Source organism: Oncorhynchus masou, chromosome 24 (genome assembly GCF_036934945.1).
Source record: "Oncorhynchus masou masou isolate Uvic2021 chromosome 24, UVic_Omas_1.1, whole genome shotgun sequence".
Taxonomy (NCBI): Eukaryota; Metazoa; Chordata; class Actinopteri; order Salmoniformes; family Salmonidae; genus Oncorhynchus; species Oncorhynchus masou.
In genome coordinates, this window is record NC_088235.1 from 49,484,466 (window position 1) to 49,628,644 (window position 144,179).

General features: G+C 41.5%; 1 pseudogene; it reads left to right on the forward strand.

Moving 5' to 3' along the window:
* Positions 1-5,245: 5,245 nt before the first annotated feature.
* LOC135511395 (serine-rich coiled-coil domain-containing protein 2-like) lies at positions 5,246-86,516 on the forward strand (annotated as a pseudogene).
* The last annotated feature ends 57,663 nt before the right edge of the window (positions 86,517-144,179 follow it).

Sequence of the window (144,179 nt, forward strand, 5' to 3'; positions counted from 1 at the left end):
TACCACTACTCATAATGTAACTAAACCTGGGGAAAACGTCCATCTGTTACGTTCTATGCCCATGTTATGTTGGTCTCCTTCTTCTCACACCTTTTATGCATTTAATTATATCAATACAATTTAACATTCCAATGACATAATAAAACAAAATAAACAAAAACCTTTATCATTCTGTAAGTTTTGTCAACCTCCCTGTCTCAGGATTAGTTTCCAGAGCTTCCCTAGGCCTAGTAAATTAACAGTTCTATATCCAAATACTAACTAAATGGTTTTATAGATTGTCCAACCCATATTCAGAATAACAGCTCTGTGCTTACTTTAACTCAAATTTGACATTCTCAATTTAACACACAATATCCCTTTAAAAATTTACATTTATACTAAAATATAAAAACATGACTTTTAGTACCAGTAATAACTATTCTCATTACAGCCCCCCTTTGTCCCTGTTTTTCTGTCATGAGTGGCCTGGTAATGAAATGTCAGTAACCCGTTCCCCTTTAGTCTTCCTTCTCCCAGCATATATTATTCCAGCATGTCCATTTCAGATATAGTTCACAGGTCATCTGCCCTACAGACACAGTTGTCCCTCACTCCTTAGCCGGTTAGGGAGGGTTTGAGATTCAGACACACTTGTTGTGAAAATATCCCTCCCATGCATTAAAGCATTCTGACGTTACCTTCCATGATAACTCGCTTATTCTACTGGCGATCTCTCAGACGAGTTACAGATCATGTAGTTATCAACATAACCCATCACAGAAACCCACACTCCAATATCCCAATGTTGCACATTTTGTATTGAAACAAAAACAAAGAGTGAATAATTTTACGCTCAGTTGATCAGTCTTTGCGGGAAATTTTAGGATTCAGGGCATTTAACACCATTATGTTTCCTCTCCCTTTTCTTTCCCTGTCCTTAAGAAACCACTTAAATATATTTTCAAAAACATTTCCATCCTTCTGCATACCCAATTTGAAACTGAATTGAAAAGACCCCTTCCAAAATAAATCCACTAACGCATATTAATTCACGGTAAATAGTGTGTACTTGCTGGTAAACCGTAGGTCAAGAACACACAGGAACCGGCCTCACTTATCCGGAACATAATTTATAGCCTAATCCAGATAGTGATAGTCAGACGTTTTGAAAGTAAAACTAACTGTTTCCCCAGTATCGCAGTCTCCACTGACATTTCGACAAGAGAAAATGAAACCCCTTCTTCTGGAAAAGAAAGTGTACATTTCGTTAGCATTCACAATGTTACCTTTTAATCAGCAAGCCAATAGTATTGCGTGTATACCGAACATGATAATTATAATTCCACTATACTTACTCCAATCATTAAATGATTGTTTCAATCCACCACAATGTTCATAAACTAACTAAAACATTTTACAAGTTAATTTTAAATTTGGCAATCCCAAAGCTGGCACTTCTTGCGTCGAGCAATCCCGGATCCGGGATCCTATTTATAGCCTCAAGCTCATTAGCATAACGCAACGTTAACTATTCATGAAAATCGCAAATGAAATGAAATAAATATATTTGCTCTCAAGCTTAGACTTTTGTTAACAACACTGTCATCTCAGATTTTCAAAATATGCTTTTCAACCATCGCTAAACAAGCATTTGTGTAAGAGTATTGATAGCTAGCATAGCTATAAGCCTAGAATTCAGCCAGCAACATTTTCACAAAAACAAGACAACCATTCAAATAAAATAATTTACCTTTGAAGAACTTCAGATGTTTTCAATGAGGAGACTCTCAGTTAGATAGCAAATGTTCAGTTTTTCAAAAAATATTATTTGTGTAGGACAAATCGCTCCGTTTTGTTCACGTTTGGCTATGAAAAAAACCTGTATCCAGTTATAGCCTCAAGCTCATTAGCATAACATAACGTTAACTATTTATGAAAATCACAAATGAAATGAATGTGCTAGCTCTCAAGCTTAGCCTTTTCTTAACAACACTGTCATCTCAGATTTTCAAAATATGCTTTTGAACCATAGCAAAACAAGCATTTGTGTAAGAGTATTGATAGCTAGCGTAGCATTTAGCATAGCATTTAGCGGGCAACATTTGCACAAAAACCGGAAAAGGATTCAAATAAAATCATTTACCTTTGAAGAACTTCGGATGTTTTCAATGAGGAGACTCTGTTACATAGCAAATGTTCAGTTTTTCTTGAAAGAGTCTTTGTGTAGGAGAAATCGCTCCGTTTTGTACATCACATTTGGGTACCAAAAAAAAACGAAAATTCAGTCATCAAAACGGCGAACTGTTTTCCAAATTATCTCCATAATATCGACTGAAACACGGCAAACGCTGTTTAGAATCAATCCTCAAGGTGTTTTTCACATATCTCTTCATTGATATATCGTTCGTGGATGTCTACTTTCTCCTCTGAATCGCTTCGAAAAAGACGTGCAGCCGAAGATGACGCACCAATTTCGACGGAGGACACCGGGCGGACACCTGGCAAATGTAGTCTCTTATGGTCAATCTTCCAATGATATGCCTACAAATACGTCACAATGCTGCAGACACCTTGGGGAAACGATCGATCAGGCAGGCTCATTCCTTGCGCATTCACAGCCATATAAGGAGACAATGAAGAACGGAGCCTCAAAAATCCTGCTAATTTCCTGTTTGAAGTTTGGTTTCGCCTGTAGCATCAGTTCTGGGGCACTCACAGACAATATCTTTGCAGTTTTGGAAACGTCAGTGTTCTCTTTCCAAAGAGTGTTCTCTTTTCAATTATATGCATAGTCGAGCATCTTTTTGTGACAAAATATTGCGCTTAAAACGGGCACTTTTTTTTATCCAATAATGAAATAGCGCCCCCATAGATGTAAGAGGTTAACCCAATTCCTTCTTTAACTCGACAAGCATTTCCTCACACTATTGTCTTAGCAGTTTCAGAGAATGATGGTATAAAATGTCTAACAAAATTGAAACCCCCTGAAGTTTTCCTGAGCATGCGAGGAGTGTTTGGCCATGCCACAGAACGCTTAGTTTCTTCCCAATCCCAGGTTATCTGTATCTTGCCCTCAAAAATTGAAAATGCCAAATTCGTTACATTTTGCTTTGCTTGTCCCACCAACTAGTCTACCTTACACTCATTCTTCCCAAACCCGATAGCTCCCTGTTTTAGATGTGAGACTATCTCCTTACGCTTATATATTCTCTGTCTCTACTATCCCCTTGCTCGTCAGCGAGGTGAGCAGAGTCATATCTGGCCCCCATCGTAATGTGTTTTCTGATGATAGAATGCTGACATAAAAACTCTGGTAAGTTGAGCTTCTTATTCTGGTTTTATGTGATTGTTCCAATTCATAATTGCCTTCCTGAATTCTTTATTTGATTTTATTTATCCTGTTAACAGGGTAATGTTGCCCTACATTATCCAGTTTTCTCTTTCATATTCGAGCCGAATTGGTAGAATTAACATGTGCTTCTTTCAGCGACTCAATGGCTTTATTAAATTCTGCTGTCTATATTCCAGGGAGAAACAGTTCTGTTTGTCGCCATACCACAAGTTATTATTCCTTAAGCACTCCCAACAGTGTTCAGGGTATTTTAGATTTCTTCACTCCCGTCTATAATACACACCTTTTATTAACTATTTTCCAAGGTAGGGCTACCCACTTTCCCGGATAATAATTAATTAGTCATGGCACTTAATACCTCCTATGAAAGCCTATTCTATAATGTCTCCAACAGTATTACACATACCCCGTCAATTCGAGCCCTGGTTTTAACTTAAAGGGAAACTTTACCGCTAGACACTATTTGGGGTGTCTTTCCAGTCTCCCTACATAATTCTGAGTGATGAGAGGTCTTTCAGAGATAATTATGCACTATAGCTGTATTTTCTAATTTTCATGTTGGGAGAGTTCAACCAATGACGTCATTGGTTGATTGAGCCTGCTGTCTGATCGAAAAATGTATGAAGTCAGGTTTTATAACAATTATTGTGGCCTTTGTGTTTCGCCGATTGCACTATAACGCGAGTAGTTATGGTTGTCCTCAATAGAGCCATTGGATTCATCTAAACTATGTTCCTAGCAGCTAAGACATGGCAGGATATCTAGGGTGACTCATTTCCCCTGGCTTTGTAAAGACTACAGCCTGACAGGAGCCATACATCCTTGTTCCCACCCTCGAAGGCAGGCTTTTCAAAACGGGTGGTACTAATTTACAGGTTAATGGGATCTATGTTACCGTGCACTGTCTAACGTGACTGCTAAATAATTAGCTACAATGGCTGCTTCTGAGGATTCCTCTTTCCAGGAAGAGCTAGGCAACAACACATGTTTGGATGTTCTTTTACATGGAACATACAGCCCTATTTATTTGACCCGGAATACACTGAAGAGGAGTTGAAAGTACATATTATCCAACACTTCAATCTGGTCTATTTGTCCATGCTGTTTACTGTTCACTGTGTTTGCTCTCGGTCTCTATGCTGTCTGAATGTTTGATTAAACTCTGTTTTAACCAAAAAATAATTGTGAGATCAGCAAGCATCAGCGGCAGCCTAGACCAGCTGGACCAGGACTCAGGAGGATAAATGACAAATGACTAAATTGTTTTTCTGTCGGTAGTTTGCTAGCGATATAAGCTCTCTTTTAACTGAGGCAGTGTTGTACAGTACAGTTTGGTGATTGGCCATAACAGGGCATGCTCGAACCACTACAAGCCAAGCTATCCAAGTTTAGCTTGCTATGTTTGCTATACCTAATATGCACTGCAGTCAAACGTTATAGCTAGCTAGCTTCAATGCCTCTCATTATGATCAAAATGTGACTAGTTTTATTAGTCACATGCGCCGAATACCTTACAGTGAAATGCTTACTTACGAGCCTGTAACCAACAATGCAGTTGAAAAAAAATATATACGAATAAGAATAAGAAATAAAAGTAACAAGTAATTAATGAGCAGCAGTAAAATAACAATAGCGAGACTATATACAGGGGTTACTGGTACAGAGTACGGTGGGACCGGTTAGTTGAGGTAATATGTACATGTAGGTAGGGTTATTAAAGTGACAATGCATAGATAACAACAGAGAGTGGTAGCGGTGTAAGGGGGAAGGGCAATGCAAATAGTCTCGGTGGCCATTTGATTAGATGTTCAGGAATCTTATGGCTTGGGGCTAGAAGCTGTTTAGAAGCCTCTTGGACCTAGACTTGGAGCTCCGGTACCGCTTGCCGTGCGGTAGCAGAGAGAACAGTCTATGACTAGGGTGGCTGGAGTCTTGGACCCCAAATATGCTGGCAAGAGCATCCTGCCTGGTGAAGAGTTCAACAAGGACTATGGTGTCATCACTGCTGTTGCTCGCCACCTTGGCCTGGATAAGGGCAAGGTTCTTGACAGTCTAGCGAAGTACACTTCAAGCAAGGGCTTTGGGATAGAGATGCAATATGGCCAACATATCTCATAAGCCACCTTGTGGAAGGGACTTTGTGGATCTGAGGTTCTTTCCCGTTGCCTTCGTCATCCTCCAAATCCCACCAACATCAGCTACTTCAGAGCGCAACTGGTCCTTTTGGGAACACACACCGAAGCACGCAATAGGCTGACCAACACAAGGGTTGAAAAATTGGTGGCCATCCTGGCAAATGGGACTTTTTGAGCCCGACAACAAGCCATCCTCAACAAGGTTGGAAAGTGACAGTGAAGATGAGGCCTCAGAGTCTGATGTTCAAGAGGTGGACATTGAGTAGGTCCAAGGAGAAGACGTGGAAGCCTGAGAGGAAGACAACCAAAGCTTTCGTTTCTAGTCTATCATTTTACAGATGTATGTTGAAAACATTTTTTGGGAGATGCGATGGATCATTGGGGATCATTCAATATTCCCTTTATTTTGTTGTTCAGTGAAATCATCCCATGTGAAGAGTCAACTCATTTAATTAAAGTTCAATAAAGTTCATAACTAAATTGTTTATTAAAATTTATATTGGAAGGATTTAATCATTTGCAATTATGTCTACTTATGATTGTAATGAACACGATGGGAGACAGAGAGCTGGTTTCAAGTGCAGGGCACAGCAGGTGTTTATTGCAAAGGACCACAGGAGGAGGCAGATAGCTGGGTCCAGGGTTAGGCAGAAGGTCATACACAGGGGTCCAAAAAGGCAACAGTACAGGCAGGGACAAGGCTAGTAACGTTGCTCGGGAGATCAGGCAAGTGGGTGATAACAGGAAATCCGATAGGCTAAGGGAATAGGCCAAGGCGTCGTTAGTTTTTGCCTGCCTCGCTATCATACATGGGAGGATCAAATTACAGGAAAAACAGAGCTCCAAATATAAGTGTGTCACAATGCCAATGATGGGGTGCAAAGAACTGAACTATATAGTATGTGATAAAGACATACAGGTGTGAGAATAGGTGATCAGAATTCAGGTGATTGGGATCTGGAAAGTGAGCTGCGTTCAGGGGATCTACGTGTTTGAGAGTGTGAGTTGGAAGCAGATGTCACACTGATAAGGTGAAAGGTTTATGTTTCTGTCTCCATATAATATGTTAAATATATCCAATGCAAAAAACATCTACATTTCAATGGTATTAATATTAATTTGCATATATTTCTGATAAATCCCATATATTCCTGTTAATTCCCACCAAAAGTTCCCACCTCTGAATATTCCCCAAAATGTGCAACCCTTGTCTCACTTGTGCTGAGTAATGTGCTGTTAAAAGTGATGTAGATCTTATTTATTTATTTAAAAAACAAAAAGTTAGAAGCAAAAGGATTTGAAGCAAATGCCTACCCGCTGTGGAGAACTATTTCAGCTCTGATACAAGCATGGGGACTGGTCTTGATAAATCAATGAGATTTGGGTATTGGTTAGACTACAATTAGGGTGTGAAAATGTTATGCTCTTAGCACTATAGCCTACTCCTGACTGTTACATTGTACAGCACCATATTTTCTGTTCCATTCTAACGGAAACCATGAACACCATAATATTAAGCAAATTAATTAAGCAACTTTTCTTAAAATCAATCCCATATACTATGTTTTTACAAAAAAAAGTTTAAAATTCTCTAGTACAGCCACTATTGAAGGCTAGCAAATGCTTTTCAAAGATGCCCACTGGTGGTCAAATTAGCACTAACTAGCATTAATGGTAACAATGGCTGACAATTAAATAACGTCCCATAGTATCCTGTTGCAGCCCGCAAGGTGTTTGACACAGCTTTTAACGGAGGAACCACTCCATAGTGGCCAGACGGAAGCCACTTCTCAGTAAAATGTATGACAGCCCGCTTTGAGTTTGCCAAAAGGCACCTAAAGACTCTAAGACCATGAGAAACAAGATTCTCTGGTATGATGAAACCAAGATTGAACTCTTTGGCCTGAATGCCAAACGTCATGTCTGGAGGAAACATGGCACCATACCTACGGTGAAGCATGGTGGTGGCAGCATCATGCTGCTGGGATGTTTTTCAGCAGCAGGGACTGGGATACTAGTCAGGATCAAGGGAAAGATGAACAGAGCAAAGTACAGAGAGATCCTTGATGAAAACCTGCTCCAGTACGCTCAGGACCTCAGACTCGGGTGAAGGTTCACCTTCCAACAGGACAACGAACCTAAGCACAGTACAAAGACAACACAGGAGTGGCTTCGGGACAAGTCTCTGAATGTCCATGAGTAGCCAAGCCAGAGCCCAGACTTGAACCCGATCAAGCATTTATGGAGAGACCTGAAAATAGCTGTGCTGCATGCTCCCCATCCCTATCCAACACTGGAGCTCCCCAGGGGTGCGTGCTCAGTCCTCTCCTGTACTCCATGTTTACCCACAATTGCTTGGCAGGCACGACTCCAACACCATCATTAAGTTTGCTGGCGACACAACAGTGGTAGGCCTGATCACCGACAATGACGAGACAGCCTATAGGGAGGAGGTCAGAAACCTGGCCTGGTGGTGCAAGAATAACAACCTATCCCTCAACTTAACCAAGACTAAGGAGATGATTGTGGACTACAGGAAAAGGAGCACCGAGCACGTCCCCATTCTCATCGACGGGGCTGTAGTGGAGCAGGTTGAGAGCTTCAAGTTCCTTGGTGTCCACATCAACAACAAACTAGATTGGTCCTAACACACCAAGACAGTCATGAACAGGGCACGACAAAGCCTATTCCCCCTCAGGAAATGAAAAAGATTTGGCATGGATCTTGAGATCCTCAAAAGGTTCTACAGCTGTAACATCGAGAGCATCCTAACCGGTTGCATCACTGTCTGGTACGGCAATTGCTCGGCCTCCGACCGCAAGGCACTTCAGAGGGTAGTGTATATGGCCCAGTACATCAATGGGGCAAAGCTGCCTGCCATCCAGGATCTCTACACCAGGCGGTGTCAGAGGAAGGCCCTACAAATTGTCAAAGACCCCTGCCACCCCAGTCATAGACTGTTCTCTCTACTACCGAATGGCAAGCGGTACTGGATTGCCAAGTCTAGGACAAAAAGGCATCTCAACAGTTTTTACCCCCAAGACTCCTGAACAGGTAGCCCAGTTAGCCATTTGGTTATCTGCATTGTGTCCCACCACCTGCCAAACCCTCTTTTTACGCTTCTGCTACTCTGTTCATCATATATGCATAGTCACTTTAACGATACCTACATGTACATACTACCTCAATAAGCCTGACTAACAGGTGTCTGTATATAGCCTTGCTAATCTTTTTTCAAATGTCTTTTTACTTTATTTCTTTACTTACCTACAAACACACACCTTTTTTTCGCACCATTGGTTAGAGCCTGTACTCTAATACTTATTTTCCACCATAATTTGCAAATAAATTCATTAAAAATCCTAAAATGTGATTTTCTGGATTTTTTTTCCTCATTTTGTCTGTCATAGTTGAAGTGTACCTATGATGAAAATTACAGGCCTCTACCATATTTTTAAGTGGGAGAGGGAGTGGGAGAACTGACTAAATACTGTATGTCTGTGATATTTCAGTTTTTTTAATGAATTAGCAGCAATTTCTATAAACCTGTTTTTGATTTGTCATTATCGGGTATTGTGTGTAGATTGATGAGGAAAAAAAGCTATTTAATCAATTTTAGAAGAAGGCTGTAACGTAGCAAAATGTGGAAAAAGTCAAGGCGCAATATCTAGCAATATCTATACTACAATGCAGGTGTGAGCATACTAGGTATTCTATTCCAGAATGTTGTTCAGCTGTTGAACCTCTTCTTGTGTTGAGTAATAGCAGGTGGTTTAGCTGTTGGGTTTGGGGGGGATGTAACTCTGGCTCCTTGTAGACAACCGTCTGGTCCTTTCTGCACTCCACAGGCAGGTGGCAGGTGGAGAAGCCACAGGCAGGTGGACAAGCCTCTTCTGCACTTTCTTTACCACCCACTGCTTCGACCTCTTGCGGAAGATTTGTTTGTACTGCAAGTCTCCTGGAAAGACATGAAGAGTATTTGTAAAACATGAAGACTGATAATGAGGGTGTGTAACCATACAATAAACCACGCTCATATGTATGGGTCTACATTCATTGGGTCTACAGGCTATGTAATACTATAGCTGGTGTCATCGTCATCAGCAGTAGGATTAGTCTGTAGGACACAGTATTCAGTGATTATCCAATATTTTACTACTTGTCCACCATCAATACACACTCAAACAACATACAATATCCACCCACTCCCCTCATGTCAATAGATCATGCATACTAACCTTCAAACACAAAACCCACCCCCAACAGACACCAGTCAGTCACCCACACCATCCCCTCTTTACTAATACCACCTTTTCTAAAATTTAGCCTCCATAAAACACAAAACTACAGTAGAAGTTGTAGCCTACTTATAAACACAGCTATAACAACAAGACACAAACCATGTTTATGCCTTGCTCCAGTATATTTATTTGCTCATCATGGAGTCATGGAAAGATTTAATAGATCTTAGTAAGATTTTAGAAGGTGACTTACACTAGTTCCTGGTGCTGAGCTTGATGTTAATGTCACATTAGCCTCTGCGGTAGTCAGTTAGCTTGTTAAGTTACAAATCACTTCGCTAGATAGCAGTTGTCTAATTACCTTGATATGCTTTGGAATGTCTAGCCAGCATATTATGATAGCTACAGTGGTTCTTCCTTTAAAAGTTGCGAGTTTACACCGCAGGACTTAGAGGTACCCAACGTCACGGCTTCATTGCTCCAGACCACCACAAGGGGGAGGTCGAGCGCTCATTATGCATTTGGGTCCCAAGGTTTTTATATGACCAATCATATGATTGGTTCCAATGACGAATTTGACGTGGAGCCACCCATCCCTGGTGACTTTCTTAAGCAAAGATTGTTGACAAAACATTACGGGGAGGCAAATGTAAGTAGTTATAACGTCATAACGAGTCAAGCAAAAAATTTACAATTGAGACAAATATGTTCGTTAATTAATGTAGAGACAAACGATTGTGCATATGTTTTTATCATAAAGTCAATTTACAAAAATCTCTATTTTGCAAGTTTTTTTCTGTCATGTCCAGTACCAGGTGTCTCAAACTCCATTCTGTGAATGATGCTGTGTCTGCATGTATGTATTACAATTATACACTTCAACAGTGTTTACCACTCCTGGGACATCAATTATTTCACATTATAACTATGCAATAGACTGGAAACATGATTTTATAAGTCATATATACAGAATAAAAACAGTACATCCTGCCAGCACGCCCACAAGCATGCTGAATGACGCGTGGAAGAGAGCGAGGAATGAGATGGGTAACAATCCAGGCTATTTGCTCTGAGACCTGCATAATAAGGTAATGAAACAAGCAGGGAGCAGGTTTTGAACCCTCAACATTCTAGCCCGAAGTCCACCGTGCTATCGACTGTGCCCAAATGTATTAATTGGGGTTGGGGCCGATTGTGGCTAAAAACCCTTTATCTATTGGAATCTTTAACATGCGGAAAGGGGAAAACATTTTATTATTAGTTCTTCTCAAGCGTAGCAGGATGGGCTATTAGCTGAACAATGGACTATTCAAACTTTACTAAAAAATTGTTTAATAGCCGAGCTAGGTGTGACCCCCTCCCCAACTTGAGCTAGGTGTTTTAATTTGACTTTATAAACAAGAGGGCTTAATTGGAGTCTATTTCCTTGGAGCCGAGACTTATATAAAATAACTTAACTGGCTGAGGTAGACTATGAGGCTTTATTAGGCCTACTTACAATTGCAACTGGTCAAAAATGTAGCATCCTACATAAAACAATAATTTAAAGAAAAACCGTTTGGACACACCTACTAATTCCAGGGTTTTTCTTTAATTGTACTATTTTCTACTATTATTGTAGAATAATAGTGAAGACATCCAACTATGAAAAAACACTGGTCTCCCTTATGCCCTGCATTCTGTAGTACAGACTAGAGGTCGACTGATTTAATAGGAATGTCCGATTAATTAGGACCGATTTAAAGTTTTCATACCAATCAGTAATGTGCATTTTTGGATGCTGATTATGGCTGATTTATATTGCAACCCACAAGGAGACGTGGCAGGCTGACCACCTGTTACGCGAGTGTAGGCAGCACGGAGCCATGGTAAGTTGCAATCTAGAATTAAACTTATCTTATAAAAAGCTATCTTGCACTTTTACTTCCTTCTCCAAAACTGTGTTTTTGCATTATTTAAACCAAATGGAACATGCTTCATTATTTATTTGAGACTAAATTGATTTTATTTATGTATTATAGAAAGTTAAAATAAAATTGTTTAGTGTTAATTCAGTATTGTTGTAATTGTCATTATTACAAATATATATACAAATCGGCCGATTAATCTGCATTTTTTGGGCCTCCAATAATCGGTATCGGCATTGAAAAATCATAGTCAGTCGACCTCTCGCACAGACATGGCCTGCTCTCCATTATGTAAGGAATTAGGCACTTTCCCATGTTTACTACAGTCTTGGCCAAAAGTTTTGAGAATGACACAAATATTAATTTTCAAAAAGTCTGCTGCCTCAGTTTGTATGATGGCAATTTGCATATACTCCAGAATGTAAATGAAGAGTGATCAGATGAATTGCAATTAATTGCAAAGTCCCTCTGTGCCATGTAAATGAACTGAATCCTCACTGCATTTCAGCCCTGCCTCAAAAGGACCAGCTGACATCATGTCAGTGATTCTCTCATTAAACACAGGTGTGAGTGTTGATGAGGACAAGGCTGGAGATCACTCTGTCATGCTGATTGAGTTCGAATAACAGACTGGGATCTTCAAAAGGAGAGTGGTGCATTGGAATCATTGTTCTTCTTCCTTCAACCATGGTTACCTGCAAGGAAACGCATGCCTTCATCATTGCTTTCCACAAAAAGGGCTTCACAGGCAAGCATATTGCTGCCAGTAAGATTGCACCTAAATCAACCATTTATCAGATCATCAAGAACTTCAAGGAAAGCGGTTCAATTGTTGTGAAGAAGGCTTCAGAGCACCCAAGAAAGTCCAGCAAGCACCAGGACCATCTTCTAAAGTTGATTCAGCTGCGGGATCGGGGCACCACCAGTACAGAGCTTGCTCAGGAATGGCAGCAGGCAGGTGTGAGTGCATCTTGGAGGATGGCCTGGTGCTAAGAAGGGCAACAAAGAAGCCACTTCTCTCCAGGAAAAACATCAGGGACAGACTGATATTCTGCAAAAGGTACAGGGATTGGTCTGCTGAAGACTGGGGTGAAGTCATTTTCTCTGATGAATCTTCTTCTGATTGTTTGGGGCATCCGTAAAAAAGCTTGTCCGCAGAAGACAAGGTGAGTGCTACCATCAGTCTTGTGTCATGCCAACAGTAAAGCATCCTGAGACCATTCATGTGTGGGGTTGCTTCTCAGCCAAGGGAGTGGGCTCACTCACAATTTTGCCTAAGAACACAGCCATGAATAAAGAAGGGTACCAACACATCCTCCGAGAGCAACTCCTCCCAACCATCCAGGAACAGTTTGGTGATGAACAATGCCTTTTCCAGCAAGATGGAGCACATTGCCATAAGGCAAATGTGATAACTAAGTGGCTCGGAGAACAAAACATCAATATTTTGGGTCCATGGCCAGGAAACTCCCGAGACATTAATCCCATTGAGAACTTGTGGTCAATCCTCAAGAGGAGGATGGACAAACAAAATCCCACAAATTCTGACAAACTCCAAGCATTGATTATGCAAGAATGGGCTGCCATCAGTCAGGGTGTGGCCCAGAAGTTAATTGACAGCATGCCAGGGCGGATTGCATAGGTCTTGAAAAAGAAGGGTCAACACTGCAAATATTGACTCTTAGTGAGTGTGATGACGTGTATTCCGGCATACAGTTTGCGCGAAACAATCAATCAGATGAGGGAGTATGATGATGCTTATGCTGACCGGCTTGCGGGGAGACACGAGACATGCATTTCTTTTGTCTAGTGATCCGTCAATGATTTGGTTATTTAGTAGCTATAATAAAACCAACTGTTCTAAATGCAAAGTGGTAATCGGATGTCTTAATCAAACTCAGCTTGCAAGATGTTTGTCCTTACTCAGTTGCTTGTCTTAACCCAGAATAGGTTTACTCCAATATCTGCATTGTTTTTATCTTGATTTTTTTAAATCCACAAGTAATAAAAAGTAAAACGTGCCGTTTCACAGAAATGTTTTCTGATATTTTTATTGGCTCATTTATGGCTGATTTAAGATGAAATCTTAAACCCTGTTATTTTATTGGGCTACTAGGCACTTACTATAGTCATTCAGCCTTGCAGACCACCTTTCTTATTTTTTACCTGTTTCTGTCTCTCTACAAAGCCAGGGTCTTCAAGCTATGGAAAATGGCAAAACATTTAATAATAATAATACTTGATTGGACTTTTCTTGACACCCAATGCTTTTTATAGTGTAGGGGGAAACTCACCCCCCTAATCCCACTTACATGCTCTCTTTTTGTTTTATTGGCCCATCCAACTTTGTTTTTACATGTTGTTTTTTTAAAGATATTTTGTTACATATACATTATTCATACACTTTACATACAAGGTACTTTTATACACAGTATTACATGATAGGAATACAGTTTGATACACACATTACACATTATTATGGTACTCATTATGACATACTCTTGCAATAAGTGCCATGGAATCTTCAGTGACCACAGAGTTAGGACACCTGTTTAAAGTCCCATCTTCTTCAATTTTATTGAGGAACGTTCCATTTTTAGTTATTTCTTCCAATTACATTATTAAAATGAAATGAATGTTGTAAAAGTGATCTTTGAACTTACTGCCTTCTTGTTAATTATGTTCCCGAAGAAAATAATGTACTTTTTACTGTTTCCCTGACACCCACAAGTATTCGGTATATTTTGACAGAAAAATTGTCCTATTCACACACATCAAGAGAACTTCCCTGGTCATTTCTACTGCCTCTGATCTGGCGGACTCACTAAACACAAATGCTTTGTTTGTAAATAATGTCTGAGTGTTGGTCTCTAAATAAAAAATAAAAAATGACATATTGCCATCTGCTTTGCTTAATATAATTAGAAATTGTTTATACTTTTACTTTTGATACTTACGTACATTTGAGCAATTGCATTTACTTTTGATACTTAAGTATATTTAAAACCAAATCCTTTAAGACTTTTACTCAACTAGTATTTTACTGGGTGACTTTCACTTTTACTTGACTCATTTTCTATTGAGGTATCTTTCCACCACTGCTGTGCATCTGTTGAAGGTCAAGAATATGATATATTACTGTTACAATGAAAGTATTGTCAGGAAACTAAAAATGTTGATCTATCTTACATAACTCCTATGTGCTTGGAATGGAATTCCTTATGCAAGATAGCTCATTTTAGATGGGAGTAGCAAAAGTTAGCTACTAGTTATATGGGCTCCCGAGTGGCGCAGCCGTCTCAGGCACTGCATCTCAGTGCAAGAGGTGTCATTGCAGTCCCTTGTTTGAATCCAGGCTGCATCACATTCGGCTGTGTTTCGGAGTCCCATAGGGTGGCACACAATTGGCCCAGCTTCGTCCATGTTTTGCCGGAGTAGGCCGTCATTGTAAATAAGAATTTGTTCTTAATTAACTGACTTGCCTAGTTAAATAAAGGTTACACATGTAAAAAATAAAATACAACTTTCTATTTTGCCCACAAATTTAGTCCTTTCTCAATGTTATGAATTTTAGTTATGAATTTTAGCAGTTATATTTTTAAGAAAACATACTTCCTTCCAAAGATTTTACGCTGCTGAGATGATGTATATAAAACGAGGCTACACTGTATTACACACTGCAATTGATAGGTGTTCCCAATCAACAGCCCCGGCCTGCCATGCTTTTGCTGATATAAACCCTTTTGTGCTGCCTAACCAATGACTGTGCTGTGTATGGTGGCACTTCAGGAGGAGTGTCAAGGGCTTCTTCCGAAAATAATTAGTTATTTGTGAAATACTTCTGCGCCTACTGATGTCCTGTTCAGTTTGAGAGGAAGAGTGTGAAGATGAGAAAGAGGACTAGAGGTAAACTTTCTACTGCTATAATTTATTTTAAGAAAAAAAAGGTCCACTCCTAATGGTGCCAGGAGGTCTGGTGTGTCTGTGTCCTCTACTTCCAGCCCCAAGGCCATCCCCTGCCAGGCCACAAAGATGAGCCCCAAGGCAGAGTCCAGACAGGGGCAGATCCCCTCCCTCAGTGCGGGGCCCAAACCAGGCCAGAATGGGAGCTACTGCTGGCTCAGGATGGTCAGGCTCAGGGCTGGTGAGGCCGCGGGCCAGCTCCAGCTTCCCTCGCAGCAGCTCTAGAGACAGCCTCTCCCAGTCCAGCGACAGCCTCAAGTCCCTGATGCAGGATAGCATGGTGCGCTCACAAAGTTTCACCCACGTCAAGCAGATCCCATCCCCGACCAACATGCCTATGGCATGCTCCTTTTCCTTTAATCGGGCAGTGGAGCTGGCCAAGCCTCTGGCCAACACTCAGCTACATCCACCCAGGACAAACCACATCAAACCCCCCCAGATGTTGAACGGGAGGCTGGGCCATGGGATGGGCCTCCGCCTGGGCACAGGGATTGGGACGGGGCTGGGACTGGGGCTGTGGAAGCTTCAGTGTCCTAGGAACCCCTCTTCAGCCTACTCCCCTCCATAACCCCTAGTGCCCTGAAAAAGCATATCCTCCCCAACTGTGTTCTTAACAAGCCCTCTGCTTTGGGCTATAGACTGATGCGGTCGGGCCAGACCAAGCAGCAGAAACCACTGTTTACAGGAAGGTTGACGGGGGAGGTCAGGGCTGGAGGAGTGGGTGTGGGGATACGGCAGAGTCGCCCCCCCCCGACCCTCCCCCCAGATCCCCTCAGTGACAGTAACAGGACCTCAGGGGGACACGGGAGGGGCTAGAGGACATGTCTCTTTCCTCAGCCTCATCGCTCTCTCTCAAGGAGACACCAGCAAGGAGTTCTTGGATGATTTTGATAACCTGACTGATGGGGACAGGGATGTCCCTGACAACAAGAAGAGAGGTAATACTGCCACTCAGATATGCCTGCATAGCTTCCTGAATGAGACCATGGACTGGGCTGGAATGGGCCTCTCAGGTAAGCTTAAAAAAACACCTGCTAGAATCACATCATCTTCTACTATTGTAATTTGTTTTTACTAGTTGCCACAATTGACAGCTCTAGTGCTCTTGATAACACTACTCCAGTCCCGTGATTCCTGACAGTCAATAAAAGGTACAGTATGAACTGTTTGGCCTGTGTATGTCCCCTGTGCAGTGCAGAATGAAGAATAAGGGGTGAGGGCATCCCTTGGCATCAAGTCCCCAGAGAAGGTAGACTTCCTCCAGGGCTCATCTCTGGAGCTGTCCTCCAACAGCTTGGGAGGCACCTACAGGGGTTCAGAGCCCCTGGGATGGAGCATGCACCCATGTGAGAGCTATGACTATTCTGACCACCTCAACAACAGTGCGTCAACGCTTGGTTTGTCCCAAGGTACCAAATTCATACACAATGAAACACCTATATTTACCTGGCTGGTTAGATGGTTAGCCTAGACATAGAGAGAGTCACGAGAGTCATTGTTTAGATATGGCAAAACTGTTTCTTTGTCCACAATTGCCTTGTCTTTCACCTAGCATATACTTGATATAGTATCACTGACTAGTAATGATGTACTGTCATTTATGTATGATGTACACTACATAGTTATTTCATCTGATTTACTAGTGTTGTTATTCACCAGAGGCCTGATACAGTGTGTGCCTTTACCCCTATTGTGTCAGTCTTGTCCTCCCAGCATGCCTACCTGCATGGATCCTTAATGGGGATTAGGAAAACAAAGACTTTGGACAGAAAAGGAACAGGAATGCCACCCACTTCCAAACAAGGTCTCCCTCTCTCTGGGTTCCCAGATTCTGGAATGTCTACATAGCTCCTTACAAGTCACATATTATCTCCTGAAGATAATCGGATTGTTTCCCTGTTTTTCTCTCTGTTCTGGTGCCATTGGCTCTGGAATGTTTAAAACGATTAATGAAAGGGATTTACATAAGTTAATCAGCTTTGTATTTTCTTCTCTTCTTCTGGGGTTTACCATTACATGTAGACACGGGACTGTTGACCTAGTGGGACTGTTGACCTAACAGTGGTTTAAAGACAACTGAGGCCATGTGCATTGATTGATAAGAGAGCTGCCTGGGGATGCCAACTCTTCTGAGTAGGTGTGAGTGACTTTCTGACTAGAAAATCATTGTACTGATACAATTACAATAACACAATATTGTGTCCGGTAGACCTAGTGGGATAGAGTCCATCTAACATACTGTGTCATAATTTTTTGGCCTATTAGAAAATTTAATGCATCCTTGAGATGTGCTGCATTCATTTGGAACGTGATTCAGCGAATGCACAGCATATGTGTAGGGAGACACCTTGCGGGCAACTGTGCAATGGCATTTTTTCACTAATAAAGAAGCGTAGATAGAATCAAAACAAAACAACCTTCAACGCGTTCATTGTTCTGTGTCATTAAGAGTATTTAGGATAAATCGTTTAGAGAAAGTTATGAAGAGAGGGAGCAAAGGAGTAAGACAGAGAAGGAGATGAATAGGAATGGAGTGGGAAAGAGAGAGTGGGTGCCTGGTACCCTCCCATGTACTGTCAGGAACTGACATCTAGACAGACAAGTATCTTAACAGAGGGAACTGACAGCCTTGAAGGTCTGGCGTTGGATTAATCAGACAAACGTCTTATTATCCCGCGTTGTAAAAGAGCTTCATAACACTGATGAGATCCAAGTCAGAAAACTCTGTTTTTCCCCAGACAAATCCAATCACAGTCATCATCTTAGTTTTGCTGGCTTGAAATTGTTCTATGACTCCACTTGATGGCAGTGTGAATTTATCCTTGGACACAAGAGTGTGTTTTTGTGTGTGTGTGGTTGTGGTAAGGTTCACCTGACTTCCATGGTGCACTGTTGATGCTTTCCTATAGCCTACTGTTGAGAAGTAGACTGCCAGCTTCTCAATTAGAAGTCATTACATACTATGTTTTTAATGCATTATAATGGAATTACTTTAATCTTCCGGCTAGCCTATTGCATTCACTGTCCGCCACATATGCACAAGCTTAGATGAATCTCTCTGAGAACAAATCAAGTCCATATCGTCACTTATGGTAAGTCAGGGGAGTGAGAGGAAGTGGACTCCTTCGGAACAGCTGCAATAACAGACAGGTTCTGTTTTGTTTTATCCAAATCTCTATTTTTATGTAAATTACATGCTATTTTGTTGTACTCGAGTGATAGTTTTCTATGCCCGTGCATGCTTTCTCTTTTCCATGTGCGAGTACAAGCAGTCTGCAGGTGAAAAATGGCACTTGTCTGTTTTGTGGATAATAGCAAATATTTGTTATGTCCTAAATGGGCTATAAAAATATGAGAACGGATAATATTTATTTGGCTCTATTTGGTCACTGTAGAATGCATTGTCATGAGAAAACATCAGTATCACCACAATATGAACGAGAATGCATGCACATGGAAAAGTATAGAGTCCAACAAAATTAAACATTACATTCAGGATCAAGTTAAGAATGACATAATTTAATGTGTACAACACTTAAAGACCTGCATTACTATACTGGGAGCTTTGCAGTTTCTAAAAAGGCGTATTTGGGTGTTTTTGGAGCATTTGTTCATGTTTTCTGTGTGCCCTTATACAGCCAAATGAGCCTGCGGAGGTCTATCACTAGTGGGGTATGATTTTCAAAACCAAGTGAAATGACAAAAAAGTGTCTGAACACTTCTGCATCATGACATTTACAATCAATCATAGAGATGCGGTTAAAAATAGGGATTGGAAGACATATTGTAGATTGGCTATCAATATTCATTGTAATGTACCTGAAAATGGCTATTTCCCAAGAAATACAGTAACTGATTCCCTTTGATTGACATAGGAATACACAGTGAAGTCCCTCTCTCGTATCTTATTTTCTCTTAGTCTCATTGGGCTGTTTAATCCTTATTCCTGCAGGTACTTAGTATTTGCTGTGTTGTTATTAAAACTCAGCTTCTCTCATGTGAGACATATCCACCCAGTAGCAGAGCATACTCCTGACGGCTCTCTTTCTCTAATCCTCGCTCCCTCTGACTTCAAAGCCACAGTTGCTGCTTTCTAATTTACACTTTACACTTTGCAAAAGTATGTGGACACCCCTTCAAATTAGTGTATTCAACTATTTCAGCCACACCCACTGCTGACAGGTCTATGAAATCGAGAACACAGCCATGCAATCTCCATAGACAAAGATTGGCAGTAGAATGGCCTTACTTAAGAGCTCAGTGACTTTCAATGTGGCACTCTCATAGGATGCCACCTTTCCAGCAAGTCAATTTGTCAAATTTCTAACCTGCTAGAACTTCCCCGGTCAACTGTAAGTGCTGTTATTGTGAAGTGTAAATGTCTAGGAGCAACAACTGCTCAGCCGTGAAGTGGTAGGCTGCACAAGCCGCCAAGTGCTAAAGCGCGTAGCGCGTAAAAATAGTCTGTAATCGGTTGCAACACTCACTACTGAGTTCCAAACTGCCTCTGAAACGTCAGCACAAGAACTGTTTGTCAGGAGATTCATGAAATGGGTTTCCATGGTCGAGCAGCCGCAAACAAGCCTAAGATCACCATGCATAATGCCAAGCCGCAGCTAGAATGGTGTAAAGCTTACCGCCACTGAACTCTGGAGCACTGGAAACGCGGTCTCTGGAGTGATGAATCACGCTTCACCATCTGGTAGTCCGAAGAACACATCTGGGTATGGCAGATGACAGGAGATTGCTACCTGAGGAGGAAGAGGAATAATGGTCTGGGGCTGGATGATTCTGTGCTTCCCAACTTTGTGGCAACATTTTGGGGAATGCCCTTTCCTGTTTCAGCATGACAATGCCCCTGTGCACAAAGCGAGGTCCATACAGAAATGGTTTGTCGTGATTGGTGTGGAAGAACTTGATTGGCCTGCACAGAGCCCTGACCTCAAGCCCATCAAACACCTTTGGGATGAATTGGAATGCCGACTGCGAGCCAGGCCAAATCACCTAACATCGGCGCCCGAACTCATTCATTTTATTAAATATGTTTCAACAACATTTTTGTAAACTCAGAAAAAAAAGAAACATCCTCTCATTGTCAACTGCATTTATTTTCAGCAAACTGAACATGTGTAAATATTTGTATGAATATAACAACATTCCACAGACATGTGACAAACAGAAATGGAATAATGTGTACCTGAACAAAGGGGGGTGGGTCAAAATCAAAAGTAACAGTCAGTATCTGGTGTGGCCACCAGCTGCATTAAGTACTGCAGTGCATCTCCTCCTCATGGACTACACCAGATTTGCCAGTTCTTGCTGTGAGATATTACCCCACTCTTCCACCCAGGCACCTGCCTGTGAGGGCTAGGGCGATTTCTGGGGTGAATGGCCCTAGCCCTCACCCTCCGATCCAACAGGTCCCAGACGTGCTCAATGGGATTGAGATCCGGGCTCTTCGCTGGCCATGGCAGAACACTGACATTCCGGTCTTGCAGGAAATCACACACAGAACGAGCTGTATGGCTGGTGGCATTGTCATGCTCGAGGGTCATGTCAGGATGAGCCTGCAGGAAGGGTACCTCATGAGGGAGGAGGATTTCTTCCCTGTAATGCACAGCGTTGAGATTGCCTGCAATGACAACAAGCTCAGTCTGATGATGCTCTGACACACCGCCCCAGACCATGACGGACCTTCCTCCTCCAAATCGATCCTGCTCCAGAGTACAGACCTCGGTGTAATGCTCATTTCTTCGACAATAAACGCGAATCAGTATGTATTCTCCAAAAATGTGTTATTCTACGAGAGATGTTATATACAGTAAATACCAGATGTTTTGTAATATCCTAATATTATCCTAATATCTTAAAAGCCTTTATATATATTATAGACATGTTTGTGCAGTGCTGAACCTATAGACCTTCAGTGTGTGACAGGTTCATGATTCTGAAAGGACATCAACCGTAATACCAGCTCACCCACGTAGGAGTGCACTTTTTGTAAAACACAAAAGGGCCAGTGGTGTAGTGGAGGGTATACGCAGGTATAAGCCTTATACCCACTTTTTTTCAGTGGGCATTGATTATACTCACTTCTTAATCCCCACTGATGTGTATCAAAGTGTAGTGGAGGTATACGACTTATCAATAATGCAGTACAATAGAGGAATAATGTACAAAATAGCCTACACAATCGCAAAGCACATGAAATATATTCACATGCGTGCCACACACACAGCCTAGATTCAGAGGAATATCATCTGCAGGCAACAAGAGTGTGCAGCTCTCAACTGGTTTTGGCATGGAGCAGCTCACAGAAGAATGACATCGGTAGCCGGTAAGATAAGAAAGATGTTTCAACTTATGATATCTACCAGTAAATGCTAACTAAGGAAACAATGGGTATGCAAACCAGGTATTGAAAATGTTTAGTCCAAAGTGTTGGTTAGTAGGCTATTTGTGCCAATTGTCATCATGTGCTGGTTGCATACAGGGTCGTAGAGATGGATGGGTGGAGGTCAGGCCTGGGCAATTATTTTCCATGGAGGGCCACATTAGAATATATTTTTCCCATGTCAGGCCAGAATCATATCACATGATTGTACCCCATGTGTATGACTGTGTTGACAGATGTATCTACCGTAAATCACGTCCAGAAATGGTACTTATTTAACTTTTTTAACATGCACAGAAATAAACCACATCCATGTTCTCCTTTTGGTAGGTATTTTCATTATTAAACATGCAATGAACTACACGGAGGGAAAAGCACAGACAGAACTCTTGTTAACGGAACAAAAACACAAGAAAGAGAGAGAGCTCAACATCACATTTAAACTCCTCAATTGGTGTGAAGAGTGAAGTCTCTGATGGGCATTGACTAGAGCAGTGATATGTTACTTGATTGCCCCCCATCTACAGTTGAAGTCGGAAGTTTACATACACCTAAGCCAAATACATTTAAATTCAATTTTCAAAATTCCTGACAATAAATCCTAGTAAAAACTCCCTGTCTTAGGTCAGTTAGGATCACCACTTTATTTTAAGAATGTGAAATGTCAGAATAATAGTAGAGAGAATGACTTATTTGAGCTTTTATTTCTTTCATCACATTCCCAGTGTGTCAGAAGTTTACATATACTCAAATAGTATTTGGTAACATTTCAGGTTTTTTTGGATAGCCTTCCATAAGCTTCTCACAATAAGTTGGATGAATTTTGGCCCATTCCTCCTGACAGAGCTGGTGTAAGTAACTGAGTCAGGTTTGTAGGCCTCCTTGCTCGCACAAGCTTTTCAGTTCTGCCCAAAAATGTTCTATAGGATTGAGGTCAGGGCTTTGTGATGGCTACTCCAATACCTCCAATACTTTGTTGTCCTTAAGCCATTTTGCCAAGACTTTGGAAGTATGGTTGGGGTCATTGTCCATTTGGAAGACCCATTTGCAACCAAGCTTTAACTTCCTGACTGATGTCTTGAGATGTTGCATCAATATATCCACATACTTTTCATTCCTCGTGATGCCATCTATTTTGTGAAGTGCCCCAGTCGCTCCTGCAGCAAAGCACCCCCACAACATGATGCTCCCACCCCCGTGCTTCACGGTTGGGATGGTGTTCTTCATCTTGCAAGCCTCCCCCTTTTCCTTCATACATAATTATGGTCATTATGGCCAAACAGTTCTATTTTTGTTTCATCAGACCAGAGGACATTTCTCCAAAAATACGATCTTTGTCCCCATGTGCAGTTGCAAACCGTAGTCTGTCTTTTTATGGCGGATTTGGAGCAGTGGGATCCTAATTGACCTAACACAGGGAATTTTTACTCTGATTAAATGTCAGGAATTGTGAAAAACTTAGTTTAAATGTATTTGGCTAAGGTGTATGTAAACTTCCAACTTCAACTGTACATAGGTTGACACAAACAGTACAAACATCTTCTGAGCATGACTCCTAATCTTAGGAAAGTTTTGTTCATTGAAAGATGCATAGAACCTCATCTATTATATTGTTTTGAATAGTTCTCCAATCACTGCATTTGACTGAAGATCGATATGCTCAAGTTGTAGGTCAATGGAAATATTATTATTATCAACAAGGTGAAAGGAGAGGAAACCAACCACATGTCATTTTCCAACACTTTGATAGCCTCAAAATGATGAGTAAACTCACCATTCAAAGCATGCAGCAGCGACGTATACTTCTCCCGCTGGTCATCTGATAGGGAACAGACTAATAGTGTCAGAATATGGGTGAGATTGTTGGCCTCTACTTGGCAGGTAAGGAGGTGTAATATTCCCTTGAAGGCTTTGACATGGTTGTACATCTGAAGTGCAAAAAGGCCCTTCCCTTGTAGTTTGGAATTCAGTTCATTCATGAAGGCCATGATGTCCACTGTGAAGGCAAAATCAGCCAACCATTCTTTATCTTTCAGCTAAGGGTATTCCACATATTTTCCTTTCATATGTAAAAACACAGCAATCTCCGACTTCAGGTCCCACACCCTATTAAGCACCTTCCCCAAACTCAGCCATTTCACGTTTGTGTGGTAGGGGAGATCTGAAAGATTTTGCTCTAATGAAGTTTACCATTTTAGTGACTGTATCCACAACATGATTCATTTTCACAAAACATTTACAGAGCAAATCCTGTTGAATAATGCAATGCAGGAAAATATTTGTCTGATTTGGGTTCAGCTCAGCTACTTGATCTTGTATCCTTTTCAAATGGACAATGTTTTTTCCTGTCAAGTTTGGGCACTCATCAGTGGTCACAATGAATAACTTTTCAAAACTCAGTCCCAGCTTTTCCACACACTTATTAACCTCCACTGAATATTTCCCTGTGGTCGTGCTCTTCATTGACTGAAACAAGCTCCTCTGTCATTTCAAGTCTGGGTTTATGCCTCGTAAGAATATCAACAACTGTGCCGTGTCACGTGCATCACTGCTCTCATCCAGGGCCAAGGAGAAAAAGGTGAAATCCTTTACCTTGTCTTTCAACTGTTGTTCCATTTTCTCTGCGATGTCCTCAACACGCCGTGTCACTTTTCTTCCTGACAGGGAAATATTTTCAAACAGCTCTTTCTTGTCAGGCAAAGTACTGCTGCAGAGTCAATTAAACATTCTTTAATGAAATCGCCCTCAGCGAATGGCTTGCAATGTTTAGTAATTTTGTGGGACAGTACATAGCTAGCTCTCGCAATTCCGTTGTTTGCTGAATGCAGTTAGGTGCAGCGTCTGGTTGCTCCTCTGTATAAAGGTGAGACTCTTGCAAACATGTACATGTCGGTTGTTTGTGCTCTAGGACACCCACAGGCCACACAAGACTCATCTGAAGGTCCCCCAGTACCAGTTGAAAACATGTATGGAACTACAGTTTAAATGGAGACTGTATAGTCCCAAAAATAAAGGGTTAAATACATGTAAAAAAAATATATATATATACAGTACCAGGCAAAAGTTTGGACACACTTTTATTTATCTTGAATATTTTCTACATTGTAGAATAATAGTGAATTAATCAAAATGATGAAATAACACATATGGAATCATGTAGTAACCAAAAAAGTGTTAAACCAATCAAAATATATTTTCTATTTAAGATTTCTGAAAGTAGCCACCCTTTGCCTTGATGACAGTTTTGCACACTCTTGGCATTCTCTCAACCAGCTTCACCTGGAATGCTTGTTCAAATCAGTCTTGAAGGAGATCCCACATATGCTGGGCACTTGTTGGCTTCTTTTCCTTCACTCAGCAGTCCAACTAATCCCATTCCATCCCATCAAAATTGGGTATGGAGGTGTGATAGTCCCACTGAGCTCAAACCAAATGGGATAGCGTATCACTGCTGAATGCTGTGGTACCATGTTGGTTAAGTGTGCCTTGAATTATAAATAAATCATTGACAGTGTCACCAGCAAAGCACCCCCACACCATCACACCTCCTTGTGCAAGGAACTACACATGCAGAGATCATTATTTCACCTACTCTGCATCTCACAATGACACAGAGGTTGATACCAAAAATCTTCAATTTGGACTCATCAGACCAAAAGACAGTTTTCCACCGGTCTTATGTCCATTGCTTGTGTTTCTTGGCCCAAGCAAGTCTCTTCTTATTATTGGTGTCTTTTAGTAGTGGTTTCTTTACAGCAATTCGACCATGAAGGCATGATTCAGAATATGTTTGTTTAGAGTCATCTTTTGATTTAAGCTTTCCCACATTCACCATGACTAAATGTATTTTCTCCTGTTTAGAGTCTTGTTCTGATTGAAGTTCTTGCCACAAATGTGGCTGGTGCAGGTTTTCTTAACGTTACAGGATTGGACATGCTCCTTCAGTTTACAGGTGGAGTTGTAGTATTTTTTGCCAAAGTGGCATTCGCTGGGTCTCTCCTTGGCACGTGCCTCTGCAGCTCAGTTTTCAGAGCAAATGTTTTGCCACATTCATGGCAGCTGGGTTTGGAAGGGTGTTTCTCCTATTGTGGGTGAGGATCAAATGGTTTATCACTGCTTCCAGATGAGCTGTAGCTTATTTTGATTATTTGGAGGGTCACAGGGATTGTCAAAACCCTTTAGTTTGGTTACAGGGCCAAAAGGTTTAAGATCCACTGGATTAGACTCACTCTACTGGTCTTTACAATCTGGGTTTGAGAAAGAGTCAAGGACTGTAGTGGTTCCTCCTGATCACATTACATTTTCACACAGGGAAGCTTGAATATGAAGTTATAGTTATCAGAGACCTCTTGAAGCTCCTCTTCCTCCTGACTGGTCCTGTGATACTCCTTTTGCTCTTTAACCTGTATGAGCTCTTGGTCCTCCTGGTGCAGACTGCTGCTCAACTCCTGCTCACAGTGCTGCTGCTCAGGAGCGACCACCTCTTCAGAGACAGGGAAAGAAAGCTGCATGGAGTCTTGAGGGAACAAGAGAAGCAGAGGTTATCTATATAGCCTGAATGCACAATGGCTTTTGTGACACAGACAACCTTTTAACCCCTTCTTATCAATTGATGAAATGTTGATACCAAGCACAAAGGCAGTAACTGCTCATTTGATCGAAAATGAGTTAGTCATCTTTGTTATATTAAATACATTCTTAATCATGTGGACAAGTATTCTGCCTCTATTGTATTGTGTTTTGGAGAAAGTGGGGGTCATATTAGCAGTAACTGCAAAATGTTACTGTGAAACTAAGGTAAATAGCAGTAACTATCATTTTATTCTGACAGCGATACAATTGAACCTGTATGACACTGACTGACAGATGCACACACATACAATGCTAATCTAGCGACACAACATCATGGCACAGCATTCCCGGAGGAAAATGATGGTTGAACTCGCTCTGAAACGCAGACACTGGTAAGAACTCGCTAGCTAAGTAGATCAAAATGAAGTTAGCTAACTAGCTAGTGAGCGAGCATAGACTAACCTGCTCTCATAAGAGGAGATCCACAAATGATACTAGCTTCAATCTATTAGCCGTATAAAGAATTATATTCTGAAATTTGATCTGATGGTTTCTATGAATCATTACACCATACACACGATTTCTAGCCAGTGGCGTCAATACTAGGTTTTATTTCTGTTAATGTCCATCCATGCAATTTGTTTCATTTGTAAATAAAGATGCACAGTTAAGAGCCTTTTTGGGAGAAGGTATGAAATGAATAGATGAACTGACTTATGGCCATGAAAATTAACATGATAATGTTTTAACAAGTTAAAATCAATATTGATTATATACTATAATTATAGGATAGAATAACTGAAAAGGATTATGATCATGTCTGCACACCACAAAATGTCAATATTAATAATTATTATCCTTGACAGAAAATAATCATTAGGGTGCATGTTCCTGATTATTTGCTCTATTTATTTCATTTGATTGTGAGGGCCACATTCCAACAAAAATTCTGATCTGCCCCCTTCAACTGAAGTCACAGTGTCAACACTATTTGAAGAAATAGAGAACCAGTGGGTGGTCTCTGACTCCTTAGACATCAGTCTACTAGATGAGAAATCAATTGCCGATGAGGATAATGAGGATTATCATCCACTGTCAGAGTTGTATGTTCCAGCACAAGTGACATCTGAGTCCATAGACAAAACTCCAGATGTACTATCAAACAAGAAATCCAATATTCCACCAATGGGTAAGCCATGTGGTCCCAAATACAAGAGGCAATGTACTCAGAATATTTCAGAGGTTAAGCAAAAGGAAATATGGGAAATATATGGGAAATAACAGTATTTGGAGATGAAGTATAAGGAGAAGAGGACATGGATCTTCCACATGGTGGCACAGCAATCTAAGAGAAATATCACTGCTGGTGCTGACAGTCGATGCAGCAGGTCGTTGGTACCATCTCCCAAACCAGAGCGGTTCTGCACAACAGGTTTGCAAAGTGTTTTTTCTGACAACATTGGGCTACCACCCCAAAAGTGACAAGCTGATGATGGGCAAGTCAATCAGCACCAAACTGATTCCACCAAAGGATCATAGGGGAAAGAAAGCTTCAGCGAGCAAATTGAACATTAATCCAATCCTGCAACACATTGAGTCCTTCCATCCCAAATCAGCCACGACAGAAGAGAGCACACCTCTACCTACCGAGTGACGTCAATATTCGTTTCATGCATAATAACTACAAGGAGTAGAACAAAGATGCCAGCTGCATTTACGAAACCTACTGTATCGCAAGGCAGTAAAGGGAAGGAACATCAGCTTTATGAAGCTTGGAGAGGAGGAGTGCGAGCCATCATCTGAAGATGGAGCACAGGGAGAATGAGGCCATGGAAACCCAAGCCTGCCAATCCACTAACATCACTGGTGAGTGTTGTCAATGCCCACTCAACATTTATGGAGGAAATCACCCTCAAGTTCTTAGAGCCGGGACACACCTTCATGACTGCAGAGTTTCCACCATGGTGTGGAACAGGAAATTAAAGCTTGACCTGGAGATTTGGCATATGAATTCATGGACTTCCTCCATGTGGTAACCACTTCCAACGCAGGCAGGTTGGAGGTTGTCGAAAAGAAAAGAAAAAGGAAAACATCCTGGCATGTAAAGCTGGCCATTCCATCGTGAAGCTGAAGATGGCAACAGCACCAACGATGGCAGAGATGGCTGAGATCCAGGTGAGGCGTGGATCCAGGAACCTCTTCTATGAAGTCTCCCATGAAGAAAAGGACTCCACAGAGCTTGACTTTATCATGAAGAAAGTCACTTTAGAGACACCCTCGGCACTACAAACACAGGATAGAGGGATAGAAGAGTGGCAGAAGATGGATATCACCAAGCTGTGTTCTCTGATGCCTGCAAATCGAAGGCACTTCTGGAATGCCTTGGCTTTGCTGAGGATGAGCACTGAAGATGTTTTACTTAAAAATTAAATGTTACTTCAATTAAATGTAACTATTCAGCATTTTATCAATTGTAGCTAAATGTCATTTGTGTCCTCTTATGAAGATTATGAAAATGTAAATATGTTTAAAATGAATTCTTAAAGCTGTTGTTTATTTGAAATTGTCTATGTAAGATTGATAAATTGATTTAATGTTTTTATTAATTAGCAATCTCATTGTAATGTTTTATAATTAGTATTACCCTATCTCATACTTCTATCATATTCCATCATTTTATATTACAAGATAGGTAATCATTTAATTTAATTAAAACAATTGCAGGGCTGCTTTTCACATTTATTCTTATAACAAGACATGAGCTACTTGTAAAACACAGTATATAATGTGACTGACGCAGAACCCACATCTCCATGTAAATGCAACTGGTATCTTAGTGGAAGACACGCAAAGGATGCAGCTTCAACTCTGTTACACTGTTAGTAATTGCACTGCTCTTTTATTAATAGCATAAATGAGAAGTATAGTAAACTAACAAATGAAAATGGCAGATACTGCTCTTTGAGTTGGTATTACCCTTTAATTTTGTAACATATCATGCCAAGGAAGAAGGTAGTAACTGCAGTTTAAGGCTCAAAGGACATGTCAGGGTCAATATGAATAAAAACTGTACTCATAGTAAGGCAACATCTCCAATGATTATATTAATTTGGCTGGACAATTAAAACATGTTGAAGCCATTTTTCTCAGTTCCACGCTATGAGCCAGCAGCATACCACCCTCCATCCTGGTCCAGGACCAACCCATAGGTACTCCTACAGTTGAAGTCGGAAGTTTACATACACTTAGGTTGGAGTCATTAAAACTCGTTTTTCAACCACTCCACAAATTTCTTGTAAACAAACTATACTCGGTTAGGACATCTACATTGTGCATGACACAAGCAATTTTTCCAACAATTGTTTACAGACAGATTATTTCACTTATCATTCACTGTATCACAATTCCAGTGGGTCAGAAGTTTACATACACTAAGTTGACTGTGCCTTTAAACAGCTTGGAAAATTCCAGAAAATGATGTCATGGCTTTAGAAGCTTCTGATAGGCCAATTGACATCTTTTGAGTCAATTAGAGGTGTACCTGTGGATGTATTTCAAACTCAGTGCCTCTTTCCTTAACATCATGGGAAAATCTAAAGAAAACAGCCAAGACCTCAGACATTTTTTTAGACCTCCACAAGCCTGGTTCATCCTTGGGAGCAATTTCCAAATGCCTGAAGGTGCCATGTTAATTTGTACAAACAATAGAAAGCAAGTATAAACACCATGGGACCACGCAGCCATCATACCGCTCAGGAAGGAGACGTGTTCTGTCTCTTAGAGATTAACATACTTTGGTGCGAAAGGTGCGAATCAATCCCAGAACAACAACAAAGGACCTTGTGAAGATGCTGGAGGAAACCGGTACAAAAGTGTCTATATCCAAGGTAAAAACTAGTCCTATATGGACATAACCTGAAAGGCCGCTCAGCAAGGAAGAAGCCACTGCTCCAAAACCACCATAAAATGCCAGACTACGGTTTGCAACTGCACATTGGGACAAAGACTGTACGTTCTGTAGAAAAGTCCTCTTGCCTGTTGAAACAAAAATAGAACTGTTTGGCCATAATGACCATTGTTATGTTTGGAGGACAAAGGGCGAGGCTTGCAAGCAAAGTCAAGGTATTGGAGTGGCCATCACAAAGCCCTGATCTCAATCTTATAGAACATTTGTGGGCAAAACTGAAAAAGCGTGTGTGAGCAAGGAGGCCTACAAACCTGATTCAGTTACTCCAGCTCTGCCAGGAGGAATGGGCCAAAATTCACCCAACTTATTGTGGGAAGCTTGTGGAATGCTATGTGAAACATTTTACCCAAGTAAAACAATTTAAAGGCAACGCTACCAAATTCTAATTGAGTATATGTAAACTTCTGCCCCACTGGGAATGTGATGAAAGAAATAATATCTGAAATAAATCCTTCTCTCTAATATTTTTCTGACATTTCACATTCTTAAATAAAGTGGTGATCCTAACTGAGTTTAAATGTAGTTGTCTAAGGTGTATATACCCTTCCGACTTCAACTGTGTATGCTTAATTTAGTGTTAATAATGTAGCTTTAGCTTTTCTACAACTGTTGGGCAGTATGTTTATATTTGTAATACATTGTAGGGCTGCATGATGAGACTAATGAGGATTTGAAAAAATTTGCTCGCAAGGCATGAACTCTTTTTTTTGCAGGCTGTACACTTTCCAATAGTCTCTCATTTACAATTTGACAAGCATTTGATAATGATGCGCGGAAGGTAGCTGAGTGGTTAGAGCATTGGGCCAGTAACCGAAAGGTTGCTCAATCAATCCCTGAGCTGACAATGTAAAAAATCTGTTCTTCTGCCCCTGAGAAATGTAGTTATCCCATTGTTCCCCGGGTGCTGTAGATGTGGATATTGATTATGGCAGCCCCCCACACCTCTCTGATTCAGAACTGGGGGCATTTACTTTTCGTCAGCCAACAAGATCATTAGGCCTAACGAACTGCAAAATCACGAGCCTATGTCAATCTGAGCTCTCATGAAGTGTTTGATTTGATTTTTGAATAGATTCGCATTGATGTCAATGTACCAGGCAGTTAGCAAGTTTGGTAGCCTACTAAAGACCATCAGCAGCGTCAGAGCTTGGTGAAGCCTAATTACCGTGACTAAACGGTCATGTGGAATTTGACTGCCTTCATGACTCGTGACTGCCTGTGTGGCTGTAATACGGTCACCTCAATAGCACTTAGACACCGGGTCCCCAAATTTCCCACACCACAATAGCCTGAAGCCAGAGGGCTATTCTCGCAGGCTCTATTTCCCTACATGGAAGAATTAATTTGCTAACTGTACGTCGGGATTTTTGAACAGCAGCAGCTTTTTGGAACTTTTTTGTTATTTCTGTATAACTAAAAATCGTTTGCTCTTTTACAATGGTGGTCCGTAGGAAAGACTGTTTGTTTTCCCCAATTTGTGGGCGTGGTCGAAGGGAATTCCTTCTTATGATGTGAACATTGAATCAGAGTATGGGGCTGACACGGAACCCAAACCGGCTGTGCATTTGTGCCATCGTGCGCTATTGTGCATACATTTATTTTATCCCCCTACACCAAACGCGATCACGACACGCAGGTTAAAATATAAAAAAAAACTCTGAACCAATGACATTAATTTGGGGACAAGTCGAAAAGCATTAAACATGTATGGCAATTTAGCTCGTTAGCTTGCACTTGCTAGCTAATTTGTCCTGGAATATAAACATTGAGTTGTTATTTTACCTGAAATGCACAACGTCCTCTACTCCGACAATTAATCCAATTAATCCACACATTAAATGGTCAACTGAATCATTTCTAGTCATCTCTCCTCCTTCCAGGCTTTTTCATCTTTGAACTTATACAGGGATTGGCATCTACACATTGGCATCTACACTTTCATAGTATTACCACGACGACCATCGTCTTTCAATCACCCACGTGGGTATAACCAATGAGAAGATGGCACGTGGGTACCTGCTTCTATAAACCAATGAGGAGATGGGAGAGGCAGGACTTGCAGCGAGCTCTGCGTCAGAAATAGAACTGATTTCTATTTTAGCCCTTGGCAACGCAGATGCTCGTTGGCGCGCGTGAGCAGTGTGGGTGCAATAATTGATGGATTTCTACATTTATTTTGCGACGCTCGTGCACACGACGTGTCTGGTCTGGTCGGCTCGGCATGTTACTCTTCCTAAATCTCTTTTGTGCCCAAGTCAGTATCATCCTACTGTCCTTGGAAGTGAAGTTGTGCTCTCATGAATCTCTCTAAAACTCTTCGTGCTCAAAGTGACCCTCTAAAAGTCAATAAGCCCTTTGCAGCAATGGACGCTTAGATTACCCCACATTACACACTTTATAGAACCACAGAGAAGGGTCATATCCATTTGGCTAGAGCCTGAGAATTGGGTTTGGGGAAAATGCATTAGTTCAAGAGCAGTAAATGAGTCGAGTAATTGGATTACAAAGGAGTGCTATCATTGTAGAGGTAGAGGGCATATTTTATATCTAAAGGACAGGCTAAGTGCTTTCCATAAAGAACTTCAGTGTAGGATAGGGTCATCATAATGCCATTGTGGAGGTGTTACAGAGGCACACTCACACATATGGTTGGTTAGTCCAACTTTATTCAGATATACTGCAGTGGTATTTAGAACTCTGAAGTATCTCACGCTACTGTAAGCCCTACTGTGTTACATTTTCTTTTCTGGGAATGATTGTCAATTAGAGTAAAGATCTATTTAAAGAGCTTGATCTGTAGGTAGATCTGAAGCCTCTATTGAGAGTTATTGTAAACATAATGTACATGTAGTGAACATGGCATGGTACGTCAGAGGATATTTCTGCGACAGCTACTGATTTGAACATTTCCTATTTCAGACTCATCCCAGCATACTGGGAACATTCCCAGAACATTAGTTAGTTAAAATTCCCATGAAGTTATAGTTAGGGTTTTAACATTAGGATGATAACATCCCAAAAATATTCAAATATTGTTTTTGATAACAATGTTCTCCTAATATTCACAAAAATTTGTAACAACCACCAATAAACATTTCCCAAAAGTTCTCATTAGGTTTACAAGTAATTTATTAACACAATGTACCACTAATGTTTTTCCCAGCAAACCAAAAGTTCCCAGAACATTCCTTATGTTGCGGCAAATGTTCTCATGTCACAAAAGCTGTCTAGTCATGTTTATGATTATGCAAAGTTTACATAAAACATTTCCCCAAAGTTGCACGAACTTTCCCAGAACAGAAAATATGTTTATATGCAATGTCATTCATGCAATGTTTAAGTTCGGTTGCAATGGACATTCCCTTAATGTTGCAAGAATATTATTGTGATATTCACGAAGGTAGCACAGAACATTCCCACAATGTTGCATAATGTCCTACAAGTTCCAAATAACTCAGTTTTTATAACATTCATAGCATATTGGTTTTAGATTTAACATTGCCCCATTGATGTTCATACAATGTACATTTGACCTTGTCTTGGAGGTGCTCATAAATGTTTTATTTAATTATTTTACCTAATATTACCACAACATTCTCAACATATAAATGTGTAGCTCCTTAAAGCAGATTGGAATACATCCGCATTATGTTTCTCTCCAGATGTATTGTAGGCCCACTAGAAGCTGATAGACACACCATTTTAGATGAATTCATTTTAGATTAACTCATGGGACATTTGTATAGCATTTAATCATACAAACAAAATGTTTGCACTTTGTGTTGACAATCTGCAAATGGGGTTTGAACCTGCAATGTTTTGTTCGTAAGCCAGGGTTTAAGAAGGAATATCTTCTTCACTGCAATTTTTTTCTCAACTGTAGACTTATGAAGAAAGTTAAGCAAAGTTGCTATTCCTCAAAAAGCTTATTGAAAATGTTTCTCCTTTTGCAAAACAATAAGAATAAATTAGATTCTTGAAAATAAATGTATTGGAATGGTTATTGGAAATATTCAGGGCAGTGAGAGAATAAGCTAATGAAAGCAATTTAACAATTCACTCACAGACTTCATCTGAACGTTTCAGTGTTGATTCTTTTAAAACCAAGAACATGTTTTAGAACAGTAATTTTAGTAAAAAATATGCTAACATTTTTGCCATTGCTAGCTAGATAGCTACAGTATCTCAATTTTAAGAAGAATAAAAATAAAAATAAAATATCCTTTATTTAAATCATTAAATCTTAAGATATTGTTAAGGAATTGCACTTTACCACCTTAGTTTTGTTACGCAAACTTAAGAAGCTTATTAAGGAAAAAATAATTTTGGAAGTGCAATTCCTCAACAATATCTTAAGATTTAATGATTTATTTACAAACTTTTCAAATAACTTATTAAAAATCTTCTTAAGGTGTTTGTTGCTAGTTAACCGTTTTAGCTATCTAGCTAGCAATGGCAATCATGTTTGCATATTGCTTACTTTTCTAAAACATGTCCTTGATCTAGGATAACCATGTCAAAGTAGGAATTATGTTGGATGCCAAGAAAAGTATATTTACATTTTTACACAATGTCGTTTTTTAGTGTTATTCTAAATTCTGCATTTATACTGAATGAAATGAAGACATCTATTTTCATAGTGAATCTGAGCCTCAATTTCATAGTTTATTTTCATTAGAAACATGTTTAAAGAATATGTGGGATTGAACCTGCAATCTTCAGTTCTGCAACCAGATCATTAACCCTCTGCGCCACCATGGTGTGTGGTGTGTGTAATATGGTCAATAAGGGCACAAAACACAATTTGAGTTATTCAGATTGTCCCGAATCTCGCCGAAGATGGTGCCTCTTCCTGTTCGGGCGGCGGTCGTCGTCGCCGGCCAATTGCTGCCATCGATTCCCTTTCTGTTTGTTTCTGTTTATTGGGTACACCTGTTTTGAGTTAGTGTTTGTTTGTAGGCTATTTAAGGGCACTAGGCCCGCTGGGTATTTGTGCGGGCTTGTTTTCTGTTATCTGGTGTATGAGTGTAATCAGTATTTTTTCCGGACAGTTTAGTCCGTTGTATTTTGGGACGGGTTGTTTCATGTGCCCTGGTGTTTTGCATGTCGTGGCTCCACAGTCTATGGAATAAAATATCCACGAACTGAATTACCTGCTCTCTGCGCTTTACTCCTCCACTCACCATTGTTAGAAGTTGTAACACAGATGTTCCCATCTTCTTCATATGCTGTTTGTCGAAATTAGTTGAGATTGATATTGAAATGGCTGCATTGGTCCTTTAAATCCCCAAAATATTATTGCATTGAACCTGGATTCGTTTTTGTATATTTATTTTGTATCATAATCTTTCAGAATGGGTATTGCATGAATTTGTATGTGTTTTGATGAACCTTTTCACACATACCAACAAATGGGTGTGATCATTCTACAGTGGTCCCTGGAGCATACGCTCAAACCAGTGTGATTAGACGCTTATTTAGAACGGCCAGTTTCGATTGATGCAACAATTAGCATTTGAGCTGGCCACACTGTTTTTTCGCAGAAACATTTTGCACAAACACAGTCCTTACAAAGTTATGTCCAGAATGTGATGAGTTTATTTTTCGATGCAATGTTCAGACATTCACAGAAGTAGCTACAGCATAACACAATCATCCAAACCAGAAAATGTAGGCTACATTTGTCCTAGCGCTAACTGAGGAAAGATTGACATAACACAAGTGATCATATTTATATAACTCTCGGCTGACAGAAACTACAATATGAATGAGCTAATAGCAATTACTATTTATAATTAACCACATGACGGGTAAGCTCACCATTGATCAAATAATTGAGTTAAACATTTTCTAGAAATTGAAAGTATTCCATCAATGGGTAGTTTGTGCGCACAGCCATACTTGTTTTTTTTCACATCAACCACAGATAATAAGAGCAGACAAGATGAGTTTGGGGTCTGTTTATATATTTGTATGCATGTTGAAGGGGGTGTGTTGTCTATGATCATTCACTTCCGGATGTTTACCCGAAAGATGAGTGAACCATTCCTTCACCTCATTATGACATATTTGGTCTGACAGACGTTTACGTGACATCCAGAATGCATTGTATAATGTCAACAAACATGGCGCCACACATATCTGGCAAATAACTTAGCATTAGCTCATTATAATCAGAACCACCTTCAAGAAAGTATTTTACACACACCATAGGTTTCCATTACAATCTATGCAATAATCAGAATACATTATTTGTCACCAGTACTTGAAAACATGTGAATAAAACTGTAAATACATTATGCTCCATACATACATCGATACATACATACTGTATGCACCTACAGTAGAAACGACAACACAATATACAGAAAATAAAGAACTTACTTTGATACTTTGAACTTGCTTTGATTATATGTGAATTAATGAGGAGGCAGAACACACCTCAATTCAAACTGTTGTTAGAAAATACAACTTGTTAGAAAATCATTTTAAATTGACAAGTTGAAACATAGCCTATAGGTAAATAGCAGGTATCCCCCATCATAGCACTGAGACTGCACTTGTGAAGGTGGTAAATTACCTTTTAATGGCGTCAGACCAAGGCTCTGCATCTGTCCTCGTGCTCCTAGACCTTAGTGCTGCTTTTGATACCATCGATCACCACATTCTTTTGGAGAGATTGGAAACCCAAATTGGTCTACATGGACAAGTTCTGGCCAGGTTTAGATCTTATCTGTCGGAAAGATATCAGTCTGTCTATGTGAATGGTTTGTCCTCTGACAAATCAACTGTAAATTTCGGTGTTCCTCAAGTTTCCTTTTTAGGACCACTATTGTTTTCACTATATATTTTACCTCTTAAGTATGTCATTCGAAAACATAATGTTAACTTTCACTGCTATGCGGATGACACACAGCTGTACATTTCAGTGAAACATGGTGAAGCCCCAAAATTGCCCTCGCTAGAAGCCTGTGTTTCAGACATAAGGAAGTTATTTTAAACAGAGATCCTGTTCTAGGTCCCAAGAAACAAAGAGATCTGTTGAATCTGACAATTAATCTTGACGGTTGTACAGTCGTCTCAAATAAAACTGTGAAGGACCTCTGCGTTACTCTGGTCCCTGATCTCTCTTTTGACGAACATGTCAAGACTGTTTCAAGGACATATTTTTTTCCATCTACATAACATTGCAAAAATCTGAATATTTCTGTCCAAAAATGATGCAGAAAAATGTATCCATGCTTTTGTTACTTCTAGGTTAGACTACTGCAATGCTCTACTTTCCGGCTACCCGGATAAAGCACTACAAAAAACTTCAGTTAGTGATAAACACAGCTGCTAGAATCCTGACTATAACCCCAAAAAATGTATAATATTACTCCAGTGCTAGCCTCCCTACACTGGCTTCCTGTTAAGATGGGCTTACATGGGTTACATGGGCTTGCTCCTACCTGTCTTTCCAATTTTGTCCTGCGTACATACCTAAAAGTATGCTACGGTCACAAGACGCAGGCCTCCTAATTGTCCCTAGAATTTCTAAGCAAACATCTGGAGGTAGGGCTTTCTCCTACAGAGCTCAATTTTTATGGAATGGTCTGTCTACCTATGTGAGAGACGCAGACTCTGTCTCAACCTTTAATCACAAGTAAGACATTTAAGTTGTTTAGCATAGTCCATTTGTAACTCTACTCACTACCTGAAGCTGTAGAGTCTGTTTATTTGTGTTGTTGGTGTTGGCTAGCTTAAAGTTTCAGTCAGTAGCTAGCTAGCACTCACTCATGAGGATGCTTGTAATGCATGAAAGGGGCATGAGGGAAGCCCTAGACATGTTTTTACTTTTATTAAATGTAGTTTTGTAATTGACTAAAACTAGCAGACAACAACAAAAATGTGTTTGAAAAATATAGTTTTTGCTGTGAGCCAATGGGGTAATCTACAGCGCCATCAGAAAGTATTCATACCCCTTGACTTATTCCACGTTGTTGTGTTACAGCCTGAATTCAAAATGGATTAAATACATATTTTTCTCACCCATCTACACCCAATACTCCATAATGACAAAGGAACATTCACTCTCTTCTTGGTAAGGAACTCCAGTGTAGATTTGGCCTTGTGTTTTAGGTTATTGTCCTGCTGAAAGGTGAATTAATCCACCAGTGTCTGGTGGAAAGCAGACTGAACCAGGTTTTCTTCTAGGTTTTAGCCTGTGCTTGTTATACCCCTGAAATGGGGAAATATAGATATAAATCACACGGAGGTGTAGCTTCGGCTTCAAGTCACTTGTAATGATGGCTGTGATATTAAGTGTTGGAATGGTTAAAGGTGATAGGCAAAGGTTACCCTATTTTTAATCTTAGTTTTTTTACAACAGCAAAATTCAAAAGACCTATGAAATCGTGACTTGTCCAAATAATCAGTGATGAAAACAAGCATCCTAGAACAATGCTCCTCATTAGTTGTAGTATCTCCGCAGACTGTTGACAGATGCTACTATACCATTTATTCTATGTGCGTCTGTCCACACAGATAATTAGCTCACAGGCTCAATGTTGTACTGTTGAGAACACAAGCAGTGCTCTCTTTGACATTTTACATTTGATCCAGCTATTCCAGTCAGGAGATATCCTGCCCTTTGTCTGCCCATTAACCCTGCATTCAGACACTCGCGGCATAAACCTTCCAATAAGCAGAATCGAATCATAATCTGCAATGACTACCCTGAAGAGTGGTAATTGTTTCTGCTTTGCCCATCTATTTTCTATGTTTCTGGTGACTTGTTTTCTGCTTCCCTCAGCCAACCCGAGCTCACCGGAATGTGTTAGAGGGACAGTGGTCATGTGAGATTGGTTTAAATTCATGCACATTTAAAATGGGAAGAGGTGGGACAGTAAATGCACGCATTCAGTTGCAGAAGCAGATTCTGATACTAGTGCGTAAATACGAGGTGAGAGTGGCAGAGGTTGGTCAGATTTATGCTAAAACAGAAGACAAGACGAGTTAAGACATCTCTCGAACTACAATACATTAATTGAAACGACAACAGTTTTTATAGACAGGGCTAAAGTAGTGAGAGTATTTGGTGTGTATGATCTGATACTGTGTCTCTGTACTTGGCCTGACGGAATTGGGCCTTTCATAATTACAATACCTCAAACATCTCTGCCTCTTCTGTCTATTTTCATCCTCCTGTCATCTCTCTTTGTTGCTGCTGATGCTACGTAGATGAGCAAGAGAGTGAGTCCTATTCCTCTCTCTTTTCAAAATCCTGTCTACTAAAATCCTAAATCTACAAATCCTAAACTCTCCTTCCAGACTCATATCAAACATCTCTAATCTAAAATCAAATCTAGAGTCGGCTTTCTATTCCGCAACAAAGCCTCCTTCACTCATGCCGCCAAACTTACCCTAGTAAAACTGACTATCCTACCGATCCTCGACTTCGGCGATGTCATCTACAAAATAGATTCCAATACTCTACTCAGCAAACTGGATGCAGTTTATCACAGTGCCATCCGTTTTGTTACTAAAGCACCTTATACCACCCACCACTGCGACCTGTATGCTCTAGTCGGCTGGCCCTCGCTACATATTCGTCGCCAGACCCACTGGCTCCAGGTCATCTACAAGTTCATGCTAGGTAAAGCTCCGCCTTATCTCAGTTCACTGATCACGATGGCAACACCCACCCGTAGCACGCGCTCCAGCAGGTGTATCTCACTGATCATCCCTAAACCCAACACCTAATTTGGCCGCCTTTCGTTCCAGTTCTCTGCTGCCTGTGACTGGAACGAATTGCAAAAATCGCTGAAGTTGGAGACTTTTATCTCCCTCGCCAACTTCAAACATCTGCTATCTGAGCAGCTAACCGATCGCTGCAGCTGTACATAGTCTATCGGTAAATAGCCCACCCAATTTTACCTACCTCATCCCCATACTGTTTATATTTATTTACTTTTCTGCTCTTTTGCACACCAAAATCTCTACCTGTACATGACCATCTGATCATTTATCACTCCAGTGTTAATCTGCAAAATTGTTATTATAGGCCTACCTCCTCATGCCTTTTGCACACAATGTATATATACTTTTTTTCTACTGTGTTATTGACTTGTTAATTGTTTACTCCATGTGTAACTCTGTGTTGTCTGTTCACACTGCTATGCTTTATCTTGGCCAGGTCGCAGTTGCAAATGAGAACTTGTTCTCAACTAACCTACCTCGTTAAATAAAGGTGAAATAAAATAAAATTAAAATTAAAATTGAGCCTTACAACCTGGCCACAAGCGCCATTCTGCTTTGCCTATCTCACTCCTTTTTTTCTACCCTTTTTCACTCTTCCTTTCCCCCACTCTTTTTGCATTACCCTCTGGCTTCATTATGCCTTCTTCATCCAGGTGCACCATTCTTTTCTCTCTCTCCCTCTCTCTCTCTTCTCCCCCTCACCTTCTGGAGGTAGGTTTGTTTGTTTCTGAACACCATTCTTTCCTTGTGTAGAAAGTTGAATACCTCTCAGTCCACTGAAAAATGTCTATATTAACATCAGCTAAGGTGGAGATTTCTGGTGCAGTTGATAAATCAGTTGTTAAGTACCAGGAGGAAATATCTCGATCTAAAGAGGAGAATGAACGGCTACGGAGACTGCTATGGATTCTTTTTGTTAACATTTATTAAACTAGGCAAGTCAGTTAAGAACACATTCTTATTTACAATGACATCCTAGGGACAGTGGGTTAACTGTACCTTGTCAGCTCGGGGATTCGATCCACCAACCGGTTACTGGCCCAACGCTTTAACCACTAGGACACCTGCCGCCCCTATGTATAACTATGCAAAACAGGTTTGTACGTAGATATACTACTATCTAGCTAGAGTTTTACTCAATTTACAAACTGTTTACAGTTACCAATATTTCATAAATTCTTAAGAAATTGTTTCTGAATTAAAAGTTGCCTATGTCACAAAAGCCACTTAGAAATGGTGCACTTATGCATGTCTTTAGGCTGTATAGATAACCTCTGCTCCTATTAGAATAATTAATGTGGCAGGTTAGGATAACTAGTTAGGAGAAATAGAAGGCTCCACCTTCCCCCTTCTAGTGTTTAATGGATTGGATGTTTGGATGTTTGTTGTCACTGTGATGTTTTCTTTGTAAAGTGAAAATAAGAAACTATAAATAGCAACAACAAAATAAGTAATTCCTGGTGATTTGTTTTGGAATGCCTCTCAGGTGATGAGGGAATTGCCAGACTGATATTATTGATACATAACTCATCCAAATTGGAAAATGTAGGCTAAATTAGTCCTAGCGCTAATTTAGCAAAGAGTGAGCTAACAAAAGCGGTCAAATTTATCCAACTCTCGGCTGATATAAACCATAATATGAATTAATTAGTAGCAATTAATATTCACAATTCATCACATCACTGGTGATCTTACCAGTGATCAAAATAATTGAGTAAAACACTAAAAGCCGAAAGTAATCCCACGATGGGTAGAGATTGTGCATGCCGCCATGTTTGTTTTACTGCGTCAACAGAAGATAAGAAGAGGTGACAAGATAATTTGGATCTGTTTGCAGTATACATGTTAAAGGTGAAGGGGGCGAGTCAAATACCATCATTCACTTCCGGAAGTTGACTCGAAAGATGAGTGAACCATTCCTTTACATCATTTTGTTATAACATCTTTGGCCTGACAAACATTTACGTGATGTCAACAAACATGGCTCCACAAAAAGCCGGCAAATAGCTTAGCATTAGCTCATCATAACTAATACAACCTTCAAAATGTATTTTACACAAATCGTATCTGTCCATTACAATGTATACAATAATTACAATGCATGATGTGTCACCAGTACTTAAAAACATGAATAAAGAAATTATTACCACACAAACCATTTTCTGATAGTGATTTATTGATAGTGCCATGTGCTGGTGTTATGATACTGTTGCCACAGATGTTTTTTTTAATGTTTCTATCATTGTGGCTAGAGTAGCTTACAAGTGCTCTATCTAGTGGTTGACAACTGTAGCTATTGTAACTTTAATGTGTTATAGAGTTAAGTTAATTCATTGAGCTGTATCTAAAGACATTTCTTTACAGTTATTTACACATGTAATTGTATTGGTTAGTATTGAATTACGCTTTTGACCGCAAGTTCCAGAATGCCTTGCGACAGAAATGAGAGAGAGAACGCGCCAGTTATATGCAGGTGTAAAGTGATTAAGCTGACCTTTTCGCTAGCATCTTACTTCCATTTCTCTGTAGAATCTAAAGTTGTTAAATGTAACGTGAACAAGTATTATTACTAAAATAAGCTTTCATATCAAACCCGACGTCCCGAGTCATTACTTTGACGACAGTTATTTTAAAATGTTGAAATTGAGTACATTGTTGGAACTGCTATCAACTAAGGAAGACAGTTTGTTTGAACTTCATCGTGGAATTGAACAGTTAAGCATTCAAGTGTAGACATTGCATGCTAGGACTACTTTAATACACATATACTCTAAATGAATTTGGCCCAATACTTTTGCTCCTCTAAAATGGGGGGACTATGTATAAAAAGTGCTGACATTTCTAAACGGTTCAGCCAATATGGATTCAAATACCCTCAAATTAAAGATGACAGTCTGCACGTTAACCTCATAGTATCATTTAAAATCCAAAAAGCTGGAGTACAGGGCCAAAACAAAAAACAATGTGTCACTGTCCCAATACTTTTGGATCTTACTGTATCTTTTGTGATGTTCCCACCAGACTGTTCCCATAACCTAATGAAACATTCTGGTAAACTTTAAAGAACAGACAAAATGTGTTCTATGAACATCCTTGCAAAATCAGGTGAATTTTTTTGCACCTTAAAAGAGACATTGTAGAATAATCTGCTCAACTGGACAGTTTTTGTGTTTTGGGAACATATCTTTTGTCATGTCCCCAGACTGTTTCCGCAACATTCAGAGAACATTTAAAGATCAGGCGAATGTTTTATACAAAAATTCTATAATCAGTTTTTGTGTTATGAGAACATTTTCCGTGACCACAGAAACAATTGTGTCAATTTCAAACAATTTCTTAAGCCCCTCTAGACTATAGTAGAGATATGTGTGTTTGTATTTGTACCCACAACTGCCTTATTGATTAATAATATACCCAAACGTTTGTATTTTATATTGGTTATAGTTTCCTTTTGCATTGATTACATTTCTGGGTAAGGCATACTGAAGCTCTGGATGTTTTTTTTACAGAGGTCTGGGTTGTGGGGGACAGCTACACAATATAAGGATCAAGCTAGTTTGGGTCATATGAGGTAAGCTGTGTGGGCCTCAGATAACCTCAGATTCATATCTGAACAGACATAATATGATTATGTTTTTGAACAAGTTGTGTTTGTTTGAAGTTTCAGTTCAATATGGGGTTGAATGGGCCATGGCTTTTCCTTTGGTTTATTATTCTGCATTGATCGCCCCACAGGGTGCAGATTGAGAGGGGCAGGAGGGAAAAGAAGGGGGAATAGAGGTTGACTCAATGTGGGACACAGAATAGTGCTGGCATTCCCATATTATGTTATAGTCACTATACACAACCAGAGCAAAAAGCATCCTGAGTTGATGTAAAACCAAAATGTGAATAATGTGTAACGGGCAATTCCACAGTCCTGGAATTTAGCTGATACCAAGGGCCCAGGTTCGGGTCTAGAAGCAAGGATCAGACTGCTCCTACAGTTTTGCTTTGTTACTGCAGTTTAACTGAAGCCCGTCCACAGACATTTCCAAAGACAGCCACATAGGGAAGTAGATTTAGAAAATTCCGAATAAGACACTTTAGTCATCACTTTTGCGCACAAATCATCCATTAAATTATTCAAATAATTTTCACTGAGGCAGAATTTTTTTTCATCTCTCACAGCCAAAGACATTAACATTTTATTTTCATCCAATATCTGCCTTGTTTTTGGATGATGTGAGATGTCATAGCTGCTCGCGCTGCTCCTTGTGTACACTGAGTGCTATTGTGTATGTGATGTTGGTCCGTATAAACCAGATGCAACATGGATATCCTGTTAGTGATACCTTCATGCACCAATCCCTTTAGCGGGATTGATATGACAACATCCAGTGAAATTGCAGAGCGCCAAATTCAAACTACAGAAATATCTATATTCAAGGTTTACGAAAATATAAGTGTAATACATCAAAATAAAGCTTATCTTCTTGTTAATCCAGCCGCAGTGTCATATTTTAAAAGGCTTTACGGCGAAAGCAGACCATGCGATTATCTGAGGACAGTGCCCGCATACAAACACATAAAAATCATTTTCAACCAGGCAGGTGGCGACACAAAAGTCAGAAATAACAATATAATAAATGCCTTACCTTTGAAGATCTTCTTCTTTTTGCAATCCCGAATGTCTCAGTGACACAATGAATGGTTGTTTTTAAAAATAAATTCCTTCTTTATATCCCCAAAATGTCAATTCATTTGGTGTGTTTGATTCAGAAATACACCGGTTCCAACTCGCCCAACATGACTACAAAGTATCTAATAAGTTACCTGTAAACTTGGTCCAAATATTTCAAACAACTTCCTAATCCTACCTCAGGTACCCTAAAACATAAATAATCGATCAAATTTAAGATGGGATAAATTGTTTCCAATACCGGATAAAAACAACGTGAAGCGCGTTCCAGTTGACGCGCAACAAACAGTAGAGTCCACCTGGAGTGACACTTACAAAGAATAGCCATACTTTTTCATTTCTCAAAATAAAAACATTGAACAATTTCTAAAGACTGTTGACCTCTAGTGGAAGCCATAGGAACTGCAACCTGGTTCCTATTAAATAAGGCTTCCGATAGAAACCCATTGGGCAATACTATGCCTTCAATTGTTTTTGTCCTTGGGGTTTTGCCTGCCAAATCAGTTCTGTTATACGAACATACATTATTTTAACAGTTTTAGAAACGTTAGAGTGTTCTCTATCCAAATCTACCAATTATATGCATATCCTAGCTTCTGGGCCAGAGTAACAGGCAGTTTACTTTGGGCACGCTATTCATCCGGACGTAAAAATACTGCCCCCTATCCCTAAGAAGATTTAAACTTAAAAAAGGCAGAACATTTACCGCACTATTCAGTTCAAATGTATTTCTAATACCTTTTAAAAACCTTTTCTGGAAGATGTGATCTAAGACCCCTTTACTTATTCCACATTTTTTAAATAGAAAATGGTTAACAAATGTGTATATGCTTTAATTTTATAAAAATATATAGACTAGCTTTTAATTTGATACCCAATTTGATATACTCCTGTGAACTTCACGTTGGTGCTCATGGGTCCTTTTACATGGAAATGGACTAACCTCAATCAATTAAATATTTGAACAATGTGTAACCTCAATTGATGAAATATCTAACTATATTTAATATATATGACATGAGAGAGAGATAATCACACTATTCCTATAAATTAGTGGCCAAGAGTCTTAATCTGCTGAGCCGGTTTAGCACCACTGTTTGGACAACCATTGGAGCTAGCTTCATTTCTAATGGGGACCTGCTGTGCTACTGTGGTCCTGCTGGACTACCCAGTCCTCTGATTTTGGCTGATGGTTCAAACATCAGAGTGCCAGGGAAGTCAGCTTGAGTGAGATTGGTTTGAAATATGATCCCAGATTCTCAGTCTATTCAACCAGCCTTTTTCTCCACTTTTTTGGGGTAGATTATGAGGCCCGCTCTGCATCCTAGCTGAAGCCCGCCGGTGTGAAATCCCATTTCCTCTGGTGCAAGGTGCCGTGACTAAGACCTTCTCCACATAAGGGACTTCTATAGAGGAGAGAGAGGGGAAAGAGAAGAGAAGGTGTGTAAGGGCAGAGGGGGAGAAGAGAGAGGTGAAGAGAGGAAGAGGATGCAGAAAGGTAAAAATGGAGAGTGAGAGAAGTCAAGAGAATGATAATAGGACTAAGAAATGAGCAGTGGAGAGATCACAGGAGAGAAAGTGTTTGTGTATGTGTGTGTAAGGAGGCAGACCGGCTGGAGAGGTGTCTAAGGTGCATGAAGAGGAGGATGGTTAACAGTTGAAAATTGTTTTATTTATTAATTTATTATTCATTTATTTTCAAGCAAAGGTGAATGGCTTGGTATAGTACCAGAAATCTGAAAAATCAACATGTTAATAAATTAGAAAAAATGAATAAACTTCAAATTACTTCAATAAATATGATAAACTCATTGATAAACTTAATCCTTGCACTGCGTTTGACTAGCCGGAAGCCCAGCCTGCCCTCTGGCACTCCAGCTCTAACTGGACCTGCTCTTATATCATGAAGATGTTGAACAAACCAACATATCAAATAACTTCAACATTCACCAGTTTACATGTTACATCATTATGATTTTCATATGTACATTTTTTAAATTTAAATAATGTTGACAAATAATATCAAACTTCATAATGGTCTATCTATAAATACATAGGAACACATTTCACTATTAGTTTATTGGTTTATTTGGATCCCCATTTTCTTTTTTGCGGAAGCAACAGCTATTGTTCCTGGGGTCCACTACTTACCCCGCCCTGTGCAACTGGGTACTGGACTTCCTGACGGGCCGCCCCCAGGTGGTGAGGGTAGGCAACAACAACAACATCTCCACCCCGCTGATCCTCAACACTGGGGCCCCACAAGGGTGCGTTCTGAGCCCTCTCCTGTACTCACTGTTCACCCACGACTGCGTGGCCACGCACGCCTCCAACTCAATCATCAAGTTTGCGGACTACACAACAGTGGTAGGCTTGATTACCAACAACGACGAGAAGGCCTACAGGGAGGAGGTGAGGGCCCTCGGAGTGTGGTGTCAGGAAAATAACCTCACACTCAACGTCAACAAAACTAAGGAGATGATTGTGGACTTCAGGAAACAGCAGAGGGAACACCCCCCTATCCACACATCGATGGAACAGTAGTGGAGAGGGTAGTAAGTTAAGTTCCTCGGCATACACATCACAGACAAACTGAATTGGTCCACCCACACAGTCAGCATCGTGAAGAAGGCGCAGCAGCGCCTTTTCAACCTCAGGAGGCTGAAGATTTTCGGCTTGTCACCAAAAGCACTCACAAACTTCTACAGATGCACAATCGAGAGCATCCTGTCGGGCTGTATCACCGCCTGGTACGGCAACTGCTCCGCCCACAACCGTAAGGCTCTCCAGAGGGTAGTGAGGTCTGCACAACGCATCACAGGGGGCAAACTACCTGCCCTCCAGGACACCTACACCACCCGATGTTACCGGAAGGCCATAAAGATCATCAAGGACAACAACCACCCGAGCCACTGCCTGTTCACCCCGCTATCATCCAGATGGCGAGGTCAGTACAGGTGCATCAAAGCTGGGACAGAGAGACTGAAAAACAGCTTCTATCTCAAGGCCATCAGACTGTTAAACAGCAACCACTAACATTGAGTGGCTGCTGCCAACACACTGACTCAACTCCAGCCACTTTAATAATGGGAATTGATGGGAAATTATGTAAAATATATCACTAGCCACTTTAAATAATGCTACCTAATATAATGTTTACATACCCTACATTATTCATCTCATATGTATACGTATATACTGTACTCTATATCATCTACTGCATCTTTATGTAATACATGTATCACTAGCCACTTTAATTATGCCACTTTGTTTACATACTCATCTCATATGTATATACTGTACTTGATACCATCTACTGTATCTTGCCTATGCTGCTCTGTACCATCACTCATTCATATATCTTTATGTACATATTCTTTATCTCCTTACACTTGTGTATAAGACAGTAGTTTTGGAATTGTTAGTTAGATTATTGTTGGTTATTACTGCATTGTCGGAACTAGAAGCACAAGCATTTCGCTACACTCGCATTAACATCTGCTAACCATGTGTATGTGACAAATAAAATTTGATTTGATTTGATTTGACTTGGACTAGCCCACCATCAACAGTGGTAGGAACCCATTCATGAAATGGGGTTGAATGCACCATCACTTTCTTTACAACACGCAGGACGAGACAAAGTGAATGGAATGCACATCAAGGTAAGTACACAGCTCAGCTTCCGAATGAATACAAATGCAGTTAGCGATCAGACATTCACATACAGAGCACAACATAATGACTTCATAATATTAGGTGATCAGTCTAACAATGGACAACAGATAAAATGTGTTGTCTGTTCTGTTACAGCTTGCTGTGTGCCCAGGCTCCAAACACGCATACGGCGCTCTGCTGCACATTACACACATCTGCTCAATAAACAATGAAATAGTACCTTGAATTTCGGGATCATTTCTAATGCATGGTGATGAGGATGAGAACCGTTACAGTGTGGAAGACTGTTCAGTTGGGACATAAGTATGGATCAGATATTGTATGTTCTTTTTCTGTTTTCTATCATGGTTCCTTGCTTTCCTTACCTTAAATAACACATCATCCATTGATGACCACCAACCTCCATTTTATGGGCACATCTTCAATCGCTATTTATAAAAATGTTCATCTGATGTACAAAATTGCCTTAAAATTCATCCTTTGAATAGCATACCGAAAGCAAAAAGGTCAAGAGTACAAATCAATACTTCAAACTTTAACGTATTAATTTGTACTCTAGGCCTCTTTGCTTTTAGGTGTGCAACGCTTTGAATTCAACAACAAGCAGTATAATCAGAGTGCAAACTATTTTAGCTGTTATAATTTTACCTGCTTGCCGTCACATTATTATACTCATTCAAGAGGGATGTTCCTTTAGAGAAATGAATGTGTCTGCTAATCTTTTGTTGTCTCCGACTGCGTCTTGTTGTTTTAAATGTCAACCGATGTTTGTGAGATTCAAAACGAGAAGTGTGAGCGTGGAAATTTGGCCACTACTTGTTCACTTTAGCAGACATGCCTTTTCAGGTGGGGGAATTGTGAGGTGTTTTTTTACATACCCCGACATCCTCTAGAATCTCTTGTAACAATCTCTTGTGAAATGATACGATAAAACAGTTGGGTTACTAGCTTGATTATTGTCCTAGATGATGGACGTGTAAACATAAAGTGAATCAAAATTGGAATTTTTATTGAAACCAACATTTGTCTCTCTCCCTCCCTCTCTTCCACTATGCAGGACATTCTGAACAACCTGGACCACCTGGAGCTAGCTGACCTGGAGGATGACGACCTCTTGCTGGATGTGAACCTCCCTGAGGAAGGCTCTCTACACAATGGTGAGAGGACAGACAATAGTGGCTCCAGGTGCAGTCACATACAGTGTTGATTGACCTACCTTCACCTTTCCCCAGGCTTGGTGCTCTTTAACAATATGATTGGTTCCCTAATCATTACACTGAAAGCCTAATCACTGTGATCAGATCCGGTCACCTTTTGAATGTAGCTCTTCATTCCACTGTGTAATTTTAATCATGTTTCCTTTCCATGTTTTATCTAATCATGACACATTCCCTAGCCCTATAACAAGTGCTGATTAGGTAACAAGATAAAGTAATTGCATTTATCGTTTTGGTAAATATGTTTTTATTCTCAGAAACAGCATAATTGTCTTTGTGTCAATTTATGGGTGTGGATGGGCATGCATGCATTTTATTACTATTTATCGGACATCAACTGTGAATCGTGGGTAATGAAGTCTCTCAACTGTATTGTGAATGCAGTGCTGACACTGCTATTCATGGGTAATGTAGTTCTTTCGACTGCTCTGAATAGACTTTACCCAGTGTCAGACCACTGACCAGTCTTGCCAAGGGATTGCTAACAAGGGTCCCTTCATGACCCCAAAAGGCACAGACAAACCCAGAGCTTATGTAGTCTCCACACACACACGCACACACACACACACACACACACACACACACACACACACACACACACACACACACACACACACACACACACACACACACACACACACACACACACACACACACACACACACACACGCACACACACATTACTGGGGCAGCTGCCCTTTAATTAGAACTAGCTAATGAAAGACTATAAACAGTCACAGCCTTGTTTTTCTGTTTACAGAGTGCTGCAGTGAGTGTGTTGAGTGAGTGTGACAGGAATGTTCACTCTGAAAGAATGTGAATCCAACCGGCATACTCTTCTCCTCCTTTTTGGGAAGAGCCTGTATTTATAGTCCTGTATGTCATAGCGAAGGGTCGTAGCTAAGGGAGAGGAGAGCAGAGAGAGGGTCCAGCCAAGCTCAGCCGTTTGGGGCAGGCCTAGAGAGAGGGGAAGAAGGGAGGGAGATTTACTGTTGCATAGTCTTAGGCTCACTCTCCTCCCCTTCCACCCTCCTTTCCATTGACACGCAGGCTGTGCCAGCCAAGCAGGAAGGGGAAAGGAAGAAGGGAGAAGGGAAAGGGAGGCCCTGCTATTTTATCCAGCAGGCAGGCTCCAGCTCCAATGACAGGAGAGGCCCGGTGGTCTCTTCCCTCCCTCCCCAAGCTGGTGACACCCAGCCTGGCCACGAACACAGCCACCCCAGCCTCTCCCTCTCTCTCTGGCCCCAGCTCCGAGAGAGTTTCTCAGAAAACAGGGTGGAGGAGTTTCTCTAGCCCTTTAAACAGCTGACTGACACTTTAGCCCACACTGTTTTCTCACACTTTCTTATATTTGGATTTCAGTTTTGTACAGATGAGAACGAGTTTATGGATGTAGCAGAGAGTCTTGGAATGTAGCTGAGCTGACTATTTGGACAGGGTCGTCATCAGTTGCGGTATGTGGAGAGAGGCTGGATAAAGTGTTTCTTGAGTCCTCAGCTGAAGAAAGTGGCCGACTTTCTGTATTCTGTGTCCTTTGTTTTGCACCACATCATGGTCCAACTGCAGTAAGATTCAGTTATTTAAAGACGGGCAATCAATTTTATTCAGTCTGTCTTTTTGATGTTGTCTCGGTTCATTAATGGCTTGTTTGAATAGTGTTGCCAAATATTTATGTCCCTTCCTTTCTTGCTCTGTTTGAAAGGGAAATTGCGTGTCTGTCTGTGTTTTGTGGGTGAGTACGAGTTTGTTAAACTTCTCTCTTGATGTTTTCCCCTGAGAGTCCTACTGACTGTCGGCCTTAGCTTGAGTCGAGAACTGCCGTCTTCTTTGGTTTGATGTCTTATTCAGTACAAATCATACTTCAAGCAATGGAGCAATGTGTGAATGTTTTATGAGATGAAGAACTGCTTAAAGAATCCTTATTTTGCTATGTGATTGTATTCTGACTTTCTGAGTATGTGTGCTTGTTTGTGGGTAGGTGTGTGTGTAGGAACAAATAGATGTCCTCTAAAAATCGAAACAAATCAAGTTGTCACATGCTTCTCATGGTTCTACACAAGCTTTTTCCACTGGTGCTTTTCCAGTTGGCAGCAGCAGCGCATAACTTGGTTGCACCAATTTTTATATATACAGTGCCTTTGGAAAGTATTCAGACCCCTGGGCTTTTTCCACATTGTTACGTAACAGCCTTATTCTAAAATGGATTAACTCAATACAAATCCTCAGCAATCTACAAACATTAACCCGTAATGACAACATTAAAAAGTTTTCTGTAATTTAGGGACAATTATGAAAACTTTAATAAAATACCTTATTTACATAAGTATTCAGCTCATTTTCTATGATATTTGTTGATTATCCTTGAGATTTCCTTGAGGTTTCTACAACTTTCTTCAGGCGCCGACAGAGATGGCCGCCTCACTTTGCGTTCCTAGGAAACTATGCACATTTTGTTTTTTTATGGGTTATTTCTTACATTGTTACTCCAGGAAATATTAGGTTTTATTACATACAATTGGTAGGAACTATTGGATATAAGAGCAACGTCAACTCACCAACGTTACGACCAGGAATATAACTTTCCCGAAGCGGATCCTCTGTTTGGTCCACCACCCAGGACAATGGATCGGATCCCAGCCAGCGACCCAAAACAACGGCGCTACAGAAGGGGCAGACGGAGCGGTCTTCCTGGTCAGGCTCTGTAGACGGGTACATCGCGCACCACTCCCGAGCATACTACTCGCCAATGTCCAGTTTCTTGACAGAGAGACATCAGAGATTGTAACGTTCTTTGTTTCACGGAAACATGGCTCAGGATACGTCATCAGAGTCGGTACAGCCACCTGGCGTCTTCACGCATCGTGCCGACAGAAACAAACATCTCTCTGAAAAGAAGAAGGGCGGGGGTGTATGTCTTATGATTAACGAGACGTGGTGTGATCATAACTACATAAAGGAACTCAAGTCCTTTTGTTCACCTGACCTAAAATTCCTTACAATCAAATGCCGACCGCATTATCTACCAAGAGATGTCTCTTCGATCATAATCACAGTCGTGTATATCTCACCCCAATCAGACACATCAATGGCCCTGAAAGAACGTCATTTGACTCTATGTAAACTGGAAACCACATATCCTAAGGCTGAATTTATTGTAACTGGGGATTTTAACAAGGCTAATCTGAAAACAAGGCTCCCTAAATGTTATCAGCATATCCAATGGCAAAACCCTGGATCATTGTTATTCTAACTTCCACATGCATATAAAGCCCTCCCCGCCCTTTTTTCAGAAAGTCTGACCACGACTCCATTTTGTTGCTCCCAGCCTATAGAAAGAAACTAAAACAGGAAGCGCCCATGCTCAGGTCTGTTCAATGCTGGTCCGACCAATCGGATTCCACACTTCAAGATTGCTTCACGCACATGGACTGGGATATGTTCCGCATAGCGTCGGACAATAGCAATGATGAATACTCTGATGCGGTGAGCGAGTTTATTAGAAGTGCATCGGTGATGTTGTACCCACAGCATCTATTAAAACATTACCCAACCAGAAACCGTGGATTGATGGCAGGATTCGCGTGAAACTGAAAGGGCGAACCACTGCTTTTAATCATGGCAAGGAGACCGGAAACATGACCGAATACAAACAGTGTAGCTATTCCCTCCGCAAGGCAATCAAACAAGCTAAACGTCAGTATAGAGATGTAGAGTCGCAATTCAACGGCTCAGACACGAGAGGTACGTGGCAGTGTCTACAGTAAATCACGGACTACAAAAGGAAAACCAGCCCCGTTGCACATCACGATGTCTTGCTCCCCTAGAAATTAAACAACTTCTTTGCTCGTTTTGAGGACAACAAAACCAAAACCAAACCAAAACCTGCAGGCTCTCCTACACTGCAGCATAAGTGAGTAAAACATTTAAACGTGTTAACCTTCGCAAGGCGCGTCCTCAGACCATGCGCAGACCAGCTGGCTGGTGTGTTTACGGACATATTCAATCACTCCTTATCCCAGTCTGCTGTTCTCACATGCTTCAAGAGGGCCACCATTGTTCCTGTTCCCAAAAAAAGTGAAGGTAACTGAGCTAAATGATTATCGCCCCGTAGCACTCACTTCCGTCATCATGTGAGAGACTAGTCAAGGACCATATCCCCTCCACCCTACCTGAAGCATGGGAGAAACTCCCCAAATGCAGCTGTGCCAAGCTTGTAGCGTCATACCCAAGAAGACTCAATGCTGTCAAAGCTGCTTCAACAAAGTACTGAATACTTACGTAAATGTGATATTTCAGTTGTGTGTAGATTGATGAGGGGAAAAAAACATTTTAATAAATTTTAGAATAAGGCTTTAACGTAACACAATGTGGAAAAGTCAAAGGGTCTGAAAAGACAACGTGTGTGTGTGTGTGTGTATATTTATCATATATTTATTATTTCAGCTATTATTTCTTTCATCAGATCCCCATACACTCAATTAGTATTCGGTAGCATTGCCTATAAATTGTTTAACGTTTTGGGTAGCCTTCCACAAGCTTCCCACAATAAGTTGGGCGAATTTTGGGCCATTCTTCCTGAAAGAGCTGGTGTAACTGAGTAAGGTTAGTAGGCCTCCTTACTCAAACACCCTTTTTCAGTTCTGCCCACAATTTTTCTATGGGATTGAGGTCAGGGCTTTGTGATGGCCTCTGCTGTACCTTGACTTTGTTGTCCTTCAGCCATTTTGCCACAACTTTGGAAGTATGCTTGGGGTCATTGTCCATGTGGAAGACCCACTTGTGACCAAGCATTAACTTCAGGAAGTCACTGATGTGTTGAGATGCTGCTTCAATATATCCACATACTTTTCCTACCTCATGATGCCATCTATTTTGTGAAGTGCACCAGTCCCTCCTTGCAGCAAAGCACCCCCACAGAATAATGCTGCCCCCCCCCGTGCTTCACGGTTGGGATGGGTTCAACGGCTTGCAAGCCTCCCCCTTTTTACTCCCAACATAACAATGGTCATTATGGCCAAACAGTTCTATTTTTGTTTCATCAGACCAGAGGCTATTTCTCCAAAAAGTATTATCTTTGTCCCCATGTGCAGTTGCAAACCATAGTCTGATTTTTTTATGGCGGTTTTGGAGCAGTGGCTTCTTCCTTGCTGAGTGGCCCTTTCTGGTTATGTCGATATAGGACTCGTGATAATATAGAGACAAGTGACTTGATGATTAGAGAGAAAAGGGCCTAGAACCAAGCCATGAGGGGACACCAGTCGTTAGAGTACATAGTACAGACACAGATCCTCTCCACGTCACGAGGTAGGATGCAATACTAGAATGTGCAGAGCCTAATACGCTCAGCCCTGAGAGGGCGGAGAGGAGGATGTGATGGTTCACGGTGCTGAAGGCAGTGGATAGATGTAGGAGGATGAGAACAGAGGAGAGATAGTCAGCTTTGGCAGTGTGGAGAGCCTCCGTGACACAGAAGAGCAGAAGAGCAGTCTAGGTTAGGTGACCCGGGTCAAGAAGATCGTTCTGAGAGAGATAAAGTTGACCAGAGACAACACGCATAAAGAAAAGAATGAGGAGACACGGGTCTATAGTTTGACGTCACATAAGTCGAGGAGAGCAACTCTGGCAATTTTGACATCAGAGGGGATGCAGCCAGTGGTCAGGGATAAGTTGAGGGAAGTGAGGTCTCCAGAGATGGTCTGGAGAAGGGATGAGGGGATGGGGGTCGAGTGGGCAGGTTGTCGGGCAGGCAGACCTCAGTAGGTCACAGGATGTCATCTGGAGAGAGAGGAGAGAAATAGGTCAAGGCTTAGGGTAGTTCTGTGTGAGTGAGACCAGTGAATGAGTGAATGAGTAGCATATTTTTTTCAAAGTGGTTGACAAAGTCGTCTGGACCATATGATTTTCGTGGGTTGACACGTTGAAATTATTGCTTGATGTCTTTCACAGAAATCTGTATATCAACAGCTGGTATGGTGTCTATACTGTCCAAGTCCACTTTCTGCTGCGATGTAAAATCACAAAAAGTCAACCTAATAGAAACTGTTAAAATACTTTGGAAAAGCAAGGTCATTTGACAGTCATCCAATGTCTCTTTGGTTTGTAGCCTATGATGGTTTGTAGCCCTTGCCAGGCTTTCTTACGGTCCTTAAAAATGTTTTCTAATTGGTCTTTGTACTCTGCTTTGCACTCCTTAAATGTTTTTAAGTTGCCTCTGTTATTTTTCCTTTCCTCTTTACTGCCACCTGATTTAAAACACTTTTTTTCTGGTTGAGGAGTTCTTTTAATTCCTGAGTTAACCACAGTTTATTATTGGGGGAGATATTGCCTTCCTTTTTGGGAATAATGAAATCCTCACCGAAACAGATGTACTCAGAGACGGTATCCGCTGCCTCTTCCGGGTCATCGGTGCTGTCCATCAGAGCTGCCCAATCAGTTGACTCAAAACAATCATGGAGGGCTTCAGTCCATCTTTTAATCTCCACCTTTTTAGCCTTTTCTCATTGCAGACGTGCTTTGTAGACTGGGATGAGCTGAACCATGTTATGATCCGAACCCACAAGATTGGGTAGTGCCTTGGAAAAATACACACCTGGGATGTTAGCAAAACAGAGCTTCAGAAAGGCTTCATTTCGGGTAGGACATGTAACATATTGCTGATATGATGGTAAGTGTTCAGATAGATTGCACATGTTAAAGTCTCCCAGGATCAGCTTTACTGCTTCAGGTGACTGTCTCAGCCTGGGATACAACGTCGTGAATCAAGTCGGCAGCTATTTGGGTGTCAGCGTGGGATATGTAAACAATAAAAAAAATGGATCTGATTTATTTCCCATGGCAGGTAGTATGGCCGTGGGTTAAGAGCAAGGAGTTCAATGTCTTTATTACAGACCTTGTGCTAAGTTGTAGTATGGGCAGGTTTGCAATAGTTCTCATTGATGATTGCACATACCCCACCACCATATCTTACCAGGGTCAATGTTTTGATCCATTCTAATAATTGTGGAGCCATGCAGCTCCACAACGGAGTCGGGATCCTGTTCTGTAAGCCAGGTCTCAGATAGACAGATCAAGCAGGATTGTCAGTACTCTGAGAGGTATTGGGTACAAGCCCGTAAGTACCTAGCAAAAAGACAGTACTAGACCACAACAGATAAAGACAAACAAATGATACTTATCACTCCGGGAGATATCAGGAGTCCTCTAGCCACAGAATGAAGCGCAAAACCCTTCAATTGAAATGTCAGGAAATGAAAACGCCTACGTATCTCATAAAATGTTATCATAAATTTAATCACGGAATAATTAAAGTAGACTTCTAAATTTGCTACCAAAACTTCAATGACTTTTCAAGGATCAAAGCGCCTGCTTCCGCCATCAAGCTGTACCGGAGCGCCAAGTCTGGGACTAAAAGACTCCTGAACAGCATCTACCCCCAGACCTTAAGACTGCTGAACAGTTACTCAAATGGCTACTCTGACTATTTGCATTGATCCCCTTTTTATTTGCAATGACTCTATGCTGGACTCTACCCACACATACTGACATTCCAACATACAGTTACGTCATTTAGGAGACGCTCTTATCCAGAGTGACTTATAGGAGCAATTAGGGTTAAGTGCCTTGCTTAATCTTGGAACTCCCCATCACGGATCCGTGATCGTGAATAAAGCCTCAGGCTCATTAGCATAACGCAATGTTAACGATTTCTGAAAATCGCAAATAAAATGAAAATAATGCGTCTGCTCTCAAGCTTAGCCTTTTCTTAACAACACTGTCATCTCAGATTTTCAAAATATGCTTTTGAACCATAGAAATTGACTAATTTGTGTAAGAGTATGCAAAGCTAGCATAGCATTTTGAGTAGCATTTAGCACGCAACATTTTCACAAAAACCAGATAACCAAATAAATAAAATCATTTACCTTTGAAGAGCTTCTGATGTTTTCAATGAGGAGACTCTCAGTTACATAACAAATGCGCAGTTTTTCCTGAAAGCGTCTGTGTGTAGGAGAAATCGTTCCGTTTTCTACATTGCGTCTGGCTACCGAAACGAACCGAAAATTCAGTCACCTACAACGTAAAACTTTTTCCGAATTAACTACATAATATCGACCGAAACATGGCAAACGTTGTTTGGAATCAATCCTCAAGGTGTTTTTTCACATATCTCTTCATTGATATGCAGTTCGTGGAAGCTTGCTTTCCTCTTTGTATCCCATGGAAAAATACTGGCAGCTGCCTTTTGCGCACCAATTTCGGCGCAGGACACCGGGCGGACACCTGGTAAATGTGGTCTCTTATGGTCAATCTTCCAATGATCTGCCTACAAATACGTCACAATGCTGCAGACACCTTGGGGAAACGACAGAAAGGGCAGGCTCATTCCTCTCGCATTCACAGCCATATAAGGAGACAATGGAAAACAGAGCCTCAAAAATCCTGCTCATTTCCTGGATACCGTCTCATCTTGGTTTTGCCTGAAGCTCACGTTCTAGGGCACGCACAGAAAATATCTTGGTAGTTCTGGACACGTCAGAGTGTTTTCTTTCGAAAGCTATCAATTATATGCATAGTCGAGCATCTTTTTGTGACAAAATATCTTGTTTAAAACGGGAACGTTTTTCATCCAAAAATGAAATAGCGCCCCCAGAGCATCAACAGGTTAAGGTCACATTGACAGATTTTTTGTTAATTTGACTCAGGGATTCAAACTAACAACCTTTCAGTTACCGGCACAACGCTCTTAACCGCTAGGCTACATATACACACATGCACGCACACACACTATGCCACTTTGTTTACATACTCATCTCATATGTATATACTGTACTCGATACCATCTACTGTATCTTGCCTATGCTGCTCTGTACCATCACTCATTCATATATCTTTATGTACATATTCTTTATCCCCTTACACTTGTGTATAAGACAGTAGTTTTGGAATTGTTAGTTAGATTACTTGTTGGTTATTACTGCATTGTCGGAACTAGAAGCACAAGCATTTCGCTACACTTGCATTAACATCTGCTAACCATGTGTATGTGACAAATAAAATTTGATTTGATTTGATTTGACACATTACCTACGCTCACACACAAAACATACACACATGTATATTGATGCCACACACGCACACTCACACAAAGACACATTTAAAAAACTTTCACACTCTTCCCAAATGCTGCTGCTACTCTGTTTATTATCTATCCTGATTGCCTAGTCACTTCTATAACTACCTACAGTACATGTACATACTGTACTACCTCAACTACCTCGTGCCTCTGCACATTGACTCAGTACTGGTACTCCTTGTACAGTATATAGTCTCATTATTGTTATTTTTTGGGGTTACTATTTCCTGTAACATTTTTAGCAACTTTTCCGTACTTTTTAACTCTGCATTGTTGGGAAAGGTCTCATAAGTAAGCATTTCACGGTAAAGCCTACACCTGTTTAATTCGGGGAATGTGACAAATTACATTTGTATTTCATATTCAAGGTAGGCTATTCCATGTTGGTTGAATTGTGCATTGCAAATATTCAACCAAGACTTTGAATTTAATTGGTTTGCATACCCATTCTTGCCTTAGCATTTACTGGTAGATATCATAACTTTGAAAATGTTTCCTACAGCTGTCGGGTTTCTCTCCACACAACAACCAGCTGTTTGAGAACTGCGCGCTATTTCTGCCCGACAGATTATCTATAGACTATATGTGTGCTGCGTGCATGATTAATAATTGACATAACGAACAAACAGCTTCTGGAATCCATCTGTGTTTTTTATTTTTATAAATGATTTAGCCTGGATAAAAAAATAAAAAAAAATTCACTGGCCCAAGCGTGTTTCCAAAATCTCCCCTGCATGTCAAGCCCATGGGTATTCCCGTGCCGTTGTTGCCTCTTCAGAAAGCTGGTTTAATTTTGGTCAATTGCATATTACTGTTTGAATAAATGATGATGATAAAAAAAGCGAATTGTGAACAAAAAAGGAACGTGACCAGGTAAAAATAAATATATAGATATATTTTTTTGACCAAATCAAATCAAAATTTGTGTTGCACTGCCAAGTCAAATGGTCGCAAATGCAACTGTTTTGGTCACAGTATCAAATCCAGTTGTAGACTAACAGTGAAATGTTTCTAATTTTCCAACAATGTAGGGATAAAGATAAGCTCATGGGGCAATATTTGTTTGTGTGTGTACACGAGTCTGTTTACATGCAACATATAGGACCACTGCCCCCAGACACACACACACACACACACACAAATGTCTTAGATTCGAAGCTAACTCTTGGATGACCGTGACCTCTCTTTCTCTCTGTGAAGACGCTAACGGGATGTCCCATTTTGAACGCTCAGAGAGGGGGGGACGACAAGGTCACTGGAGGAGAAGGCAACATCACTGGAATGGACCAGATCACTTCCACAATGACACCAGGTGAGAATCAGTAGCTATCCTACAGCATGAAAATGGTAAAAATACCAAACATAACATAGTATGCTAGGTGTGCTATATTTAAGCAATAAGGCACGAGGGGGTGTTGTATATGGCCAATATACCATGGATAAGGGCTGTTCTTCAGCATGATGCAACGCAGAGTATGTGGCCATATACCTCTAACCCCTGAGGTGCTTTATTGCTATTATAAACAGGTTACCAATGTAATTAGAGCAGTAAAAATAAATGTTTTGCCATGCCTGTGGTATATGTTCTGATATACCACTGCTGTCAGCCAATCAGCATTCAGGGCTCGAACCACCCACCTGATAATCGTGAATATGACGCTCCAGAGTGAAATGATTTACAAAAAGCCAGAGTGCATTTTGTAAATGACTTAATTTGCCCATTTACACCCAGTCAATGTGGCAAATATAAATATCTGACTGCCCCCCCCCCTCCCCACTCCCACTTCCAGGGATCCAGTGCTCCAGCAGTATGATGGTTATGCTGGCCCTGTGGGGTTCAGGGTAGGCCCCCGGCCCTCTCCTCCCGTAGGGAGACACAATGGACACACGGGGGCGCTGGACGAGCTCACACTCAAACATATGGCCCAGGACTGCAGCTCAGTGAAAAACCAGCTACTTACACTCAAGAGTTTATTACAGGTAACACACACTCCCTCAAAGGCTCGAATGTAGTCCTCGGGAACTCAATGTAATTCCAATCTAATCACTCTGTTGAGTTGAGCTATGTCTAAGCAAATGGAAATCATATCTTGTAACTCTTGTCAGCTCCTTTTACAATTAAATAGATTTAGCATCCAATAAAATGTAACTTTAGTAGAATAACTATTATGCCAAGGTTTGAGCTTACACTTTGCTAGACGGAGGCTGCTGATGTTGTATCAAGCAGTAGCTTTATAGGAGTTTATCACACATCCAGGCGGGAGAAGGCTTCTGAAGTTGAAAGGCAGTAGAAATATGCATTGCTGCCACAGTGACCCTCTATGCCTACTTGTGAGGATGTAGCGGAGATACACACTGAATCTCTCCCACATCTCCTTAGATGGAGAGATTTCTGGAGAAGAGAACTGGTTTGATATGATGTAATCATAGAAAATAGCTGCTGGCTTTACTGAGAATGTCACATGTCTCATGTCCATGGCTTGCGAGTGAGTGACTGTGGCACATGGTTTTATTCTATGTGTCACTAATCTCCTCTTACCTCTTACTACGACCCTGCTCCTCCCTTGTGGGTTACCTGTGGTACCTAATCACTTAATAGATCTGTCGGTATCAGATGACACATTCCATTTAACAGACACACACACACACACACACACGCACACACGCACACACGCACACACGCACACACGGACACACGCACACACACACACACAGTGTGTGATGTGACGTGTGAGACAGCTAATCAGTAGTGTCCAGCCTCGGACTGTACAGCGTCTCATGTCTGGCCCTGTAGGACCCCAATATCTACCTTAGTGTCAGGCTGGTTGATATTGGCTTTGGCCTCACAGCCCTCAACAGATTACATTCCTCCAAAACAAGTCAACTGTGCCCCAAGATTATCTCTGACATGACATGACAAACACATATCGACACACAGTTCACTTTCTGTGATGGTAATTGTATTTGTTTGTCAGAGCTGCGATTCTGTTCATTATCTCCAAAAAGGTACATCTTTAATAAGGACCAAAGGGATAAATGTGAGTTATCTGTACCCATGTTTGATTCATGTTCATTTGATATTTGACCTCTGACTGTAAAAGAAGGGCTGTTGCTGCTGGTAATAGTCATCTAATTGACAAAGTCTGTTTGTTTACTTTAATTAACAAGGTAGTTTGGCCTTGAGCACCAAACAGTTCGTTGGCCTGCCCATTAATTGTTCTCTTCTTAATTGTTTCTTTGGAGCTGTAATGTTGTGCTCTGGGCAGCAGCTGTAAAATGCATCTCTACTTTAGTCATAATTGATCTATCTGAGCTACAAGCAACAGGCTGTATCGGTGTACCTAGCTGACTATAGGCAAGCTAGGGCATCCAAAAGCAAAAAATTACAGTTATTTGGGGATACACAGTGAACATGTCCCTCTGCTTGAGAAAAGTCATTTTTATGTCTACCAAACTGCTTCAAGGCCCTTATCAGCCATTCTACAGAATAATCTACCGAAGAAGCTCCCAACTATGTAGCAATTAGTAGTATCATTATAATAACATATAAAATACAATATACCTACAACTAGTTCTCCTTTCTGCCCAGCATAGTACTGTTCAGAATACTGAATCTTTTGTTGTGTTTTTTTTGTTGTGTTTGTAGATGGAGGACGGTGGCCCAGAGGTTGTTGAGGGCGGTGAAGAGGATAACAGCATGACCCTACAGGTAGGACCCCACCTGGAAAAACACTATTTTGGACTTTGAGCCAAAACAAGTAGCATTGTTAGACTATAAATTAACCACTGTGTGTTTTTCAGTTGGAGGAGCTAATGAAGGAGGTGTGGAAGCTCAGGGAGGAGCTGAGGAATAAGGAGAGATCAATCGCTCAGCTCACACTACAGCAACAGCAGCTACAGCAACAGGGGGTGAGTCTCCAGGAGGGGTCAGCGAGAGGACGGCAGTCATTCTCTGCCAGTGCACGACAGCTGCTTAGTGCAACATTGGGTTATGTGGGAGTCGTGGTTTTACTTATACCATAGTCAGACACCTACATATGTGGGAATGGTAATCTCAGTTCTGTTAGCTTTTACCTGGATCCATCAGTGTTGTAGCGTTCATTAGTGTTCAGGTGCTAGTGGTCTCGTTAGGCAAAAAACCAGACTGTCCACTGACGTTATTCAAATTCCCCATGTACAGTAATACCAAATGTATGGAAGCCCTGAAGCCCAAGGCAAAACAAATACATTACAAATGTAGACTCATTTGAACAACTTAGTATCTCGTTCAAATGACATAGTTTTCTCATTTGAATGACTTAGTAAAAAAAAAGTTATTTTGTCAAATTAGACCTAATTTCTTACGCAGCTTCTCAGTCAGTGTAATGGTTGCTGCAGCCATTCATTCGCTGATTCCACCCATTGATATTATTATTCATTGACAGTTCTTTGATAGCCTAAAGCAGGGCTGCTTTTTAATTCCAGATCATTTAAGTGGGCGAGTGTGGAGGGAGGAGCAGAGCGTATTTCGAGAAGATTTGGAAAATGGTGAAGCCTTCTCTCCCGCACCTATTTTGCTCTGGTATTGCTCAGCCACAAGCTCTGGGCATGCTTTTCATAGCATGTTTTGTTTCCTTTTTCACTATCACTTTTAATTAGGCCTATTTGGTTTTAATGAATTAGCCTATCCCACCCACAGTAGACAATATCTAGTTTATATTCTACTTTCTAACATTAGGATATGTCATTTCTATTTTGAAGGACTTCAAATGTATTAACGCGTGTTTCAGGTAGGCAATACATAGGCTGCTGTAAAATGTAGAAACACCATAATATAATAATAATATATATATATATATTATATTATGAAGCTAAAATGTCATAAATAAATCCAGAATCAGTTTATTTTCATAAATGAAAGGGAATAAATCATCTCAAACTGCAACGGTCAAATAATTTGCACACAGAAGCAAGCGCCACCAAGCATCACATGTGCATTGAGTATGGGAAATGCGCTCCACAAATTAAATATTTATCATGACACAAGGCGAGACCCAGATGCAGACTCAGGATGCAGATGGTTAGAGTCTTACAGTGTTTATTAATCCAAAAGGAGTAGGCAAGAGAATGGTTGTGGATAGGCGAAAGGTCAAAACCAGATCAGATTCCAGGAGGTACAGAGTGGCAGACAGGCTCGTGGTCAAGGCAGGCAGAATGGTCAGGCAGGCGGGTACAGAGTCCAGAAACAGGCAAGGGTCAAAACTGGGAGGACTAGAAAAAGGAGAATAGCAAAAAGCAGGAGAACAGGAAAACTGCTGGTTGACTTGGAAACATGTAAGGCAAACTGGCACAGAGAGACAGGAAACACAGGCATAAATACACTGGGGAAAATAAGCGACACCTGGAGGGGGTGGAGACAATCATAGGGACAGGTGAAACAGATCAAGGCGTGACAATATAATTATTATTATTAAGACAGAAAAATACACATGTGAAAACTTAATTACATAAAGGAATATTATTGTAAATCTAGCCATAATATAAACAAGTGAAAGGAGAATTTAATATATACTCAACAAAAATATAAATGCAACATGTAAAGTGTTGGTCCCATGTTTCATGAGCTGAATTAAAAGATCCCAGAAATATTCCATATGCACAAAAAGCTTCTTTCTCTCAAATGTTGTGCACAAATTTGTTTACATCCCTGTTCGTGAGCATTTCTCCTTTGCCAAGATAATCTATCCACTTGACAGGTGTCAAGTGCTGTTTAATCAAGAGGCTGATTTGAGGCGGCAGGGTAGCCTAGTGGTTAGAGCGTTGGACTAGTAACCGAAAGGTTGCAAGTTTGAATCCCCGAGCTGACAAGGTACAAATCTGTCATTCTGCCCTTGAACAGGCAGTTAACCCACTGTTCCTAAGCTGTCATTGAAAATATGAACTTGTTCTTAACTGACTTAACTAGTAAAATAAAAATAAATTAAACAGCATGATTATTACACAGGTGCACCTTGTGCTGGGGATAATAAATGGCCACTCTAAAATGTGCAGTTTTGTCACACAATGCAACAGATGTCTCAAGTTTTGAGGGAGTGTGCAATTGGCATGCTGTCTGCAGGAATGTCCCACAGAGCTGTTGCCTGAGAATCATGTCATAAGCTGCCTCCAACGTCATTTTGGAGAATTTGGCAGTACGTCCAGCCGGCCTTACAACCGCAGACCAAGTGTAACCACGCCAGCCAAGGACCTCCACATTCGTCTTCTTAACATGCAGGGTCGTCTGAGACCAGTCACCCGGACAGCTGTACCCTTTTGTGGGGTAAAACGAATTTTGATTGGCCCAGTCATGTGAAATCCATACATTAACACCTAATGTATTTATCTTAAATTGACTGATTTCCTTATATGAACTGTAACTCAGTAAAATCATAGAAATTATTGCATGTTGAGTTGATATTTTTGTTCAGTATATTTCAAAAGCCTGAAATTGAAAAACACATTGAGATGAAGTCAATCCCGTGTGTGGATTCTATTTCCCTAAAATGTTATTGTGCCATTTATTTTTTGGGATTGGTGAAAGAAAGCAAGTTGGTCGCCAGTACAGTGCTGAACTATTTACAGACAATAATATACAAATTAAAACATTTAGAAGAAAATCAGCCTGAATATCAGGAAGCACAACTGCAACAGGTTTCGAGTCGACTACTAATTCATAAGCACATCTGAAACGGTTCTTTAGAGATTGCAACCCCTCTGTCCTCTATGTTCTTTCCATATGGACCTATTGACCCAGCTGTGGATCCGTACTACAGAGTGATGCATAAAGACATATCCAAGTTGGAGGCCTCTCTCCCCTATTTCAGGAATAACTTTACGCGCTCTGAGAAACAAGCCCTTAAATCTCCAGAATGTCACCTCCATAGTCATCTGCCCAGCAGACATGGGAGGCGCTGTTACTTTACAAGACTGCACTGTCTACAAGACTGAAGTACTCAGGCAACTGAATGATCAAACGTTCTATAAGAGACGCATTACAAACAAAACAACTTTTAGCTGTAATCGACAGTCACAGACGGCATGCAAAATGGTGGTATTACCAAACGAGAACACAGATTATTGGTGCGTAAAAACAGTTCCACACCAGTAGTCTACAATCTAAATCTCCAAAGGGACAGGACGAATATTCTTTGCGATATCAGACCAGGTTTGGCAGAAGGTATGAAGATCTCTACTCCGTAATGTGACACATTTGTTCACCAAAGACCAATTAGACGTTAGTTCAACTATTTCCCGCTAATAAAAACAACTCCACACAACGTTATTGTACATATCATCCATGCACACCTCAGACATTTTTTGCCCAGCAGGTGGCTTTTGACTCCTGGTAGCTTGAAATGTTTGATAGTGCCTTATCAGTCTGCGTCAGCCTGCACAAAATAGTAAGGTAATAATTGTTTATTCGTTGTTTTATTATTATTATTATTAGTATTGCTACTGCTGTATGAGGCTATACAACTGCCACAACAAGCTGATCCCTGTAATGCAAGGATACCTGAAACATCTATAATAGATTACCTTCGAAATAGAAACAACATATCCTATTGTTAGAAAGTAGAATATAAACTAGATATAGGCTACTGTAAGTGGGGTAGGCTAAATAATTACAACCGAATAGAGGAAATGAAAAATGCTAGGGAGAGCATGCCCAGAGCTTGTGACTGAGCAATACCAGAGCGAAATTGGAGCCTGGAGAGAAGCTGACACCATTTTTAAAAATCAGCTTGAATTAGGCTCTGCTCTGCACTCACCCACTTACACGCTCTGGTATTCAAAAGCAGCTCTGTTTTAGGCTATCAAAGAACTAATGAATAATCACATTAATGGAATCAATGAAGGAATGGCTGTAGCAAACCATTACACGGTCTGAGAAGCTGCATAACAAATGAGAACTAATTAGACTAAATAGCTATTTTTTTACTAAGTCGTTCAAACGAGATACTAAGTCATTGGAATGAGATACTAAGTCGTTCAAACGAGATACAAAGTTGTACAAACAAAATAATTCGAAGAGTAAGTTTTTTGTTTGTTTTTGGCCTTGAGCTTCAGGGCCTCCTTACAGCAAAGTCAGGTACAGTAATAGAAAATGTCAGAGCAACATCAATGTTCCAACCTCTCCAGCTCTCCCAATTCCAATAAGAATATCCCACAAAGCATCTTCTCTCCCTCACACTTCTGCCACCTCTAACACACACGCAACCAGTGTCTGGATATTTGCACATCTCTGTCTGAACTTTAAGAACTGAGAATGGGAAAAATCAAGCGAGAGAGAGATGGATAGAAAAGATTGAGAGAGGATGAACTGCAGTAGAGAAGGATTCTGATTGAAACGGATAGACAATAATAAAGAAATTACCAAGGACACAGAGAGAAAGATTAAGGGAGTTATGTAATGGAATATTAGATGAGAGCCAGATAAGGAGAGATAGAATAATAGAGGGATGGAGAGAGAGAGAATAACAGAGACAGAGAGATAGAATAATATAATGAGCCAGATAAAGGGAGAAAGAAATGCTGAATTCTCTGTGGGGTGAGCTGCCAAAATACTTTAAGTTTTGACGTTTGAGTTTGTGTGTCTGCTTTGTCAGCAGTTGATGCAGAGCTGCAGATGTTCTGTCATTAGCAAAGGGTGGTTGGTGGTGTTTTTTTGTTATTGTTTTCTCTGAGGAGAGAGACAGACATGTGGGTATGTTGAATTTTAATGTAACTTAGCTCTTCATTGATTATGAGGTTGGATTTTATTGAATATTAATATTAACCTCACCTCACTCAACATTGGGGCTCCTGGAATGAATACATTGTTTAACGACAAACTGTCAATTACCAACTGATCCACTGCTATAATCCAAACTTCAAAACCCACTGGGGATGACCTACAAGCTCGTAGAGTTAATAGGGTCTACTAGTTATGTCTAGACTAGACACTGTTTTTGTATCTTCATTAGAACCCAAAGACTCAGAAATAAGTTCCACTCATGCAGTTTTTGAATACCAACTCACCCTAGTAGATCATTCATTTGTTATTGTTCTTTTCCTGATACAGTAGTGTTAACTCTCTCTCTCCTCCCCCAGCCTGCACATGCTGCCCAGTCCGGGAGGGGTCACTGCCACCAGAGGACACAGTCACTCGGGGGGGACAGACGAACTCACCACGACAAAGCCACACAGACCTCTTGGAGAGGACAAGGACACAGCCAAGCGGTGAGTACACCTACAGTATATACTGTATATCTGGAGAGTGGAGACCTAAATCCAGTTTGTCTCCAATCTGTCCACTACTACGTCCACTACTGTGTCAGTCATCAAGCCAGTCCATCACCTATAGTCCCCACCCTCACACTATCCCCCCATTCAACTTACTCTCGCAGGGGGTTTCTCTCTCTTTTTTTCCCTGTATTTCAGACAGTATCAAAGTTACAGGTTTCACACTGTTTAGTTTTGCACGTTTTATGCTGTACTGCAGATTGCACTTCCTGTCCTCTCTACATCTGTCCTTTCTCTCCTCCCTCTCTCTCTCTCTCCCACTCCCTACCTCTCTCCCCTCACAGTTCAAAGGGCTGTTGGAGCAGGTAGAAAATGTGGTTTATCTTCTCCTCTGATCTTAGTTCCCACCACTACTGTTAACGTGTGACATCCTGTGTCCTGCCTACTAGTCCCTGTATAGTGGTTTACCCAATACATTACACTACTACTGTCCAATGCCCAGGATGTTGTTTGGGCTTTTAAATGTTTAAACTGTTATGGAATTGGAGAATTTATATACACCACACTTTGATAAATTTAACGTAGTCCACTGTAACTTCGGGAGATATGAAGGGTACCCATGTTATTAGATATAACTCTTAAGTTCCCATGGCTTAGTTGATACACTGTTAACTAGGGTTTTGGCAATGTATGGAATGACAGATCGTCCCATCGTCCTCTGCGAACATTGCGGAGCACGGAGGGGTCAATTGGCTGGAAGAACCATAGACATTAAAACCAGTAGGTAGTGACATCATCCACATAATCTTATGGAAAACTCCCGATGGCTCATGAAGCCTGAAGTATTTGAATTTGAAGCATGCCATATTGCTGAAAAGGGCTGAATGGCACTAACAAGTTGCTACGGATCATGGTGAAAGTTTCCGTAATTAGCAAAGGATCATGGTCAACGAACAGTAGTCGTTTTCATCCTGCCTGAGAGAGTCAACCAACCAGGCACGAGCCTCTTCGTAGCCTGCCGGCCTGTGATTGGTCTGTGTCATCAAGTGGTCCTATGTGTCGACAAATGTAGTAGTCAGAATGGATCACTATTTATGAAATATCTAGATTTGTAGCAAACTTTTAAATAATTCACAGCGGGGATCGAACTTGATCATAGCTTTAGAGCCCAAAACATCCATACATTTTTTGGGGGTTTGGCCTTTCTGGCGATTGTAATTTACATACTGTAGGCTTTCTATGGCAGACCAGGGGATTTTGCACTGCTGGGTTGCTACAGTATGTAGTCACTAGCAGAACTTGTGACTTCGTGCTCCAGACCGGACACTGGGTGCCTGGGAAGAACACAATATAAAGGACACATTGGTTATACCAGAACTGTGATTTGGTGCATAATGTCATTCTTCTTATTTAAATTGTTACAAAAGCCACAATAAACAATCTCATTAAATCAATGTTCAAACAAAAGTGTTAGACCTAGTTATTTTTTAACCGAGCCCAGGCTGCAGAATGATTTTCAAATATGGGGACCTATGTTTCTCTTGTCCATAAAAATACTCCGATATAGTTATATTAGCCTACCATTAAAAAAATTATACTATAGCCGTATAAAGTGTAGGCTATGTGTAGGCTATTGTTATTTCATCTTGATCATCTGGGTAATCGCATTTGTGACATTCTTTCTTCCATTAAGATACTTTCTGACAGTTTCAGACTAAAAAAAGGAATGTGACAGGATTTCACTTAGTAACTATAGTATAACCTGTTTTAACTAAATTAGAAAAAAAACGAAACCTTGGCTGACGTGGTGGGAAAGAAAGCACGTCTTCGCCTGTTTGACAGTTCTTCGGTTTCAGGCTGAATGACATAGGTGAGCCAAAAGACCTGACCCAAATCACTTGCAGAATATGCTAAAAGCTTATCAGGGCAAAGGATGGACAGACTCCAGACCCCTGTCATCCTGCTGAGTTCGCAGGTGCAGATGCTGCTGGCGTTCCTTGATATAAAGAATGTTATAAATCATTTGACTGTATATTTATAATTTGTACAGTTACATCGGCAAAAGGCATAGCCTAAGAATAATAGGCTTATTGGTTTTTACCCTAAGCCAATATTCAGTCAAGTGTTATAAAGAATGGTATTGGCTAAATAATTGATTTTATCTGATTGCTGTGGACTTTTATATAAATTCACTACTTGTAAGCTATCCAAAATAAAGTTGTTCGTGAGAAAACTCTGACCCAGTTGCTAAATTCAGAACACTTTGACAATATTATGAATATTAGTTTATTTATTGGCAAAGTAAGTTTACAGCAACTTTTATTGACAGCAGCCAATGTGTAAGCCTAAATTATTGTCTATTTGTTTGTAAGGAGGGATTTTCTGGCTGCACAATTTATGTTGCCTAGACTTTGGTCAAGTAAAGCAGAAGGGTATCAGGTTTGCTTAAACTTCCTATTCGATTAGTCTATCTTGCAATTGTTTTGTTCTCTGTCGTTATTACAGTACTATGTTTTTATTTGGTCTATTCAAACAACTTTATGCGATGGAACTCTGTTAGGCCTATAGATTCATTCTATGGTTGATCATGATTAGGGGAATAGGGAGAAAAGGGGAAATTGATCTTTTGAAACAAAAAGCCAGATCAAGGAGTGTCTGCTACAAAAGGCCCATGATCATCCGACATTGGAGAGGAGAGGAATGTGGGGGGAAAACACTTTAGGCCCTATCTGACATTCTGTGCTGCTTTGGTACTCTCCTCTCTTTCTACAATCTAAATTGTTCTCTTGCATTTTGTTAAAGATTCAGCATGTAGCTTTGTGCAATACCAGAAAAAATCCACATAGAAATGAGAGTAATATATTACAAGTTTAAAAGTATGTGAATACCTGCTCGTCAAACATCTCATTCCAAAATAATGGGCATTAATATGGATTTGGTCTCCCCTTTGCTGCTATAACAGCCTCCACTCTTCTGGGAAGGCTTTCCACTAGATGTTGGAACATTGCTGCAGGGACTTGCTTCCATTCAGCCACAAGACCATTAGTGAGGTTGGGCACTGATGTTGGGTGATGTTCCATTTCATCCCATAAGTGTTCGATGATGTAGAGGTCAGGGCTTTGTGCAGGCCAGTCAAGTTCTTCCACAACGATCTCAACAAACCATTTCTTTATGGACCTCTCTTTGTGCACGGGGCATTTTCATGCTGAAACAGGAAAGGGCCTTCACCAAACTGTTGCCACAAAGTTGAAAGGACAGAATCGTCTAGAATGTCATTGTATGCTGTACCATTAATATGTCCCTTCACTGGAACTAAGGAGGCCTAGCCCGAACCATGAAAAACATCCCCAGACCATTATTCCTCCTTCACCAAACTTTCCAGTTGCCACTATGCATTGGGGTCGGTAGCGCTCTCCTGGCATCCACCAATCCCAAATTCGTCTGTCGGACTGCTAGATGGTGAAGCGTGATTCATCACTCCAGAGAACGCTTTCCCACTGATCCATTTTTACGCGCTATGCACTTAAGCACTCGGCGGTCCCGTTGTGTGAGCTTGTGTGGCCTACTACTTTGCTGCTGAGCCATTGTTGCTCCTAGACCTTTCCACTTCACAATAACATCACTTATAGTTGACCGGGGAAGTGCCAGCATGCATGCGCCTGGCCCCCCACACGAATCGCTATTGCGCCATGGGACAAGGACATCCCAGCCGGACAAACCCTCCCCTAACCCGGACAACGCTGGGCCAATTGTGCACCGCCTCATGCGCCTCCCACTCAGTAGCTCCTCTCTACTCAGGTAGAGTTAGATGTGGCTCTCATCCCCTCTATTCTTATGGTAGGTGCTGGGAACTTTACACACTGTAAGAAGTAAACATTAAAACAAAGAAATGTGAAATATTAAGATTAGCCACTGGGCACAGACATCAATTCAACGTCTATTACACATTGGTTCGGCGTAATTTCAATGAAATGACGTGGAAACAACGTTGATTCATTTATTTGCCATACTGGGAAATACATACCCTGTCTGTGATGTACAGCCCACTTGGATCTTCTTTGAGGAAGTAGGGGAGGAGCAAACTGGCTGCAGTGATCTTCAGACCTTAAATTGGACGATGTGTAATAAAAAGACTGGATTAAAGTAAATATAATTCGAACGACTGCATACAGATTATTGGAACCGAGGTCAGAGGGGCAGACAGTCAATTACATAACTAGAGATGGTCTTTGTTATGCTGCTGGAAATGTGATGGAATAAACAATGTGGGAATAAACTATCAAAGCCAGCAGATTGTTATGGTCTGGGTAGGCACAATGGTGTAAAAAGTTTATTAGTGTGTGAGTACTGTGAGTAGGAAAATGGAAGCCTTTATATATCCCTTCCCTGTCTGGTCTCTCAATGAGGAACACTTTTGAATGAGTGCTGTGCACACATCCACGTATTTCCAGGTAGTCAGGTACACTATATATACAAATGTATGTGGAGAACCCTTCAAAATAGTGGATTCGGCTTTCAGGTGTATAAAATTGAGCACACAGCCATGCAATCTCCATAGACAAACATTGGCACTAGAATGGCCTTACTGAATAGCTCATTGACTTTCAATGTGGCGCCGTCATAGGATGCATCCTTTCCAACAAGTCAGTTTGTTAAATTTATGCTCAGCTAGAGCTGCCCTGGTCAACTGTAAGTGCTGTTGTTGGGAAAAGTCCAGGAGCAACAACGGCTCAGTTGCGAAGTGGTAAGCCCACACAAACTCACAGAAGGGGACCGCCAAGTGTGAAGTGCGTAGCATTTAAAAATCTTCTGTCCTCGGTTGCAACACTCACTACAGAGTTCCTGGAAGCAACATGAGCACAATAACTGTTCGTCGGGAGCTTCATGAAATGGGTTTCCATGGCCAAACAGCCGCCCACAAGCCTAAGATTGCAATGTCAAGCAATGTCAAGCTTTGGCTGGAGTGGTGTTGTTACGACTTGTACCGAAGTCGATGCCTCTCTTATTGTAATTGCTTGTGCACATTTTGTTTGACTGGTGCGCGGCGGGTTATTGTGACAATACTTTGCATTTCTAAAGCCATTGGTTTTACTATTAAACTGCTCCGGCTATTATCAAGTTCTGCTCTCCTGCGTCTGAATTTCCTGCCGACAGATACGCACTCCTTACAGGTGTAAAGCTCACTGCCATTAGACTCTGGTGTCAAGTTCGTTGTATGCAGGAGACCAATCCACAGCGTGATATGCATACATTCTTCTTTTAATGAAGGAAGAACACTGAACAAACTAACAAAATAACAAACCGTGAAGCTATATAAACAAGTGCTGACAGGCAACTACACATAGACAAGAACCCAACAATACCCAAGGGAAAATGGCAACCTAAATATGATCCCCAATCAGAGACAACGATAAACAGCTGCCTCTGATTGGGAACCAATTCAGGCCACCATAAACCTATATATGCCTAGACTTACAAACACCCTTAGACATACAAAAACCTTAGACAAGACAAAACAAGCATACCGACCCTCGTCACACCCTGACCTAACCAAAATAATAAAGAAAACAGAGATAACCAAGGTCAGGGCTTGACATCTGGATCAGTGGAATCGCGTTCTCATGCTATACCATCTGTCAGTCTGACAGATGAATCTGGGATTGGCGAATGCCAGGGGAATGCTACCTGCACAAATGCATAGTGCCAACTGTAAAGTTTGGTGGAGGAGGAATAATGTTCTGGGGCTGTTTTTTATGGTTCGGCCTAGGCCCCTTAGTTCCAGTGAAGGGAAATCTTAACGCTACAGCATGCAATGACATTCTAGATGATTCTGTGCTTCCGACTTTGTGGCAACAGTTTGGGAAATGCCCTTTCCTGTTTCAGCATGACAATGCCCCCGTGCACAAAAGAGGTCCATACAGAAATGGTTTGTCTAGATCGGTGTGGAAGAACTTGACAGGCCTCCACTGTACCCTGACCTCACTGTGCTGTGCTGTTGTGCGCTGCCAGACTCCGGCGGTGCAGTCAAGTTCAAATATGCTAAATGTGACATCATGATCTCGTCACTATCGACAATGACTAGTCAAATATCGACGATAGCTGTCAAACATCGTCGATAGATGATGCAATCGTAAAATCGCCCAACCCTACTGTTAACTCAATGCAGTGATTAGAGTGACATGGAGAGAGACAGAGTATGTTTGTGCGTGCATGGAGGTGCAGGATAGATAGAGTACAGAGGCAAGGAGAAGATGCCTCTGAACAAAGGGCTTAGTAAACAGGGGAATGCCGAATGGCCTCATTAAAACAAACAAGCAAACAAGTGCTGGCAGGAAGACTAATCGAATGCAAAACCTTATGTTTCATCAGACTAAGACAAGAGGCTAATTACTACTACACCCCCCCCCCTCTGTCTACCTCTCTCTCTCTCCTCCTCCAACTTTCTCTCTTTTATTTTTCTCTATCTCTCTCCCTTCCCCTTCCCCTTTCTTTCTTTCTTTCTTTCTTTCTTTCTTTCTTTCTTTCTTTCTTTCTTTCTTTCTTTCTTTCTTTCTTTCTTTCTTTCTTTCTTTCTTTCTTTCTTTCTTTCTGTCATTATCTAAGCTGTAATCAGACACAATGCTCTTGTCATTCTGTCAGCAGGAGGTTGGTTTGTAGAGGGAGAGGGAGCGAGAGAGAGAAAGAGGCAATGACAGAACAGCTTGTGTCCAGCATTCTAATCTAGAATGATGGGTGGTTTTCACAGAGAGGTCCTGACATTAGTCCCCCATACCGCCTCTCTCTCCCACCCCCAGAGATTCCACACTTACTGCCCTGCCCACAGCTACCACCAAAACTCTGCTTTGAAAATCAACTTCATAATATCAGACAGGTGCAAATGTAATTGTGAGAACTACCGAAGTAAAAAGTAATGTACAGACCTTGGTTGTATGTCTTGTTATTTTTCTCAATCTTGCTGAAAGTCTTTCTTGTAGTGAATGATTAGGGGAGTTCAGTAAGATTTATCAAGCCAGCCATGACATCCTTCAGGACACTGCTAGCAGAGCTGCTAATGCCTTGACAATTTATAATGAGCAATGACAACATGCTCCTCAAATAAGGACTCACACCAGCTTGTAAGATGAAAGGGGAAGCTAACGCTTTACTAGCATAACGGCTTATGCTTTACTAACACTTAATTATGAGAAAATCAACAACAATATGCACAGTTTCTGAATGCTTCACACTGACATGTTATTAAGCATGCTAATGACATCATGATGAAAGTCAAATCCGTCTAATAACTCTGGTAGAGTTCAAGGTAGTTTATAGAGTTAGCCTACGTGTGTATTTGAAACTTTCCATACAAAACACCATTGTGATTATTGCTAGTTCTTTGCTCGTACTTCCTAATGAAAGAGAATCCCATACTCCTTACATAAAGGGTTCCTCCTAGACCTGTCAGAACTGGGAAGTAGCTACGTATTCACACCAGAATGTAAGATGAAGACAGGAAAGCTTGCCCTGAGCTGAGACAGCCCAATGAAAATTCCAGCCACTGTCAGTGCTAGGCTCTCTTCCCCAATTCAAACCTTCCTTTCTGCAAATTAAGCCGTGGCAGGTGGCAGCACAGAAGGGTCCTGCTGTAATTGTGTAGTACAGAAAAAACAGGGAGGAAGTCGATCAGAAACCTCATTTGTCCTCCACTTCCCTCACTGCGGTTGTCTCTGAAATTGCTTGGGCATCCCAGAGAGTCCAGTCGCTTTCACTCTGTGACTATGCGTCCTTCTCGTTTTGAGGAGACGTGGCCAATTTAAGAGCAGCACCAAGCAGTCATGAGAAGGAGATTACCTGTTGACAGTCAAGAAGAGCCTCCACTCTTCTTCTACACAGGATGATTTTATCTTTATGCACAGTTTGGGTTTGTTCAGGTGGGATTGAGCCGGTTATTGAGGACAGGCATTCACCCTCACACACAGACAAACAGTCGGTCTGATTCTTCAGTGTTAAATGTAATAGACTGTGGGAAAGAGAGTGAGTGAGAGAGACAGATATGGAAAAGAAAGGAATGAGATATTGTAGGGAGGTTCACATAAGAACCTCATCCATTTTCATTTGTATGCCTTTCAAAAAGGGAATATTTTTGCATTAATATCCTAGAGCAAGGAAATAGAGAGGGAGAGGTAAGCACGGTAACAGTGTGTGTTTTTCTGGGACTGTGTGTGTGTGTGGGGGGGGGGTCTTTGTTTGTATGACAGTATGTGTTTGTGTGCTGTTTGTGTACTGTATGTGTGCGGTATGGTGACTCTATAATCTCATATGTATAGGACCTATCTCTATATGCATGTACAGTAACAGTCCACAGTTTGGACACACCTACTAAGGGGTTTTCTTTGTTTTTACTATGTTGTACATTGTAGCGTAATAGTGAAGACATCAAAACTATGAAATAACACATGGAATCATGTAGTAACCAAAAAAAGTGTTAAACAAATCAAAATATATTTTATATTTGAGATTCTTCAAAGTAGCCACCCTTTGCCTTGATGACAGCTTTGCACACTTTTGGAAATCTCTCAACCTGCTTCACGAGGAATGCTTCTTGCAACAGTCTTGAAGTTATTACCACATATGCTGAGCACTTGTTGGCTGCTTTTCTTTCACTCTGCTGTTCAACTCATCCCAAACCATCTCAACTGGGTTGAGGTCAGGTTATTGTGGAGGCCAGGTCATCTGATGCAGCACTCCATCACTCTCCTTCTTGGTCAAATAGCCCTTAGACAGCCTGGAGGTGAGTTGGGTCATTGCCCTGTTGAAAAACAAATTATAGTCCCACTAAGCGCAAACCAGATGGGATGGCGTATCACTGCAGAATGCTGTGGTAGCCATGCTGGTTAAGTGTGCCTTGAATGATAAATAAATCACTAACAGTGTCACCAGCAAAGCTCCCCCACAACATCACACCTCCTCCTCCTCCATGCTTTGTGGTGGGAACTACACATGTGGAGATCATTCATTCACCTACCCTGTGTCTCACAAAGACGAGGTGATTGAAACCAAAAATCTCAATTTTGGACTCATCAGACCAAAGGACAGATTTCCACCGGTCTAATGTCCATTGCTCATGTCTCTTGACCTAAGCAAGTCTCTTCTTCTTATTGGTGTCCTTTAGTAGTGGTTTCTTTGCAGCAATTCAACCATGAAGGCCTGATTCATGCAGTTTCATCTGAACAGATGAGATGACTCTGTTTACTTGAACTCAGTGAAGCATTTATTTGGGCTGCAGTTTCTGAGACTGGTAACTCTAATAAAATGATCCTCTGCAGCAGAGGTAACTCTGGGTCTTCCTTTCCTGTGGCGAACCTCATGAGAGCCAGTTTCATAATAGATAATTTTTGCGACTGCACTTGAAGAAACTTTTAAAGTTCTTAAAATGTTCCACCATGACTGACCTTGATGTCTTAAAGTAATGATGGACTGTCACTTCTCTTTGCCTATTTGTACTTTTCTTCCAATAAATAGGCCTATCTGCGGCCTATACCACCCCTACCATCACAACACAACTGATTGGCTCAAATTAATTAAGTAAGAAAGAAACTCCACAAATTAACTTAACTTTTAACTGTTAATTGAAATGCATTCCTCATGAAGCTGGTTGTGAGAATGCCAAGAGTGTACAAAGCTGTCATCAAGGCAAAGGGTGGCTAATTTGAATAATCTAAAATATATTTTGATTTGTTTAACACTTTTTTGGTTACTATATGTTTCCATGTGTTATTTCATAGTTTTGATGTCTTCACTATTATCCTACAATGAAAAAAATACCAAAAATGAAGAAAAACCCTGGAATGAGTAGGTGTTTCCAAACCTTTGACTGGTACTATACGTCTTACCTCCATTGTCTTTTCTCTGTGCAGGGTTTGCTGCCCACCCCTTTCCACTCCCCCGGGCAGGGCCTGCCCCGCACCAGCATGCCCCAGCGCAGACAGAGTGAGTCACTAACCCCCCCCCCCCCCGTTGCCTTGTCTGCTTCCATTATCCCCTGTCTCTGCTCCCCTTCTCTCCATCATTACTCCCTTCCTCTATGTGATCTACCCATTGCTTTCATCAGTGAAGTGGATGAGTGATGTTCAGTTCATTCACCTGAACAAAGTGTGTGTAGGGAAATCAGTAGGTAGCATGGTTGAGTAAGCAAAAGCAGTGGGTAGTTTTTGTAAATTGACTTGGATCGTTATCTAACACATCTCAGCGTAAAGTAACAAGCCTAGCTAATTACTTGGATGAGTTTATGACACCCAAATCAAGACCTCGTCTTTTATCTACAGTACAATTACTACATGGTAATAGTGAACAGTTGGTTGTTTATCATTTACTTTAGCAAGTTCCTGAGACACTTTAATTTAAAATGAAGCAGACTAGCAATCACAGTGCAAATATTGCCATTCTGTCCTACCAAACCCCACCATGATGAATACGTTGTGTTCTACTGATGAACTGAGGGCGACAGAGAAGAGGAGAAAAAAAGAATGATAGGGCTCTGATTGGGCATCATCCAAAGGATAACAGTCAGGAATGGGGATGCATTTCCACAACCACGGCAGTCTATTGGCCGAGTTGAATTAGATTTGACAATAATAATGAGCAACCCCGCTGTCAATCAAAGGGGTGCATTTGTCAGGTTTGGCATCATTGACACTTCAAGGTCCTAATTCAACTAGAGTCTTAGAACAGGGAGAGAGAGAGAGAGAGAGAGAGAGAGAGAAAGAGAGAGAGAGAGAGAGAGAGAGAATTATGCATGCAGTCATTAAAACATTGTGGAATTCAGGAGAGATAAAAAAAGGAAAGGGCAGAGTCAAAAGAGAAGTGAAGTGACTCATGCTTCTCAATGGAGTAATGTTGTTGTGGCGCTCCTGTTGTCAACGCTAGATGTAAACAACTCGGTAGGGGTTTATTGCTTATACAATATTGGATTTTAGGAGTGGGCAGGAGGAGAAGTGTGGGCAGGAGTTAGGATGACATGAATACAGTAGATGCACTGGATAGCCAAATGCCCTGGCTTCTGAGCTTGCACTGGATTGAGCTTGTTTGCAATGAACTATTTCACCCTTGAATTCAGGTGTGATGTAAGTGTGTCTGTCCTTTTCTGTGCCTGATTGGGAGACTGAGTCAGTATGATGGAGTGGTCAAAGTACTTGTTTGTAAAAATGTGGATGCCATTGAAGATGTCCTCACTCATTGATGCAATTGCTCCTTTTCAGCTACCCAACTCTACCAAACTCTGTTAACCCTGTTTTAACAGTGTCTGTGCATGCGTGTTTGCATGCATGGAAGCGTGCGTCCTAGATGTGTGCGTGCATGTCTGTACTGTGCATACATGTAAATGTGTGTGTGTGTCTCTTCCTCTGTCAGTCTGCTTTCTGCTACTAACCACAAGGGTAGCCTTGTGGTTAGAGTGTTGGACTAGTAACCGAAAGGTTGCAAGTTTGAATCCCCGAGCTGACAAGGTACAAATCTGTCTTTCTGCCCTTGAACAGGCAGTTAACCCACTGTTCCTAGGCCGTCATTGAAAATAAGAAATTGTTCTTAACTGACTTGCCTAGTAAAATAAAGAGAAAAAATAAAAATCTCCTATCTCTCTCATCCCATCTATAGAGTGATTTCAGTGCCGATTTGAATTGCATAAATTTGCATTTGTATTAGGATATTAATTTAATATTTGTGAATTCGTAATGTACAAATTTAATCATTGATTTCATAAATTGAAGAGCATACCGTAAACTCACTCCGTAGCTGGCTTGATATTTTTAGATTGCTCAAACTGTTAGTACATTGACAAGGAGGGTGGTCATTGGGGCGGCAGGGTAGCCTGATGTTTAGAGCGTTGGACTAGTAACCGAAAGGTTGCAAGTTAGAATCCCAGTGCTGACAAGGTACAAATCTGTCGTTCTGCCCCTGAACAGGCAGTTAACCCACTGTTCCTAGGCCGTCATTGAAAATAAGAATTTGTTCTTAACTGACTTGCCTAGTAAAATAAAAAGTGTGTGTTTGTGAGGCAGAGGTCCTGAGTTTGAGAAGAGTCTTAGCTCTTTTTCACAATTGCTTATAGCCAAAATTGCGGAAATGCTAGAGTCCCCCAAAAAATGTAAATTCAACATGCCACATTGGCTTCAGAAACCACCAGAAGCTTCTGTTTTCCACAGAACACATTTGATTCTCTCTGTTCTCTACCATTCCTCTCTGGCAAAGTACCAGGATGTTGTCTCAGGTTTTGAATCTGAATTTGAAAACTGAATCTGAATGCATCAGAAAAGTTGAATATATGAAATGTTGATAAACCTGAAATGATAATATAATGACTCGCTAGGCGTGGCTGATAGAAAGGCATCGAGGAGAAACAGACAGAATTCCAATACACAGGGGCACAGCATAAACCATGCTAGGCTGGCATATTTATTCAAAATAAAGGTTCACAATGCTGGTTCTCAAACATTAACTGAAAACAAAACACTCTCCCACTTTACTTAACTGAACCTAGAGTTAGCCTTAACTTCAAATAAAACAAGCTGGCTGCTACCCAGCTTACCAACTTCACTTGTAGTCCGGTCACTTCTTCTTGCGGAGAACCCAATGACCAGGACTACAAACAAATATCTGTAGGGCTCAGCCTCCGGCGTCCTCCAAGGGCTCCCCTGTGCTGCACTGAAACAGCCCCTGAAAATGTGCAGTCTAACGAGGCAGAGTGGCCTCAGGTCTGAGACTCTGGGTTTGAGCCCAGGCTCTGTCGCAGCCGGCCGCGACCGGGAGGCCCATGGGGCGGCGCACAGTTGGCCTAGCGTTGTCCGGGTTAGGGAGGGTTGGCCGGCAGGGATGTCCTTGTCTCATCGCGCACTAGCGACTCCTGTGGTGGGCCGAGCGCAGTGCACGCTGACCAAGTCGCTAGGTGTACGGTGTTTCCTCCGACACATTGGTGCGGCTGGTTCCGGTTTGGATGCGTGCTGTGTTAAGAAGCAGTGTGGCTTGGTTGGGTTGTGTATTGGAGGACGCATGGCTCTCGACCTTTGCCTCTCCCGAGTCAGGGGCGGGAGTTGTAGCGATGAGACAAGACAGTAACGACTAACAATTGGAGACCACAAAATTGGGGAGAAAAAAAATTAAAAAATAATCAAAGACTCCAGTCACCCAAGTCATAGACTGTTCTCTCTGCTTCTGCATGGCAAGCGGTACTGGAGTGCCAAGTTTAGGTCCAAAAGGCTCCATAACAACTTCTATCCCCAAGCCATAAGACTGCTGAACAATTAATGGCCACCCGGACTATTTGCATTGACCCCCCCACTCCTTTGTTTTTACACTGCTGCTACTCGCCGTTTATATGATATCTACCATATTAAAACTGAATATATGATTATTGAATTTGAATATTCATTTACATTGAAATATAATTTTTAAACTCAATGCAATATTCATTTAGTTTCAAATCACAAGTTACATTTATGAATTCAATGATTCAATTATGCATTACAAATACAAAAATATTACTTTCAAATTCAATATCCTAATCCAAATTCAAAATGATGGAATTCAATTACAATTTGTGTTGGTACTGAAATTACTCCATACCATCTCTCTCTACATCACTGCCAAAGCGTGGTACAGTAAGCGTTTCCCATCTCTCTAACCTCTACCATCACCCTGGGCCCTGCACACTGGCATGGCATGACATGGCACGATGAAAGCATGCCAGTGTTGATGTGCATCTGCATGCTGTGGGTTGATTTTGGAATCTACCTAGTGTTCCTGCCAGACCTGCGATAACTATAGTTTTTAAATATGCTTTGTAACTATTTTATGGGGGGAACAAATAATTACTTTGGAGGTGGCTATTTTAATTAAGATCCCAAAAAATGGCTACTTTTGAAAACTATTTGAATACAGATCTCAGAAAATGACTACTTTTTCAAAAATATTTGAATACAGATTTGAGAAAGCAACAACTTAAAGAAATATTTGAATACAGATCTCAGAAAGTGAATACTTTAAAAAAATATTGGATTGAATTACTTTAAATAATGGTGGGTTGTGTCTGGAACAGAAACTATTGGATTAGCCTCCTTCAACTAAAGGCAGAGCTGTACCTAACCACCGTGCTTCTACACCTGCATTGCTTGCTGTTTGGGGTTTTAGGCTGAGTTTCTGTACAGCACTTTGAGATATCAGCTGATGTACGAAGGGCTATATAAATAAATTTGATTTGATTTGATCAGGAACTGCATAAAGAGATTGAATAGAGTAAAAATGTATATTCCATTCTATCTGACAGAAGTTCATATGTGATGTACACAAAATATTTATATCTCAACATTCTCACTGAATTGATAGTAATGTGTTTATTTTTGTTTTTCATCCATAGCCACAAATACGGCCTTCCAGCCCCAGCCACCACGAGCACCTCATCCAAGAAAGACTAGTAAAAACAGCCCACACCGAGGGCCACAGTGACCCCCAGAGAGGGAGGAGGACCAGGGAAGATGGATCCCACTGCACAGACTCTGACCCACCCACTGGAAGCCCAGCCATGGATGTGGACACTCCACCAGTGCCTGACCCAGATGAATTGAGTGTGCTGCTTAGCACCCAGCTCAACAAACATATCAGAGAGCGGCCTGGAACCACCCCCAGTCCCACCCAGGGGCTTGCTGCAGCCAGCAGCCCAACCCCAGGAGCTCTGTCCAGGCCAGAGGGAGGACAGCGAGCCTCTTCATTGGGGCCACAGGGCCCTGGCTGCCCTCGCATCCTGCAGCCGCCACGCCTCCACAAGCGTGTGTCCATCCCGGCTCTGCCTCAGGGGGGCACTAATGGCTCTCTTCTTCGATCGGAGTCTTCAGCGCTGCTGGCCAAACACAGGACCAAGCAGCTGCCGCCTCCCTCCAGGGGCCTGCCCTGCTTCAATTCTGGTCCCCAGGTGGTGAGCCCGTCTCTGGACCACGGGGTGCTCGCTAAGCCCCGCGCTCTGGGGGTCAGGAGGGACCTTGGGAGAACCAGCCCTCCTAGCCCTAATCTGGAAATGCCAGACCTGGGACTGCTCAGAGCCAGAGTCCTGGTTCCCCCCAGCCTCTCACGCATCCCAATGCCAAAGATCCACTGAAGTGTTCACATAATCAAACATGACATGTTATATACTGTATAACATCCCTCCTCTTCCACCTCCTCATGGTTCCTGCTCACCATGTGTGTGTCCATATGCGCGTGTGCTCACAGCTCCTTATGGACATTCAGGAACTGCCCTTAACTATTGTTTGAACTTCTGCTGAACTGAACAGAATATGTAGCATAGTCCTGTCTTAAAATTTACAAAATGCAAAGGTACAGTGCACATCTATTCAAAATGGCACCTACAGGTTATGACTGAGATACACTGAAGGACTGTTTAATCCTTTATAAAATGTCCAGTCACTTGCTTAGCAGCCTTTTATTGCACATTGTCTTATGCAGAAAAAGAATTACTAACATTCATAGTTTCTCTTTGCTAATCTCTCACATGTACTGTACATGTTTTTTTAAAGAATGTTCCACTCAACTCTACTCAAACTCACATGGGTCCTTCCATTGAAACATCAGCACATGGTTTGACTACAGGCTTACTTGACCTCAGAAATGTTCAATTCCTCCCAGAGTGTAAAAAATGAATGAAAGAAAAAAAGCAGATTGGGGAAAGAAATAAGCAGTGGAGTTTTCTGCTTAAACAGGGAAATGGGTTTAAAGAACAATCGTTCACTAGAAAGTTTAAAGTATTTCATCTAGAGTATGTCCTTCCACTAAACTCCCTGATGTACCTCTTTCAGACCAAGTGACAAGTACCACTAAACTCCCTGGTGTACCTCTTTCAGACCAAGTGACAGGCACCACTAAACTTCCCGATGTACCTCTTTCAGACCAAGTGACAGGCACCACTAAACTTCCCAATGTACCTCTTTCAGACCAAGTGACAGGCACCACTAAACTCCCCGATGTACCTCTTTCAGACCAAGTGACAGGCACCACTAAACTCCCCGATGTACCTCTTTCAGACCAAGTGACAGGCACCACTAAACTCCCTGATGTACCTCTTTCAGACCAAGTGACAGGCACCACTAAACTCCCCGATGCACCTCTTTCAGACCAAGTGACAGGCACCACTAAACTTCCCGATGTACCTCTTTCAGACCAAGTGACAGGCACCACTAAACTCCCCGATGTACCTCTTTCAGACCAAGTGACAGGCACCACTAAACTCCCCGATGTACCTCTTTCAGACCAAGTGACAGGCACCACTAAACTTCCCGATGTACCTCTTTCAGACCAAGTGACAGGCACCACTAAACTCCCCGATGTACCTCTTTCAGACCAAGTGACAGGCACCACTAAACTCCCCGATGTACCTCTTTCAGACCAAGTGACAGGCCCCACTAAACTCCCCGATGTACCTCTTTCAGACCAAGTGACAGGCACCACTAAACTCCCCGATGTACCTCTTTCAGACCAAGTGACAGGCACCACTAAACTCCCCGATGTACCTCTTTCAGACCAAGTGACAGGCACCACTAAACTCACAGTGAACTCCTGAACACTGAGTAACATAGGTTTACTAGATAGTTTTGGTTCGGTAGTGGACTGATTAAGACAACATTATTGAACATCACAGGTTTTAGTGTGTTTTGAGTTATCATGGCTAAGTTCAGTTTGAGGATTTGAGGAGTTTGAGGGTTGTGTTTATCTCCTCTTCAGAACAATGGTTAATGTTTGAATGCCTCTAGAAATGGAGAGTGTGTTAAATGGTTTCTGACAGAGACTATGGCAGCTTCCATGCATGGGGGCTATGGCTGTAGGTTTATGACTGTGTCACTCTCTGTTTTACAATACCCAATAATACATACTACACATGCACACATGAAAATAAAGTGTGTGTGTGTGTGTGTGTGTGTGTGTGTGTGTGTGTGTGTGTGTGTGTGTGTGTGTGTGTGTGTGTGTGTGTGTGTGTGTGTGTGTTTGTGTGTGTGTGTGTGACCTGTTTTCCATCCAACCTTTTTATGCAAGTAAAGTAAATGTCAGATAAAACATTTCATGACAGGAGTGATGAAAACTTTCCAAATGTCGACAAAACTAAATACGCAAAATGGGATTATTTTGGGTCGGTAAAATAATTTTGTGAGATATGTTTGTTGACACACTTTATACCAAAATATGTACTGTTGGAAGTCAGACGTTTACATACACCTTATCCAAATACATTTAAACTCTGTTTTTCACAGTTCCTGACATATAATCATAGTAAACATTCCCTGTCTTAGGTCAGTTAGGATCACCACTTTCTTTGAGGAATGTGAAATGTCAGAAAAATAGCAGAGAGAATGATTTATTTCAGCTTTTATTTCCTTCATCACATTCCCAGTGGATCAGGAGATTACTTACACTCAATTAGTATTTGGTACCATTGCCTTTAAATTGTTTAACTAGGGTCAAACGTTCCGGGTAGCCTTCCACAAGCTCCCCACAATAAGTTGGGTGAATTTTGTCCCATTCTTCCTGACAGAGCTGGTGTAACTGAGTCAGGTTTGTAGGCCTCTTTGCTCACACACATATCTTCAGTTTTGCCCACAATTTTTCTATGGAATTTGAGGTCAGGGCTTTGTGATGGTCACTCCAATACCTTGACTTTGTTGTCCTTAAGCCATTTTGCCACAACTTTGGAAGTATGCTTGGGGACATTTGCAACCCATTTCCCAAGACCCATTTGCAACCAAGCTTTAACTTCCTGACGGATGTCTTGAGAAGTTGCTTCAATATATCCATATACTTTTCCTACCTCATGATGCCAATTATTTTGTGAAGTGCACCAGTCCCTCCTGCAGCAAAGCACCCCCACAACATGATACTGCCACCCCCATGCTTCACGTTTGGGATGGATGCTTCACGCTTCGGCTTGCAAGCCTCCCCCTTTTTCCTCCAAACATAATGATGGTCATTATAGCCAAACAGTTCTATTTTTGTTTCATCAGACCAGAGGACATTTCTCCAAAAAGTACAATCTTTGTCCCCATGTGCAGTTGCAAACCGTAGTCTGGCTTTTTTATGGTGATTTATGAGCAGTGGCTTCTTTCTTGCCGAGCGGCCTTTCGGGTTACATAGGGCTCGTTTTACTGTGGATATAGATACTTTTGTACCCGTTTCCTCCAGCATCATCACAAGGTCCTTTGCTGTTGTTCTGGGTTCAGTTGCACTTTTTGCACCAAAGTAAGTTAATCTCTAGGAGACAGAACGCATCTCCTTCCTGAGCAGTATGGCAGCTGTGTGGTCCCATTTTCCCATGGGGGGGGGCTGTCAGACACTAGTGAGGTTACACTAGTTTTTGTATTGTCTGTTTTTTTTGTAGGTCTAGGTGATTTGTATGTCTATGGTGGCCTGACATGGTTCCCAACCAGAGGCAGCTGTTTATCTTTGTCTCTGATTGGGGTCATATTTAGGTAGCCATTTCCCTTTGGTGTTTGTGGGATCTTGTCTATGAGTAGTTGCCTTTCAGCACTCGTTTGTATAGCTTTGTTTAGTTATTTAGTTAGTTTGTTCAGTGTTTCATTCTTGAAATAAATAAGAACGTAGGCATACCACGCTGTGCCTTGGTCCCCTTCATATGATGATCGTGACATCCATGGTGTTTATACTTGCGTACTATTGTCTGTATAGCTGAACGTGGTACCTTCAGGCATTTGGAAATTGCTCCCAAGGATGAACCAGACTTGTGGAGGTCTACATTTTTTTCTGAGGTCTTGGCTGTTTTCTTTCAAGGCACTACGTTTGGCCTTGAAATACATAAACAAGTTACACCTTCGATTGACTCAAATCATTTCAATTAGCCTATCAGAAGTTTCTAAATCCATGACATAATTTTCTGGAATTTTCCAAGCTGTTTATAGACGCAGTCAACTTAGTGTATGTAAACTTCTGACCCACTGGAATTGTGATACAGTGAATTATAAGTGAAATAATGTCTGTAAACAATTGTTGGAAAAATTACTTGTGTCATGCACAAAGTAGATGTCCTAACCGACTTACCAAAGCTAAAGTTTGTTAACAAGAAATTTGTGGAGTGGTTGAAAAGCTAGTTTTAATGACTCCAACCTAAGTGTATGTTAACGTCCGACTTCAACTGTATATAATCAACATCATACTGAACGAGTCACGCGATGTCACACAATGACATGTTGCGTGGTCCTCCCACTACAAGTCTTCTGGAAAGTATGCTGTGTATTAGGCTACAGATGAAATATGTCATGATTTACTTCACCTGGTGGTGAAAGTGGTGATGAGCAAGGTGATGAGCTTGAGGCTCTTTTCCAATAAATATCAATGGTCTTATTCTGGTGATATGATCATCGATGCTTGGCTGCCATTTGACAAATAAAAATAATTTCTCTTTTGTCCATAATAATCTGATAATTCAGGCTTTAACCGCACTGTATCTGCGAGCTGTTGGTGAGAGTGGGCGCACTGGCTATATAACACACAAAAAATTGTAAGGAAACCATCAGTAGAGTTGAAAGTGGGATGGAAACACATTTCATTTCGGTACATGGGAATTTAACTGAAAAAAGGTATTTTTATGTGCACTACATCATCACACAGCCTTTTATCGACAACAAGTCATGGGAAAATGCGCATATTATTTTTATTTAGATTCTAGAATATTCACATGAAAATTTGTCGCCAATTGGATGGAAACCTAGCTTGTGTGAGAGAGAATATTTGAGTACCATGGTGAGATGTCTTCCCATACCATACAGACCTGTCAGTCAACACTGCTTGGTAATGCCAAACAGATAAATCAATAAGAGAGACACAGAGAGAGATGTGTGTGGTACGATCCAGAGAATAGCCCAAAAGCATCATCCTGCTGTGTGTGTCTCTAGACACACCAATCTGGCGGTGTGTGTGTGTGAGAGATGTATAATATATGCCGACAGACCACAGAAATCATGCTAGGGAGGAAGGGTAGTGCTGTTCTGTCCATCAGCCATTCAATAGCTTTCATCAATAATTCTAAAGCAGGAGTCAAGCTAGCTCAGGGGTGTCCAACAGGTCGATCTCGCAGCCCGCCTGGGAGTAACCTGCCAAACAAACTGTGAAATCGCAAACTGTCATAAACAAATCTCACAACATATCAGACACTGCGAGGTCCCGGGTACTAGCCACATTGACTTTATTCCACAGCTGGTTAGCAACAATTGGCATAGAAAGCCACACATAACACACTATTTGCCAATTCATTTCCATCAATCCTGCCCCTGTCTGTGTGGTGCATGCTTAGGGCAATCACCTTTTCTAACCAGTTAGCGATGCTAATGATAGCCGTCTTAAGTGTAGACATAAAGGCTTTTCCCAAAACATTTCTCTATTAAATGTTATTGCAAAGTATGTCTACCAAACACAATGATATCATGATTATTTGTATCAACTGGCTGGGCATTTGATTTGCAAACTCTGCAATGATGTGCAGTAGGCCTACAGCAACGTCACTAGCCAAACACATTCCTCTCTTGCTAGGTGCACACACAAATATTTATATTAGTTATTTTTTGTCCAAACCTCAAACATTGTATACTGATGTGATTTATATATTGGCATGGACTCTAAACATCCAATTTTGTGGATCCTGCATAAGTTATTATAATTTTGAGAGTGAAACAGAAAATGATAGAAAGGAAATACAAATAAATGAGTATCTCGCAACATTTTTAAAAGTAGCTCTAATATCATAAAATGTTGGAGACCCCTGAGCTAGCTAAACCACAACAAAGAGGCCAAAAATGCAGTAAAACAAGTTAAATGAACTTGCCATTTATAGCACATTCTCTTTAGTGGAGAAACTAACAGCCTGTTTTGTACCTTGTGTTAGTTAATGGGACACCGAAGGGACATGGCTGCCTGTCTATCATCATTAGGATAGTATACTTAACTCTTTTTGCAGTTATTGCTAAAGAATACTGATTTAATGCAAATGAGCAGGTTCAATTTAGGACAGGGTTGTCCCCTCTGCTCTTTTGATGTCTGTCCAGGTTTTGGGCTTACACTGATCACATGTCAAACAACATGGAGGGTTAATTAATATTATATTATATTATATTATATTATCATTATACTTATACTTATATTATTAATATAAGTCTACCTGCACTATTTATGCAACAGGACTGCAATTCCCTCCTGTTTCCCCACTACTTAAGTATACACCACTATTATTTACACACCCCTTACCTCACTTGTAGCAACTTTTTACACAGCCTTTAGCTCATTTGTTGATTAATGACTTACTATGGTGTAATTGTAACCTTAGAGAGAGGTATTTGTGTGTCTTAAATATTCACAAAAACAATACATTTTCAGTTCCTGTATTTCATGTCAAATCACTAAACAGCTCCATCCTGCTGTATTGCATTGTCCCATTGTATAACATGCAATACTGTATTGAATTAAGAACTATATTAACCGATATCGATACTGATATTGAAGCAACGCTGTGTCTAACAACTGTTGCTAACCTTTATGCAAATGATAAGAGAAGGTCAAAAGCTTAGCTATTCAGAGATGCACTGTAAATTGTGTAGGTGAGGCTGATAGAACACTAAACTGGAAATAGGCTACTCGTTTTTTTTGTTTTTTTAATAGATTTTTGTGATGTTTTCCTTTCTCCCTGTTTTTACTGCACTGACATTCTCTCTCATCAAGGTTGTGCGAGACCACAATAAAGGCTCTACCAAACTTGCCAAGTCTGTTTGCGTCATACCCTCAAGCAGCAAAAGATGTCAGGTTCTTGTTTTGCAGGGTTGCACTTCTTCGTGCTATAAAGCTGGTAGCATCAAACCCTGTTCGTGTGGGCCATTGTTGTCTGTTGCTCGTTTTCATCCTGACCTTTTCATCAACTGATTCAGACCTGCCATGCCAGATATGTGGATGTCAAGTGACATTCATTGATATAATACTATGGGGTCAATTTCAAACCATATGTCTTCCAAATAAAATAAATCGTGGACATGAAAAATAAAGTAGAGAATGTACGCATTATACTTTCGACGATGGGTGAAATAATGGATGTTAAAATCAAAAACCAAACAATTGAAAGCAAAATGTATAGAATTGAAAAAAAAAGATATCAAAACCCCCAAACTTCACTGTTGAGGTTGAGACTGGTGTTTTGCGGGCACTATTTAATGAAGCTGCCAGTTGAGGACTTGTGAGGTGTCTGTTTCTCAAACTAAACACTCTAATGTACTTGTCCTCTTGCTCAGTTGTGCACCGGGGCCTGCCACTCCTCTTTCTATTCTGGTTAGAGCCAGTTTGAGCTGTTCTGTGAAGGGAGTAGTACACAGCATTGTACAAGATCTTCAGTTTCTTGGCAATTTCTTGCATGGAATATCCTTCATTTCTCAGAACAAGAATATACTGACGAGTTTCAGAAGAAAGTTATTTGTTCCTGACCATTTTGAGCCTGTAATTGAACCCACAAATGCTGATGCCTCAGATACTCAACTTGTCTAAAGAAGGCCAGTTTTATTTATTCTTTAATCAGAAGAACAGTTTCAGCTGTGCTAACATAATTCCAAAAGGTTTTTCTAATGATCAATTAGCTTTTGAAAATTATAAACTTGGATTAGCTAACACAACGTGCTATTGGAACACAGGAGTGATAGTTGTTGATAATTGGCCTCTGTACGCCTATGTAGATATTCCATAAAAAAATCATCTGTTACAATAGTCATTTACAACATTAACAATGTCTACAATGTATTTCTGATCAATTTTATGTTATTTTAATGGACAAAAAATAGCTATTCTTTCAAAAACAAGGACATTTCTAGGTGACCCCAAATTTTTGAATGGTAGTGTAGATCGTGAGAGAGAAGTCTATGTACAGAATGTGCAAGCTATCATTCTAAAGGTGTATCTCTGAGTCCAGTGTGTACTGAGTTCCAGGTTATGCAGAAGGTGTTATGCTCGTCGTCGGAATCAGGAGACCAAGGTGCAGCGTTGTAAGCGTACATCTTACATTATTAGATGAACACCAGAAAACAACAAAATACAAACGAACGTAACGTTCTGCATGATACACAGTAACAATACAAAATCCAGATCCCACAATTTAAGGTGGGAAAAGGGGCTGCCTAAGTATGATCCCCAATCAGAGACAACGATAAACAGCTGCCTCTGATTGGGAACCATACTAGGCCAACAAAGAAATAGAAACATAGATTTGCCCACCCAAGTCACATCCTGACCTAATCAAATAGAGAATAAAAAAGGTTCTCTAAGGTCGGGGCGTGACAGAATGCATGTCTTAAATATACTGAACAAAACTATCAATGCAACATGCAACAATCTCAAAGATTTTGCTGAGTTACTGTTCATATAAGGAAATCAGTCAATTTAAATAAATTCATTAGCCCCTAATCTATGGATTTCACATGACTGGGCTCCCCAGGTGAAGAAGCGGGATGGGGAGGTCCTGGGCTGGCGTGGTTGGACGTGGTCTGCAGTTTTGAGTCCGTTTGAATGTACTGACAAATTCTTTAAAATTACATTGGAGGCTGCATTTTCTTAAAATGAAAGATTTATGTGCTTGTATAAAGCAAAACACACTATTTAGACGAAAATGAGGACACCATTTCAAATTAGTGGATTCGACTATTTCAGTCACATGGTTGCTGACAGGTATATAAAATTGAGCACATAGCCATGTAATCGCCATAGTCAAACATTGGTCTTACTGAAGAGCTCAGTGACTTTCAACGTGGCACAGTCATAGAATGCCACCTTTCCAACAAGTCAGTTTGTCAAAGTTAGAGCTGCCCAGGTAAACTGTAAGTGCTGTTATTGTGAAGTGGAAACATCTAGGAGCAACAACGGCTTAGCCGTGAAGTGGTAGCCCACACAAGCTCACAGAATGGGACCGGAGGGTGCTGAAGTGCGTTGCACATAAAAATCGTCTGTCCTCGGTTGTAACACTCACTACCGAGTTCCAAACTGCCTCTGGAAGCAACGTCAGCACAATAACTGTTCGTCGGTAGCTTCATGAAATGGGTTTCCATGACTGAGCAGCCGCACACAAGCCTAAGATCACCATGTGCAATGCCAAGCACCGGCTGGAGTGGTGTAAAGCTCGCCGCCATTGGACTCTGGAGTGATGCTTCACGATCTGGCACTCCGACAGATAAATATGGGTTTGCCCGAATGTATAGTGCCAACTGTAAAGTTTGGTGGAGGAGGAATAATGGTCTGGGGCAGTTTTGCATGGTTCGGGCTCACTAATGCTCTTGTGGCTGAATGGAAGCAAGTCCCCGCAGCAATGTTCCAACATCTAGTAGAAAGCCTTCCCAGAAGAGTGGAGGCTGTTAGGGCACCAAAGTGGGAATCAACTCCATATTTGTAACAGCTGTCTTGGGAAGAAGGTGAGGAGGACCAAAACGCAGCGTGGTAAGTGTTCATGACGATTTATTATAAAGAAAGCACTGAACACTGAATCAAAACAATAAACGATTACATGAATTTACAAAACCAAAACAGTACCGTGTGGCCCAAACACTCACACGGAAGCAAACACCCACAAACTAAAAGTTAAACCCATGCTATCTAAGTATGATTCTCAATCAGGGACAACAATTGACAGCTGCCTCTGATTGAGAACCATACTATGCCGAACTCAAAAACCAACATAGAAAAACCAACATAGACTGCCCACCCCAACTCACGCCCTGACCATACTAAAACAAAGACAAAAACAAAGGAACTAAGGTCAGAACGTGACAATATTAATGCCCTTGATTTTGGAATGAGATGTTCGACGAACAGGTATCCACATACTTTTGGTCATGTAGTGTACATAGAAAATGGAAAACTTTCTGTGGGAACTTGGAAGTGCATACTTGAACTTCAGTGTCAATACACAGTGCAAAACAACATTACTCATGGTTGTCATGAGGTGTCCCTAGATGCTTTTAAAAGAAATGCTCCAGTCTGTCACTCATCACTGCTTAGCAGCAGCAAACAGAAAATCTATGTTACACGCTGTGTGTCTCTAGAAACACCAAGCTGCCAGTGTGTTCTTATTGGATCTGTGTGGTGTGTGTGCCTACGGGGCAAAGATAAACCATGCCAGGGAGAAAGGGAGTTAAAGGGAGTCACTTCAATTTTTTTATAGTATTCTCTAAAGTGCACACTCAAAGTCCTCTCTACCATGGATCTCTGCATAGGATGCCCTTCAAGAGTGTACTCACTTTAACCTATCTGCAAATCAGCACTTTTAAGAACATGTGAATATTAATCTTATACTGCTGATGAAAAGCATTCAAGAAAACTATTATTTTTTAAGCTACAGATTAGACTAGTACGTGGATTGTTTGCCACAGTCTGAAAGGCAGCAACCACTTAAAAACACTTGGTGACTGACTAACAATAAGTCTGGCAGGTGGTCAAGATTCTCACATCACCATGTATTTATTTTGTATTTCTGTCTATTCAATACAACGCTATTAGATTAGATTGATTCTATCTCTACTGTAAGGCCGGGCTAAAGAAAGAATATCCATGGACAGATATAGACTCCACGGTTTAATTAGAGCAACCACACATCTTCAGGGGACAAATACAATCTAAGGATAAATCATATGAGCAGATAGCTGGCACTTGTTGTGGCTCCAAACCCTAAAATGAACAGCAATCCCAGCAACTCTTGCTCCATATACCCCAGAACCACAGTCACTCAATTACGGTCCCACACTAGTTTGCTCGGATAGAGCTAATTAACATTTAGTGAGTTTTGGATGAGTTATGGATGAGGAAAGTGTTGGCCTTGATTCAGACAGTTAACTTTTAGCAAACCCCCCTAAACCCTGTAGCAAATTGGCGAGTCTAATAATAATCCTACTAAATGTGCTGGTTTGATCAAGTATAAATACATTTTTACTCTAATGTCTATATTACACATTAATTACATGCCAAGAAAGATCTTACCTTAATGAAACATGTATGTACAGTATTAAAAATGTCCATGGTTAGCCTTTGTTTAGTCCGTTAATGACATCTCAGTTTTCATCGAAAGGAAATGTATTCCAATATTGAAAAAAATGCTGTGTTTCCGAATTCATGTGATGGTTTCAGATACTTAAAACTGTGAAGGCACAGAGGCACTTTTACTATTTTATATATTTGAGGAATTTTCTACCACACCGCCACAGTGTAGGCTACCTTGCGATACCTTAAAATGTTCACAAATGCTGCAGGCGAGATGGCTTGTTTTGAAATTGAAAAGGGGAAGTGAGAGATGATGGCAGCAGAACATGGTCATAATCAGATCCCCAGACGCCCAGCTTCAATATAAAACGCCCTTATTTTGGACTCGATTTCACTGCTTTATTTGAGCTCATGTCTTTGCATACAAATTTCAATCACTGTGGGTCCGATTCCTTTCCTACGCACACCTTTCCTACTTCTGAGTAGTTGGTATTTAGACTAACCTTATTTAGGCCATAGCAGGCTTTTCAGGTGTGGCTATCTTGCACTCACTGAACAAATGTAATTTAACCAATGAAAAAATGACCACTTAATTCAATAGGATTTTCAGTACATTTATCTAAAGCTATCCCTTTAATAATGACTGAAAGCAAATAATTACATCGGGGCAAACAGGCTAACATTTCATTCTTGTTGAAGAAGAAAGAAAAAGGATGACAGATCATGCAGTCTTTTCAAAGTGAGAAATTCAGCAGGACCTCATTGGAGATCTATCTCTTCTACGTAACGAGCTATGACAAAACTGAAACCTAGCCACTTACTCTTATCTACAGTAGCTAGTTACACACGTTTTCAGATAGCTAGTTAATAGTTTATCCCGACAACATTGACACTCATTAAATGTTTGTTTTCACGCAATACAGTGCATTCGGAAAGTATTCAGACCACTTTACAGTTTGTATAGGTTATATATATATATATATGTCCTCATCAATCTACACACAATACCCCATAATGACAAAGCGATAACAGTTTTTTTTTTTTTACATTTTACGCAAATTTATAATATAAAATAAAATAAAATACATTATTTACATAAGTATTCAGACCATTCTCTACAAAACTCAAAATTTAGCTCCGGTGCATCCTGTTTACATTGATCATCCTTGAGATGTTTCTACAAATAGATTGGAGTCTACCTATGGTAAATTCTATTGATTGGACATGATTTGGAAAGGCACACACCTGTCTATATAAATGTCCCACACTTGACAATGCATGTCAGAGCAAAAACCAAGCTATGAGGTCGAAGGAATTGTCCGTAGAGCTCCATAACAGGATTGTGTTGAGGCACAGATCTGGGGAACGGTACATAGAAATGTCTGCAGCATTGAAGGTCCTCCATTCTTAAAATGGAAGAAGTTTGGAACCACCAACACTCTTCCTAGAGCTGGCCCGCCTTGCCAAACTGTCAGGGAGATGACCATTATGCCATAATGTGTGTAGATTGATAAGGGAAAAATAATGTAATCATTTTTAGAATAAGGCTGTAAAGTAACAAAATGTGGAAAAAGTCAAGGGGTCTGAATACTTCCCGAATACACTGTATTCCTGGAGAGTTACCCTCCTGTAACGTATCAACTAGCTAGCTATTTTATCAGTCTTCCTGAAATGAAGGGATGATGACACAATCTTTGCGAGAGGGAGGATATCTTATTTCATTGGTCCTCAACTCATGGCTCAGACACTTCATTTAGCGTAAATGGACTTAGCCCTTAGTTAGCCTGTCCCAGAGCAGATTAGTTCTGAAGGATTCTTTGCCATTAAAACGTACCTGGCTAAAAGGTGAGCCACTTTCATGGTAACGGTTAACCCGAGATGAACCCAGAGTTGACCAAAGTTTCCTCGCTAACACCTCAAACCTGATTCTTAGCATAAGGCTCAAGATTAAGCCCTCTCTGTTGCTGTCTCCTCTGTCCCATCGCTACAGCACTGTGATCCCAGTTCACCCCAACAAGCTGATCGCTGTGTCTGTGAATGCATCCATCCACACACATAGAGAGACAGAGGAGACATAAACTGTAAATCAACCATACACTAACATTATCTACAAAAATTGAACAAACAAATCAGAAATTAGGAATTGATGATCCATCAAAATGAGATGGTAAGTGATTACTGAATGACTCCCAACTACTTAACCTCATTGAGATAGAGTTGAACTCTATCATGAGGTCAGAAAGACAGATGGAGATATTCTCACCTCTATTGTGCTGTCCCTCTACTTCTTTCTTACCTTTATTGCTTTCATTTTCTGGTGCCCGCTCCTGAAAGAGAGGTTTCATTCGACTCCATTGAACGACAAGGCAGCAGTCTCTAATAATAGTCACATTGTTGGAACATACGCAACTATCTACAAGCCATCAGACTGCTGAACACTTGAACTGGATTGAACACCTGCTCCGATTCTCACCCTAGCACACATACATGCACTCACTCACTCGCTCGCTCACTCACTCACTCACACACACACTTTATGTTCATATTCTTAGATTTTATTATTTGTTACTGTTGTTGCATGGTCGAGAAGGAACTTGCAAGTAAGCATTTCATTGCACGTGGATACCATGTGTATCCTGTACAAAACTTGAAACTCTAAACTACTGTTGTAAAGCCTACATTAGCATGTAACACTGTTCGCTACATTACACTAACTCTGACAATGACAATGGGGCTGAAGTATACATCACCCCATATTACAGTACACTCCATTAGACCCCATTAACGTCCATTAGCCCGCTGTGTGTGTGGGTGTGTGTGTGTGTTTGTGGGTGTGTGTTCATCTGTAACTGTGGGCATGCCGGTTCTGTGGATGTTCTTCCACCAGCGCTGTTTGTCCTGCTCTTTGATGGTCATGAGAGTGTGGTGAAGCTCATTATACACAACCATCACATTTGGAGAATGAAGGAGAGAGAGAAAAGGGGGAGAGAGAAAGATGGAAAGGGGAGGAAGATAGGGGGGAATGAGAGATCAGGACGTGACATAAATGATCAATGAGAGATGAGATAAAGATAGACCACCCACATCCACACACACCCTCCTATTAACAGTCTGACTGCAGGTGTAGCCTAACTCTAATTATTGGTGACATCCATTTCGGATCATTGTTGATCCGCTTCCTCTCCTCCTGCAATTACAGGGTTCTCCTCAAGCTCTGTCAGGTTGGATGGGGAGCGTCGCTGCACAGCTATTTTCAGGTCTCTCCAGAGATGTTCAATCAGGTTCAAGTTTGGGCTCTGGCTGGACCACTCAAGGATATTTAGACACTTGTCCTGAAGCCACGCCCGTGTTGTCTTGGCTGTGTGCTTAGGGTCGTTGTCCTGTTGCAAGGTGAACCTTCGCCCCAATCGGAGGTCCTGAGCGATCTGGTGTAGGTTTTCATCAATGATCTCTCTGTACTTTTCTCTATTCATCGTTCCCTTGATACTAACTAGTCTCCCAGTCCCTGCTGCTGAAAAGCATCCCCAATGCATGATGCTGCCACCATCATGCTTCACTGTAAGGATGGTGCTAGGTTTCCTCCAGACGTGATGCATGGCATTCAGGCCAAAGAGTTCAATCTTGGATTTTTCAGACCAGAGAATCTTGTTTCTAATGGTCTGAGTGTCCTTTAGGTGTCTTTTGGCAAACTCCGAGAGGGCTGTCATGTGCCTTTTTGTCACGATCGGAGACCAAGGCGGAGACCACGATCGGAGACCAAGGCGCAGCGTGTTATGAATACTTATTCTATATTTAATGAAGAAAGAACCCTAAAACATACTTACAAAACAACAAACGAACGTGACGCTAAATATAAACTGTGCCGACACAGGCAACTAGACATAGACAATAACCCACAAAATACCCAAAGAAGATGGCTGCCTAAATATGGTTCCCAATCAGAGACAACGATAATTGAGAACCAATCTAGGCAACCATAGACATACATAAACACCTAGATGGTAAACAACCCCATAAACTTACAAAACCCCTAGACAGTACAAAACACATACATCACCCATGTCACACCCTGACCAAACCAAAATATATAAAGAAAACATAGAATACTCAGGTCAGGGCGTGACACTTTTACTGAAGAGTGGCATCCTTCTGGCCACTCTACCATAAAGGCTTGATTGGTGAAGTGCTGCAGAAATGGTTGTCCTTCTGGATGGTTCTCCCGTCTCCAAAGAGGAACTCTAGAGCTTTGTCAGAGTGACCAGTGACCTTCTTGGTCATCTTCCTGACCAAGTCCATTCTTCCCGGATTGCTCAGTTTGGGTGGGCGGCCAGCTCTAGGAAGAGTCTTGACGGTTCCAAACTTTTTCAATTTAAGAATGATGGAGGCCACTGTGTTCTTGGGGACCTTCAATGCTGCAGAATTGTTGGTACCCTTCCCCAGATCTGTGCCTCGACACAATCCTGTCTCAGAGCTCTACGGACAATTCCTTTGACCTCATGGCTTGGTTTCTGCTCTGACATGCTCTGTCAACTTTGGGACCTTATACAGACAGATGTGTGCTTTTCCAAATCATGTCAATTGAATTTACCACAGGTAGACTCCAATCAAGTTGAAGAAACATGTCAAGGATGATCAATGGAAACAGGATGCACCTGAGCTCAATTTTCGAGTCTCATAGCAAAGGGTCTGAATAATTATGTAAATAAGCTATTTATGTTTAATATTTTTTATACATTTGCAAAAATGTTGTCACTATGGGGTATTGTGTGTAGATTGACAAGGGAAAAAGTTAATTTAATCAATTTTAGAATAAGGCTGTAACGTAACAAAATGTGGAAAAGGTCAAGAGGTCTGAATACTTTCTGAATGGCCTGTATATACTTTTTTGTATATATACTGTATTTTTTCTTCAGGATTTTGGAAATTCTCCCGCGATGCCATTTTCATATCAGGCGACCCCACATGGGGTCACTACCCCTAGTTTCGGAACCACTGCAGTAGGCCCTGCGTGGAATGAGTTTGACACCCCTGCTTTAGAGGTCATCTCCACAACAAGCCAATGAAACTTAATTCAATTCAGGGATGACAGAATGGACATGTAAAGGTTGTGGCCCTCTTGAAGAATGACAGCTCATATGCATCCATGCGTCAACCTCTCACTAGTGGATATAATGAGGTAATTTATGTACTGTAAAAAGTTATGTTTATATTGACTGTGTATCTTGAGGTTGTGTAGCATATTTGTGGTAAGGAGAATGTCCCTACCTTTCAAAGGGCTTGATATGTGTTTTGTGGCTTGATATGTGTTGTGGGTATGATATCCTCTGAGTGACATGTGCTTTTCTCACTGCGACACCATTCCTAGACTTCACACAGTTTGCATGTTGCCTTCTTGTCTTACATGACAGGTATCTTTGGCAAATTACAGACAGACATCATCAGTCCAATCATTGATAACAACAGTGAACTGAGAGCAAGTAGATTTATAGCTGCATTGGAATGTGTCAATGGGAATCTCCTCCTCATCACATCAAACCATAATTCAAGGTACTCTCATCTGAAACTTGAACGGTATATAGTGTTGTGGAGTTCACAGGTAATGACTCTGTTTATTTACTGTCATGGCAATAAATCACCCTTCAATATATTATAGGTAATGTTGATCCATGTGCTATGCAGTACATCAGTTTGTAATAAGTCACAAACAATGGATAAACTATGAGACCGTGTTAATATAAAGTATACATCAGGGGACAGTTCTAAACCTTAGAATGTCTTAGAAATTAAAACATATATGGGCTGAATGGTGCGACTATTGGCTATTGATGATTTGAGAAATTTGCAAAAAAAGCTGATGCTCTGTTGCTTACCTCAGGCTGAAAACGATGTTCCCTCATCAAGTGATCATATTTTCACCCATCAGAATATTCTTAATTTAATCTTGTCTTTACTAATATGTCAAATTCATTTTTTATTTATAATGACCCATTATAAAATGGGCAGGAACAGGGCAGTATGGACTAGAACAGCAAATGAACACCTTTGTCCCACCAGTTCGTTTTGCAATCATGCATGGTAGGCTACTCCAGTTCAGGATCATGCAGCTTCTCACTGCGCAACAGGTGATATTCCGCCTAAACTCTGTATGCCATGGGCTCTCCAACACTGTTCAGGCAGCTACCCATTGCTTAATTTGAGAAACCAAGTGAAATCTGTTCAGGAACATCGACAACATTTCACAAGAAAACATATTTCATTACACTGTTGACAGCCCCTCTCTGCACACTTGATAAAGGAATGAAGGAGAGAGTGGAGGAGATGGAAACGCATGGTGGTGAGATATTCTGTAGCTAAAAGTAATGAGTCAGCCTATTAATTATTAAAATATTATTACATTTTTTTTTTAAATGCCCTATTACCATAAGCTATTCAAAATCAAATACAAATTCACTATGGTTGTAGGCCAGCTCTGTAAGCCACCATGAACAATTAATGAACCAAAAGCATTGCCTATACATTCTCTCCCAGACTCAATGGATAGAACATTTGGAATATATCATAAGGTAATAGTAATACAATTCACACTCAAAGGCAATTACTAGAATGTGTTTCATTGTGGAGTATTTTGGAGTATAGGCTAGACCAATTCTGCCGTACGCAATATGTCGTTGGCTATGCATTGTGTAATGGCACAATCTGTATTTGAATTAAGTTCTATTTTTTGGGCTTGGGCTCATATATAGGCCTAATAGAAATTCTATTTAGTTGTGTTATACCCTGACTACACCGCTCGCATCGCGTGTGGTTTAGGAATCTATGTTATTCAATTATTGTACCCACACTGCTCGCACGCGTCAACAAGCGTCTGCGTTGCCAAGGGCTAAAATCGCAGTCATTCCTATTTCTGACGCAGATCGCACTGCAAGTCCTGCCTCTCCCATCTCCTCATTGGTTTATAGAAGCAGGTACCCACATGCCATCTACTCATTGGTTGTACCCACATGGGTGATTGAAAAACGAATTGTTGCCGGTTGTCGTGGTAATACTATGAAAGTTTAGATGCCAATCACCATATAAGTTAATTGATGAAAAAGCCTGGAAGGAGGAGAGATGACTATAAACGTTTTTTATGTGTAGATTAATTGTCGGAGTAGAGGACCTTGTGCATTTCAGGTAAAATAACAACATAATATTTATATCCCAGGACAAATTAGCTAGCAACAGAAATTTCGCTAAATAGGACAAATTAGCTAAAAAGTGCAAGCTAAATTGACATAAATGTTTAATGCTTTTTGACCTGTGCACAAATTAATGTCATTGGTTCAGAGTTTGTATTGATATTTTAACCTGCATGTCGTGATCGCGTTTGGTGTAGGTGGACAAAATAAATTCATGCACAATGGCACACGCGTGCAGCCGTTTTGTTTTCTGTGTTAAGGTTTGAAATAACATCCAACATGACCATATTTTCCACTCAGTTTCAACCTTTTTTCTTAAAATCTATCATAGTGAGGTACTGTTTGGTGTGAATTTCCAATGCATTTGCATTGATGTCAGAGTGTTTAGAGGGACAATAGAGCCAAGTACCAGGCCACTAGCGACCTGATGGTTGTTAGCAAGTTGGGTACTACCAACGCATGTCCAGAGTGCATAAGAGGAGATTACTGTGAATTGTAATGCGGTCATAACTCATGACTGGAAGTGTGGCGGTGATACGGTTACCACATCAGCCCTAAGAGAACCTACCATCACATAATCACACACACAGTCCATGTGCAAAAGGGCCACGAGGTACATTAGAGCAGAGCCTCTGCGTAATCATAGCCTTGACCTAGCCTCCGACAGAAGATTGCAAACACCCAAGTCTTAGCAATAGAAATAGACCCAGAATGCTTTTGGAAATATAAAAAGACCTCCATGATTAATAAACACACTCCATGTTTGAGATGTCAATGTTTTAAATAACACATACTTTGCTTTCCTGGCTAATATTTTATCTCATAACTATATATAAATCATTCAAGATATTTTGGCTTCAGTTGAATAATTCATCCAAATCCAAATCCAGACATGAAATCAATTGGGACTCCTTTGCTACTGTGTGTGTGTGTGTGTGTGTGTGTGTGTGTGTGTGTGTGTGTGTGTGTGTGTGTGTGTGTGTATGTTTTTTAGACAGAAAAAAGGGAGAAACAGGTACATACAGAAAAGGACACCACATGTGAAGATATTTCTTATATGTCCTTTTCTCTTTTTCTCCTTCCCACTCGGTGACCATGTTTAGACGGAGAGATCACTCAATATTGTTGAAATCCTGCTGGCGTATGACAAATACACTACATGACTACAAGTATGTGGAGACCTGCTTGTCGAACTTCTCATGTTCTGGACCTGTGAGTTGTTTGGCACCCCCTAGTAGCAGTTTGAGCGCAGCAGTGTAGAATTTACTGGTTTGTGTCATGTGACAGAAGCAGTTTCAGAAGTGAAGCAATGTGTAAGATGTGCAAGTGTAACAATCCTTCTTTATGAGCTTTGTAAGGTGCAATGTCCGTGAGTACATTTGTTTATCAACACAAGATAAATGTTTATCATATACTTTTTATGTTTCTGTAAAGATTAAGAATTAAGTTAGCTGTTAGCTACTTTGCATTAGCTTCAGTGCTATTTCTCCCTAAGGATGCCTAGCTTAGCAATATCAAGCATGCAGTTGCATTCTAGTAACTTTATTTAATATTTGACTCTAGATTGAGTACTCATTCCTTAATTTGTACATTTAGTGCAGTTATTGTGTAAGACTCTCTGTGCTCTATACTACTGTAACTGAAAACATGTACTTTTGTGTTTGTTGCAGTTTCACACTGTGATTCAAGTAAACTTCCAAAACAGCACCCTGCTTTTCACTGAGTTATTTGAATGAACGTTTAGATAGGTGGATAAGGGCTACTATACATTTAGCGAGTCCAGTATATCTCATTTCAAAATAAATGGTAACTCCTATGCTGCTATAACAGCCCCATAGCCAGATCACATTAGCTATAAATTATTGTTCAGTTTGGTCTCTAAAACGAGGTTCTAATCTCGTTCTTGGTACTTCATAGTACCAAAACATTACCTCATTCAATGGCATATATCAATTGTCAATTCTAGATACTCCCATCACAAATACACCCCACCCCTGGACAAGCTCACTGAGGGGAGTGACTTCTAGGTCATATACTATCTCAAGATTAGTGCAACATCAGAGGGGTAATTCAATGGTTCCAATGGCTCTTCATTAAGGCCATTCTACTGCCAATGTATATGGATAATGCATGACTGTGTGCTCTATTTTTAAACACCTGTTAGCAATGGGTGTGCCTGAAATAGCCAAATCCACTAATTTGAAAGGGTGTCCACATACGTTTGTATACATAGTGTACATTAAATTAATTAAGCAGCCTTTGAGGACAGGCCAAGGTTTACCAGCATATTTTCTTGTATCTTTATGGAACAAAATAGATAACATTATGTCATTAGTTAAAGTCTACACATATACGCTGTATCCAAATAGACTCATTAAACAGTTGAGAAATGAAGTATTTGCAAGCAGTGTTACTGACAATCTATCCTGGGATTAAAGAGGTTGATCTCTGGTTGATATTGACAACAAACTGCCTTCATCAGTGTATCCATTGGGCTTTGTCAATGATGATTAAATTGTTTGTGTTGGGTAGACTGTGACACCATCAATGCAGTTTGTTCAAATCCTCTCAGATGTTTTTATTCAGTATCAATGCAATGATCATTTGTCACCTCAGCTTTGAAGTTGTCTCTATCACTTGTAAGCACCATTCTCTTTCTAAGCTGTATGTTTCTCTGTATCTTATGCATTTTAAAGGGAGTCTTTTTTATTTACCTCCAGATTTTTGGTCTGTTTAAGTGTATCTTCAAGAATAATCTTCAAACACCACCTCTCTTGGCCTGCATGTATGGCTGACGAAGTAAAACTTGCCTCAATTACTGGGTGAATCTCAGCGCTGTCAACCACTGACCTGTGCATCAAATTATCTCTTTAGTCAGACTGAAGAAAAACAAAGATAAATGAAAAGAACAAATAGACAGAGCCAGAGAGAGAAAAAGCGAGAGGCATGAAACCCTGAACACAGGATCACAACCTGAGGGGTATTATATGAAGAAAGCTTGATCTACTCAGTGTTTTCTAAAGCTAGCTAGCTTCAGTTAGTTTCCCAATCCAGTTCAAGCTTCATCCATTTATACGGTGGATATTGCTTGTCCGCCTGCCGCTAACTCGAGCCGCTAAAAGCACTTCACAATAAAGCAGTCTCAGGATGCAGCATGGTTGCTAACGGTAGTAGTGGAGGTGATCTGAGATGGTCTGTTACTGCTGATTTATCCAGGCAGATCGCTCAAGAGTGAATTTGAAATTTTACCTTTTGAGCAACTTTGAAATTTGACGTTTCGAGAAACGTGGATACAAGCACGAACACTCCTGAATATACAGTACACTCACTCTTACACACGTAGAGCCTACTTTTCTATTAGGGCAAGAAGACACCAATCTACAACAGAATGTATTATTTTCATATACTGTCTCCAGTATGATAGCTCACAAATAGAACACACACACACTCATCGTTCAGTGATAGCTCATATCCATGAGAAGCTTTACCCATACAATAAAATAGATAATCGCGTCAGGAGTATTATGAAATAAAAATAACATTACGGCAGTGAGAGCAGATATAATGAAAACCTTAATTAAATCAGCCATCAATCCAAAACATACTATAATATGACACAAAAAGCTTGCCAGAATAAGATTAATCTAATATGGGATTTTTTTGCTTTCTAAATCCTTCGCATCTCAAAGATTTCCAACCACTTTAAATCTCAAGTCAAGAATATGTCAAATGTATAGCTCCTCAAGGTTTTGAATAATTAGGCTGAGTGAAGGCAAGCAAGGAAAGGGCCCGCTACTCGAAGGGATGACTCAGCACGTTTCCTCTGGAGGTGTTGGGGAGGTCATTGCCAGCTGTTCTGCCACTACTTTGATTTTACTGATATGGAAATGACTCGCAATGTTGGATTTTTTTATTGCCTGTTAAGTGGGTCATACTTTACCTGCGACTGACAGAGGCTATCGGTTTGTACTTCTGTTCACACTTTTTTTTGTGGGGGGAGGGGGGTTCATTCAAAAGGGAGATAGCCTATCTGTTCTCTACAGAGAGAGGAAATAAATGGTAGAATGGCATACTCAGCGATGATTTGAAGTGTTTCATTTCTGCAACTTCTTTTGTGCTATTCGTCCTTGTCTTGCTGTCATCAGATCATAGAGAAGCCACAGGAGGCTGCTGATGGGAGAACGGCTCATAATAATGGCCGGAGCGGTGCAAATGGAATGGTAATCTGCTCCAGTTATTTTCACCAGCCCATTCTCCCCATTTAAGGTGCCACCAACATCCTGCATTAAGAGAACATACAATATTTCAGATATTTGCTCAAAAACACTTTTATTTCAAATATAACACCAACGCCTTGAGAAGTCATGATAGTATTGTTTTCTATCCTATTTATTACCTCTTGATTTAACATTGAATGCAGATGGTTTCCAGTCTCCAAGGCTAATATTTCCCCAGCTGGCAGTGTTATTGCTGTCATTACAGACTCATGTCTGCTGTTGTAGAGTTGGAGCACCCCAGCATGCAGCCCTGGGGTGCAAAGGGGACCAGGTGGGGGGGGGGACAAAAAGTGAAGGATGGAGGCATGAAATATACTTTAACTAATGTCTGTAGCTTTCTTGAGCCCTCAATCAAAAAGACGTACACCTTCACTTCAATTAAGGTGCTGAAGTCATACATTGAACTTGTATTTCATGATTTGAAAGTGAATTAATATTGCATTCAGCTTTTTAATTATATTTTAATTTGATTGAATACTCAAATTCATTATCTATATATTCACTTTCAATATGGTAGAAATTGCATTCATTGTCGTCTGTGTATCAAGTTTACCAATCATCATTTCAAGTTAATCAAAGTTTCATATATTCAACTTCTCAGATACATACATATGTTTTCAAATGTAGTTCTCTAAATTCAGATTCACAACCAGAGAACCATCCTTGTACTTTGCCAGCCAAGAAAAGACCTGTGTGGTTCAGTAGGTAGAATATGGCGCTTGCTACACCAGGTGTGTGTCACGACTTCTACCGAAGTCGTTGCCTCTCCTTGTTCGGGCGGTGCTCGGCGTTCGACGTTACCGGTCTTCTAGCCATCATTGATCCATTTTTAATTTTCCATTGGTTTTGTCTTGTCTTCCCAGACACCTGTTTTCAATCCCATTAATTACCTGTTGTGTATTTAACCCTCTGTTTCCCCTCATGTCTTTGTCAGAGATTGTTTGTCAGTGTAGTGTTTTTTGTATAGGTGCGAGACGGGTCTTCGTACCCATATTTGTTTATATTCATGTTTCTATTTAGTGTTATGGAGCATGTTACTTGGACATTATTAAAATACTCCATTTTACACTCCGTTTGACACTCCTGTGCCTGACTTCCCTGCCACCTATACACATATTTCTGACAGTGTGTGGGTTTGATTCCCACAGAGGACCAGTATGGAGAAAATGTTTGCACTCACTACTGCTCTGGAATGTCTGCTAAATTACAAAAAGAATGTAATATGTAGAGTAGAAAAGATAGAATCAAACATATATATGGTATACAGAAGCTCCTTGCAGTTTCTGAAGACAGTGTGGCATGTTGAATGTACATTCTTCCTATGAATTTGTTTAGCATTTGAATCGTTTTGGCTATGAGCTATTACGACCCCATTCCTGAGACTGGGTTCGAACCATGTCTCCTGCATGTCACGACTGTGTTAGTCCACTTAGATAAAGTCCATTGGGATTAGTTCAGGAAAGTAAGACAAGTCTTCAAGTCTCAGTTGCATTTCAACCCCCTTTGACTTCATACTCAGAGATCACGGTGTAACAGGGTTATATTGGGGATTCCCCTTTCCACTTTATTGTTAAGCCAATGGGTTTTTGGTTTTAATTTTCTCTTGCCTTCACCTCAACATGGCATCTTATTGGCTGGTTTGCGTGGCTTGCTTACGAGGGAGGATGTTTAAGTTAATCGTCCCAGTGAACAAGCAACAAACCAGCAGTAAATTGTTGGTTGCATAGCATTGTACGTCAAAAGTGATTTTTATACTCCCAAGTGATGATTTGAATGTACAGTTTATATACATTTGTTTGTAAACGTTACTTTTTTTGTGCATATGTTTTGTGCATTTTGTTGTAGAGAATTCCAGATAATGCTAGCTAGAAACTTATTGTGTCTGGTAGGGGGATTGTATATTTTGTTTAGTGCGTGCAGAGTTGGATGGTGACTCGGGCATTGAATGACATTCAATTTTATGCTGTTTCTAACAGAATAAATCTCCATGACTGGTGCTACAAGTTGGAGTCCGTGTCGATGATTGTACACAACGCAAGAAGAGTACTGTTAGTGGTGCTGTGACCGTTCTTCTGGATTGGATCATCCTTCGTTGGATTTCCATCTCAGAAGTTCAACGTGGTTGCACATGGAGAAGCAGATAAGACGTTGCTAGTGCAGATTATGGCGATATCGCATTTCGCCACAAGGCAGTACTGCATAATTTTTTGATTACTTACATACCTTAAGGGAACATTTTGACGCTTGCCATATGGTTAGTGAGAAAGTCCATATTGCAAATGTACGGTCCCTTACTAGACGTCCGAAAACGTTTAAGATTCGCGAATGGCGTCGTGCGGTGCGGCAGGGCCGGATCTTCCAGGAAGTCATCAAACGAACTCTCGGACATTAGGTTTCCCTTTTATAAAATATTCAAATTTTGGTCATTTTCCCGCTGTCCTGGTAAATCCCACAAGAGGGCGAATGGAATCATATTGCAAATGTACAAAACATCATTATCTTCTAAATGGAAAAGACTTGGTGAGCATAGGTTTGGCATGATGGACAGTTGGCCCCGAAAAAGGTTTTTGAGTTATGGCCATTTTTCTGGGATTAAAGGTCCAAAATGAAAATAGAGCAATAATTTTTCCGCTTCAGGTCAAAGTAAAGGAAACTACGGTTTCAATAAAAAAGAACCAGCCATTTATCGATCGTCATTTAAGAGAAGTCATACAATGTCAAATTGGTGATGTTCAAAAATAGGTGTTTAAAAAAAAAACAGTTATAGATCCAGTTGCAGCGTGTCCATACAAATCTTTTTAAAGTGTGCTTCGGATCTCTGCGAGATTTCTGTGATTTCTCAAATAACACACTCACTGAACCCTCCGTAAATAAGTCAGTTCTTAACGTGAAGACTTAAAACTCAAAATTCTATAATTGCCTACCCCATGGAGGATATGTGTTCACTTTCAGCTTCCTGTGTAAACCGGAAGTGCCTTAATGGTGTCATAGGTGCTGTTTCGGAGGGTTAAAAAGGTCAGATCTTTTCAAAACTTCATATGTGTGATTAGGCAACGCTCATGAACTGTAAGTAAGTCATTTCTCCCAACAGATGTCAAAGAAAAGCTCTCTCTCTCACACACACAGCAAGGATGGAGTGACAAAGTGCGGTGCTTAAAGACACACAGAGCCTGCAATGGCATTTCCATATTCTCAAGGCTGTGCCCCGCTTGACCGTAGCTCTCTCTGAGTGCAGCGACCTTGAAAAAAAGAAGGCCCAAAATGAAGCTTGGCCCTACATGTAATTTGCTTTTGGGTGACAGTGAGAGAACCGTTAGGGTGAGAAGCACAATGAAGCATATGTGGGTTATGAATGCCTTATGAACCTGTCTTCATGACAGTCCATCAGGCCAATATGAGGTCTACCTGTGTCAATTCCAAGCTTCCTGAAGCAACCGGAAGTTGTTAAAATCACCATAAAAAGTGTTTTTCCAGTCCCAACCAGCAGTTTGTGATAAACAGTGCATTCAACCCTATGCTTTGTATTTATTTATTTATTTAACCAAGGTAGGCTAGTTGAGAACAAGTTCTCATTTACAACTGTGACCTGGCCAAGATAAAGCATAGCAGTGTGAACAGACAACAGAGTTACACATGGAGTAAACAATTAACAAGTCAATAACACAGTAGAAAAAAAGAGAGTCTATATGCATTGTGTGCAAAACGCATGAGGAGGTAGGTGAATAATTACAATTTTGCAGATTAACACTGGAATGATAAATTATCAGATGGTCATGTACAGGTAGAGATACTGGTGTGCAAAAGAGCAGAAGGGTAAATAAATATAAACAGTATGGGGATGAGGTAGGTAAAATTGGGTGGGCTATTTACCGATAGACTGTGTACAGCTGCAGCGATCGGTTAGCTGCTCAAATAGCAGATGTTTGAAGTTGGTGAGGGAGATAAGTCTCCAACTTTTTTTGCAATTCGTTCCAGTCACAGGCAGCAGAGAACTGGAACGAAAGGCGGCCAAATGAGGTGCTGGCTTTAGGGATGATCAGTGAGATACACCTGCTGGAGCGCGTGCTACGGGTGGGTGTTGTCATCGTGACCAGTGAACTGAGATAAGGCGAAACTTTACCTAGCATGGACTTGTAGATGACCTGGAGCCAGTGGGTCTGGCGACGAATATGTAGCGAGGACCAGCCGACTAGAGCATACAGGTCGCAGTGTTGGGTGGTATAAGGTGCTTTACAGCAAAACGGATAGCACTTTGATAAGCTGCATCCAGTTTAGTGGAGTAGAGTATTGGAAGCTATTTTGTAGATGACATCGCCGAAGTCGAGGATCGGTAGGATAGTCAGTTTTACTAGGGTAAGTTTGGCGGCGTGAGTGAATGAGTCTTTGTTGCGGAATAGAAAGCCGACTCTAGATTTGATTTTAGATTGGAGATCGGTCAGTTCTTAACGTAAACACTTAAAACTCAGGATTCTGTAAAGGCATACCCCAACCAGGATATGAGTTGTCATATAGCTTCCTGTGCCAACTGGAAGTGCCTTAAATGGAGTCATAGTGGCTGTTTCAAAAGGTTAAAAAGGTCAGATCTTTTCAAAACATCATATATGTGATTAGGCAACCCCCATGAACTGTAAATCAGTCATTTATCCCATAAAATTTCCAAGAAAAAATAAAACACTCACAGCTAGGACAGAGGGACACATTGTGGTTCATAAAGACAATGCCTGCAATAGTTACCTTTGTTCGAGCTAAAAAAGAACCGTCAGACCTAGAGTTCTGAAACTTTAGAAACCTGTTCTAGACCTCAGGTCGATAGTGCGTGGTGAGTTACTTGGCTCTAGAAGGTTCTCGGACCGAGAAACAGCCTCGTACATTTGCAATGACTTCAATTCATTCGGACCATTACGAAAATTATGACATTTAGAAAAGTCTCAGAGACGCAAGACTTGGTGCATTGCAACCGGCTCGGCCCATAGAGACCGACCCCAACGTTTCTGTCCGATAGGTCATTCAAGGACCCTGTAGCAAGGCATGGGAAAAAGTGGATTTTCAGCACCAATTAAGGTCTTACTCGGGCACCGAAGGACCTATCGAGCCGAAACTCGGGATTCGGGGTCGCCTCACATAGGCCTACACATAGTGTCAGAACTGGACCCGCAGCTACAACATAACTGTGTGTTTTACATTTTTATTATGTTTTAAACTGAAGGTGCTGTGAATTATGGGCCTGCTCTGAAATATGTGATAGTAGGCTTCTAAATAAGTTGGAAAAAGTGAGTTTGGTGTCAGAATGACATCTAATTGACTGATGGACAATGACTTGCTAGTTGACTTTTGTACATTTGCAATATGTTTAAATGGAGAGGGACCATCACCAAAATTCTGAAATCAACACTAAAAATGGCATCACTATAGTCTCCAGACTGTGCCGAGTTCAACGAGATGCGCCGCTTGACCGTAGCTAGCCCTGAGTGCAGCAACAGTGAAAAAAAGCAGGGTCAAAATGAGGCCTGGCCCTACATTTAAGGGGCTTTTGGAGGACAGCGGCGTGAACGTTTAGAAGGAAAATACAACCACAGGAATGTTCCTGAGGTCCTCCCGATCTTTGCAAGCCTAACCTTGTCCATGTGGCATTAACCTTTAACAGTTAAAAGAAGGTGTTTACATCAAACAGTTTGCATTGACTTCTCTTCCCATAGGAATACATTGCCTGCACCCCTAAATTCAACCTTGAAGCCTATGTGGGTTAATAATGCCTTATGAACCTGTCTTCAATAACAATCCATCAGGCCACTATGAGGTCTACCTGTGTCGATTCTAAGCTTCCTAGAGCAGCCGGAAGTGGTTAAATTCACCCAAAAGGTATTTTGATGTACATAACCTGCAAATGTGAAAATGACTGCATTCAACCCTGTGTAGATCAGTCAATTCTTAACATAAAGTCTAAAACTCAGGATTCTGTAAGAGCGTACCCCAACAAAGATATGTGTTTACTTATAGCTTCCTGTGCCAACCGGAAGTGCCTTAAAATGGTGTCATAGGTGCTTAAAGACACAGAGCCTGCAATGGCATTTCCATATTCTCAAGGCCGTGCCGAGTCCAACGAGATGCCCGCTTGACGGTAGCTCGCTCTGAGTGCAGCGACCTTGAAAAAAAAAGGCCCAAAATGAAGCCTGGCCCTAAATGTAATTTGCTTTTGGGTGACAGTGAGAGAACCGTTAGGCTGAGAAGCACAATTCGACCTCAGGTATGTTCCTGAGGTCTTCCCGATCTGTGCAAGCCTAACCTTGACCGTGTGGCATTAACCCTAAACCTTGTGACTAGGGGGCAGTATTTTAATTTTTGGATAAAAACCGTTCCCGTTTTAAACAGGATATTTTGTCACGACAAGATGCTCGACTATGCATATAATTGACAGCTATGGATAGAAAACACTCACGTTTCCAAAACTGCAAAGATAGTCTGAGTGCAACAGAACTGATGTTACAGGCGAAACCCAGATAAAAATCCAATCAGGAAGTGCCCCACATTTTGAAAGCGCTGCATGCCAATGACTCCTTATATGGCTGTGAATGGGCTACGAATTTCTACGTATTCCCCAAGGTGTCTACAGCATTGTGACGTCTTTTTACGCATTTATGTTGAAGAATAGCCCTAAGGGACCACATTGAGCAAGTGGTCACATGATGGCTGCCACAGAAAATCTTGCGTAAAGTACAGAAGTAACCATTTTTCCAATCGCTTCTAATGAGAAACAAATTGTCCCAGTGGATATATTATCAAATAGATATGTGAAAAACACCTTGAGCATTGATTCTAAACGTTTCCCATGTTTGTCGATATTATGGAGCGAATTTGGAAAAAAGTTTGGCGTTTTATTGACTGCATTTTCCGGTCGATTTCTCAGCCAAACGTGAAGAACGGGAGCTATTTCGGGAAAAAAGGATCATTTGCTATCTAACTGGGAGTCTCCTGAGTGAACACATCTGAAGTTCTGCAAAGGTAAATTATTTAATTTGATTGCTTTTCTTATTCGTGAAAATGTTGCCTCCTGCTAGCAGGGCATAATGCTATGCTAGGCTATGATAAGCTTACAAATGCTTGTCTAGCGTTGGCTGTAAAGCATATTTTGAAAATCTGAGATGACAGTGTGATTAACAAAATTCTAAGCTGTGACTCAATATATTTCATTTGTGATTTTCATGAAAAGAAAGATTTTCTAGGGATATATATATGTCCGCTGCGTTACGCTAATTAGTTTGAGGCGATGATTACGCTCCCGGATCCGGGTTTGAGAGTCGCAAGAAATGAACAGTTAACCTCGAGCGTAGAGCAATCCCGTATCCGGGAGCGTAATCATAGCCTCAAGCTCATTACCATAACACAACGTTTCCTATTCATGAAAATCACAAATGAAATAAATATATTGAAACACAAGCTTAGACATTGTTAACAACACTGTCATCTCAGATTTTCAAATTATGATTTAACCAAAGCTACACAAGCATTTGTGTAAGAGTATTGATAGCCTAGCATAGCATTAAGCCTAGCATTCAGCAGGCAACAAAAACAAGAAAAGCATTCAAATAAAATAATTTATTTAGCTAATTTAACGTTTAGCTAAGAAAAAAAAACGAAAATTCAGTCAACACAATGCCAAACTTTTTTCCAAATTGGCTCCATAATGTCGACAGAAACATGGCAAACATTGTTTAGAATCAATCCTCAAGGTGTTTTTCACAATTCAATTACATGAAAAATCTTTCCTGGCAGTCGGTTTCTCAGCCGAGGCAAACGGAAAAATACTGTAGCTGGAGATTACGCAAAAATTGCGACGGAGGACACCAAGCGACCACCTGGTAGATGTAGTGTCTTATGGTCAATCTTCCAATGATATGCCTACAAATACGTCACAATGCTGCAGATACCTTGGGGATAACGTGTGTTACGAATCCCTTTTGGCCCGACAGTCTAGGGGGGGGGATGGTAATGAGACCCATAACATAACTCATATAAATTCTAATAGTGACAAAGTAAAAGTGAGACGAAATAACTATGACAACTGAAACCTACCGTCAAACTCAGGGTTTATTAATAAACACGGTAATGGGGGGAGCAGGAAAAAGGGGCTGAGTTGGACCCAAGGAAAGAAACAATAAGTATTCAAAAACACCCCTAGCTAGACTAGCCTACTTTAACAACAGCTAACTAACCAAAAATACAGTGGGTGGTCCTCCCAGTTCTAACTAGTGTATTTTCCAAAGTTTAACTACGGGTAGTGTATGCCCATGGGCGACTTGTCTTGGTTCCCCCTTTTCCCACCAGCAAACAAACAAACACCATAACCAAAAACAATACTCACAGGTGATGACAAAGTGCTATGGAGGTGCTCAAACAAAAGACAGGTCAATACACAAAGAGAGAGTGAAACAGAGAGACCTACAGACATGGCATTTACAGAGAGATTGAGCTCTAGAGCAAACAAATGACAGGGTTTTTATTAAACCAAGGGAAAGGAACTGTGATAGGGTAGGAAACAGGAGGAGGTGTGTCTTCTGATTGATGATTGGATTGGTGACTGATTGGGGAGTGATGATTTTCACCTGTGAGGGGAGAAGGAGAGAAAAGAACACAGGATACACACAAACACACAGGATACACACACAGGATACTGGTTTCCATAACAACGTGGAAAAGGTAAGCTGACTCCGAGCTCCTCCACAGCCATATAAGGAGTCATTGCCATGAGGCGGTTTAAAAAAATGCGGCACTTCCTGATTGTAATTTTATCTGGGTTTTTTCTGTAACATCAGTTCTGTGGCACTCACAGACAATATATTTGCAGTTTTGGAAACGTCAGTGTTTTCTTTCCAAAGCTGTCAATTATATGCATAGTCGAGCATCTTTCCGTGACAAAATATCTTGTTTAAAACAGGAACGTTTTTCATCCAAAAATTAAAATAGCACCCCCTATATCCAAGAAGTTAATCAAGGTTTTTTGATCTCACTGATTACAATGACATCTCTCCCCATAGGAATACATTGCCTGCTCCACTAAAGTCAACCTAAAGCCTATGTGGGTTATGAATGCCTTATGAACCTGTCTTCAATGACAGTCCATCAGGACACTATGAGGTCTACCTGTGTTGATTCTAAGCTTCCTGAAACAACCGGAAGTGGTTAAAATCACCCTAAAAGTGTTTTTCCATACCCAACCTACAGTTTGATAGAAATAGTGCATTCAACCCTGTGTAAATCAGTCAATTCTTAACGTAAAGAGTTAAAACTCAGGACTTTGTAAAAGCATACTCTAATGAGGATATGTGTTTACTTATAGCTTACTGTGCCAACCGGAAGTGCCATAATTGGTGTCAAAGGGGCTGTTTCGAAGGGTTAAAAAAGGCAGATATTTCCAAAACTTCATATGTGCGATTAGGCAACCCTCATGAACTGTAAATCAGTCATGTCTCCCATAAAATTTTAAAGAAAAACTAAATCACACACACACACAACTTGGAAGGAGGGAAACATTGGGATGCGTAGAGACAGACAGTGACTGTAATAGTTAACTTTGTTCGAACTATTAAAGAACCGTCAGACCTAGAGTTCTGAAACTTTAGAAACCTGTTCTAGAGCTCAGGTCGATAGTGCGTGGTGAGTTACGTGGCTCTAGAAGGTTATCCACCTTTTTCCTTCTTCTTCCTCCAAACACGGCGAGTGTAGTTTAGACCAAAAAGCTCTATTTTTGTCTCATCAGACCACATGACCTTCTCCCATTCCTCCTCTGGATCATCCAGATGGTCATTTGCATGACGGCGTAGTGTGTTACTAATGGTTTTCTTTGAGACTGTGGTCCCAGCTCTCTTCAGGTCATTGACCAGGTCGTGCCGTGTAGTTCTGGGCTGATTCCTCACCTTCCTCATGATCATTGATGCCCCACGAGGTGAGATCTTGCATGGAGCCCCAGACCGAGGGTGATTGACCATCATCTTGAACTTCTTCCATTTTCTAATAATTGCGCCAACAGTTGTTGCCTTCTCACCAAGCTGATTGCCTATTGTCTTGTAGCCCATCCCAGCCTTGTGCAGGTCTACAATTTTATCCCTGAGTTCCATACACAGCTCCCTGGTCTTGGCCATTGTGAAGAGGTTGGAGTCTTCTTGATTGAGTGTGTGGACAGGTGTCTTTTATACAGGTAACAAGTTCAAACAGGTGCAGTTAATACAGGTAATGAGTGGAGAACAGGGGGGCTTCTTAAAGAAAAACTAACAGGTCTGTGAGAGCCGTAATTCTTACTGGTTGGTAGGTGATCAAATACTTATGTCATGCAATAAAATGCAAATGAATTACTTAAAAATCACACAATGTGATTTTATGGATTTTTGTTTTAGATTCCATCTCTCACAGTTGAAGTGTACCAATGATAAAAAATTACAGACCTCTACATGCGTTGTAAGTAGGAAAACCTGCAAAATCGGCAGTGTATCAAATACTTGTTCTCCCCACTGTATATTGGTCATGGCTCCCAAGTGGTGCACAATGGGATTGCCTTGCAGTTTACCAGCTGTATCTACTGAAAGCGCGTGAGGTTCAAGGCACGAGAGCAGGGGGCACGGGTTGGGGCGCAGAGCTGCACACAGAAGACAGACGTAGCCCATGGGGAACGGAGGAGAAGTGAGGGGGGGTGAACCCCCACCCCGCCACGATGATTAGCAAAGAGCAACAATTTAAGGGCCATTGCACTAATAATGGCGCTGACTAGGGAAACGTTCCCGCTGTTCTAGCAGGTAGCTGGACAATAGACTTGCCTAGATGGAGGGGAGGGGGAGAATTCTATCGTCAAATATATTTCTAAGTTAGGTTCTAAGTTAAGTATAATTTTTATGATTCACATCCGACCGTGAGTCCCATAAGGCGGTGCACAATTGGATCAGCGTTTCTCTCCCTCAAAAAACGTAAAGAAATGTTTTGGCCTTTATAAATATTATTTAGGCCTTCATTCAGATTACAATCACTCGCTTTCAATTTTTTGAAAACGAAATAACCTCCAAAATATCGTTACATATTATCAATTTAGCTGACACCTACATAAAGCTGAGTGATACACTCATTCATGGCTTTGGATCAAAATAAATAAGAACCAACATTATTTCTGATAGTCTTTATTCAACTAGGAAAGTCAGTTAAGAACAAAAGGACAGCTTACTCCTTCCAGCCTACAGCCTACTCCTTTGCCATTCCATCATAAGGGAAACCGAGAGGGTTGTTCATTTTTCTTGGAGTAGAAACACCATAATATTAATCAAATGAATTAAGCAAGTACCAGTCAAAAGTTTGGACATACCTACTCATTCCAGAGTTTTTCTTTATTTTTACTATTTTCTAACATTGTAGAATAATAGTGAATACATCACAACTATGAAATAAGTTAATCTGTTGCGTCGCGCAATCCCGGATCCGGGATTCTATTTATAGCCTCAAGCTCATTAGCATAACGCAACGTTAACTATTCATGAAAATCGCAAATGAAATGAAATAAATATATTTGCTCTCAAGCTTAGACTTTTGTTAACAACACTGTCATCTCAGATTTTCAAAATATGCTTTTCAACCATAGCTAAACAAGCATTTGTGTAAGAGTATTGATTGCTAACATAGCTATAAGCCTAGAATTCAGCCAGCAACATTTTCACAAAAACAAGAAAATAATTCAAATAAAATCATTTACCTTTGAAGAACTTCAGATGTTTTCAATGAGGAGACTCTACAGACCTTCTCAGTTAGATAGCAAATGTTCAGTTTTTCAAAAAATATTATTTGTGTAGGACAAATCGCTCCATTTTGTTCACGTTTGGCTATGAAAAAAACCTGTATACAGTTATAGCCTCAAGCTCATTAGCATAATGTAACGTTAACAATTTCTGAAAATCGCAAATAAAATGAAAATAATGCGCCTGCTCTAAAGCTTAGCCTTTTCTTAACAACACTGTCATCTCAGATTTTCAAAATATGCTTTTGAACCATCGCTATTCACTAATTTGTGTAAGAGTATGCAAACGTTGTTTGGAATCGTTGTTTGGAATCAATCCTCAAGGTGTTTTTTCACATATCTCTTCATTGATATATCGTTCGTGGAAGCCTGCTTTCTTCTCTGAATTCCATGGAAAAATACTTGCAGCTGAGGTTTGCGCACCAATTTCGGCGCAGGACACCGGGCGGACACCTGGTAAATGTGGTCTCTTATGGTCAATCTTCCAATGATATGCCTACAAATACGTCACAATGCTGCAGACACCTTGGGGAAACGACAGAAAGGGCAGACTCATTCCTCTCGCATTCACAGCCATATAAGGAGACAATGGAAAACGGAGCCTCAAAAATCCTGCTCATTTCCTGGATGCCGTTTCATCTTGGTTTTGCCTGTAGCTCACGTTCTAGGGCACGCACAGAAAATATCTTTGCAGTTCTGGAAACGTCAGTGTTTTCTTTCCAAAGCTACCAATTATATGCATAGTCGAGCATCTTTTTGTGACAAAATATTGCCCTTAAAACGGGCACGTCTTTTTATCCAAAAATGATATAGCGCCCCTAGAGTTTCAAGAGGTTAAGAACAAATTCCTATTTACAAGGACCTACTCCTTCCTCGCCGTCAGAGAATTGAACCCCGGTCTCCCACGTGCCCGCACTACACTGGGGTTCTTTAGTTAACCTCTTACATCTATGGGGGCGCTATTTCATTTTTGGATGAAAAACGTTCCCGTTTTAAACAAGATATTTTGTCCCAAAAAGATGCTCGACTATGCATATAATTGATACCATTCGAAAGAAAACACTCTAACGTGTCCAGAAATACCAAGATATTCTCTGTGCGTGCCCTAGAACGTGAGCTTCAGGCAAAACCAAGATGAGATGGCATCCAGGAAATGACAAGGATTTTTGAGGCTCTGTTTTCCATTGTCTCCTTATATGGCTGTGAATGCGAGAGGAGTGAGTCAATCCTTTCTGTTGTTTCCCCAAGGTGTCTGCAGCATTGTGACGTATTTGTGGGCAGATCATTGGAAGATTGACCATAAGAGACCACATTTACCAGGTGTCCGCCCGGTGTCCTGCGCCGAAATTGGTGCGCAAAAGTCACCTGCCAGTATTTTTCCATGCGATACAGAGAGGAAAGCAAGCTTCCACGAACTGCATATCAATGAAGAGATATGTGAAAAAACACCTTGAGGATTGATTCCAAACGTTTGCCATGTTTCGGTCGATATTATGTAGTTAATCCGGAAAAAGTTTTACGTTGTAGGTGACTGAATTTTCGGTTCGTTTCGGTAGCCAGACGCAATGTAGAAAACGGAATGATTTCTCCTACACACAGACGCTTTCAGGAAAAACTGCGCATTTGGTATGTAACTGAGAGTCTCCTCATTGAAAACATCAGAAGCTCTTCAAAGGTAAATTATTTTATTTATTTGGTTATCTGGTTTTTGTGAAAATGTTGCGTGCTAAATGCTACTCAAAATGCTATGCTAGCTTTGCATACTCTTACACAAATTAGTCAATTTCTATGGTTCAAAAGCATATTTTGAAAATCTGAGATGACAGTGTTGTTAAGAAAAGGCTAAGCTTGAGAGCAGACGCATTATTTTCATTTTATTTGCGATTTTCAGAAATCGTTAACGTTGCGTTATGCTAATGAGCCTGAGGCTTTAGTCACAAACCCGGATCCGGGATGGGGAGTTTCAAGAAGTTAAATAGCCCAGCACTGTAGCCTACATTGTACTACGCCATAATTCCCGTTCCATCCTAACAGAAACCCAGAGGGTTTTTCATTTTTCTTGGAATAGAAACACTGCAATATTAATCAAATTAATTAAGCAAAATTTCTTAATCAGTCCCATGTACTATCTTCTTACAATTTTTTTTGACATTCTTCAGTACAGACACTATAGAAGGCAATCAAATGCTTCTCAAAGATGCCCTCTGGTGGTCAAACTAACACCTACTAGCATCAATGGTACCAGTGGTTTTGAATTCTGCGGCACCACGCAAGATGTGCTGCAGTACGCTGCGACTTTTAAAGGACGAACCACAGTAAGTTGAGGATTTCTCTTATTGAGACTTTCTTTAAGGATTGGGTCGTCCTGTTCACTGATAAATTATATAACTTTTGTTTTACTTGTTTATTTGCAATTCAAATGTATATCTGATATAACTGGGGTGAGTTTTACCAGTGTACTAGATATAGGTTATATTTTTGACATGAGAATTTAGTTATTTTTCTACTGTTTGCATTTTTGTTTTAGTGTGTTGATTTCCCATTTCTAAAATGGAAGGTGTTGGGAAAGGTAGGGGTTTCCTGACACGTAATATGTCATCATCTGTTAGTAGGGGTTCAGACAGAATTCCAATTGCTTCAGTTTGCCAAATACAGGTAGTGCGGAAGGTCTCCATGGATTTCATAGCAGAAATTCATGAAGTCATTCCAATGGGGAGAACATTGCCTCCTGTTCGGAGTCAAAGGCAATTGGTGGGCATGTTGGGGACAACGTTATGGGGAATGCATGCAGCTCTAGGTGTATGGGTGTGTCAGGCCTGAACCTGCTATTGAAGTCTGATATCAGGGAGCCGGTGTACTTTAGGGGGATGGCACTGAAAAGTGCACAGTGCCCGATTGGAAAGATATGGTCATGATTTACATGCGTAAGAGGCTTATGGGAAAGGCCCTTTATGTTGTTAAAGTGAGCATACGCTGCAATCCCTCTGTTGATTTATCTAAAGGCCCAAGTCCCGTCTTTGACATACTGAAACAACAATTTAGGGACACCGCTTTTTCAAGCATGCCCCTCTTTGACTTTTATGCCACATTACCTCAGAAAACCATTCGACTATTGGCTCAGACTCAACAGGGCTATGGAGGTTGCTGAAGGTTGTCTATAGAGAAAGAAGAAAAGTGTTGAAGGCCCTTCTCTTGAGCTCAGTCATGTTTATCAGACATTGCCCTCACACTGAACTGTTGCTTTTCTTTAAGTGCAAGCCATTACAGCAGTGGACCGCTGCAGACGTTCATGAGAGGTTGGGTGAATACAGGAAGGAGCGGAGATACTCTCACTTATCTAAGGTGACCCCAGTCATCGCAACAATGGAGCAGGATGTTGGTGCTGTCATGCCGCTCACCAATCCTGCTGTGAGGACCCACATGGAATCACCTAATGCGTTGCCTTCCCCAGCTTAGGCTACTCAGGGCTCAGCTGAGCCGATGGAACCTATCCTTGCATTGCTGGAGTGTGTGCTGGAGCAGAGGCAACAACAGTCTAACCATCAGTTCCAAAAAAAGAATGTGAGCAAATTGAGGTCTCATGGGCCATGTGAAGTGTGTGGCGATGCTGGACACGATACTTACTTTCACTGCAGGGCCAATTACCCCTGCTTTCTTTGTCATGAAGCTGGCCACGCACACCCTCAGTGCCCCAAGTCCGCAGCTCTGAGCATAGCTAGTGGAGTTCCTACAGTAATCACTGCTCAGCTCCTGGAAAACTAGTAGGCCTGCATGTAGAAGGGGAGAGTGTTGGGCCTTTAATAAAGTCCCCATCAGTGAGTGATGTTGATCTGGAGTCTTTACATGGAAGTGTTTGTGAGGAAATCGAGACTGAGAAGAGTATCATGATACAGATCACATAGACACTTCCCCTTATGATGATTTATGCTATACCAATATGTTGTGGGAGGAAGTGAGTGGAAGTGAGAGCTATGCTTGACATTGGGTCGATGGCTTGTACCGTGAGCTCGAGGGTCTTACCTGAGCTGTTGCATGCAGGAGTGTTGAAAAGTCCATCATTGACTCCTACAGAGGTAGTCTTGGTTGGTTGTGGTGGGTCGAAGATGAGGCCTCTGGGAGTATGTGATCTGGATATAGAGGTGTACGGCTGTAGTGTTGCTGTGCCTAGTGATTGAGGGCCAGAGTGATGACCTCATCTTGGGCAGCAATCTCCTAAAGCACTAAATTCACCACCTGAAGACTAATGGAGATTTCTGAAAGAGGGTTTATACTCCCGTGTTTGACGGGGGTGAGGAGAGCAAGCTAATCAACATGATGGCTAATGTGGAGAGATGGAGAGACAGTGAAGTACCTGACAAAGTTGGAACTGTGAGACTGAAAGGGGTTGTGACTCTACAGCCTATGCAGGTGAACTTAGTCTGGGGCAGACTATGAAACACTCTATCAGCTGGCAATGCTGTTCTCGAGCCCAACACCAAGGTCAATCCTGGTAGAGAGGACCGTAAGCTCTGTTGCTGGGGGATGGGTGGCTCCCTGTTGGAGTAATAAACCCTTCTCAGAAGATAGTGACATTGAGATGAAACGTCACTTTAGCTGATGTCTTTCCTTATATGGCTCTAGAGGACTTTGACTGTTTGTGTGTGAATGATGATTCACCAGATCATGAAGTGCATGAGCAGCTTTTACAGCAGCACGTGCAGAAAACAGCTGACATACTCACTGATTGCCCAGAGGAGTTTTTTTTTAACTTTATTTAACTAGTCAAGTCAGTTAAAGGACAAATACTCATTTTCAATGACGGCTCAGAAGCTGTGGGTTAATTTTTAATTTTCCACCTTTATTTAAACCAGGTAGGCAAGTTGAGAACAAGTTCTCATTTACCTGGCCAAGATAAAGCGACCTGGCCAAGATAAAGCAAAGCAGTTCGACACATACAACGACACAGTTACACATGGAGTAAAACAAACATACAGTCAATAGTACAGTATAAACAAGTCTATATACGATGTGAGCAAATGAGGTGAGATAAGGGAGGTAAAGGCAAAAAAAGGCCATGGTGGCAAAGTAAATACAATATAGCAAGTAAAAAACTGGAATGGTAGATTTGCAATGAAAGAATGTGCAAAGTAGAAATAAAAATAATGGGGTGCAAAGGAGAAAAACAAATTAATGAATTAACCTGTTAAATCTATGGGGCGCTATTTCATTTTTGGATAAAAAGACGTGCCCGTTTTAAGCGCAATATTTTGTCACAAAAAGATGCTCGAGTATGCATATAATTGATAGCTTTGGAAAGAAAACACTGACATTTGTAGGCATATCATTGGAAGATTGACCATAAGAGACTACATTTGCCAGGTGTCCGCCCTGTGTCCTCCGTCGAAATTGGTGCGTCATCTTCAACTGCACGTCTTTTTCCAAGCGATTCACCGGAGAAAGGAGACTACCACGAACGATATATCAATGAAGAGATATGTGAAAAACACCTTGAGGATTGATTCTAAACAGCGTTTGCCGTGTTTCAGTCGATATTATGGAGTTAATTTGGAAAACAGTTGCCGTTTTGATGACTGAATTTTCGTTTTTTTTTGGTACCCAAACGTAATGTACTAAACGGAGCGATTTCTCCTACACAAAGATTCTTTCAGGGAAAAACTGAACATTTGCTATGTAACTGAGAGGCTCCTCATTGAAAACATCCGAAGTTCTTCAAAGGTAAATGATTTTATTTGAATCCTTTTCTGGTTTTTGTGCAAATGTTGCCCGCTAAATGCTACGCTAAATGCTACGCTAGCTATCACAAATGCTTGTTTTGCTATGGTTCAAAAGCATATTTTGAAAATCTGAGATGACAGTGTTGTTAAGAAAAGGCTAAGCTTGAGAGCTAGCACATTCATTTCATTTCAGTTGCGATTTTCATAAATAGTTAACGTTACGTTATGCTATTGAGCTTGAGGCTATAACTGGATACAGGTTTTTTTCATAGCCAAACGTGAACAAAACGGAGCGATTTGTCCTACACAATTAATATTTTTTTGAAAAACTGAACATTTGCTATCTAAATGAGTCTCCTCATTGAAAACATCTGAAATTCTTCAAAGGTAAATGATTTTATTCGAATGATTTTCTTGTTTTTGTGAAAATGTTGCTGGCTGAATTCTAGGCTTATAGCTATGCTAGCTATCAACACTCTTACACAAATGCTTGTTTAGCTATGGTTGAAAAGCATATTTTGAAAATCTGAGATGACAGTGTTGTTAACAAAATTCTAAGCTTGTGAGCAAATATATTTATTTCATTTCATTTGTGATTTTCATGAATCGTTAACGTTGCGTTATGCTAATGAGCTTGAGGCTATAAATAGAATCCCGGATCCGGGATTGCTCGACGCAAGAAGTTAAATACAGTAGGGAAAGAGGTAGTTCTTTGGGCTAAATTATAGGTGGGCTATGTACAGGTGCAGTAATCTGTGAGCTGCTCTGACAGTTGGTGCGTAAAGCTAGTGAAGGTGATAAGTGTTTCCAGTTTCAGAGACTTTTGTAGTTCGTTCCAGCCATTGGCAGCAGAGAACTGGAAGGAGAGGCGGCCAAAGAAAGAATTGGTTTTGTGGGTGACTAGAGAGATATACCTGCTGGAGCGTGTGCTACAGGTGGGAGATGCTATGGTGACCAGTGAGCTGAGATAAGGGGGGACTTTACCTAGCAGGGTCTTGTAGATGACATGGAGCCAGTGGGTTTGGCGACGAGTATGAAGCGAGGGCCAGCCAATGAGAGCGTACAGGTCGCAATGGTGGGTAGTATATGGGGCTTTGGTGACAAAATGGATTGCACTGTGATAGATTGCATCCAATTTGTTGAGTAGGGTATTGGAGGCTATTTTGTAAATGACATCGCCAAAGTCGAGGATTTGTCAGTTTGGATGGTAGGATGGTCAGTTTTACAAGGGTATGCTTGTCAGCATGAGTGAAGGATGCTTTGTTGCAAAATAGGAAGCCAATTCTAGATTTAACTTTGGATTGGAGATGTTTGATATGGGTCTGGAAGGAGAGTTTACAGTCTAACTAGACACCTAAGTATTTGTAGTTGTCCACGTATTCTAAGTCCGAGCCGTCCAGAGTAGTGATGTTGGACAGGAGGGCAGGTGCAGGTAGCGATCGGTTGAAGAGCATGCATTTAGTTTTACTTGTATTTAAGAGCAATTGGAAGCCACGGAAGGAGAGTTGTATGGCATTGAAGCTTGCCTGGAGGGTTGTTAACACAGTGTCCAAAGAAGGGCCAGAAGTATACAGAATGGTGTCGTCTGCGTAGAGGTGGATCAGAGACTCACCAGCAGCAAGAGCGACATCATTGATGTATACAGAGAAGAGAGTCGGTCCAAGAATTGAACCCTGTGGCACCCCCATAGAGACTGCCAGAGGTCCGGAGAGCAGACCCTCCGATTTGACACACTGAACTCTATCAGAGAAGTAGTTGGTGAACCAGGCGAGGCAATCATTTGAGAAACAAAGGCTGTAGAGTCTGCCGATGAGGATGTGGTGATTGACAGAGTCGAAAGCCTTGGCCAGATCAATGAATACGGCTGCACAGTAATGTTTCTTATCGATGGCGGTTAAGATATCGTTTAGGACCTTGAGCGTGGCTGAGGTGCACCCATGACCAGCTCTGAAACCAGATTGCATAGCAGAGAAGGTATGGTGAGATTCGAAATGGTCGGTAATCTGTTTGTTGACTTGGCTTTCGAAGACCTTAGAAATGCATGTTAGGATAGATTTAGGTCTGTAGCAGTTTGGGTCAAGAGTGTCCCCCCCTTTGAAGAGGGGGATGACCGCAGCTGCTTTCCAATCTTTGGGAATCTCAGATGACACGAAAGAGAGGTTGAACAGGCTAGTAATAGGGGTGGCAACAATTTCGGCAGATAATTTTAGAAAGAAAGGGTCCAGATTGTCTAGCCCGGCTGATTTGTAGGGGTCCAGATTTTGCAGCTCTTTCAGAACATCAGCTGAACAGATTTGGGAGAAGGAGAAATGGGGAAGGCTTGGGTGAGTTGCTGTGGGGGGTGCAGTGCTGTTGACCGGGGTAGGAGTAGCCAGGTGGAAAGCATGCTTATTGAATTGGTTCTTACTTGACTTAGATTTGACTGATATTGTCGTCGACTCCTGTCTAGTGCCTCCTGCTGTTAAGAAGAAACTCATCCAGCTCATAGCTGAGTACCAGTCCATTGTTTCCAGGCACAAGTTGGTTTGTGGAAAAGCTACTGGGTGTCTTCATCGCATTTGACTGAGTGATGAGAAACCCTTTCGGATGCCATACCGACGCCTTTCACCAAATCATTATGAGAAGCTCAAGCAAGCGTTGATGAGATGGAAGAATGTGAAATCATAAGAAAGTCCAGCAACACTTGCCTGGAAGAAATCTGGAGACCTAAGACTCTGTACTAATTTCTGTTTGCTCAATGCTCACACCATTAAATATGCCCACCCACACCCTCCCTCACCAGGTTGACTTGCTGGCTGCTTTAGGTTGAAATACCTTTTTCTCAAAAACGACTGTCTCTGGCTACTACAATGTGGACGTGCATGAGGATGACTGAGATTCACAGCTTTTGCATCGCCATTTGGATTGCGCAAACATATGCCACAGTGGTTATGTAATAGTCCTGCAACCTTTATGAGGATGGTGCCAAACATCTTTGGGGATCAGAACTTTCTTTGCCTGATGTGCTACCTTGACAATGTCTTGGTCTCTGCGCACACTGAAGATCTGGCTATTCAGCGTATGGAAATGGTTTTTGGGTGTCCCAAGGCTCACAACCTGAAGTTGGCGCCATAAAAATGTAACTTTATGCTGAGGTCTGTGGAGTTTCTGGGGCATATCATTAGTACGGAGGGTGTAGCTACAGACCCTGAGAAGGTGAGGGCCATTACAGGAGTGACAGAAGCTGATCTGATGAAAGATGGCACCGACATTCCATCTCAGAAGAAATTGCGGTCATTCCTTGGGATGGTGGTGTATTACCAACAGTTAATTGAATGTTGCTAGACCATCGCAAAGCCTCTCTTTGGATTGACAACTGGGCACAAGGTTCCACTGTGGAAAATGAAGCAACACTCTCCTGTCAGGAAGTTGACGGCTGCCGACTGGACAGTAGAATGCAGACAGGCTTTATTCCAGCTAAAGCAAGCCTTACTGGACCAGGTTTTGTTGGACCACCTCAACCCTTTCTACTCTCGGTGCAGAGGCTGTGCTGTTCCAGGTACAGGAACGGGGAGCTACAGAGAGACCTATAGCCTTCACGAGCAAGTCCCTCAGTTATGTGCAGTTTAGGTATCCTGTGCATGGGCTTGAGTTCTTTGTCATGAAATGGGATATCTGTGACAAGTTTCACCACTGGTTATTATCCCTTGACATAAATCTTGACCAAAGCGAAACTTGATGCTTATGAACAGAGATGGGTTGCCAAGCTGGCACCATACAAGTTTGACATCAAGTACATCGCTGGGCCAAAACATTTTGTTGCAGTTGTTTTGAGCAGAGAGTCCTTCGTACGACCCAGTGCATTCCATTGCCTGACAAGGGTTCCATACGAGAACTTGCTAGCTGAAGCTAATGCTGTGCGCACAGACATAGTGCAAGATGTGTTTCGCTGGTCCAACCACCAGTTTGACAAAGTCTCTGACACCAACAAGGTGGTCATTAGCTGCCAGGCTAATGTTGACCCCCCATTTGGTGCTTTATCAAGACAAGTTGCTGCTGTTCTTCATTCAGACAGGCACTAGGTGGGCTCACATGCAGGCTGTTATGCCATCAGAGCAGACCGATGTCGATGTCCTGCCATATGACCTACTGATGAGTAAACATTGTGATGACAACGTGATGAGCAGAGGGATCTTCTTTGTGGAGACAGGAAGAAGACCATCCCGGAGAGAGGAGGGCCTGTGAGAATGTTGATGTTTTGTGTCTTTTCAGAAGTTGAGACAAGTTGTCCTAATAACGAAGCAAATTTTGATGCAAGACGATGTCCGTTCACTAAGTGATCTGCTGGAATAATGTATTGAGAATTGAGTCGTATTAAAATTACTGTATCAATAGAGAAGACAGTTACCTAAATTAAAGAAATTCTGAATAATAGCGGAGAGAGAATGGCGATAGGAAGTGATTACCGAAATGTTTTTCATTCTTATAGATTGACTGACGCATGTTATAATTTTGGCGCTGTGTGTTATTTTTAAAGAAATAGGATACATTTCATAAGTGTGGAGAGCAAAGAGAAGAGGAAGTTATAAAGTTGGGTTTTAATCTTACAATAGAGGTAAGGAAAATTTTTGAAATGAGAGGGGTTATATTTTTGCCCACTGGGGGAAAAAGAAATAGGAAAGTTGAGCTGAAAGTATGGAAGAGTTAGTTGCTATGTTGGCTACTAATTGTCAGGGTAAGTTGCTGGAGGCAGGTAGATTGTTGTAGAATAACGTGAATTTGCGTTATTATTTTGAATATACAATAACCTTACTCTAATTGTTTTGACCGTTGTTCAGGTACATTTTTTTTCTGTATTTCTAGCAGCTGATTCGCTAGGTGGGCATCATAGATTTGTGGCGTTTATTTGGACTGTATTAGGCTATGAGAATTGGGAGAGTGGATGTCTGAATCATAAAACATCGTAAGAATAGATTCTGACGGTTATTGATTCTTGGTTTGATTGTTTAAGTAACACCAGTTAATTTGAGCAGGAAAGATCATGTAGTCTTAACATTATAGTATGTTTCCATTATGTGGAACAATGTCAGGTCATTAAAGGTGATTGCTGGATTGAGTAGTATGAGAGCCTGTTGACAGAAGACTGAATGCGTTTAAATGTTGAAAAGCAAGATTGGGCCAAACTAGTAAACTAATATGTTAAGTGGGGGAGTATCATAGATTTTAATTATAGTATTGTTACCGCAATAGTCAAAATAATTTCATATTAAGTTTTGGGGGATGAACGCTTTGTGGATATGAGTGGGGAAAAAATAATACGTTTGTTTTGATTTTTATGCTGATGTGACAGCGCCAACTTTTGAAAGATTTTAGATTTGTTTAAAAAAAATCAGGATTGGTTTTTACTACATTTATATCAACAGGTTGAAATTATTAGATTGCTGATTAAAAGTTTTTTTATGAGTTGATTTAACTTAATTAAACATTGTATCATACATATACATTGATTTGATTAAAACGTATGATTAATGATTTGAGATACAGTGGAATTAACATTAGGTTTGGTTTATAGTTTCACGTTTGAGTTTCTGAATCGATGTAGTGTAAATGAATACTAACTAAGTGTTTTTGTGTTTTCTCCTGGAAAATGGATATTTCACTGTCTCTCTCTGGAATGTTTCCAGGGACTATACTCTTGGGGAGAGTGAGTGAAATTGAGGACATAAACTACCACATTGGAGGGGGCCTGGAAGTTTTTTGTTTCAGTGCAAGGGTATTAAATGCATTAAAGGGGCACTCACCACATGGGATTTTAATGAGTTTTTAGTTTTTGACTTTTCATTACACACACAAATTCTTTTGATAAAGGAATGTTCTGGGAACATGGAAATACAAAAATGTTGGAACTAGTTGATTATTGTTTGCAAATTGTTTTATATAGTGAAAAACACTGCTTTGAAGGGTTTTGTATGACCTATGACCTTCTGTTATGAACTTGAGTGAAGACCCAAAAGCGGTTTTAACAGAAAACAGAGTTCTTTAATGAAAAAACAGGAATGGCATAAATCCTCTTCCAACGCTGTCAGCGGAACAAAAAGACGTTAGTATAGTGCAGGATGCACCTGCCAGGCAGACTCCGACAGGACAGGACAAGGTGGAAGCAAACGAGACGACAGCTTGCTTCTGGCATCAAAAAGACAAACAAGAATCAGACACTGAAAGTAGCAGGAACAGAGAGAGAAATAGAGACCTAATCAGAGGGGGAAGAGAGAACAGGTGGGAACGAGTGAATGAGCTAGTTAGGGGAGATGTAGAACAGCTGAGGAATGAGAGACAGAGAAGGTAACCTAAAAAGACCAGCAGAGAGAGACAGAGTGAAGAGAAAGGACAGGAACAGACATAACAAGACATGACAGTACCCCCCCACTCACCGAGCGCCTCCTGGCGCACTCGAGGAGGAAACCTGGCGGCAACGGAGGAAATCATCGATCAGCGAACGGTCCAGCACGTCCCGAGAGGGAACCCAACTCCTCTCCTCAGGACCGTACCCCTCCCAATCCACTAGGTACTGATGACCACGGCCCCGAGGGCGCATGTCCAAAATCTTACGAACCCTGTAGATGGGTGCGCCTCGACAAGGATGGGGGGGGAGGGACGAGCGGGGCGCGAAGAACGGGCTTAACACAGGAGACATGGAAGACCGGGTGAACGCGACGAAGATAGCGGGAGAATAAGTCGCACTGCGACAGGATTAACGACCTGAGAAATACGGAACGGACCAATGAACCGCGGGGCCAACTTGCGAGAAGCTGTCTTAAGGGGAAGGTTCTGAGTGGAGAGCCATACTCTCTGACCGCAACAATATCTAGGACTCTTAGTCCTACGCTTATTAGCGGCCCTCACAGTCTGCGCCCTATTACGGCAAAGTGCCGACCTGACCCCCTTCCAGGTGCGCTCGCAACGCTGGACAAAAGCCTGAGCGGAGGGGACGCAGGACTCGGCGAGCTGAGATGAGAACAGCGGAGGCTGGTACCCGAGGCTACTCTGAAAAGGAGAAAGACCGGTAGCAGACGAGGGAAGCGAGTTGTGGGCGTACTCTGCCCAGGGGAGCTGTTCTGACCAAGACGCAGGGTTACGAAAAGAAAGACTGCGTAAAATGCGACCAACAGTCTGATTGGCCCGTTCGGCTTGACCGTTAGACTGGGGATGAAAGCCGGACGAGAGACTGACGGAAGCCCCAATCAAACGGCAAAACTCCCTCCAAAATTGAGACGTGAACTGCGGGCCTCTGTCGGAAACGACGTCAGACGGAAGGCCATGAATTCGGAAAACATTCTCGATAATGATCTGAGCCGTCTCCTTAGCAGAAGGGAGCTTATCGAGAGGAATGAAATGAGCCGCCTTAGAGAATCTATCGACAACCGTAAGAATAACTGTCTTCCCCGCTGATGAAGGCAGTCCGGTGATAAAATCTAAAGCGATGTGAGACCACGGTCGAGAGGGAATGGGAAGCGGTCTGAGGCGGCCGGCAGGAGGAGAGTTCCCAGATTTAGTCTGCGCGCAGACCGAACAAGCGGCGACAAATCGACGCGCGTCACGTTCCCGAGTGGGCCACCAGAAACGCTGGCGAATGGAAGCGAGCGTACCCCGAACGCCGGGGTGGCCGGCTAACTTGGCAGAGTGGGCCCACTGAAGAACGGCCGGACGAGAAGGAACGGGAACGAACAGAAGGTTCCTAGGACAAGCTCGCGGCGACGGAGTGTGAGCGAGTGCTTGCTTTACCTGCCTCTCAATTCCCCAGACAGTCAACCCGACAACACGCCCCTCAGGGAGAATCCCATCGGGGTCGGTGGAGACCTCAGAAGAACTGAAGAGACGAGATAAAGCATCAGGTTTGGTGTTTTTTGAGCCCGGACGATAAGAAATAACAAACTCGAAACGAGCGAAAAACAGAGCCCAACGAGCCTGACGCGCATTAAGTCGTTTGGCTGAACGGATGTACTCAAGGTTCCTATGGTCAGTCCAAACGACAAAAGGAACGGTCGCCCCCTCCAACCACTGTCGCCATTCGCCTAGGGCAAGGCGGATGGCGAGCAGTTCGCGATTACCAACATCATAGTTACGTTCTGACGGCGATAAGCGATGAGAGAAAAACGCGCAAGGATGGACCTTGCCGTCAGAGAGAGAGCGCTGAGAAAGAATGGCTCCCACGCCCACCTCTGACGCGTCAACCTCAACAACAAACTGTCTAGAGATGTCAGGTGTAACAAGAATAGGTGCGGATGTAAAACGATTCTTAAGAAGATCAAAAGCTCCCTGGGCGGAAACGGACCACTTAAAGCACGTCTTAACAGAAGTAAGGGCTGTGAGAGGAGCTGCCACCTGACCGAAATTACGGATGAAACGACGATAGAAATTAGCGAAGCCCAGAAAGCGCTGCAGCTCGACGCGTGACTTAGGAACGGGCCAATCAATGACAGCCTGGACCTTAGCGGGATCCATCTTAATGCCCTCAGCGGAAATAACGGAACCGAGAAAAGGGACAGAGGCGGCATGAAAAGTGCACTTCTCAGCCTTCACATAAAGACAGTTCTCCAAAAGGCGCTGGAGGACGCGTCGCACGTGCTGAACATGAATCGAGAGAGACGGTGAAAAAATCAGGATATCGTCCATGTAAACGAAAACAAAAATGTTCAGCATGTCTCTCAGGACGTCGTTAACTAGTGCCTGAAAGACAGCTGGAGCGTTAACGAGGCCGAAAGGAAGAACCCGGTATTCAAAGTGCCCTAACGGAGTGTTAAACGCCGTCTTCCACTCGTCCCCCTCCCTGATGCGCACGAGATGGTAGGCGTTACGAAGGTCCAATTTGGTGAAAAACCTGGCTCCCTGCAGGATCTCGAAGGCTGAAGACATAAGAGGAAGCGGATAACGATTCTTAACTGTTATGTCATTCAGCCCTCGATAATCCACGCATGGGCGCAGGGACCCGTCCTTCTTCTGAACAAAAAAAAACCCCGCTCCGGCGGGAGAGGAGGAGGAGACTATGGTACCGGCGTCGAGCGAAACCGACAAATAATCCTCGAGAGCCTTACGTTCGGGAGCCGACAGAGAGTATAATCTACCCCGGGGGAGTAGTTCCCGGAAGGAGATCAATACTACAGTCATACGACCGGTGTGGAGGGAGAGAAGTGGCCTTGGAACGACTGAACACCGTGCGCAGATCGTGATACTCCTCCGGCACCCCTGTCAAATCGCCAGGCTCCTCCTGTGAAGAAGAGACAGAGGAAACAGGAGGGATAGCAGACATTAAACAGGTCACATGACAAGAAACATTCCAGGATAGGATAGTATTACTAGACCAATTAATAGAAGGGTTATGGCGCACTAGCCAGGGATGACCCAAAACAACAGGTGTAAAAGGTGAACGAAAAATTAAAAAAGAAATGGTTTCGCTATGATTACCAGAGACAGTGAGGGTTAAAGGCAGCGTCTCACGCTGAATCTTGGGGAGAGAACTACCATCTAAAGCGAACAAGGCCGTGGGCTCCCTAACTGTCTGAGAGGAATGTCATGTTCCCGAGCCCAGGTCTCGTCCATAAAACAGCCCTCCGCCCCAGAGTCTATCAAGGCACTGCAGGAAGCAGATGAACCGGGCCAGCGGAGATGGACCGGAAAGGTAGTGCGTGATCCAGAAGGAGAGGCCTGAGTAGTTGCGCTCACCAGTAGCCCTCCTCTTACTGATGAGCTCTGGCTTTTACTGGACATGAGGTGACAAAATGACCAGCGGAGCCGCAGTAGAGACAGAGGCGATTGGTGATTCTCCGTTCCCTCTCCTTGGCCGAGATGCGGATACCCCCAGCTGCATAGGCTCAGCATCCGAGCCGGCGGAGGAGGGTGGCAGTGATGCGGCAGGTGGCAGTGATGTGGAGAGGGGAGCAACGGAGAACGCGAGCTCCTTTCCACGAGCTCGGCGACGAAGATCAAACCGTCGCTCTATGCGAATAGCGAGAGCTATTAAGGAGTCCAGACTGGAAGGAACCTCCCGGGAGAGGATCTCATCCTTAACCTCGACGAGGAGACCCTCCAGAAAACGAGCGAGCAAAGCCGGCTCGTTCCAGGCACTAGAGGCAGCGAGAGTGCGAAACTCAATAGAATAATCCGTTATGGATCGATTCCCCTGACATAGGGAAGACAGGGCCCTGGAAGCCTCCTCGCTAAAAACAGAACGGTCAAAAACCCGTATCATCTCCTCCTTAAAGTCCTGATACTGGTTAATACACTCAGCCCTCGCCTCCCAGACTGCCGTGCCCCACTCACGCGCCCGTCCGGTAAGGAGAGAAATGACGTAGGCGATGCGGGCTGCGCTCCTGGAGTAAGTGTTGGGCTGGAGAGAGAACACCACATCACACTGAGTGAGGAATGAGCGGCACTCAGTGGGCTCCCCAGAGTAACACGGCGGGTTGTTGATCCTGGGCTCCGGAGACTCGGAAACCCTGGAAGTGGGCGGTGGATCGAGGTGGAGTTGGTGAACCTGTCTTGTGAGGTCGGAGACTTGGACGGCCAGGGTCTCAACGGCATGTTGAGCAGCAGACAATTCCTCCTCGTGTCTGCCTAGCATCGCTCCCTGGATCTCGACGGCGGAGTGAAAAGGGTCCGGAGCTGCTGGGTCCATTCTTGGTCTGATTCTTCTGTTATGAACTTGAGTGAAGACCCAAAAGCGGTTTTAACAGAAAACAGAGTTCTTTAATGAAAAAACAGGAATGGCATAAATCCTCTTCCAACGCTGTCAACGGAACAAAAAGAACGTTAGTATAGTGCAGGATGCACCTGCCAGGCAGACTCCGACAGGACAGGACAAGGTGGAAGCAAACGAGACGACAGCTTGCTTCTGGCATCAAAAAACACAAACAAGAATCAGACACTGAAAGTAGCAGGAACAGAGAGAGAAATAGAGACCTAATCAGAGGGGGAAGAGAGAACAGGTGGGAACGAGTGAATGAGCTAGTTAGGGGAGATGTAGAACAGCTGAGGAATGAGAGACAGAGAAGGTAACCTAAAAAGACCAGCAGAGAGAGACAGAGTGAAGAGAAAGGACAGGAACAGACATAACAAGACATGACACCTTCTGATGACTTTCCATTGTGGCTTCGTCACCCGCATTGGAAAGCCATTTGGATAATGAAATTTATGGTCATTTGTAATACTGCTTTCAAAATAATTTGTGTAATTGGTAAATATGTTTCTTAGCCATATTTGTAATTTGGACCACTGTGAAGAGCATTGCTTTTAACTAAGGATATGCTGCTTTAAGTCTAGTTTCCTATGGCCATGGGGGTTAAATGGGTTTGAATTGAACTTATACAATTTAAGTGATATGTGAAGGAGTGTATTGTATTGTTGAATGTATTGTATTTGTTGTGTTTGTTTTGTTCTATTCCCGAGGTATAGGTCTAACTTCTTGATCCTTGGCTCTACGATGGAGTTGACAGTGAATTGGGGAGTATAAACCAATTTGAAAGAATAGTTTCAATAGAATGTTTTGATATTCTCTGTGAAATATGTTTAGATATGTGTGATAAGAATAATTGGTCAAATTAATAATTTATCATGTAGTTAACCTCTTGATGTTATGGGGGCGCTATTTCATTTTTGGATAAAAAGACGTGCCCGTTTTAAGTGCAATATTTTGTCACAAAAAGATGCTTAACTATGCATATAATTGATAGCTTTGGAAAGAAAACACTCTGACGTTTCCAGAACTGCAAAGATATTCTCTATGGGTGCCCTAGAACGGGAGCTACAGGCAAAACCAAGATGACGGCATCCAGGAAACCAGCAGGATTTTTGAGGCTCCGTTTTCCATTGTCTCCTTATATGGCTGTGAATGCGAGAGGAATGAGCCTGCCCTTTCTGTTGTTTCCCCAAGGTGTCTGCAGCATTGTGACGTATTTGTAGGCATATCATTGGAAGATTGACCATAAGAGACTACATTTTCCAGGTGTCCGCCCGGTGTCCTCCGTCGAAATTGGTGCGTCTTTTTCAGCTGCTGGTATTTTTCCATGCGATTCTGAGGGGAAAGCAGGCTTCCACGAACTGCATATCAATGAAGAGATATGTGAAAAAACACCTTGAGGATTGATTCTAAACAACGTTTGCCATGTTTCGGTCGATATTATGGAGTTAATTCGGAAAAAGTTTGACGTTTTGGTGACTGAATTTTCGGTTCGTTTCGGTAGCCAAATGTGATGTACAAAACAGAGCGATTTCTCCTACACAAAGATTCTTTCAGGAAAAACTGAACATTTGCTATGCAACTGAGAGTCTCCTCATTGAAAACATCCGAAGCTCTTCAAAGGTAAATGATTCTATTTATTTGGTTATCTGGTTTTTGTGAAAATGTTGCGTGCTAAATGCTACTCAAAATGCTAAGCTAGCTTAGCATACTCTTACACAAATTAGTGATTTGCTATGGTTCAAAAGCATATTTTGAAAATCTGAGATGACAGTGTTGTTAAGAAAAGGCTAAGCTTGAGAGCAGGTGCATTATTTTCATTTTATTTGCGATTTTCAGAAATCGTTAACGTTGCGTTATGCTAATGAGCCTGAGGCTTTATTCACGATCCCGGATCCGGGGTGGGGAGTATCAAGAGGTTAATGAACTGAACTAAACTGTTGTTCTGATCTGTTCTTTCGAGGTTATCATGAAAAGTGACATCAAAAGGTATCTTAATGCATGGAAGAGATAATTGGACCGAATGGTGTGTGTACCTCAAAACCCCCTCTATCTGGCTGAAGAGGAGTGACACAGGTGTTGAAGGTTTTCCAAACCACTTCTACTGAGAGAAAAGAACCAAGCCAGAAATTGGTGTACAGTATCAGATCTAAGCTATCAACTACTTTTCTTTCATGAGTCCACTTGGAGTGATCATGGAGAAAGATCTGTTCTAACATTTTCTTATGATGCTGGTATATTGGTTGACGGATGGACAAGACATGAGTGGTAAAGATGAGACATTGAAATTGGGACATTATCATGGGCCGTCCACTTTGAACTGTAAAGCTATCTGAAGAAGAACGAAAGAAACGCCATAAGAATCAGTGCCTGAGAGAGGGGGGGGTTGGTCAACTGTGCCAATAAAATTGTTGCTAATATTGATGTGTGTTAAATTGAGGTTTTTACTTTGAGTGATAAGACAAATTTGAATCACTGAGGAATGCTATTCTAAATATTGGTTGGATAAATAGTTGGGTTGTTAATTATGATTTTGAATATGAATGATTTCACTGCCCTATTCCTGAGTATATTTCTAAGCATGAGGACTTAGAGGGATGACTGTCCTATAGGTTGTAATGATGCCTGTGTTTAGACATGGGTTCTCTTGTAACTTTTGGGAGCATTTATATGCTTTGTTATTTTCATTTTTACTCAACAAATGTATTATTCTATATGTTTAAACAGGTGCAAGTCTGTATTATGGTATAAACATTGTAAACTCAGTTTCTGAAGGGTGAATAATTACATTGAAGGGATTTGATTCTTTATTCTCTTTACATTTTGATTATGGATTTTTTAATTGTATTATATACTCTGCAACTACTGTTAGTAAGGTGCCATGTTACTATTCTGATTCTTCAGAAGGGACTGAGTCCCTTGAGAGGGGAATAATCAGAATTAGTTGGGTAACATAGTTAGGATGTTTTATTTTCATGATATGCTTATGAGTTATTTCTCATAAGAATGTATTTTGTTGTACTATAGTGGTGGCCATTGGCAGTTATCTGTTCTCTGTCAGGACTAAGTTGCTTGGGCCGCAGAGAGGGGAGAGGTCAAGGTGTCATCATGTGTAAACATATATTTTGCTCCACTGTGTCTGTGTGCCAGTCACTCCCGACTTTTCCCATCGGGAGAGGAGGATGGCAGTGTCTGGAATCATTCTATGCTCCCTCTCTGTTGCCCCTATCTTAACCTATAGGCTCACTCTCCTCTCCGTGAGCTTGTCCAGGATTGGTTGTATTTAGAATTGGTTGTATCTAAATGACAATTTGGTATATATCATAGGGTGGGTGTAATGTCTTGGTACCATTTTGTACCAAGGACGAAATAAGAGCTTTGTTTAGGAGACCTGTGGTTTGTCAAGTCGTCTGGGGGGGGGTGGATCTTCGCTATAAAGGATCCCATTTGCCATTATGTTGGGACTCTCAACTTTTCATTAGAGATATGGAACTGTTGAAAGTCAGAATGCTATTGCATACCTTAAGGGAACATTTCGACAATCACCGTATGGTTAGTGAAAAAGTCCCTATTGGAACTGTACGGTCCCTTACTAGACGTCCGAAAACATTTTAAAAATTCGGGGACGGCGTCGGGCCGAGCGGTAGGGCCAGACCTACCGGGAAGTCATCAAATGAACTTTGTCGGACATTCGGTTTTCGTTTAATAAAATAAACAAATTTTGGCCCATTTTTGCGCTATGCCGGAATATCCCACAAGAGGGCATAAGCAATCATATTGCTATTGGACAAAACATCCCGAATCACGACGTGCCATATCTCGAAAACTGAAAATATTTCGAAGCCGAAACTTGGTGAGCGTAGGTTTGGCATTATGGGAAGATGGCCCCGAACAAGATGGCGTCTAGGCCTCAACGGTTTTTGAGTTATGGCCATATTTCTGGGATTAAAGGTCCAAAATGAAAATAGAGAAAAGATTTTTTCACTTCACGTCAAAGTCAAGGAGCCTCCGGTGTCAATAAAAAAAAAATCGGCCATTTATCTATCGTCATTTACGAGAAATCGTACGGTGACCAGATCGTGATGTTCAGATATAGGTGTTTTTTTTTCAACGGTTACAGATCCAGTTGCAGGGTGTTCATACGAATATTTTTAAAATGTGCTGCGGAGCTCTGCGACATTTCTGTGATTTTCTATGATTTTCTGAAATAACACACACTCACTAAACCCTCCGTAAATAACTCAGTTCTTAACGTAAAGACTTAAAACTCAGGATTCTGTAAAGGCATAACCCAACGAGGATATGAGTTTATTTATAGCTTCCTGTGCCAACCGGAAGTGCCATAATTGGTGTCTCAGGGGCTGTTTGGAAGGGTTAAAAAAATCAGATCTGTCCAAAACTTCATATGTGTGATTAGACAACCCCCATGAACTGTAAGTCAGTCATTTTTCCCAACAGATGTCAAAGAAAAGCTCTCACATACACACACAGCAAGGATGGAGTGACAAAGCGTGGTGTTTAAAGACACAGAGAGCAGGCAATGGCATAAACATAATCCCAAGGCAGGGCCGAGTCCAACGAGGTGCCCCGCTTGACCGTAGCTCACTCGGTCTGAGCGCAGCGACCATGAGAAAAATAGGCCCACAATGAAGCCTGCACCACAATGTCATTTGATTTTGGGTGACAGCGGCGGAACCGTTAGGTTTAGAAGGACAATTCAAACACAGGACTGTTCCTAAGGTCCTCCCGATCTGTGCAAGCCTAACCTTGACTGTGTGGCATTAACCTTTCACAGTTAAAAGAAGGTGTTTACATAAAAACAGTGTGCATTGACTTCTCTCCCCATAGGAATACATTGCCTGCTCCCCTAAATACAACCTGGGGTCTTTATGGGTTATGAATGCTGTATGAACCTGTCTTCTATGACATTCCATCAGACCACTATGAGGTCTACCTGTGTCGATTCTAAGCTTCCTGGAGCAACCGGAAGTGGTTAAATTGACCCAAAAGGTATTTGGATGTACATCACCTCGAAAGGTGACGAGGCCTCTGCATTATTCAACCCTGTGTAGATCAGTCAATTCTCAACTTAAAGACTTAAAACTCAGGATTCCCTAGGTTTCTATGTCAGTCAAGACATGTGTGTATTTATAGCTTCCTGTGCCAACCGGAAGTGCCATAATTGGTGACTCAGGGGCTGTTTGGAAGGGTTAAAAAAATCAGATCTGTCCAAAACTTCATATGTGTGATTAGACAACCCCCATGAACTGTAAATCAGTCATTTTTCCCAACAGATGTCAAAGAAAAGCTCTCACACACACACACAGCAAGGATGGAGTGACAAAGCGTGGTGTTTAAAGACACAGAGAGCAGGCAATGGCATAAACATAATCCCAAGGCCGTGCCGAGTCCAACGAGGTGCCCCGCTTGACCGTAGCTCGCTCGGTCTGAGCGCAGCGACCATGAGAAAAATAGGCCCACAATGATGCCTGCACCACAATGTCATTGGATTTTGGGTGACAGCGGCGGAACCGTTAGGTTTAGAAGGACAATTCAAACACAGGACTGTTCCTAAGGTCCTCCCGATCTGTGCAAGCCTAACCTTGACTGTGTGGCATTAACCTTTCACAGTTAAAAGAAGGTGTTTACAAAAAAACAGTGTGCATTGACTTCTCTCCCCATAGGAATACATTGCCTGCTCCCCTAAATACAACCTGGAGTCTATATGGGTTATGAATGCTGTATGAACCTGTCTTCTATGACATTCCATCAGACCACTATGAGGTCTACCTGTGTCGATTCTAAGCTTCCTGGAGCAACCGGAAGTGGTTAAATTGACCCAAAAGGTATTTGGATGTACATCACCTCGAAAGGTGCCGAGGCCTCTGCATTATTCAACCCTGTGTAGATCAGTCAATTCTCAACTTAAAGACTTAAAACTCAGGATTCCCTAGGTTTCTATGTCAGTCAAGACATGTGTGTATTTATAGCTTCCTGTGCCAACCGGAAGTGCCATAATTGGTGTCTCAGGGGCTGTTTGGAAGGGTTAAAAAAATCAGATCTGTCCAAAACTTCATATGTGTGATTAGACAACCCCCATGAACTGTAAATCAGTCATTTCTCCCATAAAAATTCAAAGGAAAAATAAATCACACAGATACACAACTTGGATGGAGGGACGTATTGGGGTGTGTAGAGACTGACAGTGCCTCCAATAGTTAGCTTTGTTCGAGCTAAAAAAGAACCGTCAGACCTAGAGTTCCGAAACTTTAGAATCCTGTTCTAGACCTCAGGTAGATAATGCGTGGTGAGTTACGGCGCTCTAGGAGGTTCTCGGACCGAGAAACAGCGTCGAACATTTGCAATGACTTCAATTCATTTTGACCATTACGAAAATGGCGACATTTAGAAATGTCCCAGAGACACAAGACTAGGTGCATTGTGACCGTCTCGGCCCATATAGACAGAACCCAACATCTCGGTCCGATAGCTCATTCAAGGACCCCGTAGCAAGGCATGGAAAAAAGTGGATTTTCAGCACCAATTAGGCTTTTACTCGGACACCAAATGACCTATCGAGCCGAAACTCGGGATTCGGGGTCGCCTCACATAGGACTACACATAATGTCCGAACTGGCCCCGCAGCTAGAAAGTAACTATGTGTTTTATGGTTTTTTAATGTTTTGTACCGAAGGCCTTGTGAATTTTGGGCCAGCTCTGAAGTATGTTATACTTGGCTCCTAAATGAGTTGGGAAAAGTGGGTTTGGTGTCAGTTTGTATCAGTTTGGTGTCAGAATGATATCAAATTGACTGATGGACGGTGACTTGCAGGTGACTCTTGTCCATTAGCAATATGTTTAAGCGGTGAGGTACCATCACCAAAAGCGACATTCTGAAATCAACCCAAACGAGCGATGGAGAGGTACCAGTATCACTGCCCAGACATCCCTATGTCATCGGGCCAGTCAATTTGGCATTCCTGCATGATTTATATGGCATGACAAATTGGTAATGGTGACTGCCCAGTTAACCATATGGCAAATGCACAGTGACTTTGAAAGAGTGAGAAAAATCACCAAATGGACATTCTGGAATCAACCCTAACGAGTGATGGAGAGGTACCAGAATCACTGCCAAGCCATCCCGAGTTTATCGGGCCAGTCAATTTGGCATTCCTGCACAAATTTTCAGTGACTTTGCAAAAGTAAGGAACATTTGCAATATGTTTTAACAGTGAGGTACCATCACCAAAAGCGACATTCTGAAATCAACCCAAACGAGCCATGGAGAGGTACCAGTATCACTGCCCAGCCATCCCGAGGTCATCGGGCCAGTCAATTTGGCATTCCTGCGTGATTTTTATAGCATGACAAATTGGTAATGGTGACTGCCCAGTTAACCATATGGCAAATGCACAGTGACTTTGAAAGAGTGAGAAAAATCACCAAATGGACATTCTGGAATCAACCCTAACGAGTGATGGAGAGGTACCAGAATCACTGCCAAGCCATCCCGACTTCATCGGGCCAGTCAATTTGGCATTCCTGCACAAATTTTCAGTGACTTTGCAAAAGTAAGGAACATTTGCAATATGTTTAAGCGGTGAGGTACCATCACCAAAAGCGACATTCTGAAATCAACCCAAACGAGCGATGGAGAGGTGCCAAAATCACTGCCCAGCCATCCCGAGGTCATCGGGCCAGTCAATTTGGCATTCCTGCATGATTTTTATAGCATGACAAATTGGTGATGGTGACTGCCCAGTTAACCATATGGCAAATGCACAGTGACTTTGAAAGAGTGAGAAAAATCACCAAATGGACATTCTGGAATCAACCCTAACGAGCGATGGAGAGGTACCAGAATCACTGCCAAGCCATCCCGAGTTCATCGGGCCAGTCAATTTGGCATTCCTGCACAAATTTTCAGTGACTTTGCAAAAGTAAGGAACATTTGCAATATGTTTAAGCGGTGAGGTACCATCACCAAAAGCGACATTCTGAAATCAACCCAAACGAGCGATGGAGAGGTACCAGTATCACTGCCCAGCCATCCCGAGGTCATCGGGCCAGTCAATTTGGCATTCCTGCAAGAATTTTTAGTGACTTTGCAAAAGTAAGGAACATTTGCAATATGTTTTAACAGTGAGGTACAATCACCAAAAGCGACATTCTGAAATCAACCCAAACGAGCGATGGAGAGGTACCAGTATCACTGCCCAGACATCCCTATGTCATCGGGCCAGTCAATTTGGCATTCCTGCATGATTTTTATGGCATGACAAATTGGTGATGGTGACTGCCCAGTTAACCATATGGCAAATGCACAGTGACTTTGCAAAAGTGAGAAAACATGACCAAATGGACATTCTGAAATCAACACAAACAATGGCATCACCATAGTGTCCAGACTGTGCCGAGTCCAACGAGGTGCCCCGCTTGACCGTAGCTCGCTCGGTCTGAGCGCGGCGACCATGAGAAAAATAGGCCCAATATGAAGCCTTCACCAGTACGTCATTTGATTTTGGGTGACAGCGGCGGAACCGTTAGGTTTAGAAAGACAATTCAACCACAGGACTGTTCCTAAGGTCCTCCTGATCTGTCCAAGCCTATCCTTGACCGTGTGACATTAACCCTTCACAGTTAAAAGAAGGTGTTTACATAAAAACAGTGTTCATTGACTTCTCTCCCCATAGGAATATATTGGCTGCTCCACTAAATACAACCTGGAGTCTATATGGGTTATGAATGTTGTAAGAACCTGTCTTTGGTACCAGTCCATCAGACCACTATAAGGTCTACCTGTGTCGATTCTAAGCTTCCTGGACCAACCGGAAGTGGTTCAAATCGCCCTAAAAGTGTATACCCATAACCTGCCTGCAGTTTGATAGACATAGTGCATTCAACCCTGTGTAAATCAGTCAGTTTTAATGGTAAAGACTTAAAACTCAGGATTCTCTAATGGAATACCCCAATGAGGATGTATGTTGAGTTACAGCTGCCTGTGCCAACCGGAAGTGGTTCAAATCGCCCTAAAAGTGTATACCCATACACTGCCTGCAATTTGATGGACATAGTGCATTGAACCCTGTGTAAATCAGTCAGTTTTCATGGTAAAGACTTAAAACTCAGGATTCTCTAATGGAATACCCCAATGAGGATGTATGTTGAGTTACAGCTTCCTGTGCCAACCGGAAGTGCCATAATTGGTGTCTCATGGGCTGTTTGGAGGGGTTAAAAATATCAGATCTTTCCAAAACTTCATATATATGATTAGGCAACCCCCATGAACTGTAAATCAGTCATTTGTCCCATAAAAATTCAAAGGAAAACTAAATCACACAGATACACAACATGGATGGAGGGACGTATCATTGGGGTGCGTAGAGACTGACAGTGCCTCCAATAGTAAGCTTTGAATGATATCAAATTGACTGATGGACGGTGACTTGCATGTGACTCTTGTCCATTAGCAATATGTTTAAGCGGTGAGGTACCATCACCAAAAGCGACATTCTGAAATCAACTCAAACGAGCGATGGAGAGGTACCAGAATAACTGCCCAGCCATCCCGAGTTCATCGGTTCAATGAATTCAGCATTCCTGCATGATTTTTATAGCATGACAAATTGGTAATGGTGACTGCCCAGTTAAACATATGGCAAATGCACAGTGACTTTGAAAGAGTGAGAAAAATCACCAAATTGACATTCTGGAATCAACCCTAACGAGCGATGGAGAGGTACCAGAATCACTGCCAAGCCATCCCGACTTCATCGGGCCAGTCAATTTGGCATTCCTGCGCAAATTTTCAGTGACTTTGCAAAAGTGAGAAAACATTTGCAATATGTTTTAACAGTGAGGTACCATCACCAAAAGCGACATTCTGAAATCAAGCCAAACGAGCGATGGAGAGGTTCCAGAATCACTGCCCAGCCATCCCGAGTTCATCGGGCCAGTCAATTTGGCATTCCTGCATGATTTTTATGGCATGACAAATTGGTGATGGTGAATGCCCAGTTAACCATATGGCAAATGCACAGTGACTTTGAAAGAGTGAGAAAAATCACCAAATGGACATTCTGGAATCAACCCAAACGAGCGATGGAGAAGGTACCAGAATCACTGCCCAGCCATCCCGAGTTCATCGGGCCAGTCAATTTGGCATTCCTGCATGATTTTTATGGCATGACAAATTGGTGATGGTGAATGCCCAGTTAACCATATGGCAAATGCACAGTGACTTTGCAAAAGTGAGAAAACATAAACAAATGGACATGATGAAATCAACACCACGAGTGATTGAAAGGAACAACAAT